Here is a 144,179-nt window from a genome sequence, read left to right as displayed (position 1 = left end):
TAGACAAAAACTTGAAATCTTTAATATAACATATAAGAAAAAATGCTTAAAAAAGAAAAAAAGCTACCCTTTACTATCTCAATTCCAGCCACTTAGACTGTTTATATATAGTATGTTTATCATTATTTTATTAATATCTGTCTCTTTTACTAGACCTGAGCTCTATTTGGGCAGGAAGTCTTACCTGCTTTATCTGCCATGATGTACCTAAAACTGAGGAGAATTCCTGACAGTTAGAAGGCAGGCAATACATAGGTTTTAAGCGAGTAGAAGAATGAACGACAACTGTGACTACCATGGTAGGTACAGTTGTCTCATGCGGTGAGAGAAGACAGGGAAATGACAAAGCTCTTTTGGGGACGAAGAGGAAGGGAAGCCTTCACAAATAATAGGACCAACAAACTTGGCTGTAAGGGACACCACAGAAGAGTTATCCAAGCAGAAAAGCTTTAGTGGGAAAAAAATCCCAGGAGCTGTAAATTGCTCATGCCTCATTTTTTTTCATCTATAGGACAGAATTTTTGATACCTATCTTAACAGAGAGAAGTTATGAGCATCAATTGAGATACATGATGTAAAATTCTCCATCAAATGTTATAAGTACTGTGATCAGTACTTACCTCTCTCAGGGACCCTACTTTACATTATGGGGATCTTGAAAAATGGAAAAACTAAATAATAATGATAGTAATAATAATAACAACAATATAATAGCAAAAACAATCATTGCTCTTTGTTGTTGTGTAGCCAGCACTTTATATACACTATTTTAATTCTACCACAGACCCTCAACTAGTATTTCCTTCATTTTGAAGATGGAAAAACATAGGTCTAGAGAGTTTAAATGACCTATCCAGTATCACAGAGTAGTAAGGAATTCACCTTATGGTGAAATTTTAATACAAATGCCAGAGATAGTTATTCATCATGTATTTATTGAGTATCCACAGTGGAGCAGTCCATTGTTCTATGTGCTGAGGATGCAATGTGTATAAAGACAAACACGGAGCACCCGGGTGGCTCAGTCAGTTAAGTGTCTGCCTTTGGCTCAGGTCATGATCCCAAGGTCCTGGGATCCAGCCCAGAGTCAAGCACCCTGCTCAGCAGGGGGCCTGCTTCTCTGCCACTCCCCACCCCTTATGTTCATTCATGATCTCTCTCTCTCCCAAATATATAAATAAAATCTTTTTAAAAACCCACACATTCTGCTTCCATGGGACACATAGTCCCTTGGGATAAGGCATATTGCAGAGGTCAGGCTGCTGGTGACTGGAACCACACTAGGAGGAAGGGCACCTCTTCTCTGGACTTAGGGGTATGACTCTAGATGAATGGCCACTCATGTTGAACTCCATGAATGTCTCGCTATTTCACTTTGGGATTTAATCTCATGTCATGAAGCCAGAGTTACTAGGAAAAGGAAGGAATCTGAGTCTAATGTGGTCAGTAGTTGAGACGATTAGCAGGGCGGCATTACCATTCTCAGGTTGTACTGCCCAGGCCAGAAAGCAGAAGAGAGCTGGAGTTGGACTCAGGCAGTTCAGTTCTTGTTCACATTAGTCCAGGACATGTTGGTACTCACTGAATACTTGTGAGACGTTGCTGTAAGACATGAGATCAGTGATGTGTCCAATTGTGCACAGTTCTTCCCAACCCCACTTTCAATAAAAATAAAATAGACATGGAAATTAGCAAATACTATAATTCCACCTGCTACCACCACCACCCTGTGCTGCTTGTTAAACACCAGCGCACCACTGGACACACAGCATCTCTCTGAGTTACAGTTTCTCCACCTGTAAAAGGGGTAGAAGGATGAAATGATTTTAAAACCCATAGAAACCTAGGTGATGTATTAGGAGAAGACATGATTTGGAACAGCACAGACTTGGATTAAATAGGCTGGCCATGTGTTAACCATGAGATATTCAGCTAATTATGTACCTCTCTGAGCCTCACTTTCCTCTTACGTAGAATGAAGCTACTAAATCCTACACCATTATATTTTTCTGTGCATTAAATTTAATAAAACATAAAACGTTTGACATATAGGGGCTGATAAGTGATAGACTTGATCAATTTTTTCACCTCCATGAACTTATTCATATAAAAGAAGGAAAGAATATATGAATCTTTTTTCAGAGTTGCTTTACCCCTTTTCTACTTGGATAACTTCTAATTTCTTGGTGTTATTGAATAGATACTGTCATTTACTCTTGATTTTGCTATTTGAATGCTCTAAATTCTTATTCTACAAACAAAATATGTTTAAAGGCTCTTATCAACCCATAAGCTGAGGCAAGTCTCCTTTGGAAGAGACGAGTGCTCATGCATTTTTTTAAACAGCTATTTGGTAGCAGGCACTATGTTGGCACAGTGCGTATTTTGTTCATTAATCCTTCCAATGAGATAGGAGTGGGGTCCACAGCTTGAGACATTTTCTTTGGACATCTGCAGAAGCTTCTTTGAACCACCAGGGAGCAGTAAATAGCCGCTATTTGAAATTTTGAAAACCAAGTAGCCACTCTCAGATGACTACATTTCTCTTGGGATAAAACTTGCTGGCAAATATTGAGTGCGTGTCCCCTGGCCAAGTCGTCACCTGAGAGTAAATGGTAGAGGAAGGACCATTGTCCTTCTGTGAGTCAGAACAACATGCCACCTTTAATTACAGGCCTGCAGCCTATATGAGCTTCAAAGAATTGAATGAACAGGGACATCATTTTCCAAATGAGCGTGGAGATCATCTATTCATTGACTGCCTTTTAGGAAAAGGGAAACTGAGGCCTAGAGAGAGAGACATTTCCAGGGTCACCCAAGATGTTGACAGCAGAGCTAGAGCCAGAGCGCGTGAACACCACGTGCACACGAACCCACTTGTCGACAAGTAGGTACATATGTGGTAAAGATTCTGATACAACTTTTATCTCATGTTAATCAAAGAGGAGACTGCAACTTGTCTTCGTGGTGGGTCTTTCCACCCTGGGACCTAGAGAGGGCTTTGCTCATAGTACGTCCATTTGTATTGTTATTAGACAGTCCTGGGTTTTTTGCTTCTCAAGAGAAGATAGCCAGAAAGCCAGATAACATGTAAGTGGATTTATCAAAAAAAAGTCGGATGTCTTTTTTCAGGAATATAATTCTGGTGGTCTCAGATAAAGGGCCTTTTTCATTTTGAACTCAGTACCCAGAGAAGACTCTAGCAGGAGGTCATTACATTCGTTCATCTTTCTTTCATTAAATAATAAATAAATCATTTGATTCCAACTCTGCAGCAGCTTCTAAGAAATGGTGGACATGGATAGAAATACGATGTAGCACCTTATAGGCATAAATGAGTTATAAATCCTGCTCTGAATGAATCCACAGGCTAATTGCATGTCCTAACATGGAGCTGGATGGTTGCAATATAGAATTATACCTTTTATTGTGGTGGTATACAAACCAGAGATTAAATTTTCTTTCCCTCTTCTTCTTTAGCAAGGTACATGCCAGAAATTCCCTTTCAACTCATCAAGAGCAGTCTTTTTAACGAGGGGGTAGGGGCAGAGTAGAGTACCTTGAAAATATGGATGGATGCACATGCATAGATATGTTGGATTCACTTGATCAGTGGAAAAGTAAATCACTCTTGAGTCACTAAGGTTGGAGTTGTGGGAGGTGGGAAACTAGGAGCGTGTCTCTTGGGAGGACGAGCATGTAACCTCATCAGACAGGGGAAGGACAATCCGACCCTATGTGCATGAAAACCTACCTTTTCTCTTATGTTGTCTCCCAGCAAGAGAAGGGTGGAGGGATTCTACGATGGTGATATATCAGATTTCATGATCAATTTGACCACAGTTCTCAGATCTGGCTGGTAACCTGCGAGAGGGCTGGGTATGTGCTTGAAAGAACTGAGCATGAGAGGGCAGACTGGGTGGCTCAGCGGTTTAGCGCTGCCTTCAGCCCAGGGTGTGGTCCTGGAGACCTGGGATGGAGTCCCACGTCAAGCACCCTGCATGGAATGGAGCCTGTGTCTGTCTGTCTCTCTCATGAATAAATAAATTAAATCTTAAATAAAAAGTAATTAAAAAAAAGAACTGAGCATGAGGACTTTCAAACAGAGTCCTAGTGGTGGCCTAGTGTGGTTGAGAGGATGTGAACATGCTCTCCCTTGAGGAACCATAGCAGTTGGCACAGCAGTTGGACAAGTGAGACTTTGGGGAAACTGAGGCAGCATGGCCCATCAGAGCAGCAGTTAGGGATTTCCACAGTAATAGACTCCGCAGTTAAAAGCAATGGCAGACAGAGTGGAGGGGGAAGGGGGAATGAGTCAAATAGGTGGTGGGGATTAAGGAGAGGACTTATGATGAGCTAGGTGATATATGGAAGTGTTGAGCTACTATATTGTGCACCTGAAACTAATATTACACTCTGTTAGCTAACTAGAATTTAAATAGAAACTTTTAAAAAATGGCAGAAATGTTTGCATCTGATGCCATTCCTCTTTATTTTAGAGGTTGGACTGACTTTGCTTTTGGATTTCATTGTTGTCATTGTTTTGCTTATTTATTTTTTAACAGTTTTTAGGGGAAAGGATACTCTAAAAAATTTGGTACTATGCAGTAATGAAGTAATATAATGGGATAATACACAGGAAGCAAATAGGAATCTGAGAGATTAATTAGGAAAATAAAACATGTGACCATTTTTTTTTTAATTCCAAGTTCAAGAAGAGATTCATAAGAGGCTAAAATGATATTGGAGATACAGTGTGTTGTGAAGGTGTAGAGGACACATAGAGGAGGAATCCCAACTATAGCCATACTGGGTGTCAGGAAAGGCTTCTCAGGGCAGGGAGGCCTGTGAATAAGTGCAGGTGAAGTTAGGGAAATGATCAGAAAGGTGAAGTGTGGCCAGAGAGAGCAGCAAGAGCAAAGGCACAGATGTTTGAATCATATTCAAGTCTCAGGTCTTTTTCATTAGCCTTGTGTTGGTGGTGGTGCTGGGGTGGTGACCAAATTTACAAGGGGAATCATGTTATTTTGTTTGTTTTGTCTGTTTGACTTCATTTTGTTTTTTGCACACAAGATTTGGAATTCCACACGGCCAGATTATCAGGTTCATGAGCAGAATGAATAGAAGAGTCTGGTGGCCTTGCCCAATGGGTTAAAGAGTCAGAATATTTCAAGGGAAACACTGTCAGGGAAAGGATCTCTTGGCTTCTGAATAATAAAGCCTCCAAGTACTGGGGACTCTGAGGGGCCTCTCCACCCTGAGCTGGAGATCTCCAAGGAGACAGGGGAGCAGGAAGGGCATAGCTATTTCACAGTCATTGTTGACTTGATCTTCATAACTATCTCCGAGGTACAGGGCAGGGCTCTTCTCCTTTGACAGCTGAGGAATGTGAGCTTGCACCCAGGTGATGCTTGTCAGAGAGGGATGAAGCAAACTCACACCAGAGCCCACAGGTGAGAAAAGCAAATTGCGTCTCCATCATTTCCCCTCTTTTCTCTTTATTGCTTCTTAAACCCAGCTTTGTTACAGAATACTGGTGTCAAGCAATTGCTGAATTGGCTTCAAGCAATTTCGCCCATATTTTAACTCTTAATACTCATCCTATGCCTCCCCACCCTGGATATCTCACCTAAGTCACATTTAAATTCTTTGCAACCATTCTGAGCACTCTGAGATCCAGCCCTCCAACCTCAGCACATGCTCTATTCCTCCAGAAAACTGTTCTTTCCATCCTGATCCCTATCACTATAGAATTCATTTCCTCAGGTCTTAGCTTAGATATCACCTCCTCCAGAAAGCCTTCCCAGACTCACATGGAATGGCATTTGTTTCTGTGTCCTCCCTGTACCTCCTAACACATTTTCTTCTCCCATAACACCTATAATAATGTGTTTGCATTGCCTGATTATTTACCTGTGTTCTCACCAGAGAAAGAGAGTCTAGCAACTAGTAAGCAGGGGTTTCTTTCTTTTTTAAAAAAGATTTTATTGATTTATTCATGGGAGACATACAGAGAGAGGCAGAGACATAGGCAGAGGGAGAAGCAGGTTCTCTGCAAGGAGCCTGATTCCCTACCCTGGGATCACGTCCTGAACCAAAGGCTCAACCGCTGAGCCACCCAGGTGTCCCATAAGCAGGGTTTTCTTATTCTCCATCATCTCTCTAGCACCACGCATGGCATCTGACAAATGATGCATGCTCAGAAAAATATATTGATTGGATGAGTAAATAAATGAGTCATTAAACAGACTAGTGCAGATAATTTACAAAAAATGTAAAGGAAGAGGCCAGGAAATATGTAACAGTTCTCCAGTGGAACACCTGCCCACGCTTCCATGGCAACTTGGGGCACCTCAGCTCTGTCTCCCTCAGCCATATTCCCACATTCTGCCCTTGCTCAAGAGGTCAAGCAAGGTCTGCTAAGCAAGAAGCCCATTTTCCTCTGGAAACTATTCACTCCTTCTATTTTGCATTCTTTTGACTCTGATGTTGTCAGTGAAGCCAGGAGCTTCTGGAATCTCTATTAGCACCAGGCTGTGTGGACAGACTCCAGGCCAGAGTTGCAACTGGGAAGGATGCCCCTGGTGCTAACAGACTTGTTCTGAGTGCATGTGGAGAGAGAAGGTGGCATTTGTTCTTGCAGTGAGTGGGCAGGACGGTCAGGTGTAAAGCAGAACGAGTAAGAGTCAGATATGTGCTGAGCCCCCCTCAAAGGCATTGGGGCATGGTAGAGAAGCGAGGTCAAACGTTGGAGGCACACATCCCATAATTAGAATGTAGATCTACCTATAGCTATATATGATGTTTGGACAAGGAATTTAATTTTTCTACCTCCAGTTTCTTATTGTTGAATTAGACAAACATTAGTACATTAGTCAGGCATCTTCAAGGATTCTCATGGGCTTCCTAGATGAGTTCCGAATATTTACTGGGCCTGCTTACTTGTATGCGCTCTCTCTTCCTCTCTGAGTCAGGGTTCTCCAAAAAAAAAAAAAAAAAAAAAAACTAGAAGGAGAAAGAAGGAGAGATTTTAAGGAATTGGATCATGTGATTGTAGAGGCTGGCAAGACCAAAATATGATGAATGGACTGGCAAGCTGGAACCTAGCGAAGAGTTGGTATTGCAGCTTGAGTCCCAATGCAGACAGAATTCTGCTGATGGAATTCCCTCTTCCTCAGGAAAGGTTAGTCTTTAACTTATGGCCTTCAACTGATTGGATGAGGCCTAGCCACATTACGGACAGTACTCTGCTTTACTCGAATTCTACCGATTTTAATGTTAATCTCATCTAAAAAATACTTTCACAGAAACATCTAGAATAATGTTTGACCAAATATCTGGGTACTGTGACCCAGCCAAGGTGATCCATGAAATTAACTATCACCCTATCTATCATATTAGATATATGAATGAATGGGGATTGTTCACCCTTTAAATATAGTATGATCCCACAATTCTTTTTTTTAAGATTGATTTTATTCATTCATTCATTCATTCATTAATACATTTATTTATTTATTTATTTATTTATTTATTTATTTATTTATTTATAACACAAGTCGAAGAAGGGACAAAGGGACAGGGAGAGAGAATCTAAAGCAGAGTCTGTGCTGAGTGCAGAGCCTAACATGGTGCTCCATCCCACAACCGTGAGATCATGCCCTGAGCTGAAATCAAGAATTGGACTCTTAAGTGACTGAGCCACCCAGGCGCCTCTGATTCTACAACTCTTAAAATTAACACAGCAGCAGAGGCTTTCATTCCATTTTAATATTCCACTCTAAATGCCCAAGAATTAGTACCTTAAATCTCTAAGCTCCTCCAGACCAGTACCAAGAGCTCTCTGTATTAAAGGAGTCTAGTCTACATATTACCAGTTCTCTGCATCCAGAAGATACACATCATCTATTAAAAAAAAAAAAAAAAAAGCCTAATCTGGTTATCTGAAAATGTGGACAAATAGCAGCCTGAGCTATCATTGCACCAATGAAGGACTGTCTGCTACCAGAAATAGTAATACCAGAGAAATTCTGAGTATTTGTCCTTCTCACTTCTCACTCCACCTTAATTCATCTAATCAAGGCTGTCGTCTCCCAGAGATAGAGCTCTAATGAGATAGGATAGTCAGACATGTGTACAGTTAGCACTGCTGCCAGCTGGAAAACCTGGATGCATGTCTCCAGTAGACAAGCCCGGACTCCCACTCTTATTGGCACATAGGTATCCAGGGAATCTGTCCATGCATTGAGCCTCCTCCAAGACCATGCAGAAGGTGCTGCCCTGGGTTGCCTAATCCATTTGGGCTTCAGTCCTACAACACACAGCTCATACCCCTCCTTTCTGTGGATGTAATGGTGCCATGCTTGACTTCTTAGCCAAACAAATTGGAGTCATGTCAAGCTTTCCTTAAATCCTGCTAAAAATGTATTTATGTTAAATAAGAGGCATCCCTCAGATCTAGATATCAGGTGTGGAACTGACTAGAAGTCTGTCTCTAACTCATTGGGTTATTGTTGTAGGGAAACAAACTAAGACATCATCGCTAGACTAGCTATAACATGTCCTAGGCATGGTGTACTGCGGTGGCAATATCTTTCTCCCATCCATTCTGATTGTACAAGCCCATTTGTCTGATTAGCACCCCCTTTCCTATGGCAAAATTGTCCCTCAGTCTGTATGATCCTGGGGAAGAAGGAAGCTTGTTCTTTTAGCTTCCAGTTACCCAACTACAGGAATATCTAGGCTGGACCATTCATAATCCTGGATCTCACTGAAAAGATGATGGCCCAAAGAGTAAGGTAGGGAGAGAAGAGAGAGAAGGAGGAGGAGAAGGTCATTTAGAACTTAGAACACAACTGAAGTCAGTTGCTTTCCCTGGACAGTAGGTTGTGTGTGTGTGTGTGTATGTGTGTGTGTGTGTGTGTTGGGATTATAGATGATTTATGTTTTCTGTGGTTTTGAATTTTTTTTATATAAGAGAACCATGCAAACAGAATAAAGATAAGTATATTCCAACAGAAGGAATTAGTGTTGCAATTCAATAAATGCTATTTATACTATGAAGCTAACAATATTAAATAATAATGATGATAATATTAAGCAAAAATAGGGAGGCATCTCATGAACACCATGTTGAGCTGAGGAAGCCAGACTCCAAAGAGGGCATGCTGCCTGATTCCATCAATATAAAGATCAACAATAGGCAAAATCAATTTATCAGGAGCTGTGTATCAGAAGTCAGGAGAGTGATTACCCTTGGTGAGCGTACGAGGAGGGCATAAGAAGTACGCTTCTGGGTGGATGGCAATGCTCTGTCATCAGGCTGCTGTTACAGGTGTGCGTGCAATTTGTGAAAATGGATTGAGCTGCGCACTGGTGATTTGTGCACTTTTCTGTTTGTATGTTATACTTCAATGAAATGTTGACTTTAAAAACAAAACAAAACAAACAAACAAACAAACAAACAAAAAACCTTATCCCGAATCACCAACATCAGTTGTTTAGGAAAGATGGCAGCGTTGTTCTGGTGTGCTTGGAGGAAGTATCCCATAAATTTGTTGTATTTCACATCTTTTTAAAATTCCAAACTAGTGCTTATTGGTTTGAAAATTAATGACTTTTACACTCGCATTCTTCACTGCCTCTTTGTTTTTTGCAGTTCTCAGCACAATGCTTCTTATGAGTTACTGTAGCATTCAGGGCACGGTTTTCTGGACCTTGTCCGTGATTCACATTCTGAAAGGGTAAAGAGAAGCCAGCCAGCTCTGCTTTCTCCAAATGATAACATAGGCATGCCCAGTGGTTTATGGAGGGAGAGAACAGTAATTACTGAGCTGCACATATGTAAACGTTCCCAGATTTTAGTTGTAGTGTATGTAAATGTAACTAGTCCAACAAAATATAATTGTTGGAATAACTAGCACCAGTTTCTTCTTTGGGAGTGAGTTATCTCTTTTGGGCAAAAGTACCCTACTATGTCTCTGTGATAGAAATCATGATTCCGAGGGTCTGGAATTCAGGATTTCAGGAAAGAAAAAATAAAAAGGCAAAATGACTCTTCATAAGAATGGAGGAGGAATGGATTGTGGTTCTTTAGAGTTAGAGAAGCTAAGAGAATACAGGTAGTTCAGGAAATATGAATAGATGTCCTTGGTGGTATAGAAAGATATTTTAAAAATGAAGATACTACTTTATTTTATTCCATTTCTTGAATTAATCTGATATAAAGCCTAGCTCAAAACTCCACTGATCAATGGTTGTCTCGTGTGGCTCCTGAAAACAGGGCTAAATTTCTCATTAAGATTGGTATCACGCATGTTATTAGAGAAACAGAGACCGGAGAAAGAAGGAGCTCAGGGGGCAGATGAGATCCCAAGGAAGAGTCACTGGGTGTCTGGGTAGGCCTTTGACTTCCACAGCCATGGAAATGCACAGGTCATGGAACTGAGGAGACGAGGGAGGAGGTTCAATGACAACTGAGTTACATAAATGTAAAAGTGAGGCCTCTTGAAATCATGCTTCCACATTGTAAGTGGAATTTTACAGTACTTTTAAATATATACAACAGCTCAATGGTCCTCAACACTTGTAGAAGGGAAATTTGTGCTTCTTTTAACAAAGCAATAAATCATAACAGATTTGAGAGTTTATGATATGCACCACCCCTTGTGCTAGGTGCTGGGGATGCAGTGTTGAATACATCAGACATGGTCATGACTTTTGTTTAGACTTATGGTCTAGCACAGGCAGCAGAAATCAACAAATTATTATACAAGTGTTATGTCCAATGCAGGATCCTATGGGAGTCTGTAATAGGAAGTGCAAACTTCATCTGGGAAAAAGAAATAGCAGTATCTCAGGGAAGAGGATTAAGAAGGCAGGCTGTGTTGCGTTGCCTTAAAGATCAATGAAGAGAAGGGCACCCAGGTGGTTTAAGCAGCTGCCTTCAGCTCAGATTGTGATCTGGGGTCCTGGGGTCAAGGCCCCCTGTGAGCCCTGTGTCGGGCTCCCTGATCAGAGGGAGTCTGCTTCTCCCTCTCCCTCTGCCCCTTCCCCACACTTGTGCTCTTTCTCTCTCAAATAGATAAATAAAATATTTTTTAAAAAATCAATAAAGAGTGGCATAAAAAAGGTAGAGACACTCAGGTGATATACAAATTCAACCTGACTCATCTCAACCCATTTTAGCTAGTTTTTTAATAACCCATCAGATTTATGCTAGACTTGTCTTTTTGTTGTTGTTGTTGTTGTTGTTGTTGTTTTAGACTTGTCTTTATGGAAAATTCAAAGGTGAGTGTAGTGAATTTAGGTGTTACATTTAATTAATTAAAAAGTGCTCTCAAGTTTTATAAGTAATCCCTTTAAAAGTTATTCAAGCCATTAACTTTTTTCTTTCTGGAAACAAAATGTCATTTAAAAACTGGTGAGAGGGATCCCTGGGTGGCGCAGCGGTTTGGCGCCTGCCTTTGGCCCAGGGCGCATTCCGGGAGACCCTGGATCGAATCCCACGTCGGGCTCCCGGTGCATGGAGCCTGCTTCTCCCTCTGCCTGTGTCTCTGCCTCTCTCTCTCTCTCTCTGTATGACTATCATAAATAAATTAAAAAAAAATTAAAAAAAAATAAATAAAATAAAAACTGGTGAGAGAGAGCCTCTGCTCAATTTAACATAAAGTCCATCGCAATAAAATTCTGTTATTCTACATCTTAAGCATCAAATCATCTTATCAACAAATAACATGCATGTGATCTTTAACATTAGGAAGTCTATGTGTTTAAACAGCTAAAAATAAAACAGTGGGATGGAAGATTTTCCCCATTAGAATGGAAATACTTAGAAATAGAGAAAATAACCAGTCATGGCAAGATAATTTCAGAAGATGAGCACTTACTGAGAATTCAAATCAGCATTCTTTCCATGAGGGGAGGATTTTTAAAGAAGTTAAAATAGTTGAAGAAAAGGAGAGGGCAAAAATAAATAAATAAATAAATAAATAAATAAATAAATAAATAAATAAGTAAATAAATAAATAAGAAAGAAAGAAAGAAAGAAAGAAAGAAAGAAAGAAAGAAAGAAAGAAAGAAAGAAAGAAAGAAAGAAAGAAAGAAAGAAAGAAAGAAAGAAAGAAAGAAAGAAAGAAAGAAAGAAAGAAGAAAGAAAGAAAGAAAGAAAGAAAGAAAGAAAGAAAGAAAGAAAGAAAGAAAGAAAGAAAAGAGAAAAAAAAAAAAAAAAAGGAAAGGGCAGCCCAGGTGGCTCAGCAGTTTAGCGCCGCCTTCAGCCCAGTGCGTGATCCTGGAGACCTGGGATCAAGTCCCAGGTCGGGCTCCCTGAATGGAGCCTGCTTCTCCTTCTGCCTGTGTCTCTGCCTCTGTGTCTGTCTCTGTGTGTCTCTCATGAATAAATGAATGAAATCTTTAAAAAAAAAAGAGAGAGAAGGAGAGATGCAGTTTATTTTTAGGATAATGCTCAGATTTATTTTCAAGTTCTTATAGTAGAAGAGGTTATGTTAATCCGCAAGGATTCTTCATTTGAGAACAGTGCCGCCTTTACAAAAAATAGGACATTCCTCAGATATAATCTTAACTGAAATGTTTAAAGTATCAAAACTATTTATAATCTATGCCTCTATCTTTCTGTTTTCTGGTCCCACTAATATCTGAAGAATCTCCAAATTATATGAATATATATTTACATACTATGTGTTGTGTGAATATACGCATGTCTGTGTATGAATATGTGTGCATGCATACTTTACACACACACAAACACACACAAAAAGCCTAGAAGCATGGAAATTCGGGACAGTGATCATGACATGATATTTATACTTTTCAGCTACGTATTCTGATAAAGCTTAAATTTTTTTTGAATGAGCATGTATTCATAATTTATCATTTAAGTAAAACAAAGAAAAGGGGAAGAGTGATCTAATGCCTCCTGTGGTTGTCTTCCTCTGCCTCTGGCTACGGCAGCACAATCCTATTTGTGTGGGGCCATCTCTGTATGGAGGGCAGAGGATGCTTATTTTTTTTAATCCTGTGCCTAGCAACTAATAAGCACTTAGTAAACACTTGTGCTGGATCAGTGCCTTCTCAGCAGAGACCAGATATTTCAAAAATATAAAGAAACCCAGAGGGAAAACTAAATGCCTGTCAATTGGGAGCTAATATAAAGCAGAGTTTATCCAAATACCCAAAGATGGAAGAGCATGCGGCTCTCGGGAACTATGGTGCTATAAGAAAAGTGAATAAGCTGATAGATGTTCAGAATATATGACATAAGGAGTATACGTTCCCAGATGCGATGAACAGCAGGGACTCGAGTTGGGTACTAGAAGAGGGAATCATCCCTTTCTCCCATTCCATCATGTTCTCATGACCATAAATGTTCTCATGTAGAGAATGCCAATAGGAGCACTTTTAGCCTTTTCAAGAGAAAAAGTGGCTATTTTGTTTTCTGTGTAATAAAGCATCTGACTTTATTTTTTTCTTTTATGTTTGCCAATGGCTTTTAAGCTCAGCCTTTTCTCTTCCCTGTCTGCTCTGCATCTCAGCAAGTCCGTAATAAAGGCAATGCCCCCTCCTGTGGGTGCCCTGGCAGATTCAAATCAATCAAAGACCTGTTCACACAGGGGGTCCCTCCCCCCCGGCCCACTCCTGGGTCACAGTAACAAACCAATGCCAATCGCCATTTCCTGTACTCTGGAGCTCATTTTCAGACCAGCTGGGGAGCCTGTCCTGCTCTCCCAGAAAATTGATTATGTGAGTAGTAAACCTTCTCAAAACCACTCGGTGTGTAGATGTAGTGTCATTAGGCTCTGCGTCTCCATCTCATGTTGGGTGGGGGGTCCATCCTGTTTCTTCAGAGTGGCTGCAATGCTGACCTTCATGCCCATTGGCTGTGTCCCAATGTCTAAGTGAGTCTTCATTCCAAAACCACAATCTGTGCCCCATACTGTGATTCTGGGGTCTAGGATCTACAGACTACATCCCTCCTTTGCCACTTCTCTGCCCATTAGGCTCCAGAAACAGCTGTGGTCTGCAGGAGAGTGAAGGGGCTTCCTTCTGGACCACTAACTGTTTTCACCAACTTAGCTTTAGCACTAACTCTTCCCCTTGTAGCAGCCGTTAGCTCTAGCTTCAGACTCTCTCCCACACCAAGAACCAGTTCTGTCATGTACCCTTAGAAAAATCAGTTCCAGCCAGGCTGTTCTTGGTGATCAAAGTCATAGCTCCAAGATGCTTCTTCTCCAGCCTCTTGTTAGGTACTGGGGTACCTGCTGGCCAGCACCCGTAGGACTACTCCTCTGTGCTTCAATGTATGAAATAATCCCAACCTCCTCTTTGTTCCTCAAACTTTGGTACCTGCTTCCTTCAGCTACTCCTTTATCATCTCACTTATTCTTTTTTTTTTTTTCATGTTTCCTTCTCAATCCCCTCTATTAGATTCTCTCTGTTAAAATGATTGGTATGATTTCTGTTTTGATTTGATCTTTCCCACTACAGACTGATTTGATCCCTCCTACTACAAACTGAAACTTGTACAGATAGATGAAGCTACATTGTACCAAACTTTGGAAATAGTCCCCTATCTCTGCTGCATAGATTCGAAAGAAAAGCATGGATTTCCCTTGGGTTTTCCTGCTTCCATTTGCTAAGAATACCTGCAAACGTACTTAGAGTCAGCCTCCTAGAGATGAGCCCAAGGTTCTACTATTCACCCTTTTTCCTCTGCTTTCCATTCTTTGTGAGGCAGGTATGTTTTCCATACAGCTGACAAGGTGAATACAGTCAGATGTAATTCTCCCCACAGTGGATCTGAGGGCACAGGCATGGTCCTTAGGAGGACTGCACTTTAACATCAGATGTCAGCCACTTCTCTAACTCTGTCTTAGAAAGGACACCTACAAGTTAGATATTATTAAGCCTCTTTTATTATTGGCTCCACATTTGACACCCTGTTTTTCTTTCAAATACTTGTTATAACCTAGAAAGGGAGAATATTAAATGAGTGGTACTCTTAATTTCCAACAGGCAAAATAATAATGAAAATCAAGCAGATGGGAAACTAGAATAGTATCCCCCAAATACGTGGAACAACTGTATCTCTGAATGATTTTAACTTTTTAAAAAAAGATTTACTTACTTTTTTGTGAGAGGGAGAGAGAGAGAGAGAGAGAGAATGAGAGAATCCTGAAGCAGACTCCCTGCTGAGCTCAGAGCCCAATATGGAACTCTGTCTCACAACCCCGAGATCATGACCTGAGTGGAAATCAAGAGTTGGATACTTAACTAACTGAGCCACCCAGGGATCCCTCTCTGGATTATTTTAATACTTATATCTTTTATATCTCTCTGAATTTGACTTACAATGAACTTGCATTATATTTTTATTAAAGAATAATTATAATATTTTTTAAAAAGACTAAATCTGGAGAGAAATTACACTATGGGAGGAAAAATTGAACTCTTAGAAGCAGAAGATTTATAATCAAACCATGTTGCTTCAGCCATGCCCGCAGTTTCTTGTGTATCCTCCTGGCCAAGAGGAGAAATAATGGTCCAAATGGTACAAGAGGAAATTAACCCTAGGAAAGGCACATAAAGGACTCATTTAAGAAGCATAATAAGCAAAAGAGAATGAGCAGGTAGGGAATGGAAGGAGATGTGAGCCAGACAATTAAGGGTAAAGCAAGAGGAAGAAAGAGCCCAGGGTTTGCAGGCAGTGGCATCTGATCTACCACCATCTATGGAGATTTCCTCAGAAAAGAAGGCTGGCTCCTGGCCCCAGCTGGCAGCTTCTCCAATCTCGCTCTCCTGTCAGACATCTGTCAGCACTCTGTGAGGACCGTTGGAAATCAAGGCCCTTCACAGTTTGTCTTGGACCTCTTCAAGTCTTCCCACCCCTACTGGCTACTGAAAAGGAAAGGGGAAAAAAGTTATAAAGTTTCTCTAGCCACAGTGAGAATAACCAAAAAAAGAAAAGAGAACAAGACAGCCTTAACAAAGGCGATGTGTTCCCAGGACGCCTCATTGTCAAAGGCTCCATTCATTCATTTGTTCACTCCCCCAAATATTTATTGAGCACAACTGTGTGCCAAGCATGGCAGTCAGCATTGGCGGGCGACATATTATTAATGTCAACCTGAGCAAGATGTTCATTATCTTGCTCCACGTTCTTCCCTCAAACAAAATACAGCTCCTAAGGCCTCAATCCACTTCCACCCTCATAAGGTGTTCTCTTTCCCCTGAGATCAGGGTATAGATTACACCTAACACATGCCTAGGTATCTGGGAAAGGGGAAACAAGACAAGGGGACTCATCTTCAGTTGATCCAAAGGGACATATATCTAACCAGTGATGCCTTCACCTGCTTTCAGTTGACTCTGAAACTTTAAGCTCAAGAACATGTATTTGAACTAGGTGTCATTCTTCAAAAGTACATACATGCATAAATGCTTTTCACATGTTGATGTCTTTATTCATGCTATTTTTTTTCTGGATTTTCCTTTATCATTTTTCTACTTGCTGGCAAACTCCTACTCCATTTTTTTTTCCCTATGAAATACTCTATATTCTTTATACAAGAACATAGCTAGGGGCACCTGGGTGACTCTGTCAGGCATCCAACTCTTGATTTCAGCTCAGGTCATGATCTTAGGGTTTTGAGATCAAGCCCCACATTGGGCTTCATACTAGCCTGCTTGGGATTCTCTCTCTCCCTCTCCCTTGTCCCTCCCCAGCCCTCTTTCTCTCTCTTAGAAAAAAAAAAAAAGTTTATCTAATGTATGTAGATAGATGATAGATAGATGATAGATAGATAGATAGATAGATAGATAGATAGATAGATAGATAGATAGGCTAGATGAAGGAGTACTGAGAAAACAACCGTGTGTACTTCACTCAGCTTCAAAAATAGAACATTACAGAACCTTTCAAGCCATCTCTGTGCCCTTCCCTATATGCATTCCATTATCCCTCTTCCAACCTCCAGAATTAACCACTATTCCAAATTGTGTTTTTATCAACTCTCCCTTGTTTTTCTATACTGGATTTTCTACAAATATACAACTCTGTTTACTGTACCTGTTTTATACACAAATAGAATCATACTACATGCATTTCCTCGTGAATTACTACTTTTAATCAATCTTATGTTTTTAAATTCTGTATATTTTACATGCTAACACTATGTGGAATTTTGCAGTTTAGTTTTTTTTCCTATGTTGTATAATATTCCAATGAAATAACTATACTACGGTGAATCCATTCTATTGACTATGGGAATTTGAAATTTTCATGGTTTATTAAGAGTAAAATCAATGTTGCTGGAAATATTCTTATAGAATATCTTATACTTTACATGTGCAAGTTTCTCCTAGGCTATATTCCTAGAAATATAATTGCTGAATTTAGAGTTTTTGAAATTTTATAGGTAACACTAATTTATTTTCAATGTGTTTGGATCAATTAAAATTCCGTTGGCATGATGTCAGAGTTACTGTTGCTCTATGCTCTTTACAACAATCAGTATTGTTAGGCTTTTTTCCCCACCAATCTCAAATGTATGGAATTGTTATTTTATATTTTATTTGGCATTTCCTATATAAATGATTGGAATGAGTGTTTTTGAAAATACTTACTGTTTATTGCTTTTCTGCTTTCATGAAATATCTGTCCATGTCTTTGTTCATTGTTATGTGGCCACATGCTCTATAATCTGTATATTTTACATGCTAACACTTTTAAGTGCTGTAAAATGTCACAGATACCCTTTCCAAGTGTATTGCTTGTATTTTCACTCTCTTTATGATGACTCTTGATGAACAGAGGTCCTTAATTTAGAAAGTGAAATTAACTATCAATCTTTCCCTTTTTGAATGGTACTTAAGTATCTTTTTTAAAATATTTTTACATTTCAAAGTTGTATATATATATATATATATATATATATATATATATATGTATATATTCTCCTTTTCTAAAATTTTAAATTTTTAATTGATTTTTACATGTACTATAAGGAGACATGCCCTTTTTCCAGTGATGGATCCCAAATGCTAATTATCCATCCTTCATTATTCTGCAATGTCCTTTTTGCCATATACTCTTTATGCAAATGCCTGTCCCATCATTTAGCTTCTTTTTTATTCCATTGGTTTGTCTCTTCCTGAAACAATATAAAGTGCCTTAGTTACTGTAACTTCAAACAAGTTATACTCTATGTGTAGGCAAGTTTCCCTGTCTTATCTTTTTTTGAAATATCTTTAGTTTTTCTTTGTCTTTTAGTAAAAATTTCAGAATTAGCTTGTCAATTCCACACATATATACATATGAAACAGAAAATCCTACAGAGACGTTGATTGGTATTGCATTAAATCTATTAATTTGGGGAGAATCAATATCGGTAATAGATTGAGTATTTCTATCTATGAGTATTTCATGTTTCTTCACTTACATAGTATGTGTACAGTCATTATAGAAAAGTCCAAAAAATTAATTATAGAACTACATGATCCAGTAATCCCACTTCAGGTTATATATCTGAAGGAAACAAAATCAGTATCCCAAACAGATATCTGCACTCATGTTTACTGAAGCATTATTTACAATAGCCAAGTTATAAAAATAATCTAAGTGATCATGGATGGATGAATGGATAAGGAAATTGTAATACATTATATATATATATAATATATATATAATATTCTAGAATATATAAAATTATATATTTATATAACATATTAATATAGTATCATAAATAATATCATATGTTATATATAATGAAATATTATTTAGCCATGAGAAAGAAGGAAATCCTACCATTTGTGATCACATGGATGAAAACTGGAAGACAATATGCTAAGTAAAATAAATGAGAGAGATAAAGACAAACACTATATAATCTCACTTATATACAGAATCAAAAAGACAAAAACAAAAAAAATGTTGAATTCAAAGAGAGAGTAGATCGGTGGCTGCTAGGGGGTGGGGGTAGAGAAATGGAGAGATGTTGATCACAGGATACATGCTTCCTCTTATAAGATGATTCAGTTCTGGGGACTTAATGTAGAGCATGGTGACTATAGTTAATAATAATATATTGTATACTTGAAATTGGCTAAATGTTCTCACCACACACACACACACACACACACACACACACACAGACACTCACACACACAAAAGGATAATCAAGCTGATAGATGTGTTAGTTAACTTCAGGGTTATAACAATTTATCAATGTATATGTATATCAAATAATAACCATTTGCAGTTTAAATATACACAGTTTTATTTGTCATTTATACCTGAATAAAGCTGAAGTGGGCATCAGGAAAAAAAAAAAGTTACTGCCCTCTGAAGAGTTGACACTGTTATTCACAAATAGAAGTTAACCTGTATTGACTATTTTTTCCTGCATCTACTGAGATTTACTGTTATCCTTACATATGCCAATATGATAAAAATATCTTAATAGATTTTATAATGTTAAATCAATTTTGCCCTCTAGATTATACTGATAATAGATAATGCTAGGTTTAGATTATGACACCATCACGGTGTGTGGTTGAATGTTTACTTACTAATTTTTTTTTTGAGTTGATTGTTTTACTCCCCATTGTACACCACTTTATGAAGTATTGGACTAGATGATTTTCCAAACCAATCTAGAATTCAGGAATCCAGTCAATGGTACAGTTGAATGCTGAGTTCAAAATAAAGAGGGCTTCCTGGGAGCACTGGGCACTCAGGGAAGTCACATACTGGGAATAGTAAAGAGATGAGCTTTAGATTATCTGGGACTGTCTAGCTGAAATCTTAGGACATGGGCTGGAATAGTATTAACTAAGTAACTATGAGGTAGTTAAGTTTGCTAAGAGGCTTGACCTGAGTTAGACCTTGAGATTCACTCTATAAATTGTAGACTACTAGGTACAACCAAGTTATCAGTTCCTACATTCATAGTGTTAGTTGGTATCTGACAAGAAACTCAACATGAACTTACTGTGTGCCTGCAGTTACTCTCTCACTAGTATCAATGTTGCTTATGAGAATGCAGTCTGGATCTTATAGTAGAATCATTAGGGACAAGGACATTTCTCCAAATAGCAGAGTACCTCAAAAGGACACTAAAATACATCTTAAACAGTGCCTGCTTTCCTAGTAGACAAAATATTTAGAAATCCAATGGGCCATTCTTTACCTGGATCTATACAATCTCTTGTGGGTGGGGAGCTGTTTGCATGGCTCGCTTTGCTCAGAAACAAGAGATAGCTTGCTTTTTGTTTTTTTTTTTTTTCCAGTTCCTATTTATTTTGCAGCAATTGAAATATTTCCAAACTGCAGTTAAAGAGAATTTCAGAGACATCGAACTATCTTGAAAAAGCTGTACAATTCCACAGGCTACCTGAGTCAAGATTGCAAGTAAGCAAGTACATGTTATAGTCTTTGAAGGTTGTCCATGCAACACAAGCTGACCCAGCCAGCATCTTTCCACATTGCAGAGTAAGAGACATACAGTGAGAGACCTGGTCTTCTTACACTGTTGCCTATTAGGTGCAATGGAATTTTTTTTAAGTGGTTATTTGTTAATCCAAAAACATCTGATTCTTGAAAAATCTGTTTTACTAATTGAGGGAGAGTTGATCTAGATATTGACAGTTCACTTTTTACAAATGATCTCATGTTTCAAGTTTAACTTATTTGAATTCTATGTCTGGATTTGCCATTGTTTTACTGTATGGCTTTGGGCTATTTATTGATTCACCTGGGGCTCAGTATACCAATGATAAAGCATAATTAAAATGATGCAAAACAAACTACAAAACAAAATTTGGATTGAGTAGTCACTAGAATTACTTCTATTTTAAAGATGTGTGGCTGTTGAGTAATGACTGCAACAAGGATTTTATCAGCTATAACTATCTGAGAGGCTACTTCTAGAAGCAAGTCTTTTATGGATTTTGGTTCTCAAAGACAGTCTTATTCATGCCCAAGACACAAGAGAGGCTGGCTGACATGAATACATACCTTGGGAAATCAGTGAGTAGGGTGAAAATAGGATATTGGGTTATTACCCAACTTAGCCATCAATGCATTTCCAAAGTTTTCACATTAAAAAAAAAAAAAAAAGACCAAATTTTGAAAATTCAAAAGGCCTTTTGTCAAATAGAACAAGGCAATCAAAAGAGAATAAATGGGGTGGTGGGGCCATTTCAGAGTTGGGAGTTTTAGAGGAACAGAAACTATGGCTTTTATTTTAGATGGCTGAATAATAACATTTGATTCTCCCTTTTACTAGGTTTGTGACACTGGATGAGTTGCTTAACCAGAGCCAGTTTTTTGGGCATGTGACCTGTACACTCACCTAAGACCCTGCACTTAGAAGTTCCCCCACACTTGATTTCATATTCTGCTGCTGCCATCCTGAAATTACCAATAGTTTTTTTTTTTTTTTTTTTTTTTTTTTTTTTTACCAATAGTTTTTAACATTTTTCATTTTCACTGGGTCCTGCAACTATTTAGCTAGTCTCAAGCTTCACTTTTCTGAAGCTGGGCTTTTCTACCTGTGAAGTGAGAATAGTAATACTTGTTCAGAATCACAGAGAGGACTGAGATACTTACGAAAGTTCCCAATGAACTCAGTGTATGATGCGTTTGCTAAATAAATGATAAGTCTTAGTCTCTACTTTGATCCATTTCTAGACCCAAATCTAACTGTTCTTTAAAAGGAGACACAAGACTTAGGGTTTTTTGTTTTTCAGGGTTTTTTGTTTGTTTATTTGTTGCTTTTTCCTCCTTACTTTATGTTCACAGACTGATGCAGTCCAAAAGTGGAAGCATAAAACCATCTTGAATAAAAGCTATTTTTGGCCGGCTTAGAAATATTAAATATAATAATATTTCTCATGTGTTTATAGTTGGTTCTGGGACTTCCCATGGATTGATAGTTCTGATAAGGCTTTTGAGAATGTCAACACTATACTGCATTTCAAACAGTACAGTGTGTCCCCATCAACAATTAACATGGAGTTTGACCCCTTAGACATCTTTTCTGGACAAATAAGCCCTTAAATGGCCAATATCTTACTTCAGTAGATCTTAAGTTATGAGGGTAATGTGAGTTGTTACTATGGAAGAGTACATTATTTATCTTCCTTGAACTCCCTGTTTTCAACACATTATCAGTTTTTAAAGAATATGGGTTCTTCAATTTCAAAAGAGGTATTTTCCTCTCACCTCTTATGGAAGAGATCTTGATAAATATCTTTTGTTTGATTTTATTTCTAATACACATTTTTCTTTATTTTAAAATAATTTGACATTATGGTTGTATTATTGCATTTTACCTAGAATGGAATGGAATGGAGAGTCAAGGGATTTCTAACAAAATAAATAATAAAATTGTAATGATAGCTCACTTTTAATGAACTATGTACCACTATTCTCAAGAATTTAACATGTCTGTTATTTTATCTTCATAACAATCTTCTGAGGTATGCAATATCTCCCACATGTAAATGCAGAAAGTGAGATTAAACACAATGAAGTGAACTGAACATGGTCATATTAGTTGTAGCACGAGACTTGAATCTATATCTGCTCATTTCCAAAACCTGCATTTATAGCATTTATGATATCCAAAGCAAAAATATCAGATAAGCGAAGGACTTACCATTAAGGAAGGAGAAGGTCAGTTGCTATTCATTCATTCAGAAATTCAACATATGTTCATTGAGCATATGATAAGTCAAACACTATCTTAGGCAAGGTGCCTACAGGTAGATAGGGGCTAAAAAAGTGAAAGGCAAAGCCATCCAAGTAAATGACTTATTTGAATTGTGCTAAATGGTATGAAGGAGAAGTGTAGGATACTTGGTGAGTGTGTAGCCAGAGAATGGGTTCCAATCTGGTATGGAAGAAAAAAGTCTCCTAGTATGATAGTATACTTTATCATTGAGTTGTAGAAATATCATAGACAAGGAAACAGTCCAGAGAAGAAAAACAACCTGCTTAAAATCACACAGAAAGTCAGTGGAACATTTGGTGGTCCCAGTTTGTATTCCAGGGTTCTTTCCTCTGTAGGGGGCTTTACACAATGATAATGGACTCTATTTTCTCTGAATAGGATCATGGGACTATATGCAGATGAAAGATATCCTTTTCCACCGATGAGAAGTCATGCCCAGAAACAGTCTTGTGAATGTCTGTGTCTTCTTTCATAACTCTCTGGACATTTCAAAGAATGCCACTACCTTGACTGAAGCACATACACGCACATCTCTTTCCCTAAGTGTCCACATATCTCTGGACAGTCCTATCCTGTTTACCACAAAACCAAACAACTCTGAAGATCGAAATATGTGTAAGTTCTTTAAAGGTTAAACATGTTTCTTCCCCTTGAGATTTATGTGTGTGTACTCTCAAGGTTTCCAGGCCTTGGCCATCGCCTCAGGGAATAAGACAGTTTGTTTTGGCTACAGTTTGGGAGGAGCTCGATTGAAACATTGCTTAGATAAATGACACAAACCCTACCGGTGATGTCATGGCTTTGTCATGGAGCTGTTGCAAAGAAGTCCATTGAAGTTATTTAAAAGGAATACTTGAAGGGTTGCTCTTTATCTTGGGTTTTTGAGACTGAACCTTTATTATAACCTCATTATTTTAGATAACCTGTATTTCAGTTCACTTTTGGGCTGTAGTTCAGATCACTTTCAGAAGTACATATTCAGCATCTACCAGGGATTGTGTTTGGTGCTAATAATTTCAGAATGAATTAAACATTACTTCTGATATTTCTTCTTTCTCTCCTTCTGTTTTTTGCTTCATGACTTCATCCTTAATTTTTTATTGCAATTAGTCACAGAAAGGCAATTTATAATTTGGAGGAAATACTCCTTATTTACCATATTGCATGAGCTCCAAGAAAGTTCTATTTTTCTTAAGTTAACAGTTTATTTATTTTTTAAAAGATTTTATTCATTTATTCATGAGAGGCAGAGAGAGAGACAGAGAGAGAGAGAGAGAGAGAGAGAGAGGCAGAGACACAGGCAGAGGGAGAAGCAGGCTCCATGCAGGGAAGCCTGATGTGGGACTCGATCCTTGGTCTCCAGGATCATGCCCTGGGCCAAAGGCAGCGCTAAACCGCTGGGCCACCGGGACTGCCTGAAAGTTCTATTTAAGTTCTAGACTTTTGTAAAGATAGTAAGTAGAAAGCTGAGTTCTCGGGGATCCCTGGGTGGCTCAGTGGTTTAGCATTTGCCTTTGGCCCAGGGCGTGATCCTGGAGACCCAGGATTGAATCCTGCATGGAGCCTGCTTCTCCCCCTGCCTGTGTCTCTGCCTCTCTCTCTCTCTGTCTTTCTCTCTCTATCTCTGTGTCTCTCATGAATAAATAAATACAATCTTTAAAAAAAAAAAAAGAAAGCAGAGGCAATTTCAAGATAATATTCTTTAAAACCTGTGACAAATATAGCTTTACATTATATTTTAATTGGGTGGTAGTTAATTGGATGACTATTGTCTTGATGGCTTTTCGATGTCCAGAATATTTTATAAAGTGTTGTATAAAGGTATTAATAACCACAAAGTGGTGTGGAGACCTAAAGAGGAACTCTTGATTCAGGATGGGACAGGGAGTGGGAGTAAGGATGTATGAAAGGGAAGTCTTCCAGATGAAGGCAATGCCTACAGTATCAGAAAGATGACTTTAAAGAGGTGTGAAAAAGAGTGATATTCCAGGCAGAAGAATCCTTTGGATAAATGCATGATAGTGTAAAACAACAGAGTGTTTTTAAGGGTCTCCAAGACCAATGCTATCACTTTATAGATAGAATTCCTGGCCTCTGGAAAGAGAGGGTTGGTGTGGGGCACTTGTGTGTTAGTGTCAGAGCAGGGACCACAACACCAGCTTCCTGACTCCATATCACTGGTTTTCTATGCCAGTGTGAGATTTTTGTTCTGTATGTTTAGACTACATTCCAGGACCTCACTGTTGGTCAGGGTTCCTATAAACATTCCAGTTATCCCAAGCAAAATTCCTCAGCACAGGTTGCATGAAAGTGAGTCCAAGACCACCCTCTTTGCTAGATGAAGGATTGTTAGAGTTTGTTATGTGATGAACAAATTGTGGAATGTCTCTAACTTTCTAACAGGGATGAGTCTTAGTTACTGTTATTTTGAAAAAAAAAAAAAATCTCTCAAGCAACTTTATTTTGACCCAAGTGGAAATTTAAATTAACCTACTGTCCTCCTCTTTCCTTCTCATCTTTTCTCCTCTGCAACGTTATTCTCAAAATCTTGTTGCTCTAGTCGCTGAAGGACAATTTATGTTTTGAGGGAATATATAATTTAATTAGCATATTGCAAGAAGCTCAGGAGAGTTCCATTTGAGTTCTAACCTTCCTTGAGCCGGGTTAAGAATGGAGGAGATAGACTGTTTGACCTTGAGCAAACCACTTCTTTTGTTTCATTCTTCTTATCTGACCACTGAGAGATTGGACTGGCTGGTTTTCACATTCTTCTCAACCCTAAAGTTTAATATTTTGTTTTTCTAAGTTACTGGCAGAAATATTGAGTTTCTTACAACTTATTTTCAAAAATTAAATATTTTCCAGGAGTTTGATGAAAGGAAGAGCTAATTTCCTAAGCATGAGCCTGCTGATGGATTACACAATCTCCCTCACTGGTTCTTTTAGCCAAAGATCATCACTGACTTTTCCTACCTCTTGCAGCTCTCTTCCTTCTTCTAGCATGGCTTCCTGTTATGTTCCTTGGATGATTTTCCATGTTTCTCCCATGACCAAACAAAAACAAAAACAAAACCAAAAACAGTGTTTCTACAAGCATGTGGAGGGAAGCCATTTGAAATACATCAATATTTTAGTAATTTAAAACAATTCAATTCCCTAGGAGCAGTTTGCCATGTACCTCTGCTGCCCTTCTTTTCTATCATATAAGGAAAAGTATCCCAAGTAAGTACAAGGCTAAGATAAAAGGTAGAACTAATTTCCTCTTCCAGGATTGCTATAAAATGGGATTTTTTTCCTTCTTTCATCTCTAAGTGTGGGAATAATGTTCCAACAAAGCTAGGTGGAAAGAACATTGACAGGTCTTCATTCCTTAGCTATAAGATCACCAACACCCTTTGGAGAACTGATAACACATATAAATTAGTTCACTCACACCAAAAGAAAGCCTGGTTTCCCAATGGAACAGTGGGAACATTCTGGGAAAATGCTTACAGAAATCTGTTATACATGCATGCTATGGTACAGTCTGACTGGTTTCCTCATCTCATTGCCTCTGAGTTTCTGCCTTTTCCTTATATTCCTCTAGTAACATCCTGCTTGGAGTTTCCAGAGACACACAATGTGTCATGTCTTTTTCCAAATTGTTCCATCTTCAAGGGATACCCCTTTTATCACCTATTCTTCCTGGCATTTCCTGGAAGAGCCCCTCAGATCACTCTTCCTAAATATCCATGAGTCAAGTTCTCATCCTAATGCTAATTCCACTCCATCATGACAGTTCTTACAATGCACTCCAACAGCTTTTAAGCATCTACTATGCCTGGAGGACACAGTCTCCATTTGGCTCATCTCAAAACACTCAGCACATGGGCAGCTAGGCTCTGAAGAGCACTGGATAGCACTGAACTAAGAGCTAGTGAGATAAACTCTGATAAATATATCTTCCAAACACATAGATGAGCACGCAGTAGACTTCCAACACATGTGTTGAATTTATAAATAAATTGGGGTGCCTGGGTGTCCCAGTTGGTTAAGTGTTCGACTCCTGATTTCCAGTCAGATCATGATTTCAGGGTCATGAGATTGAGCCCCACGTAGGGCTCTGTGCTCAGCAGGGAGTCTGCTTGTGACTCTCTCTCTCTCTCTCTGTCTCTTTTTGTCTCTCATCCTCACAGCCCTTGCCCCACCTTCTCTCTCAAAAATAAATCAATCTTTTAAATAAAGATTCTCTCTCTCTCTTTTCATCTGCCCCTCCCCATGCTTCCCACCTCTAAAAGAAAAAAAAAAGATTAATAAATTAATTTTAACTAGAAGAAGAAAAAATTCATTGTTTTTTTTTAAAGGTGTGACATTTTGGTTGGGTAATTTAAGAAACAGATTTACCACTATTCAAGAGTGTCAAGTTTATTTCAGAGACAATTGGACTCTCTCTAATTAAAGATGGGTGTTTTTTTTTTCAATGGGTATAAAGTTTCTGCTATGTAGGATGATTAAGTTCTAAAGATCTATTATTCAATAGCAGTGTTTTCTTACCAAGAAACACATACATACACACAGACACAAAACAAGGAAAGTTTTGGAAGTGATGGATATGTTTAGTACCTTGTGGTGATGGTATCATAGGTATATGTGTATGTTAAATCCATAGATGTATACATTAAATGTGTGCATTTGAGAAGATATCAATTTTATCTCAATAAAACTAAATTAAAAAGAGATTTTAAGAAAAGAATGAAACACAATTTCCTCTTGTTTTTTCCAGGATAGTGTATACTGCAAGGGAGAAAGAACTCTGAGGCAGGGTTTAGCAGACTGAATTCAAATCCTAACTCTACCACTTAATACTATATTGACTCAGCTTCCCCACTAAGTAGAAAGGAAATCAATCTCCTGAGAAGGTTGTGACAAATGAGCAAGGTAACACTTATAAAAACATTTTGCAAACATTGAGGCAGTTTGCAAATATTAAGTCAGGTGGCACTTCTGCTTTCCTACTGAGCTACCCAATCTATCGGTATTTTTCTTAACCAGAGGAAAATTGAAGGATGTGACTAGCAGACAAAGTGCCACTTTCTTCTTCCTTTAGTTCCAAAGCTCTGCCTATTGCTAATTTTTTTATTAGCTTTATTGAGGTATAATTGACAAATAAAATGGCATATGTTTAAAGTGTACAATGTGACGACTTAAGATACATGTATTTTGTGAAACAATTACCTCCCTCTGGTTAAATGACACATCCATCACTGCCCAAAGTTAACTTTAAAAAAAAATATGATGAGAACACTTAAGGTCTACACTCTTAAAAAATATATATTTATTTGAGAGAGAGAGAGAGAGAGAGAGCTAGTGGGAAGGGATGGGCAGAGGAAGAGAATCTTTCAGGCAGACTCCCTGCTGAGCTTGGAGCTAGAGTGGGGCTCAACCCTATGACTGACTCATAAGATCATGACCTCCGCCAAAACCAAGAGTGGACCCTCAACCCTCTGGGCCATCCAAGTGCCCCAAGGTCTACACTCTTTTTTTTTTTTTTTTGTCTACACTCTTAATAAGTTTTTCTATGACTAAATTTTTAGGTGTCAGAGATGATTATAATGAACAATTGACTCAGTCTTACATTGCAAGGCTTGTTGAGTATTTTGGAAATTATTAATTAGAATTTGACTTAAACCAGTTATTAATGGAAATTCCGAGTATTAATTGAAATTGATAGGTTTGCTTTCTAGTTACACATGAGAATTTGATCCTGTTTCTTTCTTTGTGGCATTGAGAAAATTCCATCTTCCACATCCCTCCCCATTTGTTTTCTTGTGATTCACAGTTCTCAATACTCTGTATGTAGAAAATGGATTGTTAAATTGCAGGTATTGCCCAAATTATTTATAGATCAGCATGTATCAGTGTTTTTATGTTAGCAGTGAGTAGTGGAAGGCAAAGAACCTAAGTATGAGTCCTGGCTCCCCTACTTTCTGGCTGTGTAACAGTAGTGAGATAGTATCAATCCCTTAGATTAACATAATACTTGTATTGATCCAAATATTGAGGGAGGGGGAAAAATAATACCCTACAATATCTTCAAGTCAGCCCATTAATCATTTATTGACCCTTCCTTTCATTAGGCAAATATTTATTAAGGTGTCAAGCCCTGTACTGGGTAAACCGGCATGAGCAAAGCAGACACGGCCCCTGGAATATACTGAAGGTCCACCTTCCATCTTGATCACTGGACAGGGTCCTGGGTTAAAAGTGTGTGATTGAGAGTTACTCTAAAGTAGCTCAATGGTGGAGCAAGATCTGCTTAAATTCTTTCAGTGATGTGTAACTCTATCCCTCACATTTCCTGAGGAACTGATGTGTTTGTTTGCTTGTTTTAAGATTTTATTTATTTATTCATGAGAGACACAGAGAAAAAGAGGCATAAACATAGGCAGAGGGAGAAGCAGGCTCCCTGCAGGGAGGCCAATGCAGGACTCGATCACGGGACCCCGGGATCACGACCTGAGCCAAAGGCAGACGCTCCACCACTGAGCTACCCAGGTGCCTCAGGAACCAATGTGTGTTTTAGATAGCCCTTTCATTTTATGAAATCAATCTCCCAGGGACTATTTTCATTTTGTGAAAATGTTAGTTCCTGGTGTCCCACAGAACAATTTCCGCTTGGCTACATACTACATATCTTTTAATTTTTAGGAAAATGTGAGACAAAGGAAACAAGATCCTGGACATCAGTCAAAATTCTGACACAAAACAAGTTTGTTTTCAAAAACATCCTGTGATGATTAATTTTAAGTGTCAACTTGACTGTACCACAGGAAGCCCAGAAATTTGGTCAAACAGTATTCTGGGTGTGATTGTGAGTGTATGTGTGGATGAGATTAACATGTGAGTTGGGAGAGTAAAGTGCATTGCCCACTGTAATGTGGAGCTTCCTCCAATCAGTTTAAGGCCTGAATAGGACCAAAAGGCTGAGTGAGAAGGAACTTCTCCTACCTGACTGCAGTGAGCCAAGACATCTTCATTCTTTCTCACCTGAACATCAGCTCTTCTTGGGTCTCAAGCCTGCTAGCTTTCGGACTGGAGCTTACAAGATCTGCTCTCCTGGTTCTTATGACTTCAGACTCTTACTGGACCTATACCATCTGCTTCCCTGGGTCTTGCAGCTTGCCCACTGTAGATCTTGAGTCTTCTTAGCCTCCATAATTGTGAGACTCAACTCCTTATGGTACATCTCTGTGTATATAAGTGTTTATATGTGTGTATATATATAATATATTTATATATAGTATGATAAATATCATATTTATTTAAAATATATTTAAATATTTAAAATATATATTTATAATATATTTTATGATGTATTATATATATATCATATATAATGATATATATATCATGATAAGATATATATATATATATATATATGATAAGATTGGAAGTGCGCCAATGCCCTGGTATTTATGAGCAGTGTCCACACTGGGCAGGAGAAGGTCTGTTTGTATAGGAAAGTTATGGGCTTGATACTAGGCTAAGATATCTGGACTATCTTCTCAGGAGCATGGCAAGTCTTTGGAGGGTTTTAATCAAGGAATAGATGTGTCTGATTTGCATTCAGAGACATCATTCTGGCAGTTATGTGGGTTATGGATTGGAGGGGACCAGACTAGAGGCATTTGATGTTCTACCTTTAACCACTGATTGATTGGATATATCATGAACACCAGTTATGCGACTGGCATATCGCTGAGTACAAAGGTTAGGCCACAGACAAAGAGTGGGGACACAAGAATAAATCAAATGATTTTTCTATCCCCCAGAGATCTCACAGCCCAAGTAGTATTATAACTGTGATGTTTTCAGGAAAGATTTTGATGTTCTTTCCAGACTTAATTCCAGACTCTACAGCAGTTTCTCAATAACATGTGTGAGACCTAAGAGATCAAGCCAATAACTTAAATGAATTGAAGTATAGCTATCAGTCACAGCCCAAAGTGTTAAGTGAATCAGAAGCTTAACTGGCAGTCTTAAAACCTGTTTCCATTTACAATGAATTTTTTCATCCTCTGCCTTGTAAAATTCTCACAAAGCACTGAAAAGTAAGAAATCTTTTTGATCATATCCATCTATTACATAAGGTAATTGAGGCTTTAAAAAAGTTATATTATTTGTCCATTACACAGCCAAGAAGTATAGAATTAAAACCACATCCTCTCATTTCTAATCCATTTTTATTTTCATTAGTCTCTCTCTAGTCATTAATAATACACATCCCCAGAAGGTAGTTTATAGAGAGATTTGAGCTCCACGCTAGTCTCCCAAGGAGGCACAAGACAGAAATAAGGAGGAGAACTCACTAGTCAGTGAGGTAATCCACACACAGGTTGCTGAATCACCCTGGCACTAAGGAGGTAGGTAAGTGATTTTGCTCTTTTGTGGAGACTAATGCATCTTGCAGGAGCTTAAATGGCTTCTTGACATAGACTCTGCTCATGATTCCCATGGAGTCATTCACTTGTTCATTTACGTGCTCATTCATTCAGGATGTCTTCCAGCATATTAAAGCAGGCCAGGTCTGAAAGGATGATCTCACCCTGTCTGGGGAGCTCAGACCCTGGAATGGGATCTGGCAGGGATTTTCTCTCCTGTAAATGTGGGTCAGGAGGCCTGGGAGGCAGCACATCAGAGGGTTACAGGCCAAATAGCCCCTCCTGGGGGAGAGGATGGCTCTTTCTGAGGCAAACATCTGCATCATGTGTCCCTAGCCTCCTTTGGCCCAGGGAACTGTGCCTGTCTGTTTTAAATTGTAGAAATAGGAAAATCAACTCAGATTCCACCTTCCTTGCACTGAGCAGAGTCATTTCACATAAAATATAAATTCAGTCCAGTCTCCAGAAAAGATCCACTGCTTTCCAATCCAATTATGTGAGCCCAAAAGTGACATGTTAGTAATGAAGGAAATTGGGCTTTCATGTATGAAAAAACAGGACTCAAATCCCACGCTGAACTCATTGTGTGAACTTTACCAAATGACTTAGCTTCTCCAAACTTTAGTTTTCCCATCTGAAAGATAGAGAAAATTTTAACCTCCAACAGGACAGTTGGAAGAATTAAGTGGAAAAAACTAAAAGGATTTTAAGAATAGAATAATTTATTGTGTGGTAGGCCTTGTCCTACTTAGAATTTCTAATTGAATCATCACAGAAATCATTTGATGAGCCCTGAGACTAGAGGCTGACACATGACTTTCCTGAGGGTGGAAACCGTATCAGCAGTAGAGTGGAATTCAGAGACAAGCCCAGTGTGTCTGACTCTGCATTCCTGCCCATCAGCTTGATGATATATAATGTCGTGCTCTTCTTTTTTGATCTTTGGCTACTCTCCCCCCAGATCCCTTTCTCTACCTTTGCTTTCTTCGTCAGTGAAAATAATCATTTGGCTTGTTTGCAGATAAAGACACCGGAGGCTTATCATCTGAACCCAGTGCAGCCAGACGCTGGCGTCCCATTATCCTTCTACTAATGAGTCTCACCTAATTCAAGTCCTGTCACATAGTCAATGCGCAGTAAGTGTTCTCTTTCATTTCTCTACAAGTGGCTCCTATGTAAAAGTGCATCTGAGACTTTCCCCTTGGATACCAGTAGCTATGACAGGTATCGATGGGAAGACATACTCCCTGTGATGGGGAGGATGAGCAGGTACTGGAGCACATGGTTGCCGGAGGTTAAATGGTATCCAGAAGGCTCGCTGCAGTTTGGATGTGTGTATCTGCTGATGGCGTTTTCCATCTGGCCTCTCTTCTCCGGGTTTGGTTCATAGCTAGCAGAGGTCTGGGAAGGTACCAATACCAATCTCTCCCTTAGTGCAGAGTATAAACTAAAAGGGAATGGAGACCCACTCTCCACCCCCACTCGCACTTGAGGAAGCAACTACTAGAGGAGGTGAACTCTTCGGGTAGTTTCCTCAACAAAGTGACTGAGATGATCCTTCACATCTGTCGTAACTCTGTTGTCAAACTCTAGGGACTGCACTCTCTGATGCTTTATCGTCATCCCTGACACTCCTGGGAAGCCTCTTCCAGAGTGTGAACAACCAGTCTTTAGCACACTCAAATTTTGCCATCTAATAGACTAATATTAACTCATTTTATCATTGTTTTGTGCATCTAGACTTACCATGTCACTGGAAGGTGGGACTTAAGAATGACTATGGATGCCCTAACAATGACAGTGGCCTTACAAGGACTGGCTGTGGAGTCAATCAAAATCAGGCTGCTTGGGGTTGACAGCTCCATCCTATAGGCCTTTCTACATGCTTATTCCTGTCTGGGATGCTATTGATTTCCTTTTCATTGACTAATTCTATGGAGCCATCTCTCTTTTGCATTTAGAGTGTTGAATGAAATATAATTACAATCTAATCATTGCTAGGTTGGTTTCAACATAAGCTGAAGGGCAGTCCTTTACACAGTTGTGCACTGAGAATTCTGTGTCATTCACAATGTGTCCAATGATGGCACTAACTGCCACGAGGTTAAAATGCCAAAATTCAAGATAGCAGGCCCATGATTGATGTTTATGTGGCCCACATTCATTTAAAAATGCTACTTTGAAGTAGAAAATGCATAAGAGGTGTCAAATTTTAGAAATAGAAATTTGAACCTGGGCCAGCAATTCAGTTTTAGAATATTCAGGAAGCACTGAGGATACCCTTCTCCCCTTTGGGGGCAAATAGTATCAATTTATCTACATTGGAAATACTTCATAAGATTCACTATAAATAAGCATAGAGATTCAGAAAATATGTATAATATAAAAAGGATGAAATAGCTAATTGCTTTGTAAAGCACTGAGTCAGGTGTTTGTAAGCATGACCTAATTTAACCTTCATGGCAATGTATGAGAAAGATGTTTCCTCTATCAGTGTAGAAGCAGTCTCAAGAAAATTAATCTATTTGTTTGGAATAACATTATTCTGGAATGTGTATATGTGTTGGGTCTGAAAACCTATGCTCATACCATTTCATAAAATCCAGTATTGATGATGGCTTTTCTCAAGGTCCTCTGCTTTTTCAAGGCCCTTGAATTTGTAGCTCCTTGTAAAGAGCAGTAGGAAGGCAGATAATTGGGCTGCTTTCTAGATGAATACTCTCAGACAAAGCAGTTTCCAGCTAGTTTGAAAATAGATATCTGCTTGTCTCAAGCAGGCCCACCTCTTGGACAAAGTCCAGAAGGCTCGTCCATTCTGTTCTGTGATGGTTTCCACCCCCTTGATGACTGGGTATGTCCTACCTTGTCAAAAAGACATCTGGGCACCGTGAGCATTGGATGTGGTTATCTCTAGAGTCTGAAATTAGTAGCCATCCGGTGAACAGCATGCCTCAGTGGCTACTCTGAAAGGAGCTCCAGAGGTAGAGGAAGTGGGATTGGTCCTCCTAGACTGTAAAGAAGACAGTGTGTCTCACATTGTCTTGTCATACTGCTCCTTCCATGTGAGCCAGCACGTTCATGTACCCCTGGCTCCTTTAGCTTCAGTGGGACCCTGAATGTTAGTCTTCTGAGGTGTTTGGCAGGTCTCTCCCCCTGTGCTTGGTTGCTAGGAAATTGAATCCTATCCCTCCACAACCATGTGGTTTGTCTCTCCCTGAATTTTGGAAATAACAGCATTAACATTAAACTGTTTTTGTTTTCTTTTGTTTTGTTTTGTTTTTGCCTTCCCTAAGATTCATTGGGTTGAGCAGTTTGTTGGACAATGCCAGTAGCCCCATTCAGAGCCAAATGACTCCAGAGGTTTTATGTGTGGCCCAGATTTTTAATTTGGTTTTTGAAAGCTGTTATTGTCTGGACCCTGTGTATGAGAGGGAAAGTAGAGAAAAATGTAAATATGGTTTTCTATTGGTAGAGACATACTGCAGGCATACTAGACAGGGGAAGGGCCAGGAGGCAGTATTATGTGCTGTTCTGTGACAGAAGAACAGGGTCAAAGAGACCCTAATTTGGGACAATTAGCATCACTCCTGTCTCCAACTCTAGCAGCAGAGCTAGTTTTGCTGGCAACAGGAGCTTACTATCTCACGAGGGGAAAGAACAAGGTTGAGTTAACATGTGTCTTAGTTGTAGAAGCAAAGGGTCAGGAGTACAGGAGTATTGAGAGAAGTCTCTCTGGGGACCTTGGGGACCAGCATATTCAGCAGCCATATATTACAGATGAAGCAACTAAGGATCTCTACCAAGAAACAAAGAAAATGATCTTAAAAATTATGTCATAGATGAGGATTGAATATGCTACCCCCTCTTTAACCTACCTCTTCATTCACTCAACCCCTTAGATATCAATGTACCACCAACTAATCCAGGTCCTGCTGAAGATCCAACAGTGAGAAAGACAGAAGCATTTCTTAGAGTTCAGTAGAAAAGACAGTGAAATATAAATGAACACATGAATATTAGTCTATTACAGTAATTACTATAAGGAACACTAAAACTAGGGTTCTGAAAGAGGATATTGGGGATGGAGGAAATCTCCCAGACAGAAGTGTTAATGGAAAGTCTCTTTGAGAATTAAAAGATGAGAAAATATGACCCATTTGAATCTCAGAGCAATAAACACACCTAGAAGAGGAAAAAATTTGTACAAAACCCCTGAAGGAGAAAGAACTAGGAAAGTTCTAAGATCTTGGCAAAAAATACCATCTGGCTGGTGTGGTTGGAACCTAGTGCATCAGAAGGCAATGAGGGAGAAATGAGGCAGCAGAACCCAAGAAGTGGTCCAGCATGGCCTTGGAGATGATGCATGCTAGTTAGGATGTTATAGCGACAGTAATAAGTCATCGGATGTCTTCCTTATTTTTTAAGTAATCAGCATGTTTCCTGTGGCTCACACATTTAGAAATTAATAAAGTATACAATGTAAAGATTCTCTGCCATTTCTATCCTATCTACACAGTTCCCACCCCTAAACTTCTCCCTTGTAGATAAGTGTTGTCATTATTTTTTTAGGGATCCTGCACACACAGAAAGCACCACACACAATTTATAGGTACAACCCTAATTTACACACAAAGTAGACTACTATATACACTGTTTTGCTACTTGCTTATCAGTTAGCATATCTTGGAAATCTTTCTCTGTAAGTGTAAAGAGATTTTTATTTTTGTGTGTGATACAAAGCACTTTATCTTGCAGATATACCATAATTTCACCAGTGGATTTGGGGATTATTTTTAGTCACTTTTTGTTGTAAACAATGCCACAACTAATAACTGTGGGAAAACATCATTTTGTCTTGGCCAGAGCCTATCAGCAGGATAGAGCCGTGGAAGAGAGTTTTGTGAATCAAGAGACACACATTTTTGAGAATATCATGACAAATAGCAGAGTAGGACATTCTAAGAATTAATCCTTCCACTGAGTGAACCTATAAGCTGGTAAAAACTAACAGAAGAAACATTTTCACAACTTGAGGATTTAATAAAAATCTTACAGAAACCAGCGGTGTGTTTAATGAAGGAAAGGCTACTACATTTTGGTAAGAATGTCTTGTGATACTTCTTTTTACCTGTCTATCGTTCCACATTCCCCAGTTTTGTGGCAGCCATGGGGACAGGGGTCCACATTTCTGGTGCAGCTGCTAATGCTAGGACAATGAGAAACAAGCAATACAGACTTTTTTCTCTACAAATAGTGGTGTATTTTGACTTACTTAGCAGTTCTCAGAGGCACCATTTCAGAAGCTTGCCCTTATTTCACCCCTTTCAGTCTCGATGGCATCTGTTGAAAACATTAGAGATCTATTACCCATATCTGCCTGGGGCGAAGGATGACATATGGGCTAAGCAGCAGACAGACCCAAAAGCCTGAGCAAGGGGAAACTGAGAAGGAAGATTCTTGTGCATATAATGATTTGAGAGTGGGCTGTGTAGACCAGATAATTGAGAGTGCAATGCACATGCCTAGGACTGGATAAATACTCTGAGAAGTCCTGAGAGGACTGTGGATTGCATCTCTGGCTGATGTTTGAACTCTACACAAGCAAAAGATGAAGGGGGAAGTAGAATTGTAGGCACACACACTGGCAAAGCATTGAAGGAATGCTCCAGCTCAGAACCAATTTGCAAAGGAAGACCAAAACACTATTTCTGGCTTTTGGCTTTTAGCCTTTGGCTTTTGGTTCCAGGCATTTTAGGAAATCTCTGTCAGGCCTGATTGACTACTGAGGCAGTTTTCATTTAGGAACTTTAGAGACCACACATGACAAGGAAAATAGTCTGCAAAAAACAGTTTAGCAGAGTCACTAAACAGATGGGTGATGGTAGCTGTCACCAAGCAGCAACAGCAAAACCTGGGGACGAGGAGAACACCTGATTTCCAGAGTTACGACATTATAAGACTCAGAATGTTGAGTTTGCAGTAACAGCAACAAAAATTACAAGGTATATAGAGAAACAAGAAAGTGTTCTATTTTTTCATTCTAGGAGGAAAAAATAGAAATTGGCAAACTCTGCAGAGCACCTGGCTGGCTCAATCTGGAGAGCATGTGACTCTTGATCTCAGGGTCATGAGTTTGAGCCCCATGTCAAGTGTACAGATTGCTTAAATAAAGAAATTTAAATGAAGAAAAGAAAAGAGACTGACAAACTGCAGAAGCCCCCAGGTTGAACTTGGCTATGCTGTGTATTTAGCCATGTCGTTACTTCCACTAGAGTTCTTTCTTTCTCTATTTGAGCTACTGTCTAGTGTCTTTTTATTTTCACCTGAAGAACTCTACTTAGCATTTCTTTAAGGGATGACCTCCTAGTGACAGACTTATTCAGGTCTTGTTTATCTGGAAATGTCTTAATTTTGAAGCCTAGTTTTGCCAAATACAGAATTCTTGGTTCTTAGGGTTTTCTGTTTGGTTTGGGTTTGTTTCCTTTTACCTTCAGTGCCTTAAATATGCCTTCTGGTCTCTGTAACTTCTGCTGAGATATTGGCTACTAATCCTATTGAAGATCCCTTGTACATGGTGATTCACTTCTCTCCTTGCTTTCAAAATTCTCTTTTTTGTATTTTTATAGTTTTATGATAATGTGTGACTCTTTGTGTTTACCCTTCTTTGAGTTTGTTAAACTTTATGAGTATGTATATTTGAGATGTTTTTGGCTATTGTTTCCTTAAATGTCTTTCTGTTCCTTTCTCTCCTGTCTTAGGACTCCCATTTTGTACTGTTGTACATTTGATGGTGTCCCACAGATGTCTCCAAAACTTCAAACACTCCAGTCTTTACAAATGCATTTATATGGGGAAGAGTCTTCCCCGTAACTGGCAAAATGACTAAGATCCGTAACTAGAACCAGGTGTGCAGCAGGACACCACATATGGGCATGCAGGAGTGTCACACAGGAGACAATGAGTCTCCCAGAAATTAACCAACTGTGACGAGTGTTCTGGCCTTCACAGGCTCTGGTACTATTGGGGAACTCTTCTCAAGCCCTCTGGTATTTTGAAGGACAGCAGACCCTTTCTAATAACTGAGTGACAGCTATATCAAAAATGCCTACAACTTGGTGGTTGCTCAAGACAAAGATGCAGTGAATGAATGAGAACCACATAAAAAATCTGTTCAATAAGGTGGAAAACAGATGAGTTCAAAAAGGCAGAGTCTTCTCAGGTCTGCTGAAATCTAGTACTGAAGTAATTTATTGAAAATGGCTAAAGATCAAGCATAATTTGCAAAGCCTTGGAATAAGCCCAGGGAAGAGGAACTGAATTACTTGAAGTGATTTCAGTCACTCCAATGCCCTTGTATTATCTCGTCTGTTTTTGTGTGTTCTGTTGTTCCGCTCTGTCTTCTTGCCACAGTACTACTTACCCTATTCGTTGACAGCTTGAGTTTCTTTGCCTGTATTCTCAAATGTGCCAGAAAGATGGATACTCTCATGAGCACACATGAACTGACTGAAGTTACTTTAGGCTAGGCTCCATGCTGAGTACAAAAGATTCAGAGATGATTGGGACATAATCTTTGCCATGTTGAAACTGAATCTACAGTAAGAAAAAAAATCTCCTAAGTATACAAGCAGAATGCACACAGATATAAGCCTTCCTTGAAGAATTCAAGAAAGTTATTTATTCATTCTTCAAAGCTTTCTTGAATCCTGAAAGGTGATCAGGCTCTGTTCTAGGACAGGAAATTTCCTGAAAAACAAAACAATCAAAATCTTTGCACTCGAGGAGCTTTCTTGTTTTGTGTGCTTTTAGGAGGTGGAGAAACATACACAAATCAAGTAAATGGGTAAATAAACAAGGTAATCTTAGATTATGTGAGGATTATGAAGGGAATGTATTATGTGTTAATATAGCTAGAGAACAGCATTAGTCTGATAGAAAAAGAGCTACTTAAGAGGTTTAAGTCAAGTTAATGAAATCTTAGCAGCAGGTGGATATAGATAAGTCCTTATGCTTATGTTTACAAAATAATTCAGTCCCATTATTTACTGTTTATAAAACAGTGTTTCTTCCTTTTACAAACAATGTCAGCTCCATTATTTTCATTTGATCCTCACAGCTAAATACATTATAGTAGTTTCATTATGGAACTTTGGTTATTTACCTGAGTAATTTGGGTTTTTGAAAAAAAAATCATTTCCCTATTTAGAAACAAAACAAAACAAAACAAAACAGGTCAATGAATTCTCAGCTCCCAAAATTATTTGAGGGTTCAAATTAGTGGGATGCAACATAAAATGAGAGTTGAATCTTAATCAGAAGAAGGCTATTGAGGGTCAACTATCTGTTGGAAATTATGGTAAGAGTTGGACTTTGTTTCCAGAAATATCCAAACAAGTGTAGGATATCCCCATATCAGAAATACTACAAAAGAGGGCAGCCCGGGTGGCTCAACGGTTAGTGCCACCTTCAGCCCACGGCCGGATCCTGGAGACCCAGGATCGTGTCCCACGTCAGGCTCCCTGCATGGAGCCTGCTTCTCCCTCTGCCTGTGTCTGTGTCTCTGCCTCTCTCTCTCTCTCTCTGTTTGTGTGTGTGTGTGTGTCTCATGAATAAATAAATAAAATCTTAAAAAAAAAAAAAAAGAAATACTACAAAAGAGATTCCTGGGTTGTGTTGGGTCAGTAGATTGAAAATTCTAAGGCAAGTATCCATCTGACGTTTCCATTATACTATTTCCAGGACCCAGTTAGGTGCCTAACAATGGGCATCTACAGTAGATAATCAATGTGGAAAGAATGAGTGAAAATGTTCAGTAACTTTGAATTTATTTGATGCCTTTGACTTCCCTACCGCCTACTACTCTAAAATATGAATGCTAAATTCTTCAACAGTTTCCTTGAGGTAGCATTTGGCAAAATGAGTGATTCTATAGCCTTGAAATCAGGCAGTACCTATGCTAAGGTTTACTCATAGGGAAGTGCTGAAGGACACTCTCTACCTCTCAACACACTGCTCTGAAGTATAGAGAATGTATATGTACCAATCGAGGTACTACTAGCTTTTAAAGCCTCTTGAAGATTAGATATTGATTAAAATGTACTCAAGGATTATTTAAGAGCTCTTGCCCAGCGTGCCTCGGAGCATATGAAAACAATTAATGGAATATATACCAAATCTGACCTACTCTAGGGATTAGGTGTTCTCCAAGAAAGAATTCCAGGATGGTTGGTTTGAGATGATTTCTGTTCACTTTCTTTAGAGGAACACTGCTACTTTGTGATGTTATTTGTTCTGTGAGAGACAAGGGCTTGCCAAGCAGTATTCTCAGACCGGAGAGTTAACGCACGTTTAGAGCACCAAAAATGCAAAAATAATCTTCGGTCACCATATATTTTGGTCTCCTAATATTCAGAGCTTTCTTGTCTATTTTCTTAAAATACAAAATGTTAAGAGGTGGTCTTTGAGCAAATTAAAATCATTTTCTTACCACAAACTTCACACTACTTTTCATAAATGTCACATCAGAATAGCAGAGCCATTCCAGAAATTCAGGTGGCCTTCTGGAAGGACTTATGGATGACTTCTGGAGGCTATATTTATTTTTTTCCTACTGTTATTATCTCTACAGAAACAATGTTGAGTGCATAGAGAAGCTCTGGACATATTTTGCCAGGTTCTCTCTGTGGGGCTCAATGCTGTTTTTCAAAATTTGTGTTTACATTGAGAACGTATTAGATGATTGAAACCAGAACTTGCAACAGCTACTTGCTGTTTGAGAGGCCAAACACCTGGCGACTGAGGGATTGGGCTCTTGCCCTGGCCTCACCACTCCCAGCTTGTAGATCTAGGACACAGTCTATCTCCCTTGGCTCCTGTGTCCCCTTCTTTACCATGGGCACGATACTGCCCACCTCACAAAAATAGCCAGTTGATAATCACGGAGGAGCTCCACTAAAGTTGAAATAAAAACCAAAACTACTCATTCTGTTATTTAAGAATTTTAGAGTAATGGCTCACACCTAGTTTTTATTTTATGCTCAGTACTCGAAATTTTAATCCAATCAATCGGCACACTATTTTTCTCTCTCTTCTATACTCTGCACAGAAACAGGATTCATCCTAATCTTTGAACCTGTAATTTTTCTATCAGGTAGACTGTCCCTGAACCTGTATTCACACAAGTCTTACACATGCTTTGAATCCTAGTTTAAACCCCAAATTTTCATGACAACTTGGCACTAAATCTAGAGTAAAGAATTTGCCCAGTCTAAACAATGACTTGGTCACATGTGTTGTTGTGTATCCTTATCATTGTCTGTGAGTTTTCTGAATGCAGTGGCTCCATATGACATTTTGGAAATTAGAAGTCCAACGTCAATGAAAATCTTCAGAAGTTTATGGGTTTTGCTTACCAGTAAGCCTCTGTAAAATTGTATTATTATTCTTGTTCTTGGAACAGACAGTTAAACACTCATGTTCCTCAAAATGCTAACTAATCTTTAACATGCAATAACATTTTAGGGAATTGCACACAGATCCTTTTGAAAAAGATTTTGCTATAGATACCCACCAGTGAAATTTCCAATTAATATTTAGGAAGTAGTTTTAGTCCATAGCTCAGAAGTGAACATCCAGCCTAGAGATGAGAGCATGTCCCTGAAGGACAACTGACATGCAAGATGCATTTTGTATCATTGTCATAAAAAGGTGCTATCAGGGATTGTCTATGCCCCGAACTCAACTAGGGTTGGTGTGAGGACAGTGACATCACTCTCCACAAAAGAACAGCCAGTGTAGAGCTGGCTTTCGGGATTAATCCATATATGCAAGGTGACTTGTAGTAGTTCAGAGATTGCTTTTTGTCCCGATGGCTAGCACAACTGAAGGGAGTCACTCACTTCTCCATTATCCTGACCACCACAGAGACTATGTTGTGTTGATTTTGGCCTGGAAAGAGTCAAAGTCTAAAGCTTTTTGTTTCAGACTAAAGTCTGAAGAGCAGAAGTAAGGAAGTGAACTGGCTAAGGACCCATCATTTGTTAAAATGACAATCAGGACTGAAATCCGCATTTTTTTAAATATCCATTTCAGGGGTTGGAGATAAGAAATTTATTCTGTTGTATTTTTTTTCTAAAATGTAGTATGATTTATAATTATTCAAAAATTCCCAGAAGTCCCCCTTTCCTCATCACATTCTGCCTCCATAAAATCCTAACTTATTAATGAACACCATCACAATAATGACATCCTACCACAAATCACAACTTCTAAAATGTCCCTATATCCAAGCCTCTATCCCTTTGATTTTGCTCGTCCCTTGGCCTGGAATACCCTACTGGACAATATCCTTTAATAATCAGCTCAGATACCACATCTAGTTTTTCAGAGCTTCTTTAGTTGATTGAGTTATTATCCTTAAAGAATGATTTATATTTTGCTTCAGACAATAATTATGCTTTTTCTTTTCCTTCTCCCTAAAATGTGATATCAAGAATCTGAGAACTGTATTCTCTTTACCTTGAAAACTTCTGGTACCAATAAGCCTCCTATAAATGTGTATTTAATTTGAATCTGCCATTGCGCAAAGCCATAGATTAACTAGTAAAAAGAAGTAATAACCAGATCTTCTGAGCCCCAGTTCCTGTTCTCTTCCCATTCCAGCTTGAAAGGTGACTTTGACCTCACTTTTAACCTTGAATGAGGACACGTCTCTTGTCTCTTGCTTCACACTGGATGCTCCAAGCCAGCAGTGTATGGCTGGATGTATAGTAAAGGATGAAATCATCCCTTTGCTTGTCCTGGAATCTTGGGAGGTCTCACATCCGGCAGTCCCAACTGTGAAGTCCAAACACTCCATCTGCGAGTCCATCTGGCGTTTTGAAATACATAAATGTCTTTGTCAGCCTAAACTTCTGCTGGACTAAGCACAGTTTCCACACCAAGTTGCCCCTCTAATCCCACCCATCAAGTTCTCAGAATAGTCATGGAGCAATAATTGTTTCACCCATTGCCTCTCTACATCTGAGATTTAATTATGCCCAGCTGGCAGGAACATGCAGCGAAAGATGCAAGGGCAAGGAGATCCAGGGCAGAAAGACACGAGACCCCACACTAAGGTCCAGACCCTATGACTCAAATGCCCAAACATCAGCAACTCTAATCAGTTTCCACATTCTCTTCCTCGGGGTCATGGGGCATTGACATGAATCACTTGCAGTTTGAAATTGGAAGTTCTGCACTTTCCAGTGGGAACCGTTTCATTTGCCCAAGAGAAATGGGAGAATCCCCCTCCTCCAGTCAGAGACCTCATCTTTGTGCTTCCTGGACTTTGCCAGCTGGCTAAAGACAGGTTTAAAAGATTTATATGAGGTCCTTAGAATTTTCTACCTGTATTGGGGCTTCTTGGCAAAACTGGAGGAAGATTTTCCACTCTCTAATACATGGCTCCTTAAAAGGACCCTGGAATATTAATTGGTATTTTGAAGAGAAAGCTTATGCTGCTAAATAAATTTGTGAAACACTAGGTTAAACCAGATTAACTATCTCTGTTGTTGCTATTTAAGCAAGGAAAGCATTTATCATCATAATATACTCTGTAATTGCCCCAGAGGACAGAATGTGTGGCTTATTTGACCATTAAAACACTTTTTCCACCAAGGCTCTGGTGGAACTAATGGTAACTGGAATTCATTTAAAAACAAACAAAACACAGTAAAACAAACAAACAAAAAAACCCTGAAACAGACCAAAAAAAGTCTGATCTATTCCTGCTATTCTTTTCTTTTCATACCAAACTTGGATAGTCACTTCTGCCTTTTACATTTTCTTCTCTGTTTTACTGCCCTCTAGTTTCTTTATTAATTTTATTAGTTTATTTATAGAAATTACCTGCTAGTTTCTTCTTTTAAAAAAAAAAATCTATTTTTAACATTGCTTCCAATTGTGGTTCTGAGGAAAAAGAGCAATGGCCTTGAATTCAAACAAATACGAAGTTAAGTCTTTGCTCTGAGTTTTAACTGTGTGACCTGAAACAAATCTCCACTCTAGGGGCACCTGGGTGGCTCAATTTGTTAAGCGTCTGCCTTTGGCTCAGGTCATGATCTCAAGGTCCCGGGATCGAGTCCCGTGTTGGGCTCTCTGTGGGTTCCCTGCTCATTGGGAAGTCAGCCTCTCCTCCCCTCTCTGTTCCTCCCCCATCCCCACTGCTCCTGCTCTGTCTCCCAAAAATAAATAAATGAAATCTTTATAAATAAATAAATAAAACCCCAACTCTAGATCTGTCCCTGGGCCCTGGTGATCCACTCACTAAATTGAGATGCTGAAAGGAAGAGCCCTGATGATAAATGCGGGAAAACATCTTACAAATGGTAAAGCACTGTGAACATGTGAATTGTTGTATTCTACTGGTCTGGATCTGGAGGGCTGGTTTGGGCAAATGGAGACTGAGCCAAAAAGGCAGCATTTCCAGCTCAGGCCTTACTTCTGGCCCCTTGCCTTTCCCATTTTCACATTCGCACATCGGGGCTCAGACTGAGGGGAAATTGCCCTAGAGACTGGTGGTTTCCATTAGATTACAAGCTCTACGTTCCACGGCAGGATTTCCAGCCTCAGCACATGTTGGCCCAGACTCTGCAACCCCCCGGCCCCACTCCCCCACATTGCTATCAGTCCTCCCGGGACGGCTTCTTGCAACGTGTTGTTTTGTCTGTCCCTTGTTGCTACAGCAATCCAAAAAAGATTTGTGTTTCCAATTCTCTGAAATGGAGACATCTGCATGCAATTTTGAAAATCCTTGTCAGGGTCCTCGTTTACTGTTTTGATCAGCTCTCTCGACATGTGGGCAGAGTCTCCAGAGAAGTTCAAAGGGAAAAGACCCCTCTAGGCAAACAAGTGCTTGCCATAAGGGCAGCCTGCCTATGAATTCCTGTCTCCCGTGGAATAAAAAGGTATGAGGCGAAGCCATGAATGCTCAGAAGCTAACTCCATCCCCCACTCTCCCCACTCAGCCCATGAGGAAGAGTGGTCAGTGGAATTCAAAGGCTCAGGTTAGAACCCCCTTGAAGTTCACTTCTATGAAGCAGATTATGACTTGAATTTCCATGTAAACCCACGGAGTCCTAAAATTTTGCCGCTTACACATGCCCCATCTTGGGAGGTGGTGGCGGTGATGGTTAATATTGGACAGCAGAAATCCTGGGTTTTGCTCCTCATTCCAATTAGCTATGTGACCTAAAATGTTAGAATTTCGTCTGGGCTTCAGTTGTCTCATGTGTAAGGTGAGTTGGTTGGATGTCCACAGCCTCTTTCAAGTCTGAAATAAGTCAGGATGGACCACAAGAAAGGCTCCTACACACCTGCTGACCCTGGGCAGAAATTTATCATTTTAATCTGGACCAAATTTAGTCTGGACTAATATCAATTTAATCTGGACTAATCATCTAGATCTCAGAGTCAAATAGAACTAAATTCAAGCCTTAGTACAGCACTTTTGGGGCGTGTGAGCTGGGGAAATTTATGTAAGGCCTCTAGGATATTGGCAGCAACTCTAGAGAAGTCATGAGAAATAGGTAAAGTATATACATACAAAATATAACGCATGGTGCATAGGACAAAGCAACATTTATATAATTTCCCGTTCCTCCACCTTTTGCAATCTATCAACTTTCTTCCCTCAAGCTATCCCAAATCCAAGCATAAACAGACGTTTAAAGCCCTTGATGCATATCTGTATACATAAGCTTACATGCATATTACAGCTGGAAAGTCACTCATACCCTACCCATAGCATGGCTCCTTGGTTACTTATGTTTAACACTTTTGAGAAACAAGGTCTGTTTGTTTTTAAATGCAATTTAATATACATTTTTTTTGTTTCCCCCTGGGGGACCTTATAAAATATATTCAGTTCTTTCTTGAGTACCTGAGTACTCCAAAACCTATTTTCTTCTTGGATCTTCAGAAACATCATTTATGTTATTTTAATTACTTTTAATATGTTGTGTGTGAATGCTCTCATCAGTCCTCCGTGGAATATTCCACCTGAATGAGCTCTGGGAGATGTGCTTTCACACCCTTCCACTTTATATACGTGAAGCTGTGAGGGCTGTTACGCCTTTCATTGCTGTCAAATATTTTTCCTTAAGCAGCTCTTCCCTCTGTTTCTAACATGATGCCTCTCCTTTGTGACAGACCAAGTTGGTGCAACTTTTGTCAAAATAGCAGTGCATGGACTGACACCTGGAAAGTTTGGGGGCTTTAGTCTAGTTTATAAATACCATGTGTTTGAATGGCTGTGAAGCCTTTTGTTTCTTTCCTCCTTAGCTGCATTCCAGGTTGGTGAGATTATTAGAGAGCTGAGTCTTAGGTGGGTTCATTTTCACCATAATTATGACGCAAAGCCCATGACTTTTAAGGGCTACTGCATTTCCCATTGCTGTTGTGACAAATGACCATGAAGTAGGCAGCTTAAAACAACACACCTGTATTATCCTATAGTTTCAGAGCTCAGAAGTTTAGAATAGGTCTCAATGGGTTAAATCAATATGTCAGGAGGACTGGGTTCCTTTAGGAGAATCTAGAGAAGAATCTGCTACTTTGCCTTTCTCAGCTTCTGGAAGGTACTGCCCTCCTTGGCTCAAGTCCTCTTCCTCTGTATTCAAAGCCAAAAGCATGCACATTCAAACCTCTCTCACTTTCTGTTCCTCACCTCAACTTTGTCTTCACATTTGATTCTCTGACTCTACAACTCCTGCCTCCTTCTAATAATGGCCCTTGTGATATTTTTTGTTTATTTTTAATATTTTTATTTATTTATTCATGAGAGACATAGAGTGAGCGAGAGGCAGAGACACAGGCAGAGCGAGAAGCAGGCTCCATGCAAGGAGCCCGATGCGTGACTCGATCCTGGGACTCCAGAGTCATACCCTGGGCTGAAGGCAGACACTAAACCGCTGAGTCACCCAGGGATCCCTGGCCCTTGTGATTATATTGGGCCTGCCAGCATAATCCAGAATAACCTTCCCATTTGGATCCTTAATTTAATCACATCTGCAAAGTCCTTTTTGCCATGTAGGATACTATATTCATAGATTTCGAGGATTAGGACATGGACATCTTTAGGCAGACTTTATTCTTTCCACCGCAGGTGCCAAAATCAGATTGCCCTAAGTGATCTCCCTTCCCATGTGCCCACCCCACCAACTTAGCAACCCGGGACTGGCCTTTGGGATACTTATCTAACTAAGCTAGTGTTTCCACTGGGCCCACCAAGAAGACATTCTACTGCCTCTCCAGCCATAACAGTGTGGGTACCTGACCGCTTTGGCTCAAGGTCCTAAATTTGAATCTACTCCTTCAAGTTCTTGCAAGAAATCAAGCAGGCTTTCCCACTGATATCCAATCCAGGCTGTCTATATATGACATCTGCATCTGGAAAAATACCAAATGGCAGCAAAGACAGAGGGGTAAACCTAGCTCTGTGCTCCCCAGAGTGGGTAGATAAAATATTACTTTTTCTCAAACTAGAAAAAATGGGCAAACACCCCAGAATTGGAGATTTTTTTTTTCTACTGGTGACTGATCCAGTAAGACACATTTAAAAGGGAGAATAATACAGTAACTAATGTTTACTAGCATCTTAGTTTTTGCCAGATACTATGCTAGGTGTGGATGTATATTATCCCTTTACTTTTCTCAACTACTTTATGAAGCTTGTACTATTATTAATCCCCTTTATATGTAGTAAAACAAGGGCTTAAATGGGAAATTGAGCAAGTTCAGACAATTAGCAAGATTTAATTTCTAAGATCCTCCATTGTTTCCCCATTTTTCAGAAGATTGCCTACAGCAGGCTTCCATCCATATACTTCTTCTTTCTGCTCACTCTTTAGGTGATGGCACCTGGTCTAATTGCTTTAAAAACTATTTATATACTAAATATTCTCAAACTTAAGTCTCTAGCCTACATCTTTCCAAGGAACTCCAGACTCATGTCCAACCACCTATTACTTTGATGTCAAGGTCCATTAGACATCCCCAACTTAGGACCAAAACCAAATTCCATTTCCTATCATCCCCAATAGGCTCTTCACCCCCAGTGGTTTTCATCTTGGAAAATGTCACCATCATCCAGTGTACTTTTTAAGCCCCTATATAATATGCATCAGCAAATTCTATCCTCTACTTTTATAAGAAGGTAAGAGGCTAAGCACTTCTCACCATCTGAATCTAAACTGAGATGTCCAACAAACATACAATGCAAACTACATATATGATTTTAAATTTTCCAGTAGCCACATTTAATAAGTAAAAAGAAACAATTAAATAGCATATTTTAATGACATACTTAGCACAATTACTAACATCTGTTTGAACAATTATTTGAGCAAAATATCATCTCAACATGTGATCAATACAAAATAAATATTAGTGAGGGATTATACATTGTTTATTTCCCACTGAGCCTTTGAGTCTGACGTATACTTTACACTTACAGCACATGGCAGTTTGAATGAGCCCTGTTCCAAGTGCTCAGTGACCATATTTGGCCAGTGGCTTCTGTGTTGAATGGTGCAGATCCAAGATCCTAATCCCCCCAGAATTCCACCACAGCCTCCTAACAGTCTTTGGTGCTTCTGCTCTAATTCCCCTGAGTCTATGATTCACACAGCAGCTTAAGTGATCCTTTTAAAATGTAAATCACATCATGCCACTCTTTTGCATAAAATATCTTCAAGGCTTCCCATTACCAATACTGCCCATTACCAATAAAGTAAAAATCCACAGTCTGTCCTCCTGGGTCCCTGGCCGCCTCCTTTTTTTATTTTTTTATTTTTTTATTTTTTTATTTTTTTATTCATGATAGGCACACAATGAGAGAGAGGGAGGCAGAGACACAGGCAGAGGGAGAAGCAGGCTCCATGCACCGGGAGCCTGACGTGGGACTCGATCCCGGATCTCCAGGATCGCGCCCTGGGCCAAAGGCAGGCGCCAAACCGCTGCGCCGCCCAGGGATCCCCCTGGCCACCTCCTTAACAGCTTTCGCACCCTATTCTTTCTCACTCTGCTCTAGTTTACTGGCTTTAGGGGACACAGCTAAGGCTCCATTCATATCCCCTTGAGTCTCTCTGTTGGTGCTCTATGCTCATCCTCCAGCTTCTGGGAGTCATATCCTCTAAAGAATGAGCCCAGAGACCTTCTTTAAAGGGCTGCCTTTGTGCACCTAGGACTAGCCCTCTTGCCTTTCCTGACAGAGGCCAAGGGAGTTGACTTCCTCCCTAGATCCTTAGTGTATAATCTCCAGGGAAGACCAAGCTAAGGCCAGGACTTTGCCTAAATTCTCACTTTCCTCCCCTACCTTCCTTACTCCCCTATAGGCTCCTCCTGAGAACACTTCCTTAATGAATCATTTATAAGGGAATCTGGGCAGCCCAACCTAAGCTGCTGGCTGTAGACCCTTTACCACTTCAGGGCTGCCTTTGTACTTGCTATTCCTCAGCCTGCAACTCTCCTCTCCCAGAGCGAAACAGGGCCTGCTGTTCTCACTTTATCTGAGTCTCTGCTCAAACATCAGTGCCTCCAGAGAACCCTTCTCTGATGCACTTGTTTCTCCCTATCTCTTTCCCTGCCTCACTTTCCACTTAGCATTTCTCACCATCTGTCATATATAAGTGGGTTTTGTTGTTGTTGTTGCTTTTGCCCATTTCTTTCACTAGAATATAAACTTCATGAGGAACAACTTTGTTTCATTTGCATACCAGCCCCAATACTCAGAGGTGTGTATGCTCTCATGAATGATGATAAATATGTGTTGAGTTAATAGATGAATGCATGAGTGAATGAACTGGTGGAGACAGGACCAAACTGGACAGTATAATTCCAGATTTCACACCTCATGTGTTTAAAAAGCCTAATCTTTTTTGAGACATAAAGAGTGTCTCAAACTATTGGTGTGCACATATATTCCTCAAAAAACATTGAGCATCATTCATTCTATATGCCAACTGTGGCGCCCTCACCTGCCTCTGTACTAAGGGAAATGGCCCTAGTTCTTAGGACAACAAGAGCAGAAGCATACATTACTCTACTGAAACACTAACAACTCTTAGGAATCTTAGCTTCTTACTTTCCAAGCCCAATTTTGGCTCTAACCAGTAGTGCAAATATTAACCAATGTCAGTCGGAATACATGAAAACTCAGGTGAAATAAATGAAGTAAATGCAAAATGCTCAGCACAGTTCCTGGCACATAAGACGCTCTTTATTCCCAGTAGCTATGATTATCATGGCAATTATTTGCACCCTGACATTTTACTGAAAACCTGAATCGGTAACTCTGTTACATCAATGTGAAAGAATGAGGTCTGGTAACGAACAGAAGGGAGACTTGATGTGGAGGGGGGAAGCTGATAAAATATGCAGTGCCACGTTTCTAGGACTTTGCGTGCTGAGCATTGACCACTGGAACCTGTGCAGCAGAGGCGAGAAGTAACAACGAAGGGGAACATATGATTTCCCTGGAGGAAAAGAATTATCATCTCTGTGGCTTTAGTAACAAGGCTGCTCAGTAAACTTTGCTGGTAGTTTGCAGCCTGTCTGAAAAGACTAGCACATTCTTCCAGTGCCCCAGCCAATATTGCTTTTGGAATAGAGATTATTGGCAGATGTGAAAAGACGACTGAAATAGCTTAGAAATGAGCTTTCTCTGCACGAATCACCCCAACCTTTTCCTGTTTCAGTACATCAGTGTAGGGAGCATGCACTCTGTCTTTAAATGTCAATGAGCTTGGGAGTCATTTGATTCACCAAGGAACTGCAATCAAATGATAAAAAGATCACATTAAGATCATTCATATTAATATTGAAACTGCAAGCAACACAGCAAAATGCCACGACATTCCTGGGCAATGAGTATCAAACATGTTCCTGCTCTACCAAGAAACTGTGTTCTTGGGAGTGAGTTCCATTGTACACACTTTCCTTCAGTACCCTGGATGTCACAGTCCTCAGGGTGTGGTGCCAGGAACTGGGACTGGTGAAATGGGCAGCTTGAGGGTCATGTTTATTATCTTGTGTTGTCCTTTCAAATGACCACAAGCGCAAACAAGTTTTAGTGGCTTATAACAACATAAATTAATTTTCTTACTCTTCTGGCTGTTGGAATCTTGCAGGGCTAAAATCTATGTGTCATCAGGGCTGTATCCCTTCTGCAGACTCTAGAGGAGAATCTGTTTCCTTGCCTAATCCATCTTCTGGAGGCTATACTCATTTCTTTGCCCTGGCCCCTTCCCCATCACCAAGGTCAGCAGCATCTTCAGATGTCTCTCTCTCCCCCACTGCCTCCCTCTCTCTCTGCCTCTGTCATCACACCTCCCCTAACTCTGACACTCTCTTTCATAGCATATTCACGGTTCCCAGGAAATAGAATGTGGACATCTCTATATAGGGGACCATCCTGTCTATCATACTCTCCACTATAACACCTCCCTTATTTATTCTGTATTTTCTTCTCCTTCTTCTGCACACTGTGAACTCCCATGCAGTACAAAGGAGTTGCCCATGCACCATGTTAAGATATATGACTAAATTTTAACTTGTCTTCCACCTACACTAGGCTGTGTCCCTAAAGATGATCCCAGCACTCATGCTGAGCCTTATTAGCTTGAGAAAATGCAAGGCTGCCAAACTGTAAAATATACATTGTACCAACCCACCATCAGACCATTTTCAGCAATTCTATACTTACCCCACTTTCATTTTCCATTTATACATATGCCACTTGTCCATTTTTGGCTCCCCTTTTCACTTCTCCATAGTTCTTTTTCTTACTTGTCCTCCTTTTGGAAAAAAAAAAAAACATAACAAAACAAAACTCAGTTACCTTTTTCTTAGTTAGAGTTGGGCTCAGTCTATACTGGAAACTCTCTCCTCTACTACAGTAGCTTCGATAAAATCTGTCTTTCCACCTTAAATGGGTGTCCAGCTCTATTTTCTCCTTTGGGACTTCTATCACAGCAAATATCAGAAAAGGATCTGATATAAGCATATCACCTCTGTATGATTTAGAATCTGTATTTTCTCATGGAAACTTGGGTCTGAGTTTTTGAGCTACTGGAAATCTAGCAAGCTAATCCTTTTCATACAATCAGCAAGGGAGAAGATGTTTTCTGGGGGGATGCTCCTAGAACTACACCACATGACTGATGTGCTAGGAAGGGGAATGGTGTGCATTAGGGTCTATGGGATATTATCAGAGAAGCTTTGTGGAAGAGATGGGTTTGAGTCAACACTAGAAAAATTATCCAAATCTCCTGGTGGAGGAGTGAGAACAAAGAAGGGATGGAACAATGGAAAGCAGGAGAGGTCTTCACACTGCATCTTCACATTTAATATCTGCAGTTCTCCTCAGGTATTAAAACCCAAGAGAACCAGGAAGCTCACAATAACATCCTCTATGAGGATATCTGAAAAAGTCCTCTTTTTTTTTTTTTTTTTTCCAATTCCCATTTTCTTTGCTGGTCAGTCACTTTTGGAATCTACCTTTCCTTATTCTCTATTGTTTGGTTGCTCATTCTCTCTTTATTAGCTCATCTTTGTAAAGCTACAAGAAACAAAATTGCTTATACTCTCCACTGAGATACGATGTCTAGTAGTGCTGTCACCATTCAGAGGGACAGTAGTGCTATGTTCCAGTTACCTGTGCTCTCTTTCTCCAGTGTGAGTGATCCATATCTCCGGATCCCAATTACCTGAAGTTAAAGGCCCAATGCAGCTTTGTTTCTACTGTTAGTAATACTTGCTACACCTGGAATTCCACAGATAGGAGGGATGGTGGACTCTTGGACTGACTTCTTCTAGATGTATATTTTTGTCAAAATATTCCTTCAATGGTCATAAATAGAATGGAATGACAAATGTTACAAATGCAGGCATGACTCTTCCCTTGATGACTAATCTGCTTCAGTTAGGACTTTATATGGGATCAAGGCTTACTAACAAGCCAAGCCCATGGGTAGCATGGAATCAACCATCAAATGAAGCCTTTACAATCTCAGTTTTATAATTTGGATTCCAACAGAGACCCCATTTATGCATTGTTACCTTCTTAAAAAGCTGTAGTCACTTCTCTCAAAATCATCTCATATCTGGATAACTGATAGCTAGTTATCCACAAAGAAATGGGTATTTTAAAAATTTAAAACACATTAATAAAGAACAAAATCTGTACATAAAAAAGAAAAGGATAGTATTTATTTCTTTCTAGTGTTCATAGTCTGTAAGGGAATCATGATAAAATAAATATAGTACTATTTAAAAAAAAAAAGCACATGAGAAAATGGGAATAAAAACCACCTCGGTAATTAAGGAAGATATAATATAAAACGTTAGAGTTAAAGCAATTCTTTGTGGTGAAATGGTATGAGTTTGCTAGGTATGGAATTTTGAGGGGAAGGGCATTATAAGCAAAGAGAATAGAATTATAAAAACTCAGAAGAATAAAAGAGTATGACATATTGATGAAATGCCAGTAGTTCAGTGCTTTGGGCTTTGGGTGCAAAGAGGTTCTTGGTGAGAAGTAAAATTGACAAAGGAGAACAGGGCAGATTATAAGAATCTCTGCATGCTGTATAGGTGGATAAGCTACTTAGAGATTCTTCACTGGGCCACCGTGCTGCTTGCTCCTGGGCACAAGGGATGGTCGTACCTGGATTTATAACTGAAATAATGGCCTCATGAAGTAGCATGAAGGATAATGAAGAACATAGTGCAACGCAACAGTGAAGCCAAACGATTGAATTCCAGGCCTGTAAAATAGCCCCAGCAAGAGTCTAGCCACTCGAAGTATTCATCGTGAAGAGGAGCTGAATATTCAAAAAAAGAAAAACAAATTTAGAAAGTATAATAGACTGGACATAGAGACCAACTGGTGGTGAGGAATGAGAGAATGAGTAAAATTTTCTGTTTGAGTTACTGGGAAGCATGATGTTCTCCACTGGAAGACAGGCAATAGCAGTAAGTTTTCTCCAAAAACGTATTCCACCACTGACCCACAGAGTTGGTTGGAAGCAGCTCTTATAATCAGACATACCCCATGGTCATTGGAAGGCTGTGACTACGTAGGAAGCAGGCGCCTCTTCGATGCCTATAGTGCTTAAATGGATGGAAATGTTCAAACAGATTATCTGGAAAATATTTCATTATTAGAAGTGACCTAAGTATGAAAGTGTCTATTGGGAACCAGTCCCAATCCCCAAACTCCTTGAAAACTTTTCCTCTCAAGAGGAAAGTGAAATAAGCAATACAGACTTCTCCCCTACAGGGTCAGGAATTTTGCAAGAAGAAATGCTGGGAATAGCTACTTCATCTAAGAAAGTGAATCCTAACAAGGATGACCGTGGGCCATGAATCATTGCTTCTAAAACTGAAGCAAAATTGGAATGGAATCTGGCTGGAGCACAAACTTCCTGATAATGTGAATTCCCCTGATTGGTGACTTTAGGGCAGACAATGAGAAGAAAAGAGCCTGGCCAATTGAGTGATGCAATTTTTCTGACCCTTACAATGTATGTGAGTTCATGTCAAAGTGAAAAATAACCAAGCCCCAGGACAAGGTCAAAGCTTAAAGATGACCTTCTCTAAATCTTATTTTGTGAAAGAGAAAGTTGGAATCTAGGAGATATTAAGAGGTTTGCCAAAGATCAAATAGTAATTTGGAGGTAGAATCCTTTTGACACCCGATGGATAAGTTATGAAGGCTCTGAATTATATAACTGGACGCCTATAAATGAGTGGCACTCATTTTTTATTTGCTCTATACAAGGGTGTGTTCCAAATGTAAGACATCCCAAGTACCAATGATAAGTTCAGGTCAGTTCTAGAATACTAAAATATTCATGAACAGATAGGGTATAGTAAAATTTTCATTACTTACATCTATTTTTATTATTTAAAATAGTACTGCTTATCAGTTCCTCAACCTATCTCTCTACAACAAAAAATGTGAACCCTTCAAAGAACCTACAGTACCCTTGGAACCCACAAAATTACCACCACCACTACCACCATCACCATCATCATTATCATCATGCTTTCTACATGGCAGGAGTGGCACTAAACATTTTATACCCACCATCACACCCACTCCTCATAATCATCCCGTGAAGCTTGTATGATTATTATTCCCATTCTATAGAAGAGAAAAGTTAAGCTTAGAAAGAGGTAATATGTCCAATATCACATAGCTGGTACATAGCACAGCCTGGCCTGCATTAAAGGCTGTAAGAGAAAGGGCTTTGAGGTCATATCCACCAAACCTCTGCATACTTTTCAGCCACAGGACATTAATCCAGATCCTGCTTGGATGGGAGTTCATTGACACTAGAAACAATTTATCTTCATTTAGATATCCATAACTGTTCTTCTTATAATGAAGCTGAACTCAGGATCTTTGCAACATTTAATCATTTGTCTTGCTCATATTCTCTTGAGACCTGCCGAAGAGTTCAAATGTGTCATCCATCTGAAAGTTGTTCAGATGTGTGAACAGACTGTCTTTTCTCTCCAATATTTACTTCCTTTCAGTTATCTTTCATGTGTCCTAATTCCTGGATCTCTTATTATTTTTATGATTCTCTCTCAGTCATCAGGAATTCCAGTGGTCCTATATAGAGCTGAGTTAACAGCATGACCCTGAAAGAGTCAGTTTAGAAAAGGAGAGATATTGAGGTTAAATCCTGACATTGTTTTTTGCTTGTGTAAGTTCCTTATCCTACTGAACCTCAGTCCTCACCCATTAAATTGAGATAATGATACCTTAGCCATTGTTTAATAGAGACAAAATAAAATAATGTATATAAAGAATATCATAGTGCCTAAAACTTCTCTAAGCAAATAAAGTCTAATAAAAAGACTATCATATTGTGCCTGGAGATAGGTAATAATTGTTCAAAATGACAGTTTAAAACTATTGATAAAGGACTTCACTTCCAGGAAGGTAGACTAGACCCAATTTTCTCCTAATAAATACAACTAAAAAACTCTAGGCGTTATACACAAGACACACATAAGATTTTGAAAATTGAAGATAAGAAGGCAGACAAGCCAGGGACTTCAAGACTCAAGGGAGGGATAGGATAATGGATACCCTGGGTTTTCTCTCTGTCTCATATATACATAACTGGAAGATGAAAAAGCCAGCAACCTGGAAATGCCAAAGGACATAGACCAAAAAAAAAAAAAAAAAAAATTTCCCCAACATAAGCTACTTCTCTTAGTAAAGGGACCAGGAAAGGGACAATCAAGGCACAAAGATTTTATTTATTTATTTATTTATTTGTTTGTTTGTTTGTTTGTTTGTTTGTTTTGAGGAACACAGCTGCATCCGGGCAGCGGACAGCCAGCGCCCTGCAGCCCTGCTCTGTGCACCGGCATAAAGATTTTAAACAATAACCAATCTACTACAGCCAAACACCACAGAAGAGCTGTGGCACATCCACACCCATGCCAACAAATGCCACGCAAGGAGCAGCCTGGATTTCTGTCCTCATAGCATTGTAACAAAACTCCCCAACATGCAAGACTGGGGTGATATCAGAGAAGGTATTTCATCCCCACCAGCCAATGAAAAGCCATCCTACATATGTCACTTGGGACCATACAGGAGGTCTGAATTTCTACTCCAACCCACCATTCCTCTCCCCACCAGATAGTGCCAGAGCAAGCCTAGTGGGGAGGCAGGACTTTCATCACCCAGCATAGTGAAGGCACCCCACACCGAAGTTACCATGGAAATGGCATAGGGAACCAGATTCATGCCTCGCAGTAATGATGAGCCTCCAGTCTTGGTTGTAAACAGAGACCAAGTGGGGAACCTGGACTTTTACCTCCATTTGGCAGTAACAAAATGGTGCTCTCCCTCTCTGCCCAGAACAGTATCAGAGAAGGCCAGGTCTTATTTATTTATTTTTTAAAAGATTTTATATATTTATTTATTTATGAGAGATACAGACACGGGGGGAGAGAGAGAGAGAGAGAGAGGCAGAGACACAGGCAGAGGGAGAAGCAGGCTCCATGCAAGGAGCCAGGTGTGGAACTTGATCCCGGGACTCCAGGACCATGCCCTGGGCGGAAGGCAGATGCTCAACCACTGAGCCACCCAGGCATCCCGCCAGTTCTTATCTAAAGAGTAGGTTTAATAGTGCCTGGTTGGCTTAGTTGATTAAGTGTCTGACTTTTTATTTCATCTCAGGTCGTGATCTCAGGATCATGAGATTGAGCCCTGCATTGGAGAGCTTGCTTGAGATTGTCTCTCTCCCTCTGCCCCTCCCCCTGCTTGCATATACACTCTCTCTCTTTTTAAATTAATAAAATCTTTTTAAAAACTCCTTTAAAATCAATCAATCAATAGTAGATTTAAATAAGACCCAGAGTTTTACAATGTAATCTCCAGATTTCAAACTAAAATCCTTGTCATACCAAGAATGAAGACGATGTCAACTTGAATGACAAATGACAGTCAGTAGATGCCAAAACTGAGGAGACAGAGATTTAAACATTATCTGCCAACGATTTTAACTCAGCCCTAATAGGAATATTGTAATGGGAAATTACAAATATTCTTTAAGTGAATGATAAAACAGAAAGACTTAGCCAAGGAATAGAATAAATAAAGAAGCAAATGATGATCTTAGAACTGAAAAATGGGAAACTCAGAGGTAGGCTCAAAATGGAGAAGGCAAAGGAAAGAATCAGTGAGTGGGAGGCAGAATGTTAGAAATTTCCTAGTCTAAACAACAATCTAAAAAAAGAAAGAAGGAAGAAAGGAGGAAGGAAAGAAAGGAGGGATGGAGGGGGGCAACACAGGGAGGAAGGGAAATGTGAACCAAGCCTCAGGGACTGATGGCAGACACTGAAAAGAAAAATAGGCAAATCCATAATGATAGCTGAAGAGTCAACGCTTGTTTCTCAACAAATGATTGGTCAAATAGAAAATCAGGAAGCATATAGAAGAACTCACATCATCAAACAAAAATATCTAATCAGCATTTAAAGAATATTCCAACCAACAAAAGCAGAATAGACATTATTTTCAAGTGTCCAAGAAGCATATACCAAGATAGACCCTCTCTTGGGACAAAAAACAAACCCCAACAAATTTAAAATGATTGAAATCATTTAGGTTTCTCATACTACAATGGACTCAAACTAGAAATAAAAAGCAGAAAGACATTAGGAAAATCTGAACACCTGGAAAATGAATGATACACATCTAAAGATTTCATGGGTCAGTATCTTGTAGTGATATTGTCCTATAGTTTTATAAGACATCATTGAGAGAAACTATTATTATTATCTCTATTATTTCCTGCAATGTCATGTTACAACTACAATTATATCAATATAAAACATTTAATTAAAATTTATTGATAAGAATAAAGTGTATCATAATTCCTTGAAAATTTATAATCAATCTGTGACATATGTTCAATGTTAATATGAACAGTTGTTTCCCACTGTGATCTGGAGAGTATTAAAAGAAGGAATTTATCATCATATGCATTTAGAAAATGCTGGCTTAAGGGGTGCCTGGGTGGGTCAGTTGATTAAGCATCTGATACTTGATTTCTGCTCAAGACATGATCTAAGGGGCCTGGTATCAAGCCCCCGTGTCAAGCTCCCTGCTCAATGGGGAATCAACTTGAGGATTCTCTTCCTTTACCTTTGCCCCTCCCCCCACTAAGCTTACTCACTCTCTCTCACTAAAATAAATAAATAAATCTTAAACAGAAAGGAAAATGCTGGCTTAGGTATATTTCTCTTTTTTAAGAATTTTCAGAACCTTTATTATAGCATTCTATCTTGCGATCTTTCAAAGGATTGGTAGAATGAACATCATTCTTCCTCATTTTGAGATCGTTAACACTTAGCTCCTCTTCCCCTTCTCCCAAAAACACATGTTCCACACATCAGAAAAGCATTTGATACTGGTGATCCATGGAATTCGCTTAAGAAAATGCCAGTGTCTACAGAATATGCTATTTGTTACTCTGACTTAATAACAGAAGGAAATTTCAAGCAAAAGCAGTAACTAATCAGAAAGCACAAAAGCATAAAATAGTATAAATTTTTGGAGCGACGACTAAAGACATGGGAATGTGTGGAGAGCTTACAGGAGGCATATCAGCAGGGGTGTCAATTTGTCAATTGGCCAGATCATAAAGGGACTTGAATGCCAAGCAAGGGAATTTTTACTTTGTCCTGGAAGCCATAGAGTCTCTGCCTAGAGCCCCAGGGCCATCCTTTTATTCTACAAACAAGGACACTGTGACACAATTGCCTGCACGGTCCATTTAGCTGTAGCTGTCTAGATTTGACTCTATGAATTCTAAAATTCTGAGTAGAATTTATAGACGATGACATTAGCCTTTGACTTCAGTGATTACGGACTGTATATATATAGAGAGAGAGATAGATAAGCTTTGATTCAAAACATTTCTGCATATATTCACAATATCCTGTATAACCAGTAACTGCAAAGCCATTCTTTCTCAAATCCCCTTATTTAGCTGCTGGGGCCACAACTCCAGAATAACAGAAATGAGATAAAAATCTAGTTTTCCGTCCCCCACTTCAAGCATCTGCATTCTTTATCCTGTTTTCTGAAGGGGTCTTTCAGCCTGCATTCAAATGTAACCCTGCAAGAATAGGATCTTGCACCTGAACTTTTGTGAAAAGGAGCAATCCTGGGATTAATTAAAATCCTACACACTGATTAAAAGCATCTCTAGCACTTCAAGCTCAGTTATAAAAGCTTTTCATCTTGCAAACTCAGAAATATTCTGTAAACAGCTCCTACTTCCAACCTGTATTTTGAGAACAAAAGAGCAGATCCATCAGGAGGGAGGAAGGATGGGGGCTGGCAGTGGGGCTTGTTTTTCTGTGGCTTCGGTATTAAATAATCTGGTTTGAATTGTTATAAAGTACAAAAACAAATGGCATTCAGTCGTGGATCTTAACAATATCAGTTTGAAAAAATGTTGTTTTCCCTTATAACTCAATGGAGCATCATGCTTGGCAGCTGGGCCCCATTACCGGGGTCCCCCACAAGGGAAATGTCAAGTCAGGCGTTATTTACAATCCCAAGTTTATTTTCTCACTAAAGCCTCTCGTGGTTCTGTCCACATTTCAAGTGACAGGCATTCCATCCATAGTCACTTACACTCTGTCCCGTCATGTATGAACTTTCAAATCTTAACATCTTTAATACCAGAGACTATGAGAAGTCTTCTCAAACAAAATTGTACTTAGAGTCCTGAAGATTTCTGTTAATGTATTTCCTGGCAAGGAACAATGTGCATGGGCTAATATTCATTTACCCAGTGTTATTATAAACGCTCAAAACACAAATAGGAATGATTGCAAATGGGTTCCTGCCATACGACTGGCGCCAGATGATCTTAAGACAAGCCAGAAAGGACACAGAGACATTACATGCCATGGCATTCCCATGTCTGCACACAAGATCATCGGAACATACTAAGTCTGGAAATGTTTATTGTTCTGTTTCTATCCAAGTTTTACCTCTTTGGACAATGAGATTGATTGATCAGCTTCTAATAGAAGAACCTAGCCTCTGATACAAAAGCTGTGTGTTTATGAGAAGGTGAGAATCAGTTTTCCTTGAACGCCACTTCTTTCTCTAAGCTATTTTTAGTTCCACATAGCCTGGATAGAGTGGAGAGAACATGACTATATAACCAGAAGTGCCCAGTTCAAGTCCTTACCGTTAGCAGTGGTTCTCTCTGGGCAGGTTACTGTAACTTCTTTAAGTCATTTCCTTAGTTGTAAATGAAGATAAAGATGTTGATTTTGGTGAATTGTGAAAAATGTGAGACTATATTTGTAAAACTGGCTTTACAGAGGATGCTCAATAAATATTCAGCCTTTTTCCTCCATCCAAATTACTTTGAATGAAACTCTCACAAAATCTTTTTGTCTGTAATTTTCCTTGTGTTCCTGTTATTTTATATTCATTATTTAGGCAGTACTCCTATAATGAGCTTCTTGAAGACAGGTGGTTCATTGGTAAATGATGCAGTAGATACAAAGCTGTGTTCTTCCCTCCCCAACCACAACGATCTCATACAGTAGGGGACTCAACACAGTTTGAGTAAGTAATGGAAGGAACTGGAACCATTCTTCCATCATCTCTGTTCTGTGGCTTGAGTTCTAAGATTCCTGGAGTTAGGGGCAGTATCCTATTCATCTTTGTACCCACTATGCCTAGCACAATGGTCTGCATAGCCTTGGTGATCAATAAATAGGTTGCCTTGAATAAAACTGACTTGATATTTCTTAATTCTCTTCCCCAACCTCTGATTCTGTGCTGGACATATAGGAAGTACTCAGTGGAGCTTAGGAAATCATTGTATTTAATACACTGAAGGAAACTCCCCAGGAAACCACAAATCTTATCATCCAAGTAGCATGCCATTTGAGTTACATAGACACACCACATTTATTTCTCCTGTCTTCAAATACCCAGTTTGTGTTGCTTTAATCTTATAGATTGGAAGACAGAGAGGCCAAAAAACACACAGTCACAAGTGAGACCTTCATATGGGGGACTATGCTCTTCACGATTGCTCTCCCTACTGCCTCCCCTCCCATTGCAGCTCACTCACCTGCCCCATGTTCCAGCCATGCTGCTCTCTCCTGCATCTGTGATCCTGGAGAGCAATTTCAGTGGGCTGCAGTCCCTTGTGCTCTGCTAGGCCATCTTAATCCTCCTGCAAAACATGACATGAGTTGCACTTCTGTGAAATAGTCCCCCAAATTGCTAAACAAAGTCAGACAGGCTCTCCTCTGTCCATCCGTCATGCCTCTAACATCACACGTTAAGGCACTTGCCCTGTTGCTTCAGTATGATTGTGAAGTACTTGAGAATTTTAATTCTAGAGCACCATAGAGTTCTTTAATTCTGTGCACCTGGCACATAAAAGATGGCTGGTAAGAATTTTCTGGATTCAATGATAAATTAAGGAAGTAGCCAGGAAGAGGAGGAAAGAGAAACTGGCCCAGTAAGGAAAAGAACATGTAAATAAGGGATGTATTTTAAAACTTATTTCCCAGATGCCTCATTTGATATATTGTTTCCTTACTGATTTGAAATAATGAAATAAATATATACTGTTTACCAATAGATAAACTCCTTGATTTAGGGAGAACAAAAATCTTTTCAACTTACTAACAAATTTCACATTTTGAAATTTAAAGCTCATTTTCCAGAAAAGCTTTCTAGCCTGCCTGTGAATAGTTTAATCATGGCAAAGTGGAAACCAGAAAGCTAGAAAAAAGAAAAAGAAAAAGCACCCTTATGTCTGTAGTTTATTTTTATTTCTGTACATGTTTCAAGAAAATTTCAAAACCACCCAAAGAGAACTCAAATCTCAGTTCTCAGTCCACATTTTCTGGTTGTAATTTCCAAGTTTCTAGTTCTAGTAATTTGTTAATGATCTGGAGATAATAGACACACATGTACACACACACACATGATCTCCCATGAGTCATCCCTAGCTCAGAGCACAGTAGCCATGGGGATAACACTTTTTTCCTGTCTTTGACATTTCAGTTCTTGACTTTTGAAAACTGACTGCAATTGGATTAACTTTATTTTCCACTACTTCATGAGAAAAACATGTCTCTCCTGAGTTTAAATGAGTCTAATTGCGCTGACGATTGTGTTAATTCGGGGAATTCTCAGATTGTTGGCGGCGGGGTGGTGGGGGGGAGGGGTGGGGGAACAGCAGTGTCCTACCTTAGATGATAAGAAGAGGCAATCAGTGCCAGAGGCAGTGCATATTCACAAGTGAATTAAGATACTTTTGGGAGGCATCTGGGTGGCTCATTCAGTTAGGTGTCCGACTCTTGATTTCTGCTCAGGTCATGACCTCAGGGTCATGAAATTGAGCCCCACATTGGACTTCATGCTGAACATGGAGCCTGCTTAAGATTCTTTCTCTCCCTCTACCTCTGCCCCTCCCCTTGCTCATGCTCTCTCTCTCAAATAAATAAATAAATCTTAAAAAAAAATACATTAGGATAGAAAGAGCTGAATTGAAGATTTTAGAAATGTTGCAGACAGCATTTTTCGGTGGAAAAATGAGAGGCAGTCATTTCAGTTGGGCACTGTATCCTTAGAGCCTAAAATCCCACATATAGTAATTGCTCAAAAAAACATTTTTTTTTGGAAAAAATAAGTGGATGTATGATACTGCCTCACTAGGCAAAGGTTAGTTAATATATGTGAATGGCAGGAGCTTCAAGAAAAACAAATCTTTGCACAGAGATGGAAGCTATCCTTTTATTTTTCCACCAAAAAGTGCTTTTGAAGAGTACAAAAGATGAACTGTAGCTCTTCTTCCATAACATGAAACAACCCTAGAATCATTGAGGAGGCCTTAGTCCAAAGGTCATTGTCCTCCTTGCCCTCCCTTCCTCTGCTTATAAGTATCACCATCCCTACATCAGCCACACTAAATAGCTCTGTGACCTTAGGCAAATTCCTTAGAAACCACTGAATCTTGGTTCTCATTTTGTAGGTGGAAACATAGGGCTCTTTCTGTCTTTGTACTATTTATCTCTCCCTATCCTTTCTCTGACTGTGAGACTTTTTTTTTTTTTAAGGTAATGACACATCAATGTTATGCTATGAGAGGTTATTAATATAGCACTAGAGAGTTTCATTTATATTGTCGGTGAGCCAGTCTAAAGAAGTGAGGATCTGGGCTAAGCCTGAGTAGGCAGCGAAAACAGATGGTGTTGATAAGATGTTTGGGGACGCTGAGGGAAAGAGAAGGGGGAAGAAGAGGAGGAGGGAAGACAAAGAAGATGAGATTTATGAATAACCAACTCAGGATGATCTATGGAGAAGAATAAATAACTATGGTGCCCGTGCTTGCTTGTGAAGGACCATAAATAGAACTGAACTCTCTCTGGTACTGAGCAATGCAGACATTTCAGGGAGTCATCAAGTTATGCAAAATGGAAAAAAAGAGTACAAGCCTGCTGTAATAGAAATTAGTAATGTTTACCTTATCTGATTTTCTTCTCCTATTCCTGCATATATGGGAAGACTTTTCAGATTCCATTATAGTCAGGCTGTCATGTGACTAATATTGACCAGTGGTCTGTAACATTTACTGTCATTTACTGATGAGGGAGTTTGGGTAAATTAGTTGAATTTCCTGAGCTTCATATTTTTCATCTGTAAAATGTGGTGGTAGGAGATGGGGCAGGGAGAGACAAAAAATGGCCTGGATTAAATAAGTGTAAGAATAAAAATAAAATCATATGTGCCCAACAAGTTCTAGGCCCTATATATAGATCAAAGTACTAACGAGGCAATATCCAATTAACATTAACATTTTTCTGATTATTATAAATTAGAGTGAAGGAGGATAATAAATAGCTGATAAGTATATTCTGTTTCTGTATAATCTTACCCTATGGAAAACAAAGAGGAGAAAAAAGTGAGAACCAAAGTCAGTAGAAGGTTCTGATTATAATTCACATTACAAGAAAGTTTGAGGATGGTAGCCTGTCTTTCCCTTGATGTTTCATTGGCCAAATCCAATGTTGACATTTCCTAGTTAAGAATATGGACTCTGACGATTGAATTATATTTAGGCGATTAAAACCAGCCTAGCTGACTGATGTGAATAAAGATTGTCCTTTAGGGCCAAGATGTAGCTGTCATCAATCATAAACAGACATGAACCCAGGATAGAGTAGATCTTTGCAGAAAATATTTATGTCGGTTACTATGCACTTGGGTTTTGTGGGATATGCCTATTTTTCCAACAGTTAATGACATGTAGTATTTAATGTGCTCAGGTTAGCTCCTGAATATTTTCGCTCTCCCCTTTTTGTCTTTTTCATATTCTCTTTCTCTCCCTTCCTTCCTTCTTTATTGTGATTTGCTCCCATATATTTTGCCTATCTATCCCCAGTTTTGGATACGTAAAATGGCTTAAACTCTTAGATCCCCTCCTTATCTTCATCTCAATCCTGGCTTTGGATTAAAAAAAAAAAAAAAAGAGAAAGAGAGAAAGGAAGAAAGAAAGAAACTTTATAAAGTGTCAGGGTGATCCCTAGCATCAACTTCTTAGTTGTTTGTTTTCAGTATTCCTGGTTGGTATTCAATTCTAGCCCTTGAGTCCAAAGTAACTTTTCAAAATTTGTCTTCAACTGATATCTTAGAAACAGTGAATAAAAAGCCTTGGGAAGACTTCAGGCTTATTTTTACAGATGTGGAATCTGAAACTCATTTTATGTGATCCAGCACTACTGGATTGACCAAGCTAAGACTCATCCAAATCCCAGAATTCCAGTGACCCTATCCCTAATCATAATTAGCCATACCTACATCTTTTACAGGGTAAAGCATGTTTTAAAATTCAGGCATAGAGGAATTTAAGAAGCCCTGCTTTCTTGATCCACTTCTCCAAGTAAGGTCATCTTGGTTAGCTCAATGACATCATCTTTCTCCAACTTAATACCTTTTCCAGGCATAAATGTAACTCCTTTGGGATTTTTCAGTCTTTTATATCTTGGCATAATTTAATTTGTAATAGTCTCAGGAGAATGTTCTTGATGGGAAAAAGCAAAAGAGTACTAATCAGGGAGCTGAGAGAATGTAATATATCAAGTCTTTGAGAAGAAATATCAAGAGCAAACATCCTTTATCAGTTTTTGCCTAGAGCCAAACAAACACATTTATAACCACATTCATATTTATTTTTATTTACTTATCAGATTTTTTTTCTATTGAATGAAAATCACTATTCTAGGTACTGAGCTAAAACATAATTGAGTAGGGGGCCTGGCTGGCTGAGGCAGTACAAGCAAGTGATTCTTAATTCTGGTGTTGTAAATTCAAGCTACATGTTGGGTTTAGATATTACTTAAAAATAAAATCTTAAAAAAAAAAAAAAAAAAAAAAAAAACAGAGTTTAGTAGGGAATGGCTACAAACTTCTAGGACCTTGTAGCTAAAAAGGCAATCTTCCTCATGTCACTTAACCAACACAGTGATGAAACAGAACAAAATGCTTATAACAAGGACATCTATTCAACACTCTGAGGAAGGAGAGAGATTGAATTTAAATGGTAAAAATGGGAAAGAATTCCTTGAAGAAACGATCTTTTAAACTGGACCATTTAGAGTTAGCAGCAAGGAAAAGAATTTTGCAGCTGAGGGAATGTCATCTCTAAACATCCATTCAGCATCTTACAAATATTTCTTGTGCTCTTTGTTAAGCCCATAGGTTATAGCAAAGAAGACATGATCTCTGACACAAGGAGTTTTCTGAATCATGAAACATTGGAGAAAACATTAATTTAATATAAAGTAGCTCAAAGTGAACACAGACTCTGGGTTGGCTAATTTAGCTCTAGGAAAATGGCCCATCCATTCTTGGATTGTATTTTTATTTTAATTTTTTCAATAAAGTTAAAAGAGGCAGCTTGCCAATAGCAATCCTCCTTCAGTATCAGTTTTTCCTTCCTATACTCTTTCTACTTTATACTTGGGCCACAGAGTTGACCACGCTTCTTTAACATGTGTTTATTAGTCCTTTTGTCAGAAGCTATCCACCATAGTTTAATATTGGTTTAATATTATTGGAAAAATCTGTTTCCTGGATCCCCATACAAGGTACTATCAGTGAGATATTATTTAGATACTATTCCTAAGTAGCAGATCCAAGTTATGTGGGTTACAGCTTGGTCACTTGAGATACCCTGTGTCTTAACACTCTATGGCACCAGAAAAGTTACCATACCTCTCTTTGAACTTCAGTTTTCTCACCTGTAAAGTGAAAATAACTTGATGCACCTCAAGGCAAAGGTAGTTGTTTCTTTCTCTTGAGTGTATTTGTGGGATGGTAGTGAAGGAAAGGTGGCTGCTCTGAAAATTGGAAAATATCAAATCTACCACTGGCTACATCCCTATTTTGTGTTGGGGAAATTATGTTATGCCTTGTAATGTTCCAGTCTGTTTTAGGGGAAATTCATGAGGATTAAATATAAAAGTGATCAACAATATAATCAAATAATTCGATTTGGTGAGAGAGGGAAAGTAGAAATTGGCCAATTGATTGCTTGACTGCATGACTGATTATGTGACTCAATTGACCAGATAAAACCAGAACCATCCCTCTTTAGTAGCCAAGAGTGTAAGCACATATCAAAACAATCTCAGAAAAGGACTTGGGGAACATCTGCTCATTTGGACTGAAGTAGACAAAATATAGTTTACTAAATTCTTTGATAGATTCTAATCCTAGTTGAAACTCTTTGAGAAAAAAAAACAATGTAATGAAATCATGGGCTTTATTAAGCCTTGGAGAGTTGACAAAATTGTGTCTCTACATATTTATTTAAAATGATGATATGCCTTCCATGCTCCAAATATAAACCCAGTCATTTGTGTTTCTTATTTTTTTTCTTTATGTGAGAGCAAAGGAACCATGACAATAATAAAGATGATGAAGGAGAAGCAGAAGGAAGATAACCAATAACATACCATTTTCTTCTTTCCTACTTGGAATTGCACATTTTATGGGCACAATCTCTAATCCTCAACATCACAATCTGAAATATTCATGTACTCATTTTTAAAAGGAAAAAACAAAACTCAAGTAAAATGCATATTATATTATTTAGAACTCCTTTACCTATAAGAAACAAAATTGTATGGGCAGCCCGGGTGGCTCAGTGGTTTAGCACCGCCTTCAGCCCAGGGCGTGATCCTGGAGACCCGGGATTGAGTCCCACATTGGGCTCCCTGCATGGAGCCTGCTTTCCCTCTGCCTGTGTCACTGCCTCCCTCTCTCTCTGTGTGTTTCTCATGAATGAATAAATAATAAAATCTTAAAAAAAAAGAAACAAACAAAATTGTAAAAACAACCGCAGCAAAACCCAACTAGTTAAAACAAGCAAACAAACAAAAGGTGAGCTTTGGTGTAAGCATTGAAATAAAAGTGTCTCATGGAACCAAAGGACAGAGAGCCCACCCAGCCTTTGGATGTCCAAGAAACCTTCTCTTTCCTTTCTCTACTACTTAGTGGGTCTTAACTCATTCTCATTACTTTGTTTCCTCTCCACCTCCAACTTCTGACAAACTTTTGGGTTTTCATTTCCTAGAAGTGAATTTAATCTCTGTTTTTCTTTGGTCACTTCCTAAATCGCCACTAATGTACTCTGGTGGTTCAGCTTGCATTACATCCTCAACTTTGATTCCATCATCGGTGACTTCTGACTAGGTCACTGCTGCTGGGACCCTTAATGTGTGGATTGAGAAGACAAGCAGTGTTGAATCAACATGCTAAGATGTACCTACTACAAGTAATTTGACTCTGGTTACAAAGAAAATTCACTGTTGAGCAAGGATTTGAGCTCAGAAGCCCAAGATATCTTTACCACACAATGATGCCATAATATTTTATAGTTTGAAGAAAGACCACAAGTAATTAGGGAAGTTCTTTCAGGTCTTTGTAAGAAATTTAAGAGTGTTTAAGATACGATCTGAAATATTTTGGCTTATAATAGAGATGATTGCCCTATGTTTCACAATGAATGCTCTGGGGCCGTTATCAAATAAAGGACTCTGATTTACAGAGATAAATGATTTTGAGCTCCAGAGAGACTTGTTTTGACTTAATAGAGGAAGAACAGAATTGACTTGCAAACTTCCACTTTCCCTCTCTAAAATAAAATACTAACTTTCTTAACTACAACTTTGAATTGGGAAAACACTCACTTAAACTTAATTAAGATCATATGTTTTAGTTTTCACTCCTTTGACAGGCTTTAAAATGTCATTCAGATGTTAACTTGGCAAAAAGAAGAAAATAAGACTGCGGAGAAAATGAGTAAAAAGATTTTTAAAATGAAAAGCGAAATACATTTTAAGGATAAAGATAGGTTTGCATATTACTTTTAATATTAGAAATATGTTCTCATTTATCTTTTTATATTTTTTAGCTCATATACTTTTGAATATCAGAAATCTTAAAATCTCAAGATATTTTTATCTGTGTAAAACTTGAAATAGCTTGAGTACTTAGAGGAAAGATGGGATTATAGTTGGGGGAAACATCATAATGCCTTTGATGAATGACCTGAAGATTTATCTGAATTTCTTTTGCTGTAGACTGAAGATTTGTTTCCCCTAGTTCATTTTTTAAATGCTAACCCCCAGTGTGGTGGTACTAGGAGGTGGTGGATTGGAGAGCTGACTAGATCATGAGGGTGCAGCTCTCATGAATGACATTAGTGCCCTTTTATTATAAAAGACACACCAGAGAGATCCTTTCCCTCTTCCACCACTTGAGAAAGAGGATGCAATCTGCAAATCAGGAAATGGGTCCTCACTATATATAGAATCTGCCAACACCTTGATCTTAGACTTTCCAGGCTCCAGAAATATGAGAAAGAAATTTCTATTGTTTATCAGTAATCCTGTTTCTGTGGTAATTTGTTATGCAGCCTGAACGGACTAAGACATCTATGAATATCAAATTGGAATGATTGGGTTACACAGTGATAAGAGGCTGGCAAGATTCTAAGGAATTGTTTCTTGTCCTAGGGAAACAGCATTTCCTAGAATGTGGCCTATAAAACATAATATTGTGCTCCTTAATGCTTCATTCAGTGCACACATCCCCATACCACATTTTGATGACTCTGAAATTACGCTGCCTGTTACACAATGTCAGGGAGTGTTTATTAGCCATGAGGCCTTGCTCGGGCAAACTTAGCTGTGCATAGATAAGGCCCTTTCATCAAAGGATCACTCCAGTCAAGACATTTGCATTCCTGTACCTCATGTGGCTAAATTTAACACAGGTCCTCAATTTTTGCTTATAAGAGATTATACTTTGATGTTGTATTGAAATGAAACATTTTTATGAAGGCAGAAGATTGACAGTCACAAGACAACTAATCCAATTTAAGGTAGTAGACACTGCCAAATCTGTTGAAGTAGATCATAAAATGTTGAAAGCTAGAAGTTGATGTGATTTGTTTAGGCATTGAACTATTTTATCTGTCAAAAGCTTCCAGCTGAATTTCAAGAGAAACAGATTAACTTCTAGAGATACATACTTAAATTAAGTATATAATAGGAAATGCAAATAAAACTCTAAGAGCCTTTCATATAATATAGAATTATAATATCAATCCTGAGGACCCTAAAGAAGTAATATGATGAGTGTAATTTATGAAAAACATGTCAATCTGATGTTATCCTGGGTACCTTAGGATGATGGAAATCTTCCTTTTATGATTTCCAAAGGTGTTTTAGCTTATTCAAATCTTTTAAACATACTACAATAGAGAAATCTGCTTAGCTTTGTCCTTACCATTATTTCCAAACATATGAAGAAACTAGAACTCCCCTACCCCCACTCTCCATTGCCACTATACACACACACACACGCACACACACACACCAACAACTACCATTTATTTACCAGTGCTGCATCCTGGTGAACATACCTTGGGGCATGTCACCCTAGGAATAGATTATTAAGATCATTTGCCCGTGACTCACTTTTGTAAGTGATACAGTTACAGATCTAATCGAAAGGGTTAAACACTGCAATTCAGAAAACCTACTACTCTTTTTTCATTAATTTATGACCATGAACAACAGGTCTCTCCCCCATCTTTGAGCTGATTTCCCCATCTCTTCAATAAATACATGGTACAAAATAATCCACAATTCCTCTTACTTCCCTACCTTTCAAAGCCTGTTAGATGGGGGGAGAGGAGATCAACTTTGGCTAAACAGACACTTATCTTGTTTGTAAATATTTTTACAAAACATAAAACCACAACTTATTTTGTGGTTTTCAAGAATAATGCATGAATTATTTGATATTTAACTCTTTTAGATCAGTCACTCTTCCAATTCCATGTTCTGAAAGTGCAGTGCTTGCTATCACAAGGAGCACTGTGAAATCAAATGAACCACCAGGCATTCATTCATCAAGTTCCCTTCTGCATGCTGACTCTATTGTTGGCATGGAGTAGAGTCAGCTGAGTCCATAAGAGGGGCTCTTTAACTCTTGGCCACATATTCTACGGGGGTGCTGGTGGTGTTGATGGTGATGGTTCTTCTCCTTTTTTGTTGTCATCCTCCTCATCATCATATCTCATTTCCAATCTACCTTCTATATTACTTCCTGGAAGGTTTGATTCGGCATGCTCATGATTAACATTTCAGACACTTCTCATCTACTTAGAGATGAAGGCCGGTCTTCTTGTATGAATTCACAGACCTCCTATAGTTTATCAGACCATTTATATGTTGGGCATGCAGCCTACACACACACACACACACACACGTGCGTGCACGCGCGCATACACACAATTTAAATTTAAAAAAATTATCAGACCATTTGTACACTTCTAGTTTATCAGATTTTTTCCTCTCTATGCCTATCTCTTACCACTTTCCTACCAATCACAATACATTCCAATACTGCATGATCTTTGTTTAGTTCCTTGAATGTGCCATGCTTTTTTATATCTCGGTGCTACACATGCTCTTCCTTTATCCGAGGACGGTCTCCATCCCCCTGCCTCCTTCCTTCCCCTTACCTCCATTTAGTTACTGTTTTAATGGGTAATGCCTTGAACACTAATACTGAATTAGGTGGTCCTCCTATCAGCTCCCATAGCACCTCCTACTTCCCCTTGGTATGGCACTGTCAGGACTGTTGTGATTGTCCTCTTCCTTGTGTATCTCCAGTTAAATTTCAAAATCTGGGATGGCTTATCTGTTGGGTGATTTCAGGTGGCATAAGGATTCTGCTGTGCTCCAGAGCTCTGTCCAGCAGTATGGCCAAGTCTGAAGTCTACAGTTCAAAGCAGAGATATGAGAATGTGAAGGATACAGTCTGTTTGAAGTCATTGTGGCTGACATGACCTTTTCAACACCACCAATTCAAAGTGTTAGCAAAACAAATGACCAACAATGCACTGGATCTACAAGGCCCAAGCAGCTGTGACAAATGGCATATTTGGAAATGATCCCCAGTTGCCTTAAGGAATGACTTACACTCCAGAGTACTCTTATCTAGTCTGGAGATCTGAAATTTTCATTGTTCTAGCTTTCCTCTTACTCACATGTTGACCGACCATATGTTTGCCTGGGGTGAGTTTCTCTCTCTTCCCACCACATAATATAGCTTTTCTTTTGAAGCTGTGAATCAAGCTAAGTGCCTGGCAATCTAATATTAAGCATGATGTGTGAAGGCCCCTGGATCTAGAAAACAGGTCTTTTTTTAACTACAATTTATTAATTAACTGATATAAAAGTGACGATAAAAATCAAGGCTTTTAATTTTGTTATTGTTTTTAAGATTTTATTTATTTATTTATGAGAGGGGCAGAGACACAGGCAGAGGCAGTAGCAGGCTTCCTGTGAGGAGCCCAATGTGGGACTTGATCCCAGGACCCCAGGATCATGACCTGAACCAAAGGCAAACACAACCACGGAACCACCTAGGTGCCCCAAATCAAGATTTTTTAAAGAGTCCACTGTGATCTCGACACATTGAATACATTACATAAGTTAATCTTCTCAACAACCCTGCAAGTATGTCTTAGTGGCCCCTATTTCAAAGATGAAGAGACAGAGGTGCTCAGCAACTTTAATGGCTTGTCCAAAGTCACGGGGCTTATAAGTGTCAGAGCTCATGTTAGAAGCCACATCTCTTCAATTCCAAAGTATGTTCTTTCCACTCCATGAAGATGCTTCTCAATGTTTCAGAATAAGATATCAAGTATTTGTAGAATCAATAAAGAAAAATTATTTATTTGGAAACACTTGCTTTTCATCTGCAGTGGAATGGAGTAAAAGAGATTCTCTCTCTTACTCAGCAGAGCACTGAACCTGGTGTGGGCAGATCAGAGTTTGAGTCCTGACTTGGGCACTTACCACACACGTGAATTGGATGACCACCTAAATTATTGCATCTCACAAGGAGGAGTTGGGGCTCTCACAAGGTTGGAGAGGGAACCACGTGAATGACACTTCATGCATGGGAGAGAACCCTGGGAGCTGTAAAAGTGCTGAACACATATAAGGCAGTATTATTGTACTCTCCAAGCCAGTAGTCAATAAAAACTTTAGATACCAGGAGTTCATATAAACATATTGTCATCTAAACTGAGCACATCAGGAAGGGAGACATGGTCCCATTGTTTCTCTGTTTGCTCTTCCTTGGCCCCAAGTTCCTAAACAGAAGAGCACCTCCACAAGGGTTGTTCCTTGAGACCTTCACGGTGATGATCACAACCCCCACCCACACCCACCGCCAAGCTGGAAGGAAGTGATTTCTACTGCTCTGAAAACATTAACTGTCTGAAATATTCATCTGCATATTGAATCTTCTGACTTACTGTGTTTTTGTTTTTTTCTGCTACACGTGCATAATAATGTTAACAGTGAGCATTTACTAAGTGTTTAATTTGTGCCATACAAGTTGTATTTTGAATACATTATCCAATGTAATTTTTACAGCTGTCTCACATCTTATTGTGTAAGTATTACCATTTTTGCATGTGAAAAAACTCAGAGAGGGCAACTGCCTTTTGTCTGATTCATCAGGATTCCCCAAGAGAGGGATGTGAACTCAGGGGTCCCAGGGTCCAGAGCCCTTACATGGCCTCTATTTTATGATGGTGACTTTGCTAAATTCTGACTGTCAAGTCAGAGAACATGATTTAATCATGATTGTTTTCTTCAAGGAACCAGAAGCTTGCATGGAACAGTTTTAAATTGATATTCTCAAGTTCCTCGTCTGAAAAAGGGTCCCTACTTTATGGGGTTGAATGAGGATAAAATGATACCATATATAAAACACATAATGAAGTGCCTCCCACGGATAAACATTCAATAATGCAGTAGCTACTATTATGTATGGTCTTTGAATGTCATTTTCATATTTCCCTCCCTCCTCTGCAGCATAATATCCTCAACTCACTGTCAATACTAACATGTTCTTTATTTATGGCCCACATAGAAACCTATATGAAATCTGCAACCCACAAAAGGTGTAAAGGGCAGGATGTAAGGTCCAGGAGGTCTACTGGGAACTGACTCACAGGGCAATCAGTTTGAGGCTCAAAACTGATGACCAAATGTCTTACAGGTAGACAGCACTCTACAGTTTAGAGTTAAGCAATACAGCACAATACAAGTGACATGGACTATGGAGTCAACCTGAATTAAAAAACAAGAGTTGGTACTCATATTGATTCAGTAAGTACAAATTAAGTGCTCCCTGTGTGCCAGGCACTGGAAATGCATTTCACACTCACGAGCTTTGTGAACTCATGCAGGTCAGTAAATTCCCCAAGCCTCGATTTACTCATCTGTAGAATGTGTGTAACCCAGCCTACCTCAGAGTGTTGTTGGCTGTATAGGAAACAGTGTATGACTGCTATAAGAACAGTGCCCAGAAATGGCAACTCTAACAGTTCAGCCTCTATATGTGACCTCTCCACCTCATTTGAGTCTCACAACTGTCTTGAGCATTGTTTGTTATTACCGTGATCCCCACTCGGGAAGTGAGGGCATTGGAGAGATTCACTTATATTTTGCGTCTGTTCTTGTGCATGGCATGAGGCAGCTGGATGAATGTGTGGGTGACAGCAGGTATTCATCAGCCCTTCCAGAGGGAGACCTGAGGACAACTGAACTGTGTAGGTTGCCCGGTGGCCGCAGAGGAGAATATTATCCCAGCTGTGTCTAAATCTTCCCACCAGTGAGTCCTAGAGCCCCAGACATGGCCACGTGAATTTGCTGAGCTTCCAAGAACTGAATGGAAGCAGGAAATCTGCCAGCCTTGGCCTCATCCCTAGGAAACTTCTGCCACTCTTTGCTGCCAGCTCAGACGGTTGTCATATTATTCATGCATGTGGTATCTTACCCAAGAAGTCACTGACTCCCCAATGGCTGGCATGGATAAGCAAGCACTGGAAGTCCAGAAATCCAGACCAACAGTGGAAAGGTCTGGCATGATTTGGGGGGCCTGTTGGGCTCATCAGTGTGTCAATTCTGGGCAGACCAAGAATGGTCTCCTAAGGCTGGCATCCCAGGAGCCAGTCTGTCAACCAGGCCCTGGAAGCCAAGCACCATGTTAGACACTGTGTGGAGAGCAGGAAGGGAGGTGTCTTGGTCTGCTCAGGCTGCCATGACAAAATACCGGGTGGCTCAAGCAACAGAAATTTATGGATGCTGGAAGCCTGAGATTATGGTGCCAGCATGGTCTGTTTCTGCTGAGACATCTCTTCCTAACTTTCAGATGGCTGCCTTCTTGCTATATCAACACACAGCGCAGAGAGAGAGAGTGACAAGCTCTCTGGCTTTTCTCGTTATAAGGGCACTAATCCCATAACTTCCAAAGGTACCATCTCCAAATACCACCACATTGAGGGTTAGGGGCTTCAACATATGAGTTTGGAGGAGGACATAATTCAGCCCATAGCAGAAGGTAAGCATTTGATTGCATTTGGAGTCTAGTCACTTTGGGCTGATCCATTGAAGAGGACCAGTGTCAAACTAGAAAATGCAGAGGAGGTAAACCATAATAGTAAAAGATCTTAAAATCACATTATACAAGGAAAGAAAGAAAGAAAAAGAAAGAAAGAAAGAAAGAAAGAAAGAAAGAAAGAAAGAAAGAAAAAAGAAAGAGAGAGAGAGAAAGAAAGAAAGAAAGAAAGAAAGAAAGAAAGAAAGAAAGAAAGAAAGAAAGAAAGAAAGAAAGAAAGAAAGAAAGAAAGAAAGAAAGAAAGAAAGAAAGAGAGAGAGAGAGAGAGAAAGAAAGAAAGAAAGAAAGAAAGAAAGAAAGAAAGAAAGAAAGAAAAAAGAAAGAGAAAGAAAGCAAGCCATAAAGAAACTGCTGGGGACCGGTACTAGTGTAACAGGAGAAAACATTTACAAAAACACACACTGCTAGGATGCTTATGAAAGATAACAAGTCCCTAATTACAAAACTATCAAGTTGATGATGAAAATGTAAGATGGTATTTATAAACATTTAGTATTTTCATTTTAATTTTAGGATGCAAGTTACATGGTTGGAATGTCAATTGCAAATGATATGGATGGTCATTGCAAAGAACTAATGCGCTGGTTCGGTAATTAGCACATTGCAATCCAACTCTCTGATCAATCCTTCCAGTAATCTTCAGATGACTTAAGCAGAACTTTGTATTCAGTCTGCCCTCATAGGTGAAGAGCCGTACAACACAGATATTCATTATTGACCTTTTGGTGGAAAATAAATCAAACCCTAAGTGAACCCTCATATCAAGGACTTTGCTCATTTGGTTATGATTAAGACCCCATTTGAGTAGCTGAGGACAGCCATAAACCCTTTCCTCAGAAAAATGCATTAGTGGACAAATCTTGACATAGTTTCATAGAGTTAAGAATCTCAGGATTAGGGATGTCTGGGTGGCTCTGTTGGTTAGGTGTCTTGCCTTGGGCTCGGGTCTTGGGATCAAGCACATGTTGGGCACCTTGCTCAGAGGGGGAGCCTGCTTCTCCCTCTTCCTCTGCCACTCCCCCTGCCTGTGTTCTCTCTAATAAATAAAATCTTTTAAAAATGTATCAGGCCTAGATAGTATCATAGTTGGTGCTCAGTGACTAGTGAACGACTTAATGAGTGACAGAATGAATAAATATTGAAACCTATTTTATAAACCTTTATGTATAGTTGGATATTTTTCCTCCTGAAGCAGAGGCCTTTTCGAGACACTTCCAGGCACACATTGTGACATCAGCTGGGCTCTGTTGAGTTCTGCTGGATTTAGCCTCTAGCTTTTGGTCTGCTCTCCCTCTCTCATTCTGAGCCCAGGTTAAAGGGGCAGTGGGCACCCAAGCCATGTGCTCACAATGATGACAGAAACAGAAGATGGCGTGCTGTGTCATGTTGATGACAAGTCAACAGCCCAAAGTTGTGGAGGGGAGCATATACTCCAGCTACCATGAAACCATAGCAGGGGTGTGGGAGGTAAATACTGTTCCAGGGGAATGAAGAATTGAGACCACTAATCTAATCGGCCAAACTCTCTCCTTTCCATTTACTTCACAGAACTTCACAGAGCTAGGTTTGGAAGGACAAACTGATGGGGATATAGAAAGATTTCAGACACAGGATCCAAAGGTGAAGAATTAGGAATCAACAGATCAATAACCAAAGGAGAGAGAGAATGAGAGCAGGAGTCTGAAGGAACAAACCGGGCAGGGTGGGGGGACATTTTCGATGAATAGTATCAATGTTTAAGGCCTTATTTTTGTTTGTTTATTGTCTGATAATTGCTTGAAGTCCTGAGACATGAATAGGAGTTCAGGAAACCTGAATTTTGCCCCAGTTCTAATACTAGAACTCAGTACTGAGTACTGACTAAGTTAACTCAATTAACTGAGTACTTAAAGTTATTTCCCATTCAGTTTGTTTCTCCATTTATAAAGATTAAAGATTCTCCCAGGTGAAGTCAAAAGGTCCTTACTGCTTTGAGAAGGCTTACTCTGGTCCACCTGGGAAAAGAACGGATTCTCCCTCTACAACTAGGAGAGAAGGTGTGAGGAAGAGATTAACTGGTGATGCAGCTACCCCCATAGCAATGGAGACAGGTGATAAATAGGATAACACGTTCCAAAAGAGAGGACAACCAGTCTGGGAAATCCACACTGGAATGTTCCCCCCAGTTTGGCCTTGGATATCCCTGAGGGTAGAGCATTCTTACCTCCAATATTTTGAAGGGACATGGGGAGGGCAGTCCTGAATCTGTTGCCAAATACATGAAGGCCATTCCAATTAGTTGATGGAATCCACAGCTTGAAAAGAAAGCAACTTGTTTTTGCAAGCATTTCTAGGGAGCCAGCTCCTCTGTTTCCATTCACACCAAATAACCTCAGGTCAGCAAATATGGAAAGGATGACCTTGGCCAAGGCTTCCAATAGCCAAGGCTAAGGAGGCTCTAGGGAAAATGCCTTCAAAGAGTCTACAGATATTACTTAGTGTCTGCCAGAGAGACATTTGACCAAAACAAAGCAGGACTGCTAAGGCGGGCCAGGCAGTAGGAAGTGTGAAAATTCTGTGCTAATGGCCACTGACTATGGACATTTCTATGAGCTGCTCTTTGGCAGTCTGACCTGGTTTAGCCAAGGGGCCATGCCAGGGAGAGCCACCTTCACCTAACCTCTCTGAAGGGTTAGAGACAGGAAGTTTGACAACCAGCTTACCATCACACAGCAATGGGTGTTAACTGGGAGAGACCTGAGTTCTGGCTCTGAATCAGCTCCCCACCCCACTTCCAGTCCCATATAATCTTGTGCAGGTTACTCTCCCTCTCTGGATCTTAGTTTTCTTACTGTTAAAACTAGGACCTCAGTTTTGCCCTGAGGCTTAGGAAATATAGAAGAGCGAGCTTTGCATTAAGCAACTGATATGACAGAAATTTTTACTCTAGACTGCTGTGTGTGTGTGTGTGTGTGTGTGTGTGTGTGTGCATGCGCACACACATGCAGCAACTTTGTGATGGAGTTTATAAACCAAGGCTAAGAGACAGGATTTCCTAGAGTCAGTCCATTTGGGTAAACATGATTTAGGTATATTGCTAAGGTTGTAAGGTAGAGGAGTGAATAAGGCTTATTTCCTTCTCTCGAGGAGTTTATAATTGATGGCAAGACAGGCCTGTCTTGCAGATCTGTCCAGCACAGTGTGGTGGGAGCAACAAAGGGCCTCATGCAACCTACTGAGAGAGATAGAAATAAGTCAAGGCCAGAAGTAGATCCTCCTCCAATGAGTGGTGAGAGGAAAGATTGAAAGAAGGTTTGCCAGCAGGAAAAAAAAAAAGAAAGAAAGAAATTCCTGCATTGTCTCCTTGGATGATTGGGGGTTGTCTTAAAGAAAAGTAAGGAGTGGCTGGAGGAAAGGAAGGCTTTCTAAGACGAAAGGCAAAGCATAACGCATGGAAATGTAAAGAGGGTAGCATAATATGAGATGTAACTGGAAACCATCGGCTTAACTCCATGTTGAAGGATAAAGCAGAAAAAAATGGCACAGTGGAATAATCTGGATTTAAGTAAATGTGTCCTAAAAGTAAACCCATCCTTTTTTTGTTTGAAAATACCTTACACAATATTTTGGTATATAAAATGTTACAAAGAATAAAATAATTAACACCCATATCCCTACGATTCCATCTGAGAAATAAAACATGGCCAATATAATTACAGAACCTTGCATTCCCCACTCTGAGCATACCCATGGAGACTGAATTCACCTATCAAGGTTGGCATCACAGGAACTGAACTCTCAGGAATGGGGTATAAAGTTGGAATGCTAATTGATTGATCTGTACTGTGGAACCTGACTGTCCCATGGACTGGAATATGACTAACCCTGAAGTCAGTACATTCCTTCCCTGTACCAAGCTAAAGGGTACAGCACATCTTAGTCGAAAGCCAATTTGTCAGTTAATGGTGAGAAATTCCAGGCAGTCTGACCAGTTTATTCTTTCCTAGTGGCTAATTCCTCATGAAATGTCAAATTATAGACATATGTTTTCTTGGTAAAACTGGAATCAGATAAATCAAAAGTCAAGTGGTACAAACCTAAGGTAGCCTGATTCGTATCTTCCTCCCTCCCTCCCTCCCTTCCTTCCTTCTTTTTCTCCTTCCTTCCTGTGGTTGCAAGATAAAATACAAAATACCTAATTAAATCTGAATTTCAGGTAAACAACAAATAAATGCTGAGTATAAGTATTTACCAAATATTGCATGAGATTCATGAAAAAAAAACTATTCATTGTTCCATCTGAGATTCAAATCAAACTGGGCACTCTATGTTTTCATTTGTTAAGTCTGGCAATCCTATAACCCTTCCTTCCTTTGACAGATACTGAGAATCAATGCCGCATCACTGAATGGGACTTTTTTATATACTCTCTTGCTACCAGTACCTGTTAAACTCCCACCTCACATTTTCAAGAATTTCTAGCTTTCTGAATCCTATCTCACAAAGACAGAATGGAATGAATTCAATCCCTCAGGTCATCTGGTTTTGGCCCTACCAATGAGATTCACTCTTACTACACCTTGATTGGCAAGTCAGTAACTAGGAAAGGAAGCACCACTTAAAATCCTTTTTGTCCACAGGGTGATCTCAGAGGCACCCAGATTGTGGCAATGGGAGTGTTTTCAAGACCAAGTCTAGTGGTTTTCATTATGGAGTACGCACTAGGGCAGCAGCAGGGACAGAGATATACTTATCCCAATTCTGCAACATGGTTTGGAACATCTTTTTCTGGAAGTTTAGGCCTGAGCCTGATTTTCCAGCACCATTCCTGTCCCTGCTTATTCTCCAAACTTGGTTTCTGTTGCCTATGTATAAGGATCCTGTTTATACTAAGAGTTTTATAACTAATGAGGATACACTGGCCCTGACTACATGATATGTATAGATCTGTGGGGAGGCTGACATTAAATAAATTAATACGGAATGACAAATTTTGACCATTTGTAATTATCTCTGTGAAGAACAACTATATCTATAAAAAGTGTTAATAGGGAGAACTAACTTCAGTATCAGCCAATTCTACAGCAGCCCTCTGGTTAATGATGTAGAATGAATAAGATATTTCTCCTGAGGACAGTAGGAAGCCATTGAAAAGCATCAGATAAGAGAGTTGCTTGACCTCATTTTTCTAAAAAGTTTTATTTTTTATTTGACAGAGAGAACATAAGCAGAGGGAACAGCAGGTAGAGGGGAGAGGGAGAAGCAGACTTCTCGATGAGCAGGGAGCCAGAGGTAAGGCTAGATCCCAGGACCACGGGATCATGACCTGAGCCGAAGGCAGACGTGTAACCAACTGAGCCAACCAGGCACCCTCATTTTTTATTTTAATTCGCTTGTATATGATAGATTTGCATTGGGTCAAAAGCAGAAATAGGCAATTCCAACCCCTACTTCCACATCTCCACCACCACCTTGAGTGTGGTCTGTACTTAGTGATTCAATCACATAAAAGGGTATGGAAAAGGGAAAAATAATAACTTTACCAGGAAGAAACCTAGAAAACACTTCCTTAATGAAATGATCAAGGTTAACATTACCAGCTGCTCTAGATTTCATGTTTCTATCACCTCAACATTCATAGGTTGAAACCTAGTCCTCAGTGTGGTGGTATTTGGAGGGAGAACATTTGACAGATGATTAGGTCATGAGAGTGGAGCCCACATGAATGGATCTCAGAGAGCTCCCTTCCATGGGAGGAGGGAACTTCACTTCTGTGGAATTTTTGCCCCAAATCCATAACTGTAGTTGAATCATGAGGCTACACATCAGACAAACTAAAAATGAGGGACATTCTACAAAATACCCGACCTCCCATACTCCTCAAAACTGTCAAGATGTGAAAAATAAGGAAAGATTTAGGCACTCAGTCCACTGAGGTGACTAAGGAGACATGCCAGTGTAATGTGCTATCCTGGATTGGATTCTGGAACAGAAGAAAGACCTTACTATAAAAATCGGTCAAATTCTCAGCCAAATCTATAGTTCAGTTAATAGTAATGCACCAATATCAGTTTCTTAATTTTGAGAAATGCACCATTAGGGGATGCTAGGTAAGGAATCTATAGGAACTCTCTGTATTAATTTTGCAACTGTACTGTAAATTTAACAGTATTGCAAAATAAAATGTTTATTTTTAAAAAGAAGCAGGAGAATTCGTTAACTGACTAACGAAGTCAGTTGTTGTCCAAGCAACAGAATGGACATTGGAGAAGGCATTAAGAGGTAGAATTGACAGTTGCAATATGCTCTTCTGACATTAGTAGAAGAAAGGCATTGGAAGGATAAGGGAGCAAGGCCTAGAAATAAAGCCTTTTACTGGTCAAGGCTTTACTAAGTGACTTACTGTCCCAGCAACACACGCCAGATGTATGCATATTCCAAATCCAGACAGATTTCCAATCTTTTAATTCCCATGGAAAATAAATTCTTTTTTTTTCCAAGTCCCCAAAGCCCTCTCCCTGAGCTTCTTGTTTAACTGATTTATAAATGTTTGGTTTTTCATTTGCATCAAATAAATTGTTCCCAACAGTGAGCTGGTGATTCAGCCTGGGTGGGAAGCTCCCTGCTGTCTTAGGGCCATGTGCTTGCTAATTTGTCATGCCGTGCTTATGGCCTTAGGAATCTCTTTATTTATCCTGTAGTTGACTACAGTAGTTCCTCTTCAATTGTTAAAAGGCCGGTGGAAGTGAAGAGCATGTCTTATTTCTCAACTCGATGTGGTTTTGATGGACAACTGTGGAAGGAGGGGCGGGGGCAGGGAGAGATGTACATAGGCAGGGGTGAGGGGTGCTGGGAGTGGCTGGGATATATATTTGGCAAAATTTCCTCAAGCCCAAGGTTACTGCTTTTGGGGAGTTTGTGGGTTATTATGGTGTTTGAGCCAAGGAATCTTACATGGTTACTGGATAGAAAATTATGGGGTCTGATGGCCAAGAACAGTGACATATTTGTAACTACAATCTAAGAACAAATGGTAGAGTGGTGGGCCTAGGTTTTGCCTCCTCCTTTATGGTTATTCTGTGAGGTTTGAGTGCAGCTGACCCCAACCTGCACACTCTACCTCTAGAAATCCCATGGCATCTTGGATACTAATAATTCCTGTGAAGCAAGCTTTCTCAGAAGCTGAGGAAACATTAGACAGTATTTATTTTAACCATCTATTGGAAGGCATATTATTAGAAATAAAGGGAAAGGAAGCACCTGAAAATAAAGAATGACTGAGGGACGCCTGGGTGGCTCAGCGGTTAAGCATCTGCCTTCGGCTCAAGGTGTGATCCTAGAGTCCTAGGATTGATGGAGTCCCACGTTGGGCTCCCTGCAGGGAAACTGCTTCTCCCTCTGCCTAAGTCTCAGCCTCTCTCTCTTTCCCTCTCTCTCTCTCTCTCTCTCTATCTGTCTCTCATGAATAAATATATAAAATCTTAAAAAAAAAAAAAAAGAATGACTGGGCCCTAAAATAGTGAAAAATTGGAACATAGTTTAATAGGTTGTGGAGAATGCAGATAATTGGGTGTTTTCTAGAAAGCAAAAATTCAAAATTATTTTTATTATAGCTACATGTAAAGTTTATTAACAAAATTGTTACATATTTATTGTGATACAGAATAGTAGCTAGGAGAATATGTTGGTGGAAGCAGAAAATCTACTTAAATCTCAGCTCTGCTATTCCCTTAGGCAAAGGATGAGCCTCCCTGAGCTTCAAACTTCATCATCTATAATATGGGACTATTGTGTTAGCATCATTGTGATGAGGAAAGTAATGGAGATGAGTTATTTTTCACACTAAGCACTCAATCAAGGTGAGTTGTTATTATCGCAGAAAGGACTTCAGAAAATTCAGGAAAATATGGAGAAGGAAATAAAGATTATCCTTTAACCTACTACCTAAAGCAAACTAGAATTAAAGTCATAGGTTTATATATATATTTTTTCCAGGACTATGTAATTTTGGAAGGGAAGTTCTATTTCAGAGATAGGGGTTTATTTAGCATATTATACATCGTTTTTGAAATGCTCTTGACTAGACTGCATATTAGACATCTTTTTATGTCAATAAATTTAAATACAATTCATCATCTTATATTTATGGAAATATAAAAATTATATTTTTACGCTCCCTTACATATTTGGTAACTGTCATCAAAGTGCCTAGAATTTATACTTTTGACATGCTGTATAGGAATGGAAAATGTGAAGCACCTGGGGGGCTCAGTGGTTGAGCATCTGCCTTTGGCTCAGGTCGTGATCCTGGGGTCCTGGAATTGGGTCCTGGGATTGGGTGCAGCATCAGGCTCACCTCGGGGAGCCGGCTTCTCCCTTGGCCTGTGTCTGCCTCTCTCTGTGTCTCTCATGATTAAATAAGTAAAATCTTAAAAAAAAAAAAAAAAAAAAAAAAGGAAAATGCTCCATTTCAGGCTGGGCATATGCCTGAGCACAGGGGCTCTCCAAGCTCTGATGTCTTGGAGGTTCAGGTTGTATGTGACTTGGTCCAGCTACCTTGCCCAGATTGGAGAATATTTAGCCAAGTCAGAGTTTGCAGTGGATGTGTGATTCTAGATAAGCTTCTTCCTTACATTTCCTTGCTGTTAGTCCTTCATTTGTAAAATGGAAGTGAAACTCATATTGTGACTGAGAAAATTAAGAGGAATATTATATAGTGCCTGATTCATCATAGGTACTTAATACATACATGCTTGTTTCCCCCATTCTTGTGAGTTTTAATGCCACTGTGCCTCATAAGAGTAGATGCTCATAAACTCATGTTGCTACTTTGAATCCTTTTACTCCTGAAAAAAAATGTATTAGGATGTGGTTCCTACAGAGTCAGCTAACCTTAAAGAGTGGAAGAAGATAAAGAAGGTGGAGAAGATGGAGATGGAGGAGGGGAAGGAGAAAGGGAAGAGGAGGATTGGATTTGAAGACAGACACATCTAGAGTTAAATTCTAACCCCATCACTCGCTACCTGTGTGAATTGGGGTTTTGAATTAATGTCCTTGAACCTCAATGTCCTGATCAATAATGTGCAGTTCATGACTTCTTTCTCAATGTGCTCACAGGAGGATTAATTGCAAGAATGTAGGTAGGTAAAGTGATCAGAGTACTTTTCAGACAAATACCAGAGGTCTGATAAGAGGTAATTCTCATTTATTAATGTCATCATTATTTTCACAAGTGACATTATTATTCCATCATTATATCCATTATTGATGATATTAAACATTGCTTCTTGTGATTAGCTCTCAGGAAACCCCCGTGGCTTAGCACAGTAAATCTACTGTGGCCCTCAGGGGTCCACTAGAGTGTCATTGATTCACTTATTCATGGGAAAGATTAGAGCCACTCATTGAATTTCTGTCTAAGGTGATCTCAAGGCTTTGCAGGTGGACAGAGACTGACCAATTAATACATGTGATGGATTTAGGAACCAGGAAGGGCCCAGCATGGAAACAGGGCCTCTTTCTGTCTTTTGCGTTCTTCAGACCGTTTACTCATCATTCATTGCTAACAGCCATTATTCTATATCCATATTTGTATCTTTATCTATCCATCTATCCGTCTACATATAATCTTTATGCATAAGTCATGTCTGTTCCTTTATTTGTGTTTTTGGTTTGCTGGTTGGTTTTTTTGTTTTTATATTTTGTTTGTCATAAAAAGAATAAAGGCTGTAAGACCAGATCTTGTAGCCAGAATACACAATGGTAAACCCATCTCATTTTCTGTAAAAGCTGGTAATAAAGGAACTCTTTGGGGTAAGTGCTTTCGGACATCTGCACTATGATGGACTTAAAGGTATGAGATGTAAAAGAGGTTTTTTGTTGTTGTTGTTTGGCTTTTGGGTTTTTTGTTTTGTTTTTTTTGCATTGCCTTTGACTGCAAATTAACCATACTATCTACAATAGAAAACAATGTCAAAGTGTAAAACATACAAGAGAGATGATCTATATGGGCTTTCAGGTCATGGTCTTCCATAGTTCCAAATTGTACACATTGAGGGAGGTCCCGTAAAATGCACAGAGGAAGCTCAAGCATACCTTCTCATAGGAAGAAGCCTTTCTATAACTGAGGCTTAGCACCCACTTCAAAGTGTCAAACATTTTTAAGTAAACTATTGTAGGCAAATGTCAGTCTAGAATAGTCTGTACGCATTTCCGATGATCCCAACTTACTTAGTTTTTGTTGGTTCAGCAGCCCAGTGTTATATTGTGGGGGAGGTAAGCTGCTTTGTCTGCTTTGCTTTTATTTTTTCCTCCCCTATTCTTAAGCTGTCAAGTCTTCTATTGACATTTCACTGTTTCTGCCAACTCCTCTTCCTTTTCTAAATCACTATATTTATTCTGCTGGGGGAATAAAAAGAGAAAGAGAGAGAGAAGCAAATAATGAAGCTTGCCTACAGAAAGTGTATTTAATAAGATTTCATGAGACCTAGCAGAAGAGCCAGAGGTTTCGTGCCTCCATTCATTAAATTCCATCTACAAATATTCATCAGGCTTCTTTGTGTAAACCCTTGTGATGATCCACAGGCTACAGCTTGCCCTGGGCAGCAAAGCACATTGTTTGGGAGCTATAACTTTTTGACAAGTGCATTTCCATTTTCAGGAGCCTTTCAAATGTCTGAGTGTATGGCTAAGCTGTGAATGGCCAATGTTGTTAACCTCTGACCTCTGAAGATCTGATTATATTACTGAACTACCCTGCCTATATATGTGGGGTTCTCATGTCTCCTCCCCAAAACATAATCAAGCATAGTTTTTGGTTTTGTTTTGTTTTGATCCTGCATATTTGAGGTAAGCAAGGTCAGAATGTTCATTACTTCTTAGAACACAGGGAAGAGAAGCTTATATGTTGTGAGCCATTTCCAACCCTTTTAAAAGTATCAGCCTAGAATTAACTATCCACCCGCTGAAAGCCCATTCCCTGAGCCTTTGTTCAGACATTGAACAAGGAGAGCCTTTTGATCTCTAATTGCTATGCCTAAGGTCCCATATTGGAACGGTGTTGCCCCATGAATCAGGAGACTTGGAGTCTAAGTCTGAAATTTGTGGGAGACTCACAAGCAAACATCTCTGGGCTTCAGGTTTGTCTCTTTTCCTTTATAAAATGAGGATGATCACATCTGCCTCACAGGTTGAAATGATGACAATTTTAAAATACTATTATTAAGCCAGGTATATCATCAAGTCCCTCTGCAGTCTGGTACCTAACCAGAGATAGAACAAAAATCCTCTCCTTGGTTGTATAGCAGGGTCCTACCTGATAATTTACAAACCTTCCTCCCTGTAGGAGGTGTTAGCAAAAGCCTAATGATAACAGAGACACCAAGAAACTGTCTATATAGACTGCCCCTCTGCCCTCACCACTTTACTCCATTTCTCCCATAGGAGGCTGGGCAGGAGGAGCAATTCTGGAAAAGACTGGTCTTTCATCTACAGCCTCCCTGGGAACCTCGGTGTGTTTCTGTCTTGCTGGCTGCTGGCTGGCCTGAGGTCACACACAGGGAACAAGACCAGCTCCAACCAGACTTCTTACAAGAATTTCAGTGCTGCATGCTGAAGACTAACAGATGTGAGCTTTCTCCTCCTACACAGTCTAAGGCCAGACACCGGCTCTCTGGATGTGGGGCCTCACTCCTGGCCTAACAGCAAGCACCCAATAGCCCTACATGCCACAGTCTTTGCTTTAGATCTGGAAATGTAATGGAGAGATAAGGGCATTTAAAAGACTGAGGTAGACAAATGTGGATAGATTCTATGCTCTAACACTTTCTAGCTATGTAATATTTCTAAAAGCGCTTCCCTTTTCCCTAAAAAGGGGATGGTCACTTTTTGTAAAGATTTAATGAAATAGTGTAAGATGCATATGAGTGTACAGCACAAAGCATAAGTCTATAATTTATTATGTATATAATTTATTAATTCCCCTTCTTCTTCCACCAACCTACTGGGCAGATCCAATGGAAATCCCTCTATTCCCTATAAGAGGTAGCAATACACAAAATCTTCTTTAAGGCAAGTCATTTCTGACACCATAAAGAGCTTATAGAAAAAAAAAGAGCTTATAGAGATTATGATGAAAAGTAGCAGCAGAGTTTTTGTCATTGTTATTCTTTTTGTTATTGTTTTTTGCATTGCCGCTTATAGCAAACTCATCAGACTACCTGTAATAGGTAACTAACCAGTGTCCATCATATTCCCTGGTGGCCTGGCTCTCACATGTCTGACTTGCCATCTGTCTATCTGTGGGCATGGTAGGGGGTGGAGGGATGTGTGGAGAGGACAGGCTGCTGTTCCTTCCCACACACAGGCACCCACTTATATAAAAGGAGACAAGCAAAATCAGTAGATGGCTAGGGATTCCCCTCTCCGCCTTCAAGAACTAGCCCACCCTTCTTATCCGAACCCCTGAAGAGCCTCTGTTGCCTAGCTCTGTTCTCACCTTCAGCAAGAAGGACTCACAATCACTGCCTATTGAGAGCATTTAGCAGATGCTGAGGTCGTAAATGTGATGTTTCACAGATATATAAATGGACCTAACCCTTGGGATCTCCTTTCTGAGTCAGGAGAACTTTTAGTGGCACTAGAATAACCACTGTGGTTACAGCTTGAATACTTACCATCAGCCAAGGAGTATTATGCTAAATGTTTTATAGCCATTACTGGCATTTAAGGACACAAAGGGTAAGCGGCATTGTCAAGGGCTACATCTAGAAAGTGACAAAAGCAGGCTCCATGCCCAGTTCTGGCTAAATCCAAGATTGGCTCCCTAAACCTTCCAGCCATTGTGCTTCTTTCAATTCCTCTAGGTTGGCTTTGCAGTCTTAGCCTCTGGCCTCACCAGCTTCAAAAGTGGCAGCATCAGCAGTGATGTGAAGGTTCTTGGCCTCACATCCAGAGAGACTCTGGGTGGCAGTTACTTCTCTGTGTCTATTCTCCCTTTAGTCAAAGGGAAATGATGCCAGGGCTCCCTCCTCCTTAACCCCCAACCTTCTGGAGTGATCCTGAAGAAACCGATGAGGCATCTTACTTACTTACTTAATTACTTACTTATTTATTTACAGAGAGGGGGCAGGGGGGGCCAGAGGGAGAGGAAGAGAAAATCTTAAGCAGACCCCACACCCAGCATGGAGCCTGATGAAGAGCTTGACCCCACAACCCCCAATATCATGACTGAAGCTGAAATAGACACCCAACTAACTGAGCCACCTGAGTACCCCATTTCTTTCTTTTTTTTTTTTAGAGAGGGAGGGGTAATACCTGGCACACAGAAGGCATATGAGGGGCTATCCCCCTTTTCTATGTCCAAAGGGAGAGTATGCCAGTATCTTGGGGCAAAGTTCACTATTCACCTTTTATTAGGAGAGTTAGATTTCTGACTTTAAGAATCTTCTAATAAATGATATTTTATAAAACATCACAAAATTGTTGGAAGATAAAAGGAGATAAATACATAGATGGATGGATAGATGAATGGATGGATGAATAGAGATACAGAAAGATAGGCAGATAGAGTAGTGGGGGGGAGTTTCAATATTTTTCAGGGTTTGGTATAGTGCATCATGCTCTATTTTAAAAATTCTAATGAATAGTAAAAAATACTGAAATATTAAAAAACTCAGCCGCAAATTTAATCTCTTTTCAAGAAAAAAAAAGAAATTTGTTTTAATTTTAATTATTTTTGTGGTTGTCTTATTTTCCACTCCAGCACTGCAGTGACTTAGAGTCTCTGCCCTAAGTGTGTCAGGTCGCTGGTACATGCTATATTGTTAGAAGAATGATAGTACCTAGGTGTGATTTTGAGCAGCTGTTACTGAGACAAGGAGGAAAGGTACAACTAATCAGTGTCGTTTGTTTTAGAAAATCAAAATAGGAAGTGAATCTAAACCATCACTAGTAGCAAGACTGAAAGATATACAGTGGGATTGGGAATTTTTTTAAAAAATGTTCTTTGTTCTTTTTCATAGTTTCTAAACACACTCAAGTCACAGTGCAATGTGGTTGGCGTGGGAGGAAGCAGCCCTGCGCCGCACTGTCATTGAGAACCCAGGCTCTCTCCATGTTACAATGCTTCTCTTCTCAACATCAGGTCTTCTTGAGTGCTACAGAAGCATCAGAGTTTAGAATATCATATGTCAGATTTTAGGGCAGGTGTCAAGGTGGTGCCATCATATCTGGACAAAACTCGGTCATGTCATGCTAACCTCACTGCAAAAAGACAATGGCGAATGTCTTCTTGTTTGTCTAGGACAAACTCAAAGGTTTTATGAACAGATTTCATTGTCCCTGCCACTTATCTGCTGTGGATTTCTTGCTGTACTCTTGCCCCCTTCAACCTGATCACAACCTAGAAGCCAGTGGTCTTATTTAAAAACAAAATCAGATTACGCCATTTCTGTACTCTTCAGAGACTCTAAGATTATTGCAGAGTAACAGCTCTGCATCACAATGACCTGCATGCCCCCCCTGATTTGACCCCCCATTATCTTACTAATCTCAACTTCTGCTACTCTCCCCCTCACTCACATACTCCAGCCATGCCAGGCTCCTTAGAGTGTCCTCCCTTGCTGTGTATGTACTCGGCCTGGAAAGCTTTTTACCCAGATGACTCTATCCCTTACCTTGTTCAAACCCACCTTTTCAAGGAAGTCCACCATGATCATCCTATTTAAATTTTAATTTCCCTTCTACCCAATACTTCTAATACCTTGCTTCCTTTTTTCCAGATCACTTACCACCTTTTATCTAGCTTTCACACTCATCTTATTTCTATTTTTCTCTCCCCCCAGACAAGTACCCTGACTTGGAAGTCACATTGCATGAGAGGTTCATGATGGTAAAGGAAACATTACACATATTTTATTCTGTCTCTGGCTATAGAGACAGATATTTCAATCCATCTTGTTCTATGACATCACCCAAGTGCCTAGAATAGTGCTTGCAATGACGTAGGCACTCAAATCATAGCTGCTGAAGGAGTGAATGAATGAATGAGAGAATTATGAGTGAATGGAATCCACTCAGTAAAAGGACCCTGATACCTTGTTCATTTTTCACAACAGTTTCCAAGGCCTGGACTTTGCACTTTACAGCTCTAGACCTTGATACATTCATTTTCTCCCCAGCAGTGCTCAATTTTCATTCCCACAAAATGAAGATTTTCACCATATCTATTATACCTACCTTTTAAGGTTGCTATAAACATTGAAACATGGTATGAGATATAGGAAGGGAAATAATTATAACAACAAAAAAAAAGCACTAATTTACATTATTTATCTAGGGATATGGTTTGGTTACTCTGCTTCTTGCAACAAAACATACATGTTGCTCTGATCTGATTTCTGATTGAAGATTGGTAGGTATCCCTGGGGCAATTCTCCGGGGGCCTGCTATCTGTCCCCTTTTGGCCCAACTACTTTTGATAAGAGCCAGACTGCACCTAGCTGGTGGATTGAGGGCTCTCTCTTGAGACAGCCAAGGCAGCCAGAGACACATCAGGCTGGTGCTGCTGTTCTTTGTACCTCCTGGGACCTTCTGCTGAAAGAGCTGTCTCCGATCAGGAAACAATCCTTAGCCTGTCTGACATCTTCACCTCTACTGCTCACAGCTTAAACTGCCAAATCTTGTCTGGACTGGTAAGAAATAAGACACAGTAACCCTTAAGGCATCATTTCAGCTAAGAACCCTTCCCTTTTCTCCCTCTTATGTCTTGAGTGAGCTCCAGGAGGTAGCAGTGGAAACTGATGCTTTCTTGCACTTTTATCCATCCTCTGTGAGTCCTCATGTAAGTTCTACTCACCTAAAGCAGAACAAATCTACTTCAACTCTATCCTAGAACTTGAAGGCTAAACTCTTACCTGGAGGACACTGATGTAAGGATATGGGGTGGGGGGAGGGGGCAGTATATGACTACTTGCTATGAATGATCAGGATTGTTTGTAAATGAATAGATAAGGATTGTTTGTCACTGCTTAAAACTAAGTGCCTAAATATGCTTGAAAAAAATGTGTTCTTTCTAACAAGGTTATTTTTTCCATATGGTTCTAGTAATACTACTTATTGTTTGATGTGGGAAAATTATCATTTTCATGATGGAGCCAATCTAAACCACATCCTGTCTGAGTGATCATTTGTGAACTTGAAATTAGAAAATTTTCCTAAGCAGACGGCTATCCCCAAATTCCCACTTTTACTGTGATCTTTATGTATGGCCTGTTCTCCTTTCTCAACGCCATCAATTTGCCTTTAGCAAACTGTTACCTTTTCTTTTATGACCTGTCCTTATTAAGAAGGGTTTAGAAGTCCTAAGGGAAGTTTCAGAAAGGGTCTTCAGGAGCTATTTATAAGCATCACCGAGTCTAATCAGTTGATTGAATAGGAAACTTGGCCTCTTGCCCGATGATAGACTAAGATAAACATGGACAAGGTAGAATGGAAACTACCCTCCAGGACCAAATTCTAGCCTGGAGATCATTTCAGTTCATCCAGAGTTCTGAGAACATCTGAAAAGGAAGACTCCCAGAGAAATAAATGTTCCCATTCCTGACGGCCTCATTCCGGGCTCCTTCTTGGAACCCCTGAACTTGCCACTAAAAACCCTAGAGAGTCATATCTGGAGCTGTGGACACACTGATTTCAGGGGGTTTCCTTATCACCAGAGTAACATCTGGGCAACAATAGATGATTTACTCAAGGACATGCCCCCTTTTCCTGTTATCTTCAACCCTCTGTTTTCCCTGATAGAACCAAGTGTGGGAACAGACAGATATAAATCACTCCCTCAGCTGACCCCAACACTGCTCTAGCTCTGAAACCCACTCCCTCTCTCTATGCTCTGACCTGATCAGCCTTCATTAAACACCTAGGTATTGAGTTCCTACTACAGACCAGGTCCTGCACTCAAGGACTTGAATCTACATCATTTAATCCTCACATACACAACAGAATATGTTCTATTATTAATACCATTTAACACAGAGGAAGCTGAGAGTCAAAGAGTTTATGAGATTTATCTGAGGCTGCACAGCTAGGAAGTGGCAGAGATTGCCTCATAGAAGTGCATACTTATTTTTCTTATTGAAGTATAACTAATATAGTGTCATATTAGTTACATGTGTACAATATAAAGATCCAGTAATTCCTTACATTTCTCAGTGTTCACCATGATAAGTATACTCTTTTGGCTTGGGGAGGGGGGAGAGAGGGTGGACAAAGACAGAATGCCAAGCGGGCTCCACGCCCAGCACCCAGCACTGAACCTGAAATGGAACTCTGTCTTACAACCCTGAGGTCACAACCTGAGCCAAAATCAAGACGAGGACACTTAAACAACTGAACCACCCAGGTGCCCCATGATAAGGGTACTACTGATCCCTTTCACCTATTTCAACCATCCTCCCATCCACCTCCTCTTTGATAATCATGAGTTTGTTCTCTGTATTTAAGAGTCTGTTTTTTTGTTTGTCTCTTTTTTCCTGGTTTGTTCATTTTGTTTCTTAAACTCCACATCTACAAGTGAAATCATATGGTATTTGTCTTTCTCTGTGTGACTTATTTCACTTAGCATTGTACTCTCTAAATCTACTCATGTTGTTGCAAATGTCAAGATCTCATTCTTTTTTATGTTTTAATAATATCCCATTGTGTATATGCATACACACATATATATGTAGCACATCTTGTTTAACTGTCCATTTATGGATGAACACTTGGGTTGCTTCTATAATTCAGCTATTGAAAATAATGCTGCAATAAACACAGAGGTGCATATATCTTTTAAAATTAATGTCTTCATTTTCTTTGGGTAGATACCCAATAGCAAAATTACTGGATCATATGGTAATTCTATTTTTAATTTTTTGAGGAAACTTCATACTGTTTTCCATAGTGACTGCACCAATTTGCTTTCCCACCAAAGGTGTAGAAAATATAAGCCATAGTTTCTTCGACATTGGCCATAGACATATTTGTCTAGGTATGTCTCCTCAGGCAAGGGGAACAAAAGCAAAAATAAATTATTGAGACTACACCAAATTAAAAAGCTTTTGCACACAAAGAAAACCATCAACAAAACAAGACAATCTATTGAATGGGAGAAAATATTTGCAAATAATGTATCCAATAAGGGGTTAATATTCAAAACGTGTTAAGAACTTATACAACTGAACACCAAAAATTCCCCCTGAATAACCCCATTAAAAATAGTTAGAGGACCTGAAGAGCTTTTTCCAAAGAAGACATATAGATGACCAACAGATTCATGAAAAGATGCTCAAGACCATTAATCATCAGGGAGATGCAAATCAAAACCACAGTGAGACATCACCTTAGACTTGTTAGAATGGTTAGAATCAAAAGAACAAGAAATAATAAGTGTTAGAAAAAAAAGAAAGCCTCATAAATCTTTTTTTCTTATTTCTTTGCTATGAACTTCCTTTATCAGCTACTACATTAGTTCTTGGAGGACATTAAGGGGTCTGCAGTATGTGACGTCAAGCAATTGCTGCTGCTTCTCTAAATCTCAGTTTCCTTTCTGTAAAATAAAATGATAGGATTACACTCTGTTCATTCTCCAACATCCCTGGACTCTAAGGATGCAATTAATTGTAGCAAATGATTTTGCGGAAACATCTCAATTTGTAAACTCTCGCATATCTACTTTTATTGAACTTACTGAGAAGTTGCCAGCTGGTAATTCTGTGTGGCTTAGGAAGAGGAGAGATTGTGGACATCTTAGCCTACAGGTCAAGATAAATTAAGCCAGGTGCAGAATGTGGTCACTAAACATTTTTCTAATTTTTAAAAATGTGCAAAAACATCCTTGGCTGTGAAAATACTTATGGTGTAGATTCTAGAATTTGGGAGACTCTGGTTCACTTTATAGCTCTGTCATTAACTTATTGTATGATCTTGGGCAAGTCACTAACCCTTCAGGAATCTGTTTCTCCATCTATAAAGTGGAGATGCTAATAACCATAAATATGCCTCCCTCCAGGATCATCGAGAGGAACAAACTGGCCAGGATTAACCTCTGACTAACCCATCACAGCCTGTGCATGTCAAAATTCAAAACTAGATATCCGTTTTGCTCCCTTCCTCAGTCATACAGGGTTGACCTCTTATGGGCATAACTCTAGCAACAAAAATAGTCAGAAAAGGATGGGAGATGGTTAGCTTTTTCCCCCCAACAGCCTGACCATTAATGGAATCAAACAAGAACAGAACCTTTTATCCCTTGCACTTGCTCTTCTAAGCCAGTGAGACTCAAGAAGTGACGCCTATTGAAGACACTAACTGTGTTTTTTGGCCAGTGGTTTAAAATACTTATTCGATCTTAAGCATCTTAGCTTTGAGCTGAACATTGTTTGAAAGCTCCAATTAAATTTACTACTCTCTCCTCTCTTGAAGCAGAGTCCTCTTTGGATAACCTTGAATAAGAATGGCAAACAAAGATGTATTCAAAAGCCCTGTTGTACTTTCCAAAGTAATGGCCCCTGGTGGGACAGTAGTCTTGATTTTTATTTGAATCCATGTCTCTAGGCACAGAGGGAACATGCACCCAGAAATGTGTTTTCCCAGCATGCTTTGCTCCAGGGTCATACCCTTTTGGGTATTAGTCATTCTTAACTCATAAGATCAAAACTAAAGCTAAATAAGGGCTAAAAATGGATTATTTGTCACCCAGCAAGCACCAATAAAATGTAACCACATGGAAAGATGAGTTAAGCCGAGCCTGTCTTTCTCTTAAAGATAATTTCCTCTAATGTCTCATGAGTTACTATGTTTGTTTCCCTACAAATCCTTCCTGACCTTCCTTCGCATAGCCAAGCCCTGCCCTTCATTCCTCCTTTATGAGCCCACTGGCTTTTTCCTCACAGGAAAATGTTTCTTTGTGAAGGCTTGTGCTTTCTGATTTGGGCAGGTGCCATGATTTCAAGTGGACCTGCATCAGCCCCACACATTTGCCCATCTTCTTTCTAGCCCCCAACTCCTAACAAGACTGCCTCAGATGACTTCTCATATAACAGTAAACTCAAGTCTGGTTTGCTGAGGATCAACCTTGTAGAGAAAATGAAACCTAGTCCTGGTCCATCTTTTTAAAAGATGATTTCAGCTCACCCAAAGGTTGGTCTTCACTTTGGGAACATCATCCTATGTGTAGATTTTTACATGTATAGATTTTATCTTCTGTATTACTTAATAATATTAATACAAATAATAAGAACACTGACAAGAATACTTAAGACAGAATAATCATTAACATTAATACTAAACAGTACTGTTAGGTAATACTAACAATAAATTTATGTTATAATTTAATGACGCTAATAATACTTTACTACTGTTAACTCTGGTAGACATACTATTAAAAAGTATAGCACTGATAAAAAGTAAGGAGGATAACATACATCGTGTGTTGAAAGCACACTCACATATTTCTCTTATACCATCCTCAGGTAGCTATGAGTAGATAATATATTTATTTTATACATAAAGAAACTAAAGTTCCAAAAGGTTCAATAACTTGCCTATATCATACAACTCATAAAGGCCAGGAGGCATGCTCAGAGCTGACTGGGAAGCCCATGCTTTTAACCACTCTGTCCCTCTTATCATCCATGTGGTCAAGCAAACCAACTATGTGAACAGCAGGGCAAGGTGGGGGTGGGTTGGTCCTCTATCTTCAGAAGAATCAGCATAGGGGAAGATTTGAGTTGGACCTATGGCCTCCAGTTCTATTGGGTTTGACTATCCACCCTCCACACTCACCAATGCACACAGGGACCATTCTGTTGTGAATAGTCTTGGCTGAATGGACCAACATCTAAATACATTTGATCCATACATTAATAGATTGATAAATACATTGATAAATAAGGTATCATTACTGTACCTATTAGGAAAATGCAAGAGCTTAGGCTACATGAGTTTTTCAGTCTCATCCTTGTCTGTTAATCTAGGGATCTGTGGAAGGAGAGAAGGGAGGAAGGGAGGAAGGGAGGAAGGAAGGAAGGAAGGAAGGAAGGAAGGAAGGAAGGAAGGGAGGGAGGGAGGAGGAAGGGAGGGAGAGAGGGAAGGAGGGAAAGGAAAGAATAGCATTAATTTGCATTAGTAGTTAACGTTTACAGAATTTTTTTTTTAGATTTTATTTATTTATTCATGAGAGACAGAGAGAGAGAGAGGGAAGGAAAGACACAGGCAGAAGGAGAAGCAGGCTCTATGCAGGGAGCCTGATGTGGGACTCAATCCCGGGACCTCAGGATCATGCCCTGGGCCAAAGGCAGGTGCTAAACCACTGAGCCACCCAGGGATCCCTTACAGAATCTTTTTTAACCACAAATATTGCACTAAAAGCTCAACATATGTAATCTTACTTAATCTTTCCAACAACTCTAATGCAAATGAGAAAGAGGGTCCCTAAAAAAAAAAAAAAAAAAAAAAAAAAAAAAGAGGAAGAGGATCCCTGCTGAAGTTAAGAAATTTCTCCAGGTCACATGTCTGGTAAGTGGTTGAAATGAATTTCAGACCTAGATCTGGTTGACCAAGGAAACTGCATGTTTTGCTATAGGCTATCATGCCTCATAGGCAGCAGGTACTGTGCTAGACACTTCACATTGCACCATGAACACTGCTGTAGCACTTAAGCCATTATGTAGTGAAGGCTATTTTCCTCCTTTAACTCTTTCTTCATTCTGATTCTTTAGCATTATACATGAGGCCCTTCCTCATCTATCCAGCCTTGACTCTTACCCCTCACCCCTCTCATTCTATTGCTTAGCCATGTTGGTCTCCTTACAGACTATCTTACCTCTGGCTCACTGTCACATGCATTCTCTTCTTGGAACACCTCTCCCTATCCATTCACCTAGCTCATTCTTCCTAGGCTTTCAAGATCAGGCCTGGGAGTCTTTCATCCCAGGAATCTTTCCCTGGGATGCTCTGAGCTTGGCTTTAATGTCTCTTTTGTGTACTTGCTCCATATCCTGATCTCTCCACTATAGTACTCACTGCACTACACTGTGCTTGTGGATGTGTCTGCTCCTTGTCTCCCCAAACATTGAAACCCTTGATTATGGTTATATATATATATATATATATTATAGTTGTATCCTATAACTATATCGCATCCTCACCACTCGACAGTGTTTGATGAACAGTAGACATTCAAAGGCTATTTCTGAAATGAACTAATGAGTGTTTGGCTCACTGGCTAGATAGTTGGATGGAACAAAATTTGAGCATTGCTTTAACGAGTTGTAGACACTAATGGTAATACAATATGCCATAACTCCTGACAGCCCTAAAGACTGCAGAGTGAAAAGCACAATAATGAGCAAAGCCAGTTAGGAAACAAGAGAAGCACACTCTAAAGAATAGCAAAGAAGCACCTACCTCACAGCTTATCAAGTTCAATCCTCTTATTTTACAAATAAGGAATCTGGGACATGGAGAAGGGGTGCAGTCTTACAATGAGTTTTAACCAAGTATAAAATAGAACCAGGTCTTTTGATTCCCAGCCCAAAGTCCTCTATCTTTCCCTTGTCCTAGGATGCATGGAATGAGATGCTGCCCACATAAAATACTTGTTCTAATGAGGCTCCTCAGGTTTAAGTGAATTTCTCTTAATGAGAGGAAGTGTATAGAATGCCAAAAGCCAGCAGAGTTTGACCAAAAAAAAAGGCAGTAATGAGAGCCCCAGCTAGAGTTAGATCAGGAAGGTGGATCGGAAGTGCAACTAATTCCCTGGAAAAGGAAGAAGACACACAAACTCCCCAAATATATGACACAACATCACGAGATGCTCAGAACTCTGGGTGACCTCCCTGATGACTCTGGGTTGTGACACATGTATATAATTTCAGATGTGCATAAGGAGATACATGAAACTGATGTGGAAGATTTGATGCCAGAAAGCCCAGTAAGTTGGACTTGAAAACAATGGAGTGAACTCTGAGGTACATGTTTAATCACACTGAGATCACTCTATACTCTAGACACAGGTCTTCAGTCTATCACCCAAGGAACTTTACAGATATTTATTCATGGTCTCACTGCTTGAGTGCTTCCCCCGACCCTGCATATTCCTTACAAAGAATTCAAAATAATCTCATTAAAATAAAAGGAGATCCATGTCACTTTGCTTTTTAAAATCCTTCATCTGTCACACTTAGAATGAAATTTGAACTCCCCATAGTGGCCTGTAAGGCCCTTAGTGGTCTGACCCTGGCTACCTCCCTATTCCTCTGATCTCCTTCCTTACTAGGATCCAGCTACTGGCCTGGTTTCCCTCTTTGTTTTGTTTTTTTCCTACAACACACCAAATTCTTTCTTGCCTCTGGGTCTTTTAACTTGATGTTTCCTCTATCTAGAACATTCTTCTACTTACCTATTAATAGGACTGGCTCTTTTTCACTTTTCAAGTTTAATATCAATGCCAAGTCCTCCAAGAGGCCTTCTCTGACTATCCTTGTGGAAGTGGCCTCTTAAGTGCACATCCCAATGATTTGCTCCCTGTTTATTTTGTTTATAATTTCATTATCTGAACTCATTGTGTCTGTTCTCTTGTTCATGGATTGTCTCCTCTAAGCCAGTGTAAGTTCCTAAAAAGCAAGGACCTTGCCAGCCTTGTTCACCACTAGATCTCCTAGTACCCTAAAGAGTACCTGTCACCAAGAAAGTTATAAATTAAAATCAGGTAATGAATAAATTAACAAATTCATTTAAGAGAGGCTTTTTGAGTGTCTACTATGTGCAAGGCATTATAATGAGTTCTGTGAAAGAGAGATGAATTACTTATGGCATCTACTAGTAAGGATTTTATAGACTTATAGGGAAGGTGATTCTAGTAGTTGGTAGTGAACAAAGATAACTAGTGCTATTTAGATATGACTGGAGTCATTCATTAGAGGTAGATAAAATGGTGTGGGGTAAACTTACAGTGTTACATGTAAAACGTATTCAGTAATTGAAAAAAAAAAATGAGGGCAGCCCAAGTGACTCAGCGGTTTAGCGCTGCCTTCAGCCCAGGGCGTGATCCTGGAGACCCTGGATCGAGTCCCACATCGGGCTCCCTGCATGGAGCCTGCTTCTCCCTCTGCCTGTGTCTCTGCGTCTCTCTCTCTCTCCTTCTCTCTCTCTCCCTCTCTCTCTGTGTCTCTCATGAATAAATAAATAAAATCTTAAAAAAAAGAAAAAAAATTATGTGGGGGATTATATTGGAGACATTAATTCCAAATAGAGTCAGAGCCAGAGAACAGGTAGGAATTTCACAAAGATGGAAAAAGAGCAGTAAGGTTGCCTGGTTGACTTGAGATCAAAGAGGAAAGGGCTAGTGACTATAGTATTTATTGTTTTACTCTCAGAGTTAAGAAAGGTGTCTGGAGCATAATAGGGATTTGATGAATGTATGATGAGTGAACACACATCAAGTGTGTGTTCTAATGAGGCTCCTCATTAGAACATACATAAATGGGCTTCTTGCAGTAACCATTTCTAGCATCTATTAAAATATCCTTGTATCCATTTAATGGGAAAAACAATCCCCTATTCTTATTCTACTCTATGTATAATTAGAGTCTCCTTTCATTTCTGTTAAAATAAAGAAGCATCCTCTTCCTCTACCTGCACCCACTCAAATTCCAGGATTATCATTTGGGCAATAAATTAGCATTGTAGAAATCAGCACTCATTCCTCTATGTCCTGTCATCAGAGAAGAAATGGGAGCTAAAAACCCTGGGTGAGAAGGGACCTTCCCATACCTGTAAAGAGAAATAGAAGATACCCTATGAAAGGAGTGGCCATGAAGATGAGAAGTTTTTATGATTTCTTCTGTATGAGATGACTTTTTCAACAGATTTATCGACATTCAATTTACTCAGCATAAAATTCACTAATTTCAAGTGTAATACAGTCCATGCTTGGAGGTAAATTTACAAAGTTGCGCAGCCATCACACAATATAATGTTAGGACATTCCCATCAGACCAAGAGTGCCTCTCATGGTCCCTGCAGTCACTCCTCATCCCCACCACCAGCCTCAGGCACTCACTGATCTGCTTTCTATCCCTAAAGATTTACTTTTCTGGACATCTCATGTAAATGGAATCATACATGTCCACATCATTAATTTCTATGTCAAAATTTTGTGACTAATTTTTATCTGGAGGGAGAATCTGAGCATAATCCTCTTCCTATCCTTTTTGTGCCTTAGTTGCTTCATCCTTAAAATAAGATTCATAATGCTCCCACATATGATTAAGGCATTTAGTGCAATGCCTGGTAAATACTACATGCCCAATAAGTCATACTTTGCTTTATTTTTTTTTTAATTTATTTTACCCCAGCACAGCTCAGCAAGGCCAGGATAAAGAAATCACCAATGACACATTTAAAAGAGAGGAAATATTTCCATTCAGGTTCTAGCAGAGGGAAGCCTGTTTCTTTTCCAGGGCTTTCTGTTCCCATTTCTTCTATGGGGATAGGATGTGGATGGATGTGAATAGCCATCTCTTTCACTGCTGATTTACTGCCAGAGAAATGATTCTGGAATCTGAGTAGATGTAAGAGGAGGGTATTTTTCTGTTTTGCTAGAAATGAAAGGAGACCTTTAATATGAGCTCCAAGTGACAAGGACAGGGAACTGGGATTTCCATTAGGCAGACATAGTAGTGTTTTCATGTCTGACTGTGGCATATCCATTAACAGAAAGTTTGAAAAAAATCCATTTCTGTATTAAAACCCCAGTGGAAAAGAAAGGTTTCTTTTTCTTAAGGAAATGATTTCTTTCTCTTTTCAGGCTAAAGAGAAAAAATATATAGTCCCTGATTTCAAGTTAGGAGACTAAGTTTCTGGTGCTAGCTTGTCCCCGGAGCAGTTGGCTGAGTAAATAATTTCCCCTCTTTGGACCCCAGTTTACCCTAGCTGGAAAAAGAAAAGTTTGACTTCAGAATCCCTCCTGTAAAGTAAGACTCTGTAGTTCTAAGGCCATGGGTTCTTAGAGTAAGGGCAGGGCTGCAGATGGATGGGGACGAGCTCAGAGCCACGCACTTTCCTACAATGTCATGCATTTTATGAACTAAAGGTTTGTGTTGGAAGAAACTTACTTTCTCATAAATCACAGAACATTTACAGTTTCTTTAATTTAAAGCAGGGGTGAGCAGACTGTGGCCTGTACACCAAATCCAGTCTACCTCCTTTTTTTGTAAATAATGTTTTATTGGATCACAGCCACAACCATCTGTTTACATATTGTCTATGGCAAAGGCTAAAATATTTACTGTCTGGGCCTTTTCAGGAAACACACACACACACACATACACACACACACAACTGGTGATCTCTAGTCTAAAGAATTGATTGTCTTTGTGAACCACTCTAAATAAAAATTGAAAATAAATACTGTATATAGTTAAGCACTTTCAGAAAGCCCTGAGTAGTGGCAAATATGAATTGGCTAAGGTCACAGAGCTAGTAAGAAAGAGTAAGAAAAAAGAGCCAGTAAGGATGATGATGGGAGGAGGAGGATGAAGAAGAGAAGACTTCCTGAGTATTCAGGAAAGCAAGATAATGATCTAAACAATTTATACTAACATATGATTGTCATGGCTGTCATATTATTATCTCAACTTTATAAATGAGGAAAATAAGGCCTAGCAGTTTAACAAACTCAACCAAGACCATAAAACTAGTAAGTCATGACTTAGAATATAGGACTATGTGGTCTGGTATAATTTTTCTGTTACAAATGGGAAAACTGCATTCCAGAGAAGGAAGGGGGCATGCATAAAATCTTTTATGACAAAGGGAAAGGAGTCTCCAGCCTTCCTGACCCGGAAACTAGTACTCCTGCCATCACAGCATGCACTAGATCACCTGCTAACTTATGGGAGATTTATGTATCTATATATTGCCTATCCATTTTACTGACCACTTCCAGACTATTAGATCTAAGAGGATAAAAATCACATCTTCTGTTTCTATTCCTAAGGCCCTGGCATCTGATAGGCATGCAATAAATACCTGGTTATAATGTTAGCAAGTGTCTACTGATATAGCATGATGTTATGATAAATTATTTTAGCACTTTGCATGGATTACCATACAACCAACTAGTACTGGGTCCTTAAAACATTCTCATTATCTGTGAACATTATATACAAATGCTTAACATGAGGAATGTTTCCTTGGCATCATAGCTAGTGAGTGGTAAAGCTTGGATGCGAACTTAGGCAGATGACCATGCTCTAAGACCTGGTCACTCTGTGTGATCCACCAACTAGCAGGCATGACATCACCTGGGACTGGTTAGGAATGCAGAATCTCAGGCTTATTGGATCATGATCTGCATTTTAACAAGATCCTCAGGTGATTTGTATGCACATTAAAGTTTGAAAAACTTTGCCCTAAATCAGCAGGTGATGATCTCAGGGTTTGAATAAGAAAAGAGTGAATGAGTGATTGCTTGCTGTGCAGCGGCAAGAAACAAACTGATCAGATGAGAATGGTTCTCCAAGGCAAAGGACCCAAGCGTCCATTTCTATAAATCAAACCTATTCCAGAAATGAATGCTCTTTCTTCATATTCTATGCTGATACGCTACCCCTGCTGTCTCCTGAAACTGCTTTACTACAAAAGTCTAAGATCTATATTTATATTCTCAGTTGCATGATAAATACAGAAGCAAATGCTTCAGGACTGAGTAACAGAGTTATAACCAGGCTGGGCTTTGCTTGTGACGCACCCAGTGTGTGTTTTTAGGCAAGAGGCAAAGGGGAAATTGCCATCTGCTCAGTAACCTGTGAGTTACTATTTCCCAAAAATCTGTTTTCCAATTCCTTGAACATGAATTAAAACACAAACTCAAGGCGATAGTTACTTTTGCTCCTGGAAAATGCCTCTGACTTCTAGATATATATAAATCAGAGGTAACAGAGGCGATGGCGACTCATCAAGGTGGGAGGGATTATTTTGTATTTGGTTATCTTTTTTTTTTTTCCCAGATTTTTAGTAGAAATCTTCACCAAATATCAAAATAAGTTTTTCCATCCTGAATCATCTCTCTTCTCAAAGGCCATGGAAACGCCTTCTCCTGCTTTAGGAAGATGGGAATCTGGGTAATCATCTTACTGCCAGATCAGTTGAAAGGTAGCAAATATGGTTTCCCTCTTTTGTAACCAAATCCTTTGGGTCTTGTGCTGACTGTAATTCATCTGACCCTCAGTTGTCTCAATGGTCCAATGAAGATGGTGCCACCTACCATTACTGGGTCTTAATGAAGGTTATTTCCCTTCATTACTGAATTGTTCATAGAGCCACTAACACCTAGCAGTTTCTAAACATTCATGAGGATATCAATACCATGTGAGTTTGTAAGTCTTCAGATCCTATTCCCAAAGCATCAAATAGCATAGGTTCCATTAGATAATAAGACCCAGAAATCAGCATTTTAAAGATGATTTCCAACTGATTTAACCCAGATAGTCTCAAAACCATTATTTGAAGTCTCTCTCCAGTGGTTCCTTGCATTTCTCTAATACAGATTCCAACTTCTTAAGAAAATATGACTCCCCAGTGGGGCAGCTGGGTGGCTCAGTCAATTACACATCCAGCTCTTGATTTCAGCTCAGGTCGTGATATCATGGGTTGTGAGATCGAGCTCCGTGTTGGGCTCCACACTCAGTGGGGAGTCTGCTTGAGATTGGCTCTCTCCCTCTGCTCCCTCACTCGGGCTCCCTCAGTCTCTGCCTGTCTCTCTCTCTCTCTCAAATAAGTGAAATATTACAAATATGTATATAACTCCCCAAAACAAGTTAAGCCCAAATTTGAGGTTATGCCTTAGCACTTATGGGCAAACTCCATGATGTGCTCTGATCCCAGAATATCAAGCTGGGCTGTAACTTATAAGGGAAAAACATCAGAAAGAGGCAGGACCAAGGTTTGAAACAAACGCTGTGCTTTGGACTGGAGTGCTCATGAGTCAAGTGTATCCATTTGAATCTCAGATCCTAACCCAGCTTGTGGGTTAGGATCTGAGCAGCTACCACACGGCTGCACTACTGTGCAGGACATGTGGAGCATGGCCCACCACACCTGCATCAGGGACTTGGCTCAGCTACCCAACTATTTTGAAGATAGTAACAGATTGCACTCAGTTTGTTTCACCTTGACTTGTCATTGTGAACAATTGGATTTGATTGAGTTTCTTTTCACTTGCAGTGGTAGCTGCTCTACTTCTGCGACCACTCTCAGCGATCTGTTCTTATGTGCACAATAAACTCCTACTAACACACACACACACACACACACACACACACAAATGGCATTAACCTCTCCAAGATATCTTGCATTATTTTCATATCTTGCCTGTTTTGCAATGGGACAGTAGCACATGCATTCATTTATCACGTAAATGCAGATCTCAGGTTGGGGGAATATCTTATCACTCATTCTAATGCATGGGCTGTGTTCAGATCCCTTCTTTTTCTTTTTTTTCTCATATCCAAGACCCCTCCTGTCCCAATTAAAATAAAGTATTCTCAGGGCTGATTTATGCTGTATATATATATTTCAGAGCCAGGGTGAAGGGCTTGCTTGTGATTGCTTCAACAGTTCAAATCTACCAATACACACTCTCTACTAGATCAGGTGCTCATATTTGTAGTAATATGAAAAGTAAGTTTTTATTTTAACAATAATATTAATAGATGCTCTAAATTACTATCAATAAACTACATTAAACAGTTTCACCCATTATGGGATTAAATTTCACAACAATCTGACTAAGTCATATATTATTATTATTGTTAAGAACTTAAAATTAAGGGGTAATTCTCATAAATTAGTTGACAAAGTCAGGGTTTGAGGTCATCAGAGGCTTGGGTCTGGGTGTTTTATCCCTTCTGCTTTGCCTTTCCCAAAGGGGAAGAATGTAACACCTAAACTTGATGGGAAGATCAAGCTCTAGTTGGGATTGGCAGCCAAGTGGACTGAGAAAAATTTGAAAACAGAAGAAGATACTATTAATAATTATCCCTATGAATAAGGAAAAGTCATGATAATCCTAAGCAAACCAAGCAGTATGATTATCATAGCTTACTTGATGATATGCTTATCTCTCTAAATTCACAGCTACTAGCTGAATGTGTTTAATAATATGAAAGATGAGTGTCTCTGGAGAAAAAAGAAAAAAAGAAACAAGGATCAGGGTAGGGAAAGAACCTATTGGATGAATCAGAGTTAGCATTACTGTCAGATTGACATTGGAGGACAGTGGAAAAGACACTGTGAGAGATGACACATACAGTAGAGTTTAAGAAAACAATTCCTGATTTCCCCATTGTGCATTAGCTTCATCCTGGACCCTGGAGCCTCTATTCATAGAGGTGACACACAGAGAACAAGATTTTTCAGGTTTCTTGTAATTCTATCTCTAGGTATTGCTACTGCTGCTAGCCTACCTTTCTCTTTGAACAAAGAGTCTGTGGGGCTGTCAGATGTGTCAGCTATGGGCAGGACATATCTTATTTCATAAATAGAAGGTGACAGCTAACCCTGTTCCAGATAGTCCCCCAAGCCATGAGGCCACAGAGAACATGCCTCGGCCAGATTTTACCACTGGAATGCCACAGCTTGATCATCATGACTTATGCATTGCTATCCTGACCTTTCATATTCAAGGAAAGAGCTCCCCCCCCCCTTTTTAAAGAAAATGTGAGTTATTAGGAGAAAGAACATAAACACTAACACCCTCTGCTTCTTACCTCTACTTACAGCCATCCTTTGAAGAATTAAGCATACATGGTAGGAGGATAAAGTGGGTCAAACCTCAGTGTTGGCCTTGGAAATTCATTGATGAGTAAGACATGGTTTTTGCTTTTGAAGAAATTAGTCTTTGTTTAAAGAAACAAATTGATATGTAGTAAATTCAATATATCACCATCTTTTCACAGAAATTTATTCTATTCCAGACATTATACATATACCTCATTTAATCTCCATTCCAGCGCAGTAAGGTAGGTTCTCTTATCCCAGTTCATGGTATCTCAAAACATACCTTGTAAATCACAGAGTCAAGATCTCAACAGAGACCTATTTTATCTTACATGTACTTTCCTGTTCATGATTTCCAATTGCTTCTCATTTTATTCATGAGAAATACCAGTGTTTTTACTGTGACCCAATTGCTCTATTGTCATTTGCCAAATGTATAAGTTTCCCCTCCATCTGGACAAATCATAGGACTGTGCTTTCTGATTCCATATTTTGGGTCAATCCAAGTAATCAGTTCAGTCCAGTGATTGATGTTGGAAGTGACATGTGTCACTTCCAGGCTGAGTACTGCACTGCCAGTGTGAGACCCAGAAGGAATCTCTTTCTACCCCCTCCCTTATGCCAAGGCTACCAGCAATATTACAGATATTGGCTGCTCCATCAACCTGGGTCCTAGAGGAGGAAGACAGTAAGGATGTGAAAATAGAGGTCACCCTTGGCCCATAATGGATATTTGGCCTGTAGGTCATTGAGATCTCACAGTTGTTTGTTGCTGCATCATAACCTGGCTTCTCCTGAATGATACCGTTGTGTTTTTTTCCTTTTCTTTTCTTTTTTAATGTATCATGACTCATCTAGTCATATAGGAGACTCATTTATCATGAAATTTTCTGTCACCCATACAAAAATGTAGCTCCGTGAGGTCAAGGAGTTTTGTTTTTTTGTTGTTGTTGTTCACTAGTATATTTCTCATGCCAAGAATAATACATAGCTCATTGCTGAACTCAATAAATCCTTGTTGAATGAATGTAAGAACAAAGCTACCTCATTACACCATGAGTGGTGAGATAGAGTTAATTTAAGTTCAGTGTGCTGTGAGAACACTGATTCAAAACAAAGCTGGACTCATGTCTTTCCCCTGTATGACCTGAGTGCCTAGTGAGTGCCTTCAGCATTGTGGGAAATCAGTATACAATTGTTGAACTATGATAGTGAAGAGCTTCCTGTGGCTCTCATAACCACATGAGAAGTGGCTCACCATGCACACGTGCATTAATAAATCTCTCCACTCTCCTAGCAATGAAACCTTCATCCATCACCCTGGAGGTCCTCATCATGCCTTGGTCATGACCAGTGACTCAGCTCCATTCAGCTTTCCCCCAGTGACATTTCTGTCCTCCTTTCTCTATGTTCAGTCTTCTTCCTTCTCTTTTAATTCACACCCCACTCAGGTGTGTTTTGGACATTTAGCCCCAGTGCTGCCTACTGCCTTTCAGAACAAAGTGACCCTTTTTTCCCCATGTCAGTGGAGGAATTTTCCCCAGATTTTAGCCTCAGAAAACTGTTATGGACAAACAGGTGTATCTGTCAGAGATTGCAAAGAAGTCATGCCCTTATCACCAAAATATCTTTACACTCTGGAAATAATGCAGGTTTCTCTTTATGTCTGAATGGATATGCTTCTAAGGGTTGGTTGCTCTGCTGATATCTAAAGCATAAAATGCCAAAGCAGAACTCAGATCACTCAGATCTTTCTCTTACTGAATTCCTTCCCTATTTCGGTGTAGACACCACTTACAAGTAACCAGGTTCTCTTTTTACCCAACTTGCTACCTTCACCTAAGGCAAGGAGATATAGATATAGATATATAGATGTATATATGTGTGTGTGTATATATATACATATATATGTATATATGTGTGTGTGTGTATATATATGATTGGGTGAGACATATGATCAAAGGTAATCTTTACCTAAAGACACTGATTGTAAAAATAAATAAATAAATAAATAAATAAATAAATAAATAAATAACACTAATTATAAATGTCCATCATATCTACAGAATATCTTCAACTAACATCAACATCTAGACTATTATCTAAGTAGCTGGACACCACAGCCTATCTAGGTTGACATATAAAATAAGCCATCACATGTTTAAATGCATGGCAGATATTACTAATCAATCACTGAGTTTTCCCAAGTAAGTTCAAACAAGGCCTCCTGATTCCTCTCCCAAGAGCACAGTTGCCAACCATTACCAGCAGATCAAGTTGAAACACATCTCTGACTTATATGTTTAAAAACAGTTCTAATCATTGTTATCTCCTGCTTCATGGCTCTTCATTGCCTAAGATTCCTTATACAAAACATGTTTTGCAAAACAGTAATCTTAAAAGATATGCTGTGAAAAAGAGATTTTGCAATCAAAAAGTTTTACTATAATTGACATAACCATACCTATCACCAAAAATCTCGAGAACTCCTACAGGAATTAAAATAATAACAATTTGATAAGCCAGCTTTTCCAAAATCTGTTTGCCCACTCAAACCATTCTTAACATCATACTCACTAATAATGAGGAAAACACGTTTTGGGAAATGCTTGTCACTCAAGGCCTTTACATATCTGATAACAACTATCATTACAAACCAAATGTTTTTTTAATCAAAATGTTCCTTGAACATCCCCTACATTATCTCCATCCTGTTTGTCCCCCAACTTGTTCAATTAACAATTCTGTAATATTTATGTCAATATCCCTGACAGAAACAATGCTATGTACTGAATAAAATGTCTATCCTGGGTATACAGGAAGGATACAGTTCCCATCCTCCAGTGCAGTTTTTGGAGCCATGTTATTGAGTCTGTCCACCGGGATGTGAGTGAAAGGAGGTAAGTCTTTTTCAGGCCTGGCCTTTCAACCTTCCACTCTGTCTTCCACTCACTCTGTCTTCCCTGCTCATGTGGCTAGAAATATAGGACCCCCAAAGTGAGCCATATTATGCAAGAAGCCTGTATCCTGAGTCACCACATAGAGGGAAACACTACTTAACTCCAACAGAAAGCGAGAAAAACATTCTTATGATGTTAAGCTACTCTTATGTAGGGGGCTATATGTCACAGCAGCTAGTTATCTTAACCATTATACTCATCCATAAACCCTAATACGATGCCTTGCCTGCAACAGGCTTTCTTTCTCAACTTATGGAATATTTTGGCACACTCATAATACTTACCACTTTCTACTTCTCATCAGAATGACTTGCATTGCTATTATACATCCATTCATAGACTTTGAGCCCTTTGAGGGCAAGATTCATATCCATTTCATCTCTGTATCCCTCTACCTCTCTTTGGAGAGTGAACCATATATGGTTACCATTCCCATTCTACAGAAAATTCATTTGTGGCCTGACAAAGCTGTGAGCCTAAGGGAATTTAGGATCTATAGCATTTGGCAGGGGACTCTCTGTTGACAGCTTTGATAGGCTGATCAAATTGGCTCACACTCATCCTTCTGTAATTCTGTGGTACTTCTTTATGTAGAAAGCCAGACTGAAAAGTCAAAAATGCTCCAGTTTTGGAATTAGAGAGTACCTGGCTGAACCCCAGTTCTCTCACTTCTTACTTTGACTTTGGACAAATGGTTTTACATTCGTAAGCCTCACTTCCCTTGTCTTTAAATCTGAGAATAATCCCTACCTCATGGGATAGCAAGGTGGACTAAATGAAATCTTGAATGTGAAGTGCCCGGTAGAGGGCCTGGTGCAAGAGTCAGTGCTCAAGAAATCACAGCTCTTTCTGCCTGGGCTGGGCTGCTGCTGCTGACATGTCAGCAGGGGCCATCCTGGCCTGAGGAAACACGCCAGAGCCCTAAAGGAAACTGGATGGCTTTTAAAGCAGAGTTGATTAAATATGATTTTGCAGCTCCTGCTGAGAGACGAGTAGCAAGGGAACAGCTGTGTTGTTTTATTGGGGAATCAAAACTTGAGTGTCATGTGAAGTCCTCTTAAAAAGAATCGAAAAAGTTATTGATGCCCCTGAGCGGGTTGTTTAGCAAATGAAGTCCTCTCTCAAAGAGCCATGGCTAAATGGGGAGGTCAAAACAAAAAGTAAGTAACAGTTTTCTTTCTGTGTTGGTTCTGATGGATTAAAACATACATAGATCAGTGAGACTGCCTGCTTCAGGGTAAGCTCATGCAACTCTCTCAGTGGAAAAACGACCAATTAGAGCAGAGAGTAGCCTCATCTTTTATATAAACGTGTTAGAAATGAGAGTCCCCAGATGACAATTTAAGATGGGAAAGTAACAATTTATTCCCGTACCTGCCATTGTTCTTCATGTGGAAGTGGTCATGGGGAATGGAAGGCGGGTGAGGTGGAGACATAACTGGGCTCTGCTTTTTCTCTAGAAGTATCAGCAGCAAAATGTGGCAGAAAGTGTGTCACACAGACCTGGGTTCAAGTCCTGACTTGGCCACTGCATCATGCGAGGTAAATCCCTTCCCCTCTCTTGGCCTCAGTTTCCCCAACATAGGAAGGAGTCACATTAGGCAAACTCTAAGCCCTCCCTGCAATCCCACTAAGTGTCATGCACTGGGATTCCTTTTTACACATTCCTTGCACTGGTGGGAAGAAATAAATGGTCACATATGAGGTGGAATTGAGACACTTGGTTTGAGAAGGAGCTATGGTCTGGAAGGAAAATAATGAGAACATTTGGTTCAGTTCTCCATTAAAAGATAACTGTTGAATTTGAAGTAGCCAAAGAAAACAGAAAGATGATGGTTTTTGGTTTACTGAACTTCCTTGTGCCCATCAAAGTTGTTATTCATCCTACACATGCAAAGCCCATGGCAGGAAGGATTCTGACCCAAATCCCACAAATCCTGTCTCCTCAGATGAGTAAGAACTGGCATTTATGGAGTCCTCATGATGTGCAGGCACTATGCTGAGTGGTTTATAAACTTCATTTTATTTTTCCTCACCAGAGTTATAAGGAAGTAGAGATATTATTCCCATTGCACTAACTAGAGACGGGAAGTCAATTACCCAAGGTCAGGAAATTGGAGACAGCACTAGAATGCAAAGCCAGCTCCTTCAGTGGTTCTTACAGAAATACTGTTTGATTCTGTTATGCCTCCTGGTGTCTTTCACATAGTCCTTCAACACATGTTTACCAAAGGCCTGCAATAAACTAGGCACTGGGGATTGATTCTTTTACAGAGATAGAAAGAGCTACTATACATAGAGAACTCATATTCCAGCTCGGAGGTGAGGGAAAATCAACAAGATCATCCATAGAAATATAAGGAAAATGCTAGATGATAGTAAATAATATGCAGAAGATAATCTTAGAGCAAATAAGAAGGGGGAGTGTATGGCTGCTTTATATTGAGTGGATGAAAACAGCTATCTCTGAAGATGCAACATTTAAGTGGAGGCCTTAGGAAAATCATCTACCCTCTCTGAGCTTCAGATTTCCCATCTGTAATATGGGGAATAATAAGATGTGCCGAGACAACAGGATTTCTTCGGAGAGGAGCTAATGGCACTGTGATAGCTAACAACTTAGTATGCAGTGAGATCTTTGCAAATGCAGGAATTTGACCCCCCAAATACTGCATCCCAATAAGAGGGGATTTTGTACTTTGAAATTTAGGAATCCTCAGCATGTCATTGAGCCAGAGTAATAATGATGATGAGGAGGAGGATAATAGCAAAAGTTTACTGAGTGCCAACTATGTGGTACTAGGTAGTGTTTTCAATTCTTTACATGTATTAAATGATTTAATCTCCTGAGCACCCCTAGGAAACAAATAGTATGATTAGTTTCATTTTATAGATGCTGAAACGAAGGCCAATATTATGCAGATTGCAAGTAGTAGAGCAAGGAGCAGGTGCTCTGGATCCTGAGGTCCGTATCCTCAGCCATCACACTTTGCTGTTTCATACATAATTTTGTGTGTAGGTCATTTCCACCTGTTTCATACCTCAGAAACTCCAAAACCCCCTCTCGTCCTACCAGGAGTGAGTAAAAATGCTTGTGAGCCCCATGTGTTGTTCTTTCAACATTCAGTTTTGCACCAGGCATGATGACCCTGCCTGGAAAGTCATCTGTCTGGAGGGCAAATACAGAGCACTGCTTTTTCCCCAAATGATTTGAGATTCTCCCAGCATTCCATGGGCTCTATGAATGTGCCTCATATAAGAAGCACCAGATAATAACAGCCAGCTTCTTAAAATAGTAAGTCCCCACCACTAGAGGTATTCAAATAGAAGCTTGATGCTCCTTTGTCAGGGGCATTGCATAAAGGACATTGCACATTACCTGGAACATTGGTGTAGGATCTCCTTGATACTAAAATCCTACCTTCCCATAAAGATTATACGATAAGATTCTCCTCTGTCTTTCTGTGCCCATAGATGAGGTAGGAGGCTGCCTATAAAATAGCTCTGTAGTGCCACCCCGTTCCCCTCTCCCCAAGTATACAGTCTACACATTTGTTTCCCTCAACCTAGAAATTGCTGCTTCTCATTTAAGGCACAGAAGGCTTCAGTCAGAATAGAAATTGTGACCTCTGGAAGGGCACAACTTACCAATGACGAATATTAGAGCTGCCATTTCCTCCATCAAGTGTTTCCTGACAGAATTAAACAGGGAATAAGGATGGCTTTCTGGGATGGTCAAAGGGTCAAGGTCCAGTTTGGAAGCTAAGGATAGAAATTGAGAAGTTGAAAGTTTAAAAAAATTCAGAGTTTAATATTTTTGCCTGAGGCCACCCTCATACTTCTAAAAATATCTCTAGAGCATAGAAAAGGTTTTCAGATATAAATTATAATCCGGGGGGGGGGGGGAAGTGGAATTGGTGGAGCCAGGGGGAAGCTCCTTATAGACATCCCTGCCCGTTCTAAAAGAAAGACCCTTATACTCACAGTCCAAGAGAGAAAGAAAAAAACAGCAGTTATATTTTCCACACATTCAGGAAAGGGTCCCATTTATAGACTCGGACATGTGGTTCAGAACCAGATTTTTATTTTCTTTTATATGTCAGTTCACAAATGTCAGCCTGTATAGGGCCACCAAAATGAAAAATAAAGGTTGAACATAAATTCCTGGAATCTAGCAAGAAGGGGCTGGCTCTGCAATCTGAAGGGTTGAGCAGAGAGGCTCCTTTCCCCTGACACAAGTGTCAGACCTGAGGTGATCCTTGATGACTTGGCTTCATGAGAGGATGTGAATGACCTGTTGGTAGGCAGAGTCCCAGGAGAAAAACCAGGGACCCTGGTACTCTAAGTGCTAATCACTAGCAGTGATACTCAACAGAAATTCAGGTTCCAACCTTCCATTTTCTTCAATGAGTTGATTTTGTGTGTAGGTCATTTCCACCCAAAGGATCGATTTATCAAATCAGCAGCAGGACAGCATGGACACATTTACATCTGGGACACTAAGGATAGCATCACATAGTGGCAAAAACAAGGAAAACAGACATGGGTTCTTATTCTTCCTTTACTGCTTAGCCACATTGCTTCCGCTTTCTGAACTGTTTACATTATCTATAAATGTGAAATAGCAGTCCAAACTGTATTCTTGTGGGGTTTGAATGAGATAATGTAAATAACATATGATGCCTAATAAAGTACGAAACTTCAGGAAATGCTATTATTATTAGCATTATTTTTATAATGTATATTATACATTTATAAATATATATCTATATATTTATTGTTTGGAGAGATTTCTCTTACAAATAGCTATCATATCTTCTTTTGTATATTCAAATCCAAATCTTAGGGGTAGTCTGTCTAAATGAATTAATTTTAAAAACATCACCTTTGGAGACACCTGGGTGGCTCAGTCAGTTAAGCATCTGCTCTTGATTTTAGCTCAGGTCATGATCTTAGGGTTGTGAGGTGGAGCCCTGCTTCCAGCTCTGTGCTCAGTATAGAGTCTGCTTGAGACTCTCTCTCCCTCACTTTCCCCACTGCATGCTCTCTCTCTTTCTTTCATAAATAAATAAAGCTTAAAAAAAAAAAGAAAAGAAGAGAAAACATCACCTTTGGGTCATCAGTCAGTGGCTGGCTAGCATCATATGCCTACTTCTAGCCCAATTAAAGACACAAAGAACAGCCTACAAAGCTTTTATGAACCATAACCATGGGCATGATGTTTCAAGTAGAGGTGGCATTAGATTAATTTGTTCAACTCCTCAGCTGAATCAACCACATGTATATAAAAAACCCTTTCTAACAACTAGAAAGGCATGCCTGGACCCTCTACACAATTCAGACTCTAATCAGAAATGTGAAATCAAGGGTAAAATAAATATTCCAAATGGAGTGGTCACCATTAGCTGTTGGGTATCATCTTATCATAGATTCTTAATAGAGTCACATCAAAGCATTGTCATTTTGTCCTGACCTTTTATTTTCATGTGGGAAACCTAAATTTAGAGAGAAGTACTTGGGAGAGTCCTACAACAATCTGTTCTTTATCATCTAAACCCTTCTCAGCTTCAAGGCTCAAGTCTCTCCTTTGCACAGACACTCTTGGCCTTGCATGAGAATAGTATTCATGTTCTCAGTATCTGTGCTATTCATATCTCAATCATATTCATTCACTCACCTTACTCAGAGAAGTAGTCTTAAGTACCTATAACAGGCCTGATTCCATATGCAGAGATGAATAAGACACTATCCGTTCCTTTAAGAGGCTCACAGTCCAGATCAGTGCTGTCCAAATGAAATAATAGGAGCCACAAACCTAACATTAAATTTTCAAGTAGACACATTTTAAAAAGGTAAGGAAAAAAGATAAAATGAATTTTTGTATTTGAATTGAACCCAATGTATCCAAAATATTTTAATTTCAACATGCAATCATTTACAATTATTAATGACATTTTACATTATTCTTTATACCAAGACTTTCTTAGGGTGGTATTTTTACACTTCCATCACGTCTCACCTTGGACCATTTATTTCAAGTGTTCAACAGCCACCTGTCATTAATGGCTACGATATTGGAGAGCACAAGTCTAGATAAAAAATAAATAAGTAAATTCAAAAACCTGGAAGATAGGTAGGTATATAGAGTGTTTGAGGGGGGCAAATTACTGTGGCTTAACCTGATTGTGTGTGTGTGTGTGTGTGTGTGTGTGTGTGTGTGTGTGTGTTGATATCTGCTTGCAGGTACCTGACTGTGTGTGGTAGAGCTAGCTAAAAAATGAGAGTTCATCAGAAAAGAGTTCTCAAAGTGTTGTTATTGTTAATATTTTTGAGATATAACAATTCACCTTTTCCCAAAAGTTTTGATACTTAAGCTACATCAGAAAGGTAATGCCATTATTTGTAATAAGTAGTGTTGGGCATTCCACGCTGAATTATTTATTTGTGGAAGCTTAGGTGTGTGATGAAGTACAGCTTATAACAGAAAATCAAGTTGCTTTGTGTTTGGTGGTAAAATGGAGGTCTGAAGAACAGCAGGATATGGGTCTGGAGAAGGCTTTGCATATCTTTTGAGGCACTTGAACTTTACTGGGAACCAAAGTAGGTAAACTCACTGGCAAGAGGGCCTACCTACTGACAGCTTGATTTATTTTGAGGAAGGGATTGATATTTGGTCTGTCTTGTTTTTTAACAAATGGTTCATTTCTGTGTTGTATCAAATAGTGTGGGGGGTCCCCAAGGGCAGTGAGTACTTATTTATTATTTTTGTTCAATGTTCCTGGTCGCTTTAATTTCTTTAGATGTTTTTAGCTCTAATCTGTGCTGTGACCAGAACAAGAAAGTCTTAATTCATACCATCTTCTGATGACAAAAGACAAGCAACTTTGTAATTTAATAAATGTGGTCAAATCTGACCTTTGAGATGAACAACAAACATCTTGTAGCCTGAAATTTTGTCTAAAGGATTTGCCAGGGACATTGGATAATATGATACCTTGATTTTTCTGCACATAAAGTCCTGGGCATGCAGTTTCAAAATGTGTGTCCCAAGTCTTTCCATAAAAGATAATTATGGAGTTCTTCCTTCTAAGATCCTAAGATAGTTAGACTGATGTCTCATAAAAAAGCCCTGGCTTGTCAAGTTGGGTTCAACATGTTGGGAGCTAGCTTATAATGATAAATTATATGAAAAGTAACTCAGGACTGGCCAGATGGAAGCTGTCGCTTAATGCTTTTACCGTTGTGGAAGAGCTGCCTAAAGGAAGAAATGTAGTGAGCAGATCATGGAAAACTTAAACTGGAGTCAAACTCAAGCCCATGTCTTGATAAATGACAAAACAACATGTCCCTTGGATACTAAGTCCTGTAAACAAATAATAGCACAAACACACTACAACTCACATGCATGCCGAAAGTGCATGTGTGTGCCTCTGACATACTCTTATCCCGCCTCATTTGTGAGTGTTTAAAATAATCAGAGGAATTAGCTAAGTTGTTTGGGTAATCTCTTGAATAGTTTGGTGCTTGTCATGACTAGTTGAAACCTCTCTTGTTTATCTTCATGTTCTTCAGAGAGACAGCAAGGAATAGTGTTGTTCTCATGACTGCTTTGTGTTTCCCAGCTTGAGGAACTTAGATAAGGCAGAGCATCAGTCTCTCAGTCTGGGTAATAGAACATTCACACTTTAATATTTCTGTAAGCTCTGAAGATGACCTCTAGATAGTTAGGGGCCAGATGATCCCATCATGCTAAGTGACCCCAGATTACCAGGTCCAATAGCTGAAAATTCATTCTAAATGTAAATGTTGCTTCAAGACAATACCTGGGACTTTTGAACTTAGACTCTGTCCTCATAGAAAGAGATGATTTGGTACACCCTAGTTTATAATTTACCATCCATTTCCTTTATTGAGGATAACAGTTCCACTGATTTCCTTTGGAGAACTGACTCTCCATCATTCTTAGCTATGCATTTTAGGTAGAATTGACTTAAACCACAGCTCCAGAGGTAGGCCTTGACTGATATGTTTATGTTATGTTAACCTGCCCACATGGTTAGTTTAGAGACTGGGATATGACCCAGTTTAAGCCAATGAGATGCAGGAGACATATGCTAAGGACTCCTTAAAGAAAGCTAATGGGAACAAAGTTCTCTCTGTCCCTGTTTATGAATAAGCATGAAGATCTAGAGCAACTGGCCACTATCTTATGTCCAGTTTATATTCTAGGGTGAAAACACCAAAGATGGAAAGAATGGAGAAGAAAAGACAGAAAACAGACTTTTGGTCATAATGTTGAGCCACTGGAGTGATCTTTACAGAAAGCCTGCTCTACCTCTGAACTTTTGGATATGACTATCAATAAATGTCCTTAATTATCTAAAACAACTTTGATTTGTTTCTCTCATATACAACCGAAGAGTCCAATGAGTCCAGTGATGAGGACTAGCTCATACCTGAATATCCTTTCCTGCTTGTCAAACTCCATGGCCCCAAACATCTTTTCTATTAGGAAATCAGGTATGTGGACAGATCCCAGACACTTCAAGTCTCTTCACGTTAAATAGAGCCCTGTTTTGCTTTGCATATAGAAGGTGATTCTTAGTTAGATAATTTAAAAAAAAAATGTTTATGCAAAGCCACAACTTATTCCAGCTAAATCTGGATGACTCAAAGAGAGACTCAGGCAAAAGTGTAGTTTTGTGATTGGTAATTGTCTAACTATCAACACAAAATAGGATGATTTCTGATTTGAATATCAGGGGGCTGAATGAGATGATTTAAGATTGTTCCAAAAGACAACTTTCCTAAGACTTCAGCTTATGACCCCACACTTCATCACATCAGGGTTGCCAGGTCCAAGACTTCATATGTGACATTTTGCTCTTTTATTTATGATAGAGCTGATTATTTTTAAATATATATATATATATATATATATATATATATATATATTAAACATTTTATTCTCATGCCCTGGAGCAGACAGCCTGGGTTTAAATTCCAGCTCTGCCTCTTCTGGCAGTGAATCCTCACATGAACTCAAACTTTCCCCCTCTGCTCTTCTGTTTTCTCCATTATAAAATAAGGATAATAGAATTCCTGTCTCAAAGGGTCTTTAGACAGATTAAATCAATTATCACTTTAAATCCTTAGAACAGTGCCTTACATGATATAATCACTCAGTAAATATGGTTATTCTTAGTAGTATTTAGAAAATATCCAAATTTTATAATTGCTTCTCATCTCAAATGATCTGTTCTAAGTACCTCAGCAGAAATGTGGTACTGTGCTAGGAATTTTATATATAAAGGCATTACAGACTCACAACAACACTGTACCAGGATATTATGGCTCCCTCTTCCATATGAAGAGAAGCCCAGAGTGGTAAGGGACAGAGACAGGCTTAAAACCCCATCATCTCCAAAAGCTTGCTTAAACCACAGCAAAATCCATTCATTTGCTTATCTATACTGGTTGATTTGATAGTTTCTGCATTTTGAGGGGCTTGACATAGACCTGTCTTATTTAATCTGCTCCCAAGAATCAATCGTCTTCTATCTGGCTCCTTTTCCTGATCCCCCCGCATTCACAGTGGTTGCAACATGTGGAGGAAGACTGTTCTTGTGTCAATGCCCCATTCAAGGCACTGGGTGAGTCACTTATTTACCTCAATCATATATCACCCAATACAAATCAGAAGTTCATTTAAAATCAATTAAGAATTCTTTGTTGTCCTCAGAATGAATTTCATTGATCCATTTAGTCTTTCAACAAAGTTGTACCAATGTTCCAAGAACTGTGCTAGTTCAAATTCCTTACGTGACCTACAAAGCTGTCAAGATTTGCCTTTTGTTTGCTTTTCCAACCTCAGGTCTTGCTACACACGACTTAATACACCAACTTTCATGGGTTCTTTACCATTTCCTGTATGTGCCATGCTCTTGCTAATTCCTATGTCTGTACAGACTGTTACTGCTGGCTGAAATGCATCCCAGAGGCCCACATCTACTTTGCTTGGGCTGGCATTTACTTGTCCTTCAGACTTCAGCTCAGACAGCTTGCCCTCTGTGCTCTGGACCCCAGAAGGATGAAGGAGCCTTGCTTTGTGCCCCAGCTCTGTCCCTGTGCCAGCACCCCACCTGCTACAGTCTTTTGAAAAGTCCTGACTTCTTATCTAATCAATCCTTCACTGGAAGGCAGCACTGATAAGATGATGATGATTTATTCGCACCTACATCATTAGCACTTAACATAGTGCTTCATATACAGTGTAAGCTCAAAAAACATTTGATTAATGAATGAATAAGCTTTGTGATCCTTAAACCAGTGAAAGTGGGATTGAGAAGAAAGGGAGATGCTGCTGGGAGTCACCACCTACCTCTGATCTCAGAGGCTAGAATTCTAAAAGATAACAAGTTTCAAGGGATCTTAGCAATCAATTCATTTCAACTGAATACCTGATGCTTGAGTACCTGACTTAACAGCATCATAATTCTCTCATTTATAACTTCCTAGGGAATCATATGCTCAGTTGCAACCTCAAGAAAAAGGCTTGATTTAAGATGTCCATTAAGGGGAAAATAATCTCTCTCTCTGACCAAATTCCACACCAGTGAAGAAAGTGGAAACTTTGGTGGGAAAATTTTAGTCTTCCGGGAGATGATTTGAAAGGATGAGTAAAGCTTTCCCAAAATCTCATGAGTTGTGTAATAATTTTTAAGGTCTTAGTTGGAAGCAACACCTCCCAAACCTAATTGTTTTAGGAGAGTTATACACCCAAGAGCAAACCCAACTCCACATCATAGAATTTCATTTTCTTCTGGCTTCGGTGAATGACATCAACAAAATTTAATTGAGCATTTACTATGTACCCAAGAAACAGGATCACTGAGTACTTTCTCTATGCTGGACACTAAATGCTTTTCCTAAGTTATTTAACTTTTTCCTCACAGCAACTGTGTAAAGTAAATATTATCACTTTCCTCATTTTACAGAGCAGAAATATGAAGCAGAAAAAGGTTTAATAGCTTAGATCAGGGACTCAAACCTAGGCATTCTGGCTTCAGAGATTGCTCTCTTTACCAGTTAGCCATGTTCCCTCACTTTCATATATAACATGTCACTTAACTCTTACAATTGCTTTGGGAGTCTATAAGTGAAGAAATTATCATAACTTAAAAAGAAGATACACAGATAGCAAATAAGCATGAAAAGATGCTCCACATTCTGTGTCATCAAGGAAATGCAAAAAATAACCCAATGGGATACCCATACACCCTTATTAGAAATGGCTCAAATCCAGAATACTGACCATACCAAATACTGGGGAGAATATGGAGAATATCTTACTCATTGCTGGTAGGAATGCAAAATGGTACCAGCACTTTGGAAGACAGTTTGGCAGTTTTTTACAAAACTAAACATATTCTTACCAAACAATCCAGCAATCATGCTCCTTGTTATTTACCCAAAGGCATTAAAACCTTACATCCACACAAGAACATGCATATGGATATTTATGGCAGTCTTATTCATAATTGCCAAAACTTGGAAGCAACGAGATGTCTTTCGGTAGGTAAGTGAATAAATAAACTAGGATATATCCAGACCATAGAATATTATTTAGCATTAAAAAGATACGAGTTTTCAAGACAAGGTAGAAATTTAAATGCATATTGCTAAGTGAAAGAAGTCACTCTGAAAGGGTCACATACTGAATGATTCCAACTATATAACATTCTGGAAAATGCAAAACGATAAAAACAGTAAAAACATCAGTGGTTGCCAGCATTTAGGGGAGAAAAAGGGATGAATAGGTGGAGCACAGTGAATTTTGGGGATAGTGAAAATTCTCTGAACAATATGGTGATGGATACCTGTAGTTATAAATTTGTCCAAACCCATTGATGTACAAGATAGAGAATGTAAACTGTGGACTATGGGTGATTATGATGTGTTGATGTGCGGTCATCAGTTGTAATAAGTGTACCACACTGATAGGTGATATTTTTAATAGGAGAGATTATACATGTGTAACACCACAGAACTTTCTACCTTCCTTTAATTTTGTGTGAAACTTATACTGCTCTAAAAATTTATTTAATTAATCAATTTTAATTTAATTGATTAATAATTTTAAATTAGTTGATTACTTTAAACAATCAAAATTCATGAATTCAGCCAAAAATCTAAAAGAAAGTAGCTCGGTAAGGGCAAAGACTATGTCTTTTATTAATCTCACCTTCCATTATCTACATGGAAGGCACTGTGTACACTTCATTATTTCCAGGTCTTTGCTTTCATCCCAATCAATGCCATCCCAGTCACTCACTGGTGTCTCACCACTGGAGTTGTGCAGGTCAAAATTTTATTAAAAAATAAAAAACGCAACTCATGAGAGTACTTAAAAGAGGACCTTTAGAGAGAAGTGAAAAGGAAAAAAAAATAGAAGATATCACTTGTGTGTATATATTGAAAACATCTGGTCAAGGAGACTACTCAAATTTTGAAAAAAATTACATAATTCTAGAAAGCTGTAAGGTTGGAAACCTCTGGAGAATTGTCTGAATCTTGTTCTCTTCCACTGGAAATATAGAATGTATGTAGGTGCATGTCTTTCTGACTTTTCTTATTTACTTACTTTCTTACTATATAGCCATAGTAAATTAAAAAAATAAATAAATAAGAGAGAGTAAGCTGGAAGGAGGAGGGCATGATTCTTATCATATGCCAAACATGGTTTGTTCTGCTCCAAAATCTCCAGTGAGGCCAAGGTTGCCATTAAAGGGCCTCCAAAATTCCTTTAGCCAAATCCAAGTCTGGAAATTCAGCCACTCCCATTTCCATAGGGACTTACAAAGCCCTACGATTTGAGCAAAGTGTCCTTCCATGAACAGACACAGCTCATTCCTGCCATTTCTAAGAAAAACCCCTTTGAAATGAGACTAAAGAGTGGCCTCAACCCAGAGTCTTCCCTTTAATAAAATTTGCAAGTCAGCACTGACAATGAAGGACATCGTTTTATGGGCAGATGAATAACGGATTTGTTTTATCAACCCGGAACAGTAACTGTCTGCTCAACTGGTGACTATAAAGGCCGTGCTGACATGGAGACTCCAGGGAGGCATTCCTTGAATCCCAGCCTGTCTTTCTGATCTAAGAAAGTGTTTCCAACCGATTCTCCCCACCTGAGGGCACAGTCTCAGAGATAAGAGGTAAATCCTGGTTGAGGGAGGGAGCAAATAAAGTTTACATCCTTTGAGGGTATTGTGCCCTCAAGCATCCAGGTGATAGTGGCAGTTATACCTTCCTTCCATCTTCTGGCAAAGGAAGCTGGAGAACTAACATGTGTCAAGTTATATTATGTGTTGGACACTGTGCTATCTGTGCTCTACATATGCTAACTATTTATACTCATTACAACCTGCTAGAATGATATGGTTCACCTCATTTTACAGGACTTTGAAACCCAGGGAGCAAATCATTCACAGTCACCGAGTAAGTCAGTGGTAGAACTTGGACCTGGACCAAGATCCAGCTGGCTTCAAAACCCGCACGTTTTCCAACACATCCTTTCTGTAAGGGAAAATGAAATGGGAAGCAAACACTGAATCTAGTGCTAGAACCTATAACTCTTAGTGTCAATATCAGGGCAACAGGAATTACAAATATGGGTCCCCATCTAGGCTTTGCTACCAGCACGCTGTCACTGTGGGCCATTGCTGGATTTTGCTGGGTCTCAGAAATGAGGGCTTGGGTTTGCATGAAGTCCACTGACTTCATGGGGAGTAATAGATACTTATGGGATAATTACTGGATGATTCCTTTGCTAACACTCAGTGGTGTCTTAAAAATGACAATTTTGGTATGCTTAAATACAAACTAAAATGCACATTATGCTATATAATATATTGGAAAGTTCTTAGATTTTGTTGTGTAACATTTTTGAGAACACATTTTGTGCTGGACCACTTCCTAGCCTTTCCACAGCTTTCCCATCTGTAAAATGGTGTTTCTCGAACTGATTTCACATGTTAGTAGACTAAACGGGGTAGTATAAGTAAATGCTTATGGAAATACCTGGCAAAAAGTAGGTGCCCAACAGAGATTAGCTAAGGGCAGGTTATGGGAGGATTATAAAATTTGGGCATCCATCTGATGTCATAGATGGAGAATCTTTTTAGGCCTGAGTTATGAAAAAATTGGAACAGATATTTAAGAGCAAAAAATATATATGCATTCTTCTCTCGGTGCTCTGGAATTGATCCTATGACCCAGTCTCTCCAGGAGCTCCTCTCCTGGATAGTAACATACCCTCTGGCAACCTCTCCTTCCTCACTGCCTCACACTGTTCCTCAGTCTGTTACTACTGGGTTGCTCTGGGTATGCTGAGAGGGACTTGTGATCACTCTCAAGTCATTTCATTTTTGCATCTGAATTTCAAAAGGCAAAGTAAAGGTCAGGACCTGACTTCTGTTATGGATTTAATAAATTGCAGTCTTCTCAGAGGAGGGAATTTGTCTTATTAGTTTCTATCCACATTCTTTATTTTTTTATTTTTTTATTTTTTTTTCTATCCACATTCTTCAGCATAGTAGCACAGGGCATGGTATGGTATCAATATCCAATGAATGTGTATTCTAAGAACAGATAAACGACTCAATATTCGTCCAACTGTGCTTCTCCATCAACATGTGTTTGCCATCACCTACAGTAAAGAATTCAAACTCCTAAGGCAAGCATGAAAACCACTTTGTGATGTAGCCCACATCAAACTTCTGCAGCCTCTTCCTGGCCATTGTCTTAACCAACTCTAGGCTCCAGGCAAACCGATCTGTTTACACTCGCCACACACATATGTTCATACCTCCTTTTCTTTTTCTTCTGCTCATATTGTTCCCTTCATCTGTGTTTCCTTCTCCCTAACCACATCTGACCTTTGCATACCTGACAAAAGCTTTCTTACCTTTGAGGACTCTCATCAAATTTCTTCTCCAGAAAACATTTCCCAAGCTATTTATCTATTTCAATTCTCTCTCTCTCTCTCTCTCTTTTTTTCTAGTAGTACTTTTCCCCCTAAGTGACTCTTAGGGTCCTTTAAAGCAGTGGCCATGTACACATTTTCTCTATATCCAGAGAGACCAGTACAGGGCCCAAAACACAGTAAGTGAACCATAAAAGGATCTAACTCATTTACTTATAACTATACTTTCTGCAACCTTTTATGTGCCAGGGACTATTCAGGGGCTGGGGAAACAAGGCCAATCTACTCCAGACATGTATCTTGCCTCCAGATAGTAGTCAACTAATTACTCAAAAACATTCAGTTAGAATTATAAGAGGTACAAAGAAGGTGAGATGGAAGCCCAGAAGAGAGGATTGAGCCAGTGAGTGAAGTAAGGAGAACCCTTCCTGAGAAAGCAACAATTGAAGTGTCAGTAGAAGACATCAGTTAGGCATAGCATCAGAGAGCTAGGTACTCAGGGCAGTGTGCTTTCTTATAATACACCTTGATATTCTGAGCCTCGGTTTCCCCCATCACCACCACAGAGAAACAATCCTTATCTCATTGTGTGGTTTCTGAGGATTAAATGAGAAAATGTATTTGATGTGCTCTTCACAATCCTTGGCATAGAGCTCCTGCTTGATAAATACTAATGCCCCTGGTCATTCTCTCAATAATGGCAGGAGACAGAACATGTGGCTACTTGAGAAGATATCTCAAGGAAATGGCTTGCACGGAGACATAAACTCAATACTCCTCCATGTATGAGGGTAGTTGACCTCTTTCTGAGGTCTCTCTAAATTTATTCTGTTTGTCTGTTTATTTTATTGGATTGAGATTCAGGTCTAGATTTTAACCTTTTTTATTCTCTCATTTACTTATAGATAAGTCCAGAAATTTAAACCTAATGATTAATATTGTTTCTTTCATATGGAGTTTTGTCCTTGCTTCTTTCTTTTTCTCATCCATTTCTTCCTGCCCTGAATCCTTCTATGGCTCTTTCTCTCCATAATTACCTCCTATAAGTACCACATTCAGTCATAGCTACTATGGGTCAGGTGCTAGGCTGGGTACCGATGGTACATGGATGACCACGGCAGATATGTCCTAACCCTTGTATAGCTCATGGACTAATGGAGGAAACATAGCTATGGAATTGCAATTGGGATAACCACAATGAAGAAGATCAGGCTACTATGGAAACTTCTAACAGCAATTTGACCTAGTCTGGGAGGTCAGGGAGTTAGCTAGGAGAAGGATTAGGAGACAAACCTTTCCAGGAAGAGAGAATAGCATTTGCAAAGACTTTGAGGATTAAAGGGACTAAACGTGGTGGTTAGCCTGGCTGGAGAAGATAAGAGTAGCCCTGGAGGAAGCTAGCAAGACAGATCAGTTCGTGCCCAGCCTAGTTGGCCACATTAGGCAGTTTTAACCTTATCCAAAAAGCAATGGAAATGGCATGATGTTGAAATCCCTTTACCTCTTCCTCAAAACCAGGCTTTTATTTTTCTAGAAACCCTAGCACTAATTCATGAAAACCATTTCCTTATTTTCCCCTCCTCTCCTAGTCATGCCTGGAGTGACCCACCCTAGTTCTCCCCTTGCCTCTATCAACAGGGCATGATTGTAAGGAGCTCCAGCTTGGAAAGTAGCCCTTTGGACCCTGGGGCCGCAACTGATGTTGCCTACCACATCATTGACCCAAATGTGAATCAACCAGGAATTATTGGGTGAAGCTCATCCACTGGCAGTGCCCCCAGCTATGTGGTCACAGTGAGAGAACTGGCCCCTTGAAAGCAATCGCGCCTGCCCATCGAGGAACAGCTAAGTCAATGGCCCCATTCATGGGCCTGCCCACGCCTCCCAGCTCTCCTTCTCTCCAGAGATATATGGGAGGATATCCATATATGCAGCTGTCAGTGGAAAACCATAGAATGGGTGTGGTGTGTGGAAAATATCTTTTTGCAAATTTATGGAAAGCAAATATTGCAGTTCTCCTCCTTCATGACACTAAATATAGCAGGTAACAGATCCTCCTTTTAAAACTTAAAACGGACATTGATTTTTTTTTCTTAAGGAAGGAATAGTAAAAACACAGGAGACAGGCAAATCTGCTACAATCATTGAGTATTGATACAAAGGCCAATTCTTTCTAGTTAGACCCAAAAACCACCCATGCAAAGGATGGCTTGGCATGAACCTTAACTCAGAACTTAGTATTAACAATGGTATGTTCATATTCAGCACATTCCTTCCAAGGCTTTAAGTCCCACCCCAAAGTATATTCCTTTTCCCCTTCTTTCTGCAAGGAAACCCATTTCTTTGTGTTCTCATGGCCTCTAAACTCGGTCTCTCCAGACATGTTAGTGCTACTTGATATTAAGGAGAGAAAATACAATTTTAATAAAGATTAGTAACTTTAGTCCATTCCACAATTTCTCAAGCTCAGCATTCTTAACATTTTAGGCCAAATCATTATTTACTGTGGGGGCTGTCTTGTGCAATGCAGGAAGTTTAGCAGCATCCCTTTCCTCTTGCACTCAGCACCTGGATAAACTGCAAATGTCTCCAGACATTGCCAAATATCCCCTTGGGGACAAAATTGTCCCAGATTGAAAACCACTGGCCTATTCCCGGGTTAAAAGGGGTAATATCATATTCTAGCACCCTCAGTGAAGTGAAGACCACCATTCTGCTCCACGCTGCTGAAACTTCCAACTTCCATTGCCTCCAGTTTCAACTTCCTCACTAAGTCCAGTAGTTTTATATTCTCTTCAATCTCTCTTCCACATCAGAGACTTTTTGGGGATTTGTTTATTTGTTTCTAGCATCTTCATTTAGATTCCTTCAGACGTAGGAGGCAATAAAGCACAGTGTTTAAGGCACACTAGACTTTGAAATCAAAAAGACTCTAAGTTTGACTCCTCCCTCTGCAGTCTAATCACTATAAGACCTGTAGCAACTGACTTAATATCTCCCAGTCTGAATTTCCTCAGCAGCATGAGGAAAAGAATATTTACCTTTCAACGTTTTGTCTAGAATGATATAGTAAAATGTAGGTAAAGCAGTTTTCAGTGTCTAAAATGTACTCATTACTTAATAAATGGTAGTTGTCATTAATCAGAATCATTATTCAGCTCTTGTTCAGATGTCTCCTTCCCCCTATCCAAGGTTAGTCTTCCTTCTCTGCTTATCTTTCTTTCAGTATTTACACACTGTCTTAAAATCAATCCACTTCTAAGTTGAGAATAGGCAAAAAAATTGCCCTATTAACATTTCCCCTGAAGTCTAGTCTTCTGTTTCTAAATATCTAGAAAATGCTCTACTTGAATGTCATGGGATTACATACAAAGTGGAATGTCAAAAAAGCAAACAAGGTCAAATGTATCAGGGATGAATTAAAAGGTCACTAAGGGGAAGGCAGAAGCATGAACTGTTTAAATGACTCAAATGAGGCCATGGTTCTGAGCAAAACAAAATAGATCTCAAGTCCCCTAGGGGGCAAAGTCAAGATTTAATTTGATCAGAGCAACTTTAGAAACACAGTAACAAACTTTGGGGAATCTAGATTTAAAAATCTAGATTGAAGAAGGAACTGATGAGGACTCATCAATCCAACTAACTGACAAACATTTACTGTTAAAGCCTAATTGCATATGGGATGTTTAAATTGCCTGCAGTGCTGTGTAGTGAACAAAGTACTCTCTCCATCTCTTGGTAGAAAGAAGTGTCAGGGAAGCCATATTAACTGTATCATTTAAGGACAAGTTAAAGGATAACATATGTTAGAAACTACCAAGATGGTTCAATTGGAAAAAAAGAGATTTAAAGGAGATATGGTCACTGTAACACAAAGATTCTCCTGTATTAAAGTCATTAAACTTATTTCATGTGGTGCTATAAGGCAGAACTAATGACAACGAGCAGAAATTTCAAGAAGTGAATCCACTGTTTCGCTTGTAGCAATGGCATAATAGCATAATTAAATTGGATTGAGTTGTTTACAGTTAGTTCTTTCCCAGGCATCAGAGTTTAATTAGAGACTAACAAAGTCTTTATCACAAGTGCCTTTTTAACATCTGCTTAAGAGATAGGAAGTGGAGTTTTGGTTAGTAGATGAAGCTTTGGAGTTGGCTAGATTTTCTTTTTTTTTTTTTCCAAGATTTTATTTATTTATTTGACAGAGAGGGGGTGAGCATAAGCAGGGGAAGCAGCAGAGGGAGAAAGAAGAAGCAGGCTCTTCACCAAGCGGAGAGCCCGGCACCAAGACCCTGGGATCATGACCTGAGCTGAAGGCAGATGCCCAATGACTGAGCCACCCAGGCGCCCCTGGAGTTGGCTAGAAATCCACTGAAACCTAGATTCTGCCACTCACTAGTCATGTGGTATTGGTTACAAGTGCTTCCCCCATCTTAGCCCCAGGTTCTTAATGTGTAATAAGAAACTATGATACCTGCTTCCTTGGGATGGTGAATAACAAGATTAAGTTAGTTCATTTTTATAAAGCACTTAGCATAGTATGTGGGACCAAACAAATGCTCTGTAATTGATACTAGTTGTTTTATTATATTAGAGGGAATCTTGCATGGGGAGAATAAATGGAATTCAAATCAGAGTGAGTTTTGTGTTCCCTGGTTCTCGCCTGCAAACAATAAAAGCATAACCAAGACGTTGAAAGATCAGGCCTCTGAAAGGCACGGTGAGGTGGGGTTGGGGGTGGGGGTGGGGCAAAGCATTTCTACTCTTTTCCCCAGTGCTCTTTCAGACATATCCTGTGACTGGATATAATCCTGAGTTGGCCTGATGGTTTGTCTGATTGCTCTTCGATAATTAAAAACATCCCCCAAACAATTCAGTTCAATGATTAATTCAGTTCAGTTCAGTTTAATGATGAATGTGTTCAATCCTGTGGAATTATCACAATTTTAACTTCATTTATCATTTAAAAGTTTCTTCCTTCCCCAAATCAAGCCTACATGAAGTGTGGTGCTCATAGTTTCCTTTCTGTTTTTCCTTCATCCCCTCATAAGGATTGAAGTGGAAGACTCAGGAGAGACAAAGGCCAGGAATAGTCTCCTTTTATCAATGCTGCTATAATCTGACATTGGTTTCCTTTAGGAATAATGAGAAATAAACTGAGACTAGGTTCAGTGTATGTTCAAAGCTGATATTTACTCCTCCCTCCCCCAAAATATTATTTGTTTATTTTAGAGAGAGAGAGAGAGAGAGAGCACACAGGTGCAAATAGGGGAGGGGCAGAGGGAGAAAATCTCTAGCTGACTCCCTGCTGAGCATGGAGCCCAATGCAGGGCTCAATCCCATGACCCTGAGACAATGATCTGAACCAAAACCAGGAGTCTGATGCTCAACTAACTGAGCCACCCAGGCGCCCCAAAGCTGGTACTTTCTTGTGGCATTCTTGTGAGTTCTTTATAAACAGTCCTCCTACACATTTGAATATCTCACATTCATTTGGTTCCCTAAACATGGTCCATCTCCAACTTCCCCTTTGGGCACTGTCTGTCCCATAGGGACTCTCTTTACTGGGGTCCCAACACTCATTCAGAAGTTCTTTTGGGGAAAGTCTTTTTAGGATGACTCCTAACTTCTTTTCTAGTGACCACCATCTGATCCATTAGAAGCATATATGCTTGTCATCAGTGAACTCTGGGAGGGCAGGTCTTTCCCAACAAATTGCTCCTCCTCATCTATCACCAGAACAGATACCAGTCAGTCTTCCTCCAATAGGCTTTCAGCAGGCATGAATCCATTATCAACCTCTGTCAGCCTACAGATTTCAGTCTTCCTGAAATTCCTTAAAACTCATTCTTCCTGGGGCAGAATGGGTGGGTGGTTCAGTGGCTGAGCCTTGGCCTTTGGCTCAGGTCATGATCCTGGAGTCCTGAGATGGAACCCCACATGGAGCTCCCTGCACGGAGCCTGCTTCTCCCTCTGCCTGTGTCTCTGCCTCTCTCCCTGTGTCTCTCATGAATAAATAAACAAAATCTAAAACAAACAAACTCATTCTTCCTGAAGTGAGGTTGAATGAGCTCCTTTCTCCTTCCATATTCAAGATGCCACATCTCTAACAACTTTTTCCAATTAAAACTGTTTAAATCTTTTCTTCACTAATTTTTAGACCCTCCAGGTGAGTATTGGGCTAATAGCCACACCATCTTTGACCCCATTTTTTACACGTTCTGCTTGTGTCTGCTAACACCACACTCTAGAAGGTAGAAGTAGTTGGCAGTGTATATTCTGAAAGTAAATCACCAAAGGTCCTATTTTAACCTCCCATTACAGAAAGCAATCTTTCAAGATACCGAAAGTCACCATTGCATTGAAGTCTTACAGTGCCCCCAGGGGTTGTGTGATGAGGCATCACCATTAGGGGTTTAGAATCCCAGAACTCTCACCCTTTAGCAGAATGAAGCTGAGAGCTGAGTAGAGAGTATACCGAGAGCTCTTTGAGACCCATGAGCCCTTTATCAAAGTGGTATGTGTGGCGAAGGACCCTGTGGATTGTAATCTTTTACTCTTTTGTATCTGCAGACATCATCTCTTCTAACATTTGTTTCCTTTTTTTCTTCAAACCCATAACACATCAGAAGGATAATCATCCACGGCAGATCCACAGTCCAGTGTGGACTGTCAAAGTGTCACTTGACACTTGACAAAATGTTTCATGATTAGGATTTCCACTGTTCCTTTCTCCAGAACTTAGGAAAGCAAGTATGGTGCAGCAGGGAGCAGAGGGAGTTTGAATTAGGGAACCCGAGGATCAAATTCCAGTTCTAGAACTCTCTGCTAGATGCTCTTGAGAATAGGGCTTAATATCCATGCATATATCAGTCATTAATTAATTCTATTCACAAAGATTTATTAAGTACTGCTCTATGCCAGGTACATTGCCAGAGTCTAAAGGATGGTGAATAAGCATACAAAAACACAATCCCTATCCTCACAGAGCTTATAGTCATCAGAGGGTCAGATCTCAGAGGCCAAGAATAGAACTCTTAAAAGAGCAATATAATTTTCTTTAGTTACAAATTGCAGAAGATAGAAGCAGATTCCATCAAGTATAAACCCCGATAACTTGTTTATGACCTTGCAAAGGTAAAATGTATGAGAAACTGTTATATTTTGAACACAAAGGGCATATATAATAGGCCTATATGTCTAACTCTGGAGAACTCACAGTTGTGACACATATTTCCTGCAACATTCTCCTTTGCTATGGACATTGGTTTATTCTTGTACTGAGTAGTTCAAAGGCTTATATTACATGTTTCCTAATTTCTAATCATCATCTCTTTCTTCTTTTTCCTTCTTCGTTTTCATAGATTTTTATTTCAACCTAATTCTTCTTGATTATTATTCTACTGTTTCATTAGCACGTCTGCTTTGATTAAGAAAAAGGGCACAAATAAATATATTTTTGAAACCAGATATCACCCATATATCATCTCTCAGTGAAATCACAATCATCCAATGTAGACCATTTTAAAATATGGAGGATTATTTTCTTTAAAAAAAAGAAAAAGATTTTATTATTTATTTGAGCAAGACAGAAAGCACAGGTGGGGACAGAGACAGAGGGAGAGAGAGAAGCAGACTCCCCACTGAGCAGGGAGCTTGATGTATGGCTTGATCCCAGGACTCCAAGATCATGACCTGAGCCAAAGGCAAATGTTTAACCAACTGAGCCACCTAAGCATCCCTAAGAGGATTATTTTCAAGTTTCTTGAATGTAGCAGAAACTAAAGGAGTTACTTAATTTTAAATAAAAGTTATTTCACAAAAATAGATTCCATTTATTAAAACCTCCTCTAAAATTAAAGGAGAGGACATTATTTAAAACATCGACAATGGAGACATTTTAAAAAATTATATGCTTCCATCCTAAATAGTATCTCCTGAATCTTTGCTTTCCTTCTATTCTGATTCTAATTTTTTTTCTTTTTTTTTTCTTTTTTTACTATTTAAAGCTTTATAATAGTCTTATTCTTCTAAATAACAGTAACACTCAGGGTCATTAACATTAATTATATATTTAAATGGATTAATGTTCACCACCAATCTTTTTTTTTTTTTTACCACCAATCCTTTTTACTATGACTGCTCTACTCTTAAATTCTTATCTTATCTCTCCATTGTATGCATTTCTTTGTCTAGTGTCTGTTCTTTTAATTCTAAGGAAAGTTTTGCATCCTGTAGATTGAATTCTGCATGTTTGAGGATGTAGATTTATTAAAGAAACTCTTGCTAGATATAAAATTAATTAGACCAATTTCCTTTCCTCCATAGGTTATAGACATTATATCTCTGTCCTCTGCCCTTACATGTTGCCATGGAAAAGCATCAGGCAAGCGGGAACTTTTCCTTTCCACGTTAATTTCATCATTATTGTTGTTCGTAGTAGCATGGTATAGGAATATACTAAATTTACTAGGAATTGTGCTCATTATTCTATATAAAAATTTCTTGCCATAGGACACAGTGATGTTTCTTTGTATTAAATCATCTTTATTTTGTAAAACATTTTCTAACATGTCTTTTTTTTCCAAGCACAACTTGTCCTTAAGTACATTTTTGTTTGAGTTTATCCTACTTCTGGGTCTTCCCATGTGGCTTTCACTTCAGTGATACTGTAAGTTTTTTTCTTTAGTTGCTTCTTGAACTTTTCTCATTTCTGTTATTATTTAATTTGTACTAGAATTCTTGCCTCTCAGCATATAGCTCATTATTTTTTTATGCAAGAGAGGTATCAAGGTAACTAATTTCCTCAAAGCTGTTGGGAACTGGAAAACTATTTGCTTAAACTCTTCCTCCAGCAGTGTATGTTCTTTTTGTTAGTTCTTTGTTCCTTTGACTATTCAGTATCTATACATAAATTTTTATGCTTATTTCTTTCTGATGATGTTCCGAATGTGACAAAGCATTGGCTGGACAATATTGCACATGGTGAGGGGTACAGAAATAAAACTTGGGAGGGAAATTCTTTGAAGGTAATAGGCATCTTTATTTTGTTGGTTTTCCAGTATACTTTCACTCAATTTAATGTTTCCATTGCTGGGGCCACATGTATAGCCCTTCCTTTTTAGGTATTTGGGAGATGAGTTTGGTTGCCATACAAACTCTGTGTGTCACGAGCCTGATTTGTGATCTGGGGATCACTGTTTTCATTCCATGCTTCAATCCGTCTGTCTCAGAAGTGGAATAAGACTAGGTGGGGAAGGAGAAGTTGATGGACTAACTCAGTTACAAACGCCATTGTAGAGAGCCTGTCTCTAGCCCTGTGGTTGGTTTCCCAAAGCATTACCTCTGTCTTCTTCCAGAGATGCCCACAATCTTAGATTCTCCTGCTTGAATCAAAGGATCAATGAGTAGTGTTTTCAGGATTGCGACACTCCTAAGAAAAATCTGCATCTACTTCGAGATCTAGGGGAGCACAGACCACATTTCACTCCTGGGTAGGAATATACTAGAGTCTGTGGCTTGGGTTGTTAACTATGTCCATTTTCACTGAAGATAGAGTAGATTTTATTTCTCCTTTTATTTTTCTTTCTTTTTCTTTTTATCATTTTCAGAAGACTTAAAGGATGGATTTCCCTCTCTTTGAGCCAATCCTTAAACTAAAGTGTCTTTTCTGAATGCTTAACAGACCAAAGTGGAGAATGAACCTCAGGTACTTACAATTGCTATTGCTCTGCCTGCAGCTAGAGAAAAGCCAGAATGAGCATGTGAGGCAGTTACGAGCTGCATCTGTGATGAAAGAAGAGCTGATGGAAGCTTGAACTTGCCCACATGGTTCTTAAGAAACGAGTGCCCTGGTTCATTCCTCCTTGCTATGAATCTTTTTATTTACTCTCCTCCTTCTGTGAGATAGGAGCATTTTGAAGGACATATTCCCCTGCTGTGTTTAAAATAAGGTAAGTAGAACTTTGACCAGAAGTTAGATGATCATGCCCTACTCTGTGCCGGTTCTGTGCTGTGGACAAACCCCCTCATCATATCACTTAGAATCTAACACTTTTCCTCCAGTGCAGGGGCCCCTGCAGAGCCTAGCACAAGGTAAAACCCAGTGACATTCAAGCATTGGGCAACTGAGCAAAATAATTCAAGGAACTCATTGTACAAAACAAATCCCGTCTTTTCAGAGCTGAGGCCTATCTTTTCCCAAATGTCTCCCTCACTCCCGACAGCTTCCACATACAAAGTCCCCTTTCCAGAGATAATAGACCAGTAGAATCTGGCCTGCTGGATGTGTGCAGGCAAAATCATGTGACACAGACACAGTGAAAGTGTTTCCTTAGACTTGCAGTTGAGAACCTTCTCTTTTTCTTCCATCTTTGTTCAAGACCCAACAGTACACCCTTGCCCAAGCCTTGAGCAAGAATGAAAAACTGAATAAAGAGTTGAAAACCACTAGGCTCAGAATCTCCATCCCTTCTTTGGCCCCTGGAAACATATGCATCACCTTTTTGAGTAAAACCATCTCTCTTTTCTTCTTTTCCCTTCCTTTAAAGCTCTGGAGCAAGTTTTGGGTGGGACCCTTCATCTCCCAAGGGATAAAACTTGCCATTTCTCTTGGGATTTTATGATTTGAAGGATCTAATTCTGATTGGCCACATGTTAATCGGAATCTTAGCCACAAGGGTGACTGAAGACCAAGAGACGCTGCTTGCACTTAGTCTAGGTCTTAGAAGGACAACTAGTATATAGGTGTTTCTGTATCAGGCATTCTAGCTGAAATCCTGGCTCTCTTGCTTTCTCTAGCCATCTGGCCTAAGACAAATTACTTAGCCTCTCTGAAACTTCATTTTTCTGACCTGTGAAATGGGCTTAATGGAACCATTTCACATGATCATGTATGCATAATAATCAGCTTAGTTTCTACCATAGAGAATAAGCACTCCATAAATGCTAACTCATATGCACAAAGTCTCTCCCCCCTTCCACTTACACACACGCGCGCACGCACGTTTGTTTGCACACACACGCTTGTTTGCACACACACATACACACACACACAGAGTGATCATTCACTGGGTACCAGCTGCTAGACTAAGTGCTGTGCCTGTATTATCAGGCCAGCTCTATGAAGGTGGTTTCTAGTACCATTATTCTATAGACAATAAAAGTGAGACCCAGAGATAATAAGTACATTGCCTGGGATGGCATTAGGTAAGCAAAGTGATGAAGCACATTTGGATATAGATTACTGACTCCAGAGCCCATGATCTTAAATGTTCTGACTACTTCATTTCTCATCACCCAGAGTATCCCACACTCTCTCCCCAACCCAAACCAAAGTCTGCAAAGTATCTTCACATCAGGTTGGTAAATAGACATGGCAAGGAAGCCCTCATATTGACCAAGTCACTGGATATCTCTATGGCCTTATTCAGGAGGGTCCCTTCCTTGAATGTCCTTATCAGACATCTTTAACCAGTTGCTCCTTCTGTGAAGGCTTCCCGGATACCCTCTAACTCACAGTTCAGAAAAGGTTCCCATATATTTGTCTCCTCTGTTAAACTAGCTCCTGAGAGCAAGATCAGTGTCTTATTTGTATGTTCTCCTGGTGTCCAGTAGATCAGAGTAAATGTGTGTTGAATAAAAGATCATACAAACAGCTCTGTTTTAGCAAAAAGAAGTCATATAACAAATGCTAGGTCACCTGCTTTTTGTATGTTCTCTGATTTAATCGATACAATACCCCATAGGGCAAGTACTATTGTCCTCACTATTAAGTGGGGTGGAAGCCAAGCCTCAAGTTGCTTTATGCAATTTGCCATGATTGCATTTAAGTGGTAGAGAAATATATCAAATTATGGCCCCTTCCAAAGACAGTCTTTCCCCTACTCCAAAATGAATGAAGAAATTATCTTTCTCTGTGACACACCTCATCACTTCACCCCAAATACTCACATTCTTTTTACAAAAACACAACCATGCAAAATAGCATCCCACAGGTAGGGATCCCTCTCTGGGTCTGTGTGACTTTTCCATGCAGTGTAACCTCTTCCCTTCTCTTCTCTGCAGGAGCATCACTGTCAGTCCTTGTCAATTATTTCTTTAATCAAAGACAAAGAATGAGGCCTGATGGGTGTCCAGGAAGAGAAGGTGCTAGAAAACAAGACAGAGGACTGGAGGGAAGGCAAAGGCCATGGAAAGATTGAGGATTGAGGGCAGCTCCAACCCTCCTCCACTGTCCATTAGTGGGCAGGCCAGGAGCTTGTGACTGTCAGCAGTGAGCAAGCAAGGCCAGGGCCCTCCCTGTCTGTCTCTGAGATCATTCCCCAAGTAGTCTGCTATCCTGCTGTGCCAGGGATTAGCCTTGTCTCTCAGAAAGGCACTGCCCCTGCCGGCTCTGTGTCCTGGTCCCAGACACGGAGCCAACTTCGGAGCTGACTCAGTCATCCCCTCCTTCTAGTTCCTTGCATGCTGGCTATGAGCTTGTCCTGTCTAGTTGTCCATTTACCTCTCACTGTGAAGAGGCAGGTATATCTCTGTAGCCCAAGCACAGAGCCAGAGCCTGACACAGAGTAGGTACTCTGTAATTGTCTATTTGCTTAAGAATAGCACCATAGCTTAAGAAACACCAAGATGTGGAGAATAAAGCACAGGCTTCAGAGCCAAGCACACCTGGCTTTCCACACTAATCCTGTGCCTTCGTCTCTGTGACACCATCTCCCGGAGACTCCTTTTCTCATTTGCAATTGAGAATAATAATTCCTCTGATTCAACATTCCTGTGTGGAGCATATGAGATAATCCAAGTAAAGCAGCTTATAAACTATAAACTGCTGAGCAGTAAGTAATTCTCATTAAAATCAAGTAGTCCAATATTCCACTATTAGAGCTGCTGCTCTTGGGTCTTTCTAACCAGAGACCATTTTACAGGATTTGCGTATTCAGGCCCTCCCCCCTACCGTCCCCCGACACCGCCAAAGATTTGTCTTATGCCTCTGTGTGCTTGGAGGTGACTCCTTATGTCATCATCATGGTAATTGGCTACATTCATTCATTATTCATTCATTCATTTATAGTACTTCCTTCAGAAAACATTCATTTATCACTTATTATTTTCCAGGTTCTGACAAGTTCAGGAGATGCCACAGTGAGCAAAAGAGTCATGGTTTTTGTGTCTTGGCGCTAACAGATTAATGGGAAAGGAGGGCATTACCCAAATAATCATTAAAATATTTTATTGTAGTCATGATAGTGCTGAAAAGATGGATAAGACAGGAATCAGTGAAGTATATCATGGAGAATACACTGCGTGTGTGTGTGTGTGTGTGTGTGTGTGTGTGTGTCTCCATGGGCATGGGCTTGGGAGGCAATGCTTTAAAATAGTGAAGACTTTCCTGACATAAACAGCCTGAAGAAAGAGGAGAATAGAAGTGGGTTAAATGTCTGTGTGTGTGTGTGTGTGTGTGTGTGTGTGTGTAAAGACATGGATGTGAGAAGGGAAGCAAGGATAGTTAGACAAAATCCTTCCAGAAAGAGGGATCAGGTTGGCAAGAAAAAGACTGCCTAGGTAGGAGAGCTTTTGGCGCTTTGAAAGCTATTTGGGGGACAGACAGGAAAAAGACAATTTCTGTGAAGTCTGAAATCTGCCTCACTCTTTCCTATTGGGTTGTAACTGATGTTCCCAGTTCCATGGATAGGAGGAAAAGGCAGGGAAGGAAGGTGGGGGAAGTAGGGGAAGGACAAGGAGAAGGGGGGTGAGAATGAGGAGGGAGATAATTTCACAGTCCCTTCCAATTCAATAGCATTACTCTTTATCGACTTTGCCACTACTCACTGTCTGGGTTCCCTGCCCCATCAGTGGCTTTGCTTCCCTCCATCATTTGGGATAAAAACATGGGAGTTATCCTGGTCTTCTCTCTCTTCTTTACGTTCAACATCCAACTACCACTGCTTCTTGCCACTAAATATATCAAATCTGATGTTGCCTCTTTCCTATAATCCTTCTTTCTGCCACAGGCCAGACCCCCAATCTCAATTGTTGCAACTTATCTGCCGATGTTCCATTCACCAGTCTCCCCAGAAAAAACTTGTGATTGCTGCTTCTAAAACTCAAGTTTGATCATGTTTGCCTCTGTTTAAAAGGTTTTTAATAGGAAGCTCTTGTCCCTTAAGAAAAAGCCTAAATTCATTTCCTTGGCACCAGGACTGGCTACCGGATTTGCAGGGCCTAGCACAAAGCAAAAATGCAGAACTCCGTGTTAAAAAAAAATTATTAGGAATTTTAAGACAGCAACAGCAAGGTGCTAAAGAAGGCACAAAGCCTTTCTGATTATAGTGCATGTGTAACTGCACAGGCTGCATGCCCGGGAAACAGACCCTGCCTGGCACTGGTGGCCCTATATGAACCAGCCATTGGCAACCCTCAGATGCTGACTAGACTGCCTGTTACTCCTTAGTAAGTCTTCTGCTCTGTCATGCCTTTTTTTTTTCTTTTTGTATCCACTAATTTCTCTGGACTCTTTTCCTTCTGAGTTAACTACTTCTTATCCACCAAGATTCCCAGATACTGTCTACTTCCTGTCTTTCAGGTTATAAGACCCAGTTCTGGGTTGACAGCCTTGACCTTCCTTTGCTAATAGCAGCTATTGAACTTCACTGAAACTGTGTATTTCACATTTTCTCCACCAGTTCTTGAGTTTTCCAATGAAGAAACAAGAACTTCCAACTCTAGCCTATGAATGCCTAATATTGATCATTTCTGATGTCTATTGAATACTTAATACCCTGTACTAACTATGCTAAATATTTTATATAAACAATCTCAGGGATCCCTGGGTGGCGCAGCGGTTGGCACCTGCCTTTGGCCCAGGGCACAATCCTGGAGACCCGGGATCGAATCCCACATCAGGCTCCCGGTGCATGGAGCCTGCTTCTCCCTCTGCCTATGTCTCTGCCTCTCTCTCTCTCTCTCTCTCTGTATGACTATCATAAATAAAAAATTAAAAAAAAAAAAAGAAAACAATCTCATATGAAACATATAGTGGAAGGGGCTTATCCAAGGTCACAGGTAGGCAGTGGCAGAGACAGTACTCAGGTTTAGGTCCTTCTGACTCCAGATCCCATATTCTTAATCCATGTATTTTATCAACTCTCAAAGTACCAGGTAAACACTTGAATATAGAATGCAGTAGTCTGAATAATCGCCCTATAAAATATTTCCTAGTACTTGGAACCTGTATATGTTACCCAACAAGGCAAAAATAAGTTTTGCAGATGTGATTTAGCTAAGGACCTTGAGATGGAGAAATTATCCTGTATTATTTGGGTGGGTCCTAAACACAATCACAAGTGTCCTTGTAAGAGGGAGGCAGAAGGAGCTAACAAACAGAAGCAATGTGACCATGGAAGCATAGCTTGGAGTGTGATGTGACCACAAGCCAAGGAATGCCAGTGGCTACCAGAAGCTAGAAGAGGCATGGAACAGATTCTTCCCTAAAGCCTCCAGAGTGCTGATTTCAGCCCAGTGATACAATTTTGGACTTCTACTTCCAGAACTGGAGGAAAGAGTAATGTTCTGTTAAGTAATCAAGTTTGTGGTAATTTGTTATAACAGTCACAAAAAAGAAACTATTATATGGAATAAATGAATATTTAGAAGAAGGAATGAACAAGTATTAAATTTGTAGAAGAATGGTTTGTACAGTGGATAATTCTTATCACACACGCACACAAACACACACTTCAATTTGCAAGGTAAGTATTGTCCCCATTGTACGTATAAAGAAACTGTAGCTAACAGTTTAAATGACTTTTACAAAATCAAGAATTAATGGGAATAGCATCTGAGAGTAAACACTAGACCTCCTGACTCCTAGTTCTGAGCCTTTTCTACTATAACCCATTTTTTCCTTACTCCATAAGAAAAAAAAAATCATCTTTTTTTTTAAATCATCTTAAGAGAGAACTCATAAATAAATTTTCTACCTCAAACTTTGAATCTCTGTTTTACTCCATACACCTGATATACAATTGGTGGGAGCACACTCCACAGATCCTTAGCTACCACAGCTGTGGACCCTTGAAGGTAAACATCACCTCTTCTTTATGACACTATTCCTGATCCCCAGCACAATATCTGGCATCTAGCAATACTCAGTGAATATCTGAAGAAAAGAAGGAATGAATTGAAGACATATAGTACCAGACTTGGTAAAGATTGTGATTTAGTGCTTTATTTCTCCCATTTCATTATGGTTTTGGGTGCGCAAGTCACTAAAATATTCATAAAAATAATCTCCAAATAAATGGAAAATATTATCTTGTAGTTGTGTTATAGATGTGTCTATCTTCACTACTAGCTAGGACTGCTTTGAGAGGAGACAATGTGTTCCCATGGTCCTCTATATCTCATCAGAGGTGTTAAAAAAAAACAATATTTACTGTAGCTAAAGACATGATAAGACCCCTTCCTCTGTGCAGAGCAGGCAAAGCTTTTATATTTCTGGGACACAAATCCAACTGTTCTCTTCCTGTGACTTGATCTGACATTTTCAACTTGAATATAAGTAGCATTTATATCATCTCAGCCACAATGCATCTCCATCATAGTACGTAATTGAGAGTTAACTCTGGATGCCTCAGGGAGGAATTACTTATGGAAGATTCATGCCTTTGGGATGTGGAGTTCCCAGTTGAAAGGTCTCTGTTAATTTATAGGAGGTCATAAATCAGCAGGAAAATAAAACATTGGCTCACAACCCATGGAAGGAAAAGATATCCTCCAGGACCAAATGAAAACCAGGCCACAGGCTTAAGGATTATTTAGGACCCAGAGCTCAATTATCTGTCCCTGGCTGATTTGGATTCCTCAGAACTTCTCTGCTTAGACCAGAAGAAAAGAGAGTTTTGCCCTGACCACTGACCATGAATGAGAGGGACATAAAATGTTATTCAGCTAACTATCCATCAACAACAGTGCCATTTCTGTTCTGAAGAGTAATGCCATGCATTGCATCATTCACCATGATCCTGCCAATTGGCTCCAACCATCATGGTTCCTCGGGCCAAGGTTTGTACTTGTAGAGGACAGCTCACATTCAGATATTGATTTAAAACTGGGATTCTTAGCCTTGGCCAATGAGTTTAGAAGACTTCTTGTGGGCTGTAATCAAGGAAGAAAACAGGTAGTCTAATTTGTTTGAGGAGGTGGTTACCCAGGTATATACAAAAGTTAAAACTCATCTAACTCAATACTTCAAAACTGTAAATTTTGTTATACATAAAATTATAATAAAATGCCAATGAAATTGTTTCTGAAACAAGAAAATGGTTGTTTAATTATTAAAATTAATTGCCTGGAAGTGTAACTATATATAGTTTATAATTTCTGATCAGGGTGAGAAATATTTCCTGAGTACCTGCTATGATGGGTTAAGATCTGTGTTAAATGCTGAAGATCAGAAGTCCCTGCCTTCAAGGAGCTTCTAGGCCAGAGGAAGAGGCAAGGCATGTGAATAGGCAACAATAATATGATCTGGTCAGGGAAAGAGAGAGAGAGGGCTGTGGGAATGGAGATGACCCATTCATCCCAGTTGAAAGTCAAGGGTACATTCCTGAGGTTTGCAGGACCTTTCCTGAATGATGTTTCCTGTTTCCAGAAGTTTCCCTGTCAAAGGATGGGGAAGGCAATTGGAATAGGGAAAAGAGTATGAGCAAAGGAACAGACAGTAATGTGAAATAACAATTTTGTGTTTTGTTGTTTTTTATTCTATCATTATGAGTAGTTGGGATGGGAGAGGGTTGTTGGATCAAAAAGTATGAGGTTGGAGAGGGTAGTCAATGAGACTGGAAGTGTTAAGAAACAAATTTTTTCCAGATGACAGTTTGTCTCAGCCGAACTAAAGGAAAATAGACTAGAGGCTGTATCCATGTTTGTGTGGACATGGGAATAGGGAATATTATTTTGTTCTATTTTACCCATTGACATGGCAGGTTAAGAAAAGAAGATAGTGAAGACAGCATTGCATAGAGATGAGTGAGCAAGGTGGAGACTAGGAGACCCAGGTTCCAGCCCCTTCTTTTCTTTGAAACTTACCATGTGGTTTGGGTAGATCTCTCCCCTCTGAGTCTGTTTCCTCACCAGTCAGCTGGGGATAATGATAGCTACTTCACAAAAGTAGAGTAAGATTCAGAGTTATGTTGGGTAAAGCACTTTGGATATTGTAAAGAGATTTTTTTTTATGAAATTCATGAGGGGAGCAGGAAGGAGTTTACATATAAAAAAGGAGTCCATCAATACCTAGTCCTTTCAACTTTTCATTTTGAAGACCCTGACAGATGATCCTGTAAGTGGCCTACAGGGAGACATTCATAGAGATTTGACTGCCTGAGTGGAGACACGAATACATCAAGCTGGACTTTCAGAGAAGAGTACTCTGAGCATCTAAGAGGAAAGAGGCAGCACTGGGCAACATGGGGTGCTCAAGAGCAAGGACAAGGAATATTTAGTGGATTGATGGAGTTTGTGAACTCTCTACAAGGTTCTCACAAATTTCCCCAGTGTGGTGGGACATTGGAATCATGTCACGTTCCCTGCTGCTGGGACTTCACACGAACTGGGAGGCAGGGCTATAATTCCCTGGGCACACTCCAGGAATAGGCATAGCATTTGGCACCGCTGAGTCACCCACAGGATATTAAGAAAGTTTGAGTGCCTCCCCTATGCCTTCACTGACCCGTCTTAATGCTCTGTTGAGACTCAAATCCTGTTTGTAAATGGAAGACCCCCAACCCTCACCGGGGTCCCCCACTGCTGTTCTGTGGGAGCCATCCAGTCCCGTCCATTTGATTGATTTCTCCGGATACGCGGAGGGTGGTCCTGGGGGGAATGGGGTCTTGGCAGGATATCTCCCCATATTCTCAGCTCATTTGCCACTGTGCCCTTGCCAAGTTTTGCTTCCCGTTGCATTTCATCAGATCATTCCTTAGTCTGTCTCCTTAAGGCACATTCAAAGAATCTGAATTAAGCTTCAATCAACCCCTGCCTTCCCCCCAGAATGTGTTGTTAGGGAACTTGCCTACAAAGGCAGCCCGGGCTCTGTCCCAGACTCCAATCTCCCTTTCCTCTCCTCCTCATCCTCCTCCTCATCATTCAATTAATCCTCGGCCAGTTTTCCTCCGTGGCCCTTACTCTCCTGGTCACTGGGCAAGCCCTTGTGTATCCTGAACAGCTATGCCAAGAATCTGCCCATCATAGCCCTTCTTTTCTGTTCACTGCAGCCGTGCGACTTTTGCTTAATTATCTCTGGACTGGGAAGCAGTTTCGTTTTCTAGAGAAGAGCATGTGAGCTCTGCTATCTAGCTTTCCCTATACCAAAGCTAGGACCCTTGGCTAAGAGGGCTGCTATAGATGCCTTCCATCAAGTGTTGCCACCACTCAAAGCAAATCTTGCTCTGAGGCAAAGGAGAGAATTAACTTGAAATATCTTACCCATAAATCATACATCAAAGGAAGTGAGTACAACCCTTGTCAGTTTCCACAGCTTTCTCCAAGTTGAGAGATTGTTAGCAAACATTCTCTGAAACATCAACAAAAGCTTTTGTGATGTGGTTATTGGGAACAAGGGGGAACATCTGTTTA

At 39.5% G+C, this 144,179-nt stretch overlaps 2 long non-coding RNA genes across 10 annotated transcripts; one reads left to right on the top strand and one right to left on the bottom strand.

Annotated features, from left to right (window-relative positions):
* Window positions 1-30,962: 30,962 nt before the first annotated feature.
* LOC111097890 lies at window positions 30,963-113,322 on the bottom strand. Of its 9 annotated transcripts, XR_005367219.1 has the most exons (9): window positions 60,952-61,332; window positions 55,493-55,858; window positions 53,874-54,030; window positions 52,866-53,050; window positions 51,915-52,005; window positions 38,592-38,764; window positions 36,444-36,511; window positions 34,034-34,181; window positions 30,963-31,805 (listed from the first exon to the last, which is right to left on the bottom strand). It is a non-coding gene; the product is annotated as an uncharacterized LOC111097890 (long non-coding RNA). The 9 variants fall into 9 exon arrangements; XR_005367214.1 differs by lacking the exons at window positions 30,963-31,805; window positions 34,034-34,181; window positions 36,444-36,511; window positions 38,592-38,764 and adding an exon at window positions 40,353-43,040; XR_005367220.1 differs by lacking the exons at window positions 30,963-31,805; window positions 34,034-34,181; window positions 36,444-36,511; ... (1 more) ...; window positions 55,493-55,858; window positions 60,952-61,332 and adding exons at window positions 49,152-50,981; window positions 61,852-61,956; window positions 113,207-113,322.
* On the top strand, window positions 109,418-117,914 carry LOC119873985. Its single transcript, XR_005367221.1, has 3 exons — window positions 109,418-109,498; window positions 111,019-111,100; window positions 117,788-117,914. It is a non-coding gene; the product is annotated as an uncharacterized LOC119873985 (long non-coding RNA).
* The last annotated feature ends 26,265 nt before the right edge of the window (window positions 117,915-144,179 follow it).

The sequence above is a fragment of the Canis lupus genome, chromosome 11 (assembly GCF_011100685.1).
Source record: "Canis lupus familiaris isolate Mischka breed German Shepherd chromosome 11, alternate assembly UU_Cfam_GSD_1.0, whole genome shotgun sequence".
NCBI lineage: Eukaryota > Metazoa > Chordata > Mammalia > Carnivora > Canidae > Canis > Canis lupus.
This window is presented reverse-complemented; position numbering and strand designations above follow the sequence as displayed.